Here is a 108,324-nt window from a genome sequence, read left to right on the forward strand (position 1 = left end):
TGAGAATCTGGTAAAAGACTTTTGGTTAAGGGCTGAAGTTTACGACAAGGAAGCTGCAAGTTTTGAAGAGAAAAGAGTTGTAGAGAAAGACTCTAGTTTAAAAGGTAAGACTAGAGAAGAAACGGGTTTGAAACCTTTTAAAGGAATGGAGATTAGGTCAGCAGTGATGGGTATTCCAGTAACCATCACAGAAAGAGTTATTGCTAAAGCCTGCAGGGTATCTTCAAAAGGATATTTTAAGTGGGATGTCAAGGATGATGTCCTGTTAGAAAGTTATGTAAGATTATTCTGCAAAGGAAACCCAAAGGCTAAGACTACTGAAATTGAGATTTATCACAGACTGCTCCTGAAGTTCAGTGCTAATTGCTTATTTCAAAGAGGGGGAGGGGCTGATCAACCCAACAAGGATCATCAACTAGCCTTATACTCCATGGCTACTTTTCAAAGGATTGACCTCCCAAAATACCTCTTGCACCATATGTGCTGGGCTATCAAAGAAGGTATCAGTAGGGAAAGGAAACAAGTGCCTTGTGGAAGGCTTCTGTCAGAAATCTTTCACCAAGGTAAGCTGTTAGAGACTCTGAGGAGATACAAACAAGCATCTGATAGCTGTTTCACAGTTACCACTTTTGACCGTATCTTAAACAGCAAGTCCTTGTATGCTATGAAGATTATCAACAAACCCCCTGCTGATGAGAAGTGGATTGAACTGAATACAGCTGAATCAGAACCTCTAAAGAACTTTCCTTCCATTCTCCAAGAAAACAATCCTGAAGTCCTGGCCAGTCTGGTAGCTGCTCATTCCAGAGAATCAGGAGCCAACACTGAAGCTGTTGTTGTTGCTTCTGATGTATCTAAAGGTAAAAGGGCCAGAACCAACACTGACTCTGATGCTGTCAAGATTAAGGTCAAAAAGCAGAAGGTTGCTAAGAATGAAGCAACCAATGTCAGTGCTGCTGATGCTAAGAAGAGAAGTAAAGAGATAAAGGCAGAAGAGTGCAAGCCTAAGAAGAAGAAGCAAGCTTCTGAACTAATTTTCACTTCAATGGTGGAAGTGACTCCTGATATGGAGAAAACAACTAAAGAGCAAGCTGATCAGATGTTAGCTGATCAGAAGGAAAAGGAAGCTCAGTACATTCAACAAAGAGATGAGAATCTCAAGGCTTTGGGTGTGGAAAACTGTGATAAGTACCTCAAGGAAAAGTTAGCTGAAGTCAGGGAAATTTCTGGTAAGACTACTGAAGATGCTGTTGTGGAAAACATGAAGGAAGGCCAAATGAATCAGGGAGAGAATCAAGGAACAGCAAAAGCTGATGCTTCAGGATCTACTTCAGCAGAAGCTGATAACTCTGTCAAGGTAATTCAGATTCCAGACCCCTCTATCCCTATCTCATCCTCTTCATCTCAACCACCCTCATCATCACAAACACCTGCACCTGAACAAGTAGAAGACAATACTGTCTTAGAGAATCTAGTTAACCACTATTCAGGTGAACTTCCAAAGAAAGACCTTAACTCAGAAAAAGCCTCTGAAACAGCTTCTGAAGCAGTTGCTTCTGATAAAGTTGTTTCAGAAAGCTCCCAACAACATACACCTGAACCACAAAAGACTTCATCACCCCAACAACAACCAACCAACACTCATATTGACCCACAACCTAACCTTCAAACATAGAAAACTTCACCCCAACCTACAGATGTCATCAAACCAACATCCCCAATCAACTCCCCTACTGTCACTGCAATGGATGTTAACATTGACTATCTAGTCAACTCTCAAGCTTCAACTTCAACTGCACAAATTAACCCAGACCAACCATCCTCATCAACCCAAGCTGATCAAAATCTTACTATTCCAGAGTCTGAACCTGTTCAAGACCTTTCCCTTAGTGTTTCTGACCAATCCTCAGACCTAGAAATCCTTGAACATCCACCCCAAGACATCCTGGAATCTGAATACATTGAGTCTGAGCTCCTAAAGATCAATTCAGAAATGCAAGATATGGTTCAGCTCAGAAGTTTGATTGACCTGCCAGTTGCTTATGAGGAACAATGGTCATCCTTGAAGAAGAAAGCTACTGATCTGATAGAAGCTGTGAGCAGGAAGTGTATCAGGATTAAAGCTGCTACTGTTAGAAGATTTTTGGAGAATCTGACATTAGCTGAGCAAGCTAAAACACCAATGCTGCTTCTGGCAAATGTGCCCTTCTACTCAGAATCTGAATACATTTCAAGGGATGAAAAGATCTTCAAGAAGCTGAAACAGAAACTGGCAAGGCAACAGGAGGAATTCAAAGTAAGAGAAGATGTTCTTCGTCAGAGACAACTGGCTCTTGAAGAAGTGGTAAAGAAGCAAGCTGAACAGATGGAGAAAATGATGGCTATGATTCAACAACAACAACAACCCAAACCTTAGTTGCACACCCTAGTTTTTTTTTTATTGTTATGTGTTGTTTGAGTTTTGCTTCTGAACACTTTATGCCTTGCATTTCTCACTGTTTCTATTGAATTGAATAGTTGCTTCTAAACATATTGATCTGATCTTTTGATTAGTTATATACATTGCTTTGATTTCTACTCTGATTATATTTTGATAAGATTATAGGTTCTGTTTTTAGTTATACTCTCTTCATGCTTGAGTTTGTCTCAATATCTTTTTGTCTTTAGTACTTAATTTCTTTTTGCTAATGACAAAAGGGGGAGTATATGTGATAGTATTTAAAGGCTCTGAGCCCCATTAATGATATTTGAAAAATATTTTGAAAAACTTCTATCATTTTTTTTACCTGAAAGGTATAAGCTATGAACGAGAGAAGGAGTATCAAATTTCAAATAAAATTAATTGAACCATTCTTCTTATCTATAATCAACTTCTCAATTAAGCATTTTAATTAAGCTCTGATATTATTATTGCGCGCTCAATGAATTTAATTAACCTGGATAGAACTTAGGGGGAGCTTACAAACCTCACCTTAAAGGCTATCAGACTCAGCGGGAGTTAGAGCTTACAAACCTCAGACTCTGAGCTTACAAACCTCAAGACCCCAAAATCAACTTGTTAATTAGATTATCAAAAATTGATCAATTTTAAATACTATTGTTTGTCATCATCAAAAAGGGGGAGATTGTTGGAACAAAATGTGTTTAACAATGAACCTTAAAGAGTTTTGATGATAACAAGGTATTAAAAATTGTAAATTGGACTAGCAAATATTTGTTCAAGTATACAGGACCATAGTTAAAAATTTACATCATATAAAGGTCCTGAAGAACAAAAAGAGAGCTAAGGAATCAAGAAAAGGAAGCTTGAAAGCATCTGAAGAGTGCATCTGAAGGGAGGTGCTTGATAAGTGCTCAAAAATATTACTTTTTATATTTTAAAAGAAGCATTTTTGTAACTTGTTATGCAAGTTATTCAAGGAAAAGCATTCAATTGTTGTAAATTCTCCATTTATGCTTTAAATGCTTCACTCTACTCAAGTTTGACAGGAAAATGCAAGCAAAGGAGCAGGAAGTGGCAAAAAGGCAAAACAAGAATTTCGCTAATAGCTTCACATAGGCTATTAGCGAAATTATGAAGAAAACAAGAATTTCGCTAATAGCTTCACATAGGCTATTAGCGAAATATGAAGAAAAGCAAGATCACGCTATTAGTGTAATGGGCGCTAATAGCGTAAGTGTTAGGTCATGATTTTGACATCCACTCCGTGAAATCTGGCACTAGAAGACATTGATTGTGACAGGCATGTAACCTAACAATTTCGCTAATAGCGAAAATATGGCTATTAGCGAAATTTCCTGCCCTATAAAAGCAAGGCTCTCCTCTCTTCCAATGCATCCCATTCCATCCTATCTTCATTCTATACTGTAATATATGTTTTCTTAGGTAGTTTATGTTTTGTAAGAGAGGAGTTAGTTCCATAGAGAAACACCAAGCAAGGTAGTTAGGAGTAGATTCAATAATGGATTCATTGAGACATCGTGGATCTTTTCATGGAATCTTCATCTTTCTTTTATCCTTTGCAAAGCTATCATAGACATATGTAGCTGCATCTAACTTGTGGTTTTGAGGTATTCAACCTAGCTATTATGTAATTTCTTTATCTTTTAATTATGGTTCTAGCTTATTTATTCAATATTGTTGTTATTCTCGTTCTTAATACTTTCATCGAGATTCAAGATGATTTGGACACGAACTCTTGAATCTAGAACTAGAATAACAATCTATCTTAAATTATCACTCTTGACGCGTTTGACTAATCTTTGATAATCACTTTTAATCAAGAACTTAATGCTTTCGGACATTTAATCAGTTGGGAAATCGTCGGTTAAGTTATCCGATCGACTTTGTTATATTTTAAATGATTTGGTCACGAATGTTTAAAAGATACGTTAGAAATAACTATATCGTTTTATGACACGATCGATTATGTTATCTTTTAAATGTTTTGGGCACGAATGTTTAAACGATAACTTGGAAATAACAATATCACTTTGGACACGAAGGATGTTGTAGAAATGATTGTGATAATATTGTTGAATATGCTAGAACCTGTTAATTGATCGAGAGAATTGCAGTTGTTACGCTTGGTTGATGTCTCTGACCTCAAGCGGAATTACTCTATCTCTTCTCGTTTTATTTTTATGTCATTTAGTTAAAATAGTTTTGTACAAATAAACAAATTATATTCAGATCCTTAACGTGACAAATATTGTGGAAATATTTAAAGATATACACCATCCCTGTGGAGACGATATACACGAAAATACTTACTTTTGATCGTTGTAAAAAATACTACCTTCAAAATGGCGCCGTTGCCGGGGATGGCGTAATTATCTTAAGTATCGAAACAATTTTGTCATTTTAAGCAATTTTGCACAAAATTCTTTCTTGTATATATTTTTGTTTAACTTGTTGTTGAAAAGCTTGGACATCGTACTGAAGCGATGTAAAGATATTAACTTGGTGCTCAATGGTAAGAAATATCACTTCAAGGTTACCAAAGATTTTGTCTTTGGTCATAAAACTTCTTCAAGGGTATCAAGGTAAACCAAGCTAAGATAGATGTTATAGAGAAATTTTCCTTTATAACATCTTGATCAAAGAAAAGTTTAATTTTAATTCAGAATATTTAAATACTTTTTCTTTGATTAAAGTTGGTAACTGCACAAATAATCCTTGTACCTAATTAAAATCCATTTTTTAACTTATATGAGATGCAAGTGATTATGCTGTTTGTGCAATCCTAAGCCAACACAAGAACAAATTCTTCCAATGCGAATTTTGCATTAGAAAATTTTGTTCTTAATCTAATAAGGTTCCAAAGTCATTTTTTCTACAGATTCTAAGCTATGAAATATCGCTTGACAAAAGAAAATTCAAAGCCTCGGCTGTTGAGGTGGATCTTTTGTTGCAAGAATTTGATCTCAAGAATCATGACTTGAAAAAAAAGAAGGTTAAACGTTATGGTAAGATTGTGAAACAATTTTGAGTTTAATCCCGGGAAACTCAAAATGATGTGGACCAGTCCATCTATTATTAAAGAACCTTTTGAACCTTACTTTGATGGTGAAGTTGATCAACAAGCATGACAATTTCATCAAACGAAACACGATTTCTTCGAGAAAAAGGCGTCGAGTTTATGACGTGAAACAAACGCTTGCTGGGAGGCAACCCAGTTTTGTAAGTTAATTATTTTATGTTAATTGCATTTAGAACAAGTCATAAGCATAAAAACATCAAAATGAAAAATTTTGTTCAGAAAATTTCGCTAATAGCGAAATCTGAGCTATTAGCGAAATGCTGGCCAAAAAAAAAAAAATTTCATTGACTTGGTTCATTCTATTTTTAGTTATGCTGCATTTTTTTTGCTTTTATTTTCATTTGACTTTATGTATTTTATGATTTTATGCATTTTATAATTATTAGTTTTTTTTTATTTTGGATTTGGTTAAATTTTATTGTTTTTAGTCCTCTTAACTTTTTAGTTTAATACTTAGTATGTTGTTATTATTATTATTATTATTATTATTATTATTATTATTATTATTATTATTATTATTATTTGTTAATATTTATTTTGGTTTAAATAATTTAGTTTGTTGTTGTGAATAAAAATCCTTGCTTGTGTTTCAAAGAAGAAATTGCTCATAAATGTTTTTGATCAAGTGCTCAAAAGAGCCAAAGAAATGAGCAACAATTACAGGTGCGTGATAATTATGAGAAAGTGCAAAGCCAAGGTATTAGTTCCTAATTTTCCAAAGCATGTAAAAAATTTCGAACAAGTACTTTGCAAAAAATTTTCTTTTAGTTCTTCTCATAAACATAGTTAAATTGTGAACCACTTAGAACTTAGACTAAATGTGAGGTAGCCTCAATCTATATACTATATGCTGGAGACCAATATTCATTGACTAACTTGTTTTTGTTATGTTAAATCTAATAATTATTTTAAATTGTATGAAAGCATGGAAAGGATCAAGGCATTTTTTCAAACTTGAGTTGAAACACTTGACCATAAAAAGCTTACCCGCGAGAAGAGTGAGTATCTGACACCCCAATCTGAGCCAAATTAATCAAGTCCTCAAACATGAACTAGCAATACTCATAAGCAAATGCTTATTGTCCAAAATTTTGAAAAATTCAGTTCATGTTTGATTCACTTAAAGGACTTTGATGTTTTACATTTTTGAACCCTAAAACCTTCTTGTATTATATCCCTTATCTAAGGATAGGGAAACTTTCAATCAGGGTGATATTGGTTTAAGTTGGGGAGAAAGGGAGGTAATCTTTGGCAAGTATCATGGTGATTTTTAGAGTTAACTTGACAACATTGAAGTACATATATATTAGTAGTAGCAACATTTATTTGAAAAAAAAAAAAAAGAAAAAAAAGAAAAAAAAATAGAATAAGTTGTCAAGGTTATATTTTAGATTGCAATCACCAAAGGTTGAATAAATTGGTAGGGAAGTTTATTGATTTTATCTATTATCACAAAGAATGTGTCCGACTATTTGATTTCAATTTTCCCACATATGACATTTCTTTTGTAGCCCGGCCAAGTTATAACCTTATAAAGACCTTTTGATCCATGCTTTGTATTTTTTGAGATGATATTTAGATGGACATATAACTTAATCAGAATGTTAGCTTGATTATTGGATGTGCGTACACTAACCCTTTTTCATTTTTGTTTTTACTTTTAAAGTGTGTTAGGTGTGGTTCATAGATAAATTATGTTTATGACTTGAATTACAAGAGACGATTTTGTGCTTAGGACTTGTTTTACAATCAATATTTATGCTTGGATTAACATGAACTTCATGCTTGCTCGCCATTCACATTTGAATCACAACTTGAAAATTATTTTTTGCTTGGCATTATAAATTGTCCGAAAAACCTTTAAAATTTTATCTCTATTCTTTTGTTTGAGGACAAACAAAATTCTAAGTTGGGGAGAGTTTGATAAGTGCTCAAAAATATTACTTTTTATATTTTAAAAGAAGCATTTTTGTAACTTGTTATGCAAGTTATTCAAGGAAAAGCATTCAATTGTTGTAAATTCTCCATTTATGCTTTAAATGCTTCACTCTACTCAAGTTTGACAGGAAAATGCAAGCAAAGGAGCAGGAAGTGGCAAAAAGGCAAAACAAGAATTTCGCTAATAGCTTCACATAGGCTATTAGCGAAATTATGAAGAAAACAAGAATTTCGCTAATAGCTTCACATAGGCTATTAGCGAAATATGAAGAAAAGCAAGATCACGCTATTAGCGTAATGGGCGCTAATAGCGTAAGTGTTAGGTCATGATTTTGACATCCACTCCGTGAAATCTGGCACTAGAAGACATTGATTGTGACAGGCATGTAACCTAACAATTTCGCTAATAGCGAAAATATGGCTATTAGCGAAATTTCCTGCCCTATAAAAGCAAGGCTCTCCTCTCTTCCAATGCATCCCATTCCATCCTATCTTCATTCTATACTGTAATATATGTTTTCTTAGGTAGTTTATGTTTTGTAAGAGAGGAGTTAGTTCCATAGAGAAACACCAAGCAAGGTAGTTAGGAGTAGATTCAATAATGGATTCATTGAGACATCGTGGATCTTTTCATGGAATCTTCATCTTTCTTTTATCCTTTGCAAAGCTATCATAGACATATGTAGCTGCATCTAACTTGTGGTTTTGAGGTATTCAACCTAGCTATTATGTAATTTCTTTATCTTTTAATTATGGTTCTAGCTTATTTATTCAATATTGTTGTTATTCTCGTTCTTAATACTTTCATCGAGATTCAAGATGATTTGGACACGAACTCTTGAATCTAGAACTAGAATAACAATCTATCTTAAATTATCACTCTTGACGCGTTTGACTAATCTTTGATAATCACTTTTAATCAAGAACTTAATGCTTTCGGACATTTAATCGGTTGGGAAATCGTCGGTTAAGTTATCCGATCGACTTTGTTATATTTTAAATGATTTGGTCACGAATGTTTAAAAGATACGTTAGAAATAACTATATCGTTTTATGACACGATCGATTATGTTATCTTTTAAATGTTTTGGGCACGAATGTTTAAACGATAACTTGGAAATAACAATATCACTTTGGACACGAAGGATGTTGTACAAATGATTGTGATAATATTGTTGAATATGCTAGAACCTGTTAATTGATCGAGAGAATTGCAGTTGTTACGCTTGGTTGATGTCTCTGACCTCAAGCGGAATTACTCTATCTCTTCTCGTTTTATTTTTATGTCATTTAGTTAAAATAGTTTTGTACAAATAAACAAATTATATTCAGATCCTTAACGTGACAAATATTGTGGAAATATTTAAAGATATACACCATCCCTGTGGAGACGATATACACGAAAATACTTACTTTTGATCGTTGTAAAAAATACTACCTTCAAAATGGCGCCGTTGCCGGGGATGGCGTAATTATCTTAAGTATCGAAACAATTTTGTCATTTTAAGCAATTTTGCACAAAATTCTTTCTTGTATATATTTTTGTTTAACTTGTTGTTGAAAAGCTTGGACATCGTACTGAAGCGATGTAAAGATATTAACTTGGTGCTCAATGGTAAGAAATATCACTTCAAGGTTACCAAAGATTTTGTCTTTGGTCATAAAACTTCTTCAAGGGTATCAAGGTAAACCAAGCTAAGATAGATGTTATAGAGAAATTTTCCTTTATAACATCTTGATCAAAGAAAAGTTTAATTTTAATTCAGAATATTTAAATACTTTTTCTTTGATTAAAGTTGGTAACTGCACAAATAATCCTTGTACCTAATTAAAATCCATTTTTTAACTTATATGAGATGCAAGTGATTATGCTGTTTGTGCAATCCTAAGCCAACACAAGAACAAATTCTTCCAATGCGAATTTTGCATTAGAAAATTTTGTTCTTAATCTAATAAGGTTCCAAAGTCATTTTTTCTACAGATTCTAAGCTATGAAATATCGCTTGACAAAAGAAAATTCAAAGCCTCGGCTGTTGAGGTGGATCTTTTGTTGCAAGAATTTGATCTCAAGAATCATGACTTGAAAAAAAAGAAGGTTAAACGTTATGGTAAGATTGTGAAACAATTTTGAGTTTAATCCCGGGAAACTCAAAATGATGTGGACCAGTCCGTCTATTATTAAAGAACCTTTTGAACCTTACTTTGATGGTGAAGTTGATCAACAAGCATGACAATTTCATCAAACGAAACACGATTTCTTCGAGAAAAAGGCGTCGAGTTTATGACGTGAAACAAACGCTTGCTGGGAGGCAACCCAGTTTTGTAAGTTAATTATTTTATGTTAATTGCATTTAGAACAAGTCATAAGCATAAAAACATCAAAATGAAAAATTTTGTTCAGAAAATTTCGCTAATAGCGAAATCTGAGCTATTAGCGAAATGCTGGCCAAAAAAAAAAAAATTTCATTGACTTGGTTCATTCTATTTTTAGTTATGCTGCATTTTTTTTGCTTTTATTTTCATTTGACTTTATGTATTTTATGATTTTATGCATTTTATAATTATTAGTTTTTTTTTATTTTGGATTTGGTTAAATTTTATTGTTTTTAGTCCTCTTAACTTTTTAGTTTAATACTTAGTATGTTGTTATTATTATTATTATTATTATTATTATTATTATTATTATTATTATTATTATTATTATTATTATTATTATTATTATTTGTTAATATTTATTTTGGTTTAAATAATTTAGTTTGTTGTTGTGAATAAAAATCCTTGCTTGTGTTTCAAAGAAGAAATTGCTCATAAATGTTTTTGATCAAGTGCTCAAAAGAGCCAAAGAAATGAGCAACAATTACAGGTGCGTGATAATTATGAGAAAGTGCAAAGCCAAGGTATTAGTTCCTAATTTTCCAAAGCATGTAAAAAATTTCGAACAAGTACTTTGCAAAAAATTTTCTTTTAGTTCTTCTCATAAACATAGTTAAATTGTGAACCACTTAGAACTTAGACTAAATGTGAGGTAGCCTCAATCTATATACTATATGCTGGAGACCAATATTCATTGACTAACTTGTTTTTGTTATGTTAAATCTAATAATTATTTTAAATTGTATGAAAGCATGGAAAGGATCAAGGCATTTTTTCAAACTTGAGTTGAAACACTTGACCATAAAAAGCTTACCCGCGAGAAGAGTGAGTATCTGACACCCCAATCTGAGCCAAATTAATCAAGTCCTCAAACATGAACTAGCAATACTCATAAGCAAATGCTTATTGTCCAAAATTTTGAAAAATTCAGTTCATGTTTGATTCACTTAAAGGACTTTGATGTTTTACATTTTTGAACCCTAAAACCTTCTTGTATTATATCCCTTATCTAAGGATAGGGAAACTTTCAATCAGGGTGATATTGGTTTAAGTTGGGGAGAAAGGGAGGTAATCTTTGGCAAGTATCATGGTGATTTTTAGAGTTAACTTGACAACATTGAAGTACATATATATTAGTAGTAGCAACATTTATTTGAAAAAAAAAAAAAAGAAAAAAAAGAAAAAAAAATAGAATAAGTTGTCAAGGTTATATTTTAGATTGCAATCACCAAAGGTTGAATAAATTGGTAGGGAAGTTTATTGATTTTATCTATTATCACAAAGAATGTGTCCGACTATTTGATTTCAATTTTCCCACATATGACATTTCTTTTGTAGCCCGGCCAAGTTATAACCTTATAAAGACCTTTTGATCCATGCTTTGTATTTTTTGAGATGATATTTAGATGGACATATAACTTAATCAGAATGTTAGCTTGATTATTGGATGTGCGTACACTAACCCTTTTTCATTTTTGTTTTTACTTTTAAAGTGTGTTAGGTGTGGTTCATAGATAAATTATGTTTATGACTTGAATTACAAGAGACGATTTTGTGCTTAGGACTTGTTTTACAATCAATATTTATGCTTGGATTAACATGAACTTCATGCTTGCTCGCCATTCACATTTGAATCACAACTTGAAAATTATTTTTTGCTTGGCATTATAAATTGTCCGAAAAACCTTTAAAATTTTATCTCTATTCTTTTGTTTGAGGACAAACAAAATTCTAAGTTGGGGAGAGTTTGATAAGTGCTCAAAAATATTACTTTTTATATTTTAAAAGAAGCATTTTTGTAACTTGTTATGCAAGTTATTCAAGGAAAAGCATTCAATTGTTGTAAATTCTCCATTTATGCTTTAAATGCTTCACTCTACTCAAGTTTGACAGGAAAATGCAAGCAAAGGAGCAGGAAGTGGCAAAAAGGCAAAACAAGAATTTCGCTAATAGCTTCACATAGGCTATTAGCGAAATTATGAAGAAAACAAGAATTTCGCTAATAGCTTCACATAGGCTATTAGCGAAATATGAAGAAAAGCAAGATCACGCTATTAGCGTAATGGGCGCTAATAGCGTAAGTGTTAGGTCATGATTTTGACATCCACTCCGTGAAATCTGGCACTAGAAGACATTGATTGTGACAGGCATGTAACCTAACAATTTCGCTAATAGCGAAAATATGGCTATTAGCGAAATTTCCTGCCCTATAAAAGCAAGGCTCTCCTCTCTTCCAATGCATCCCATTCCATCCTATCTTCATTCTATACTGTAATATATGTTTTCTTAGGTAGTTTATGTTTTGTAAGAGAGGAGTTAGTTCCATAGAGAAACACCAAGCAAGGTAGTTAGGAGTAGATTCAATAATGGATTCATTGAGACATCGTGGATCTTTTCATGGAATCTTCATCTTTCTTTTATCCTTTGCAAAGCTATCATAGACATATGTAGCTGCATCTAACTTGTGGTTTTGAGGTATTCAACCTAGCTATTATGTAATTTCTTTATCTTTTAATTATGGTTCTAGCTTATTTATTCAATATTGTTGTTATTCTCGTTCTTAATACTTTCATCGAGATTCAAGATGATTTGGACACGAACTCTTGAATCTAGAACTAGAATAACAATCTATCTTAAATTATCACTCTTGACGCGTTTGACTAATCTTTGATAATCACTTTTAATCAAGAACTTAATGCTTTCGGACATTTAATCGGTTGGGAAATCGTCGGTTAAGTTATCCGATCGACTTTGTTATATTTTAAATGATTTGGTCACGAATGTTTAAAAGATACGTTAGAAATAACTATATCGTTTTATGACACGATCGATTATGTTATCTTTTAAATGTTTTGGGCACGAATGTTTAAACGATAACTTGGAAATAACAATATCACTTTGGACACGAAGGATGTTGTACAAATGATTGTGATAATATTGTTGAATATGCTAGAACCTGTTAATTGATCGAGAGAATTGCAGTTGTTACGCTTGGTTGATGTCTCTGACCTCAAGCGGAATTACTCTATCTCTTCTCGTTTTATTTTTATGTCATTTAGTTAAAATAGTTTTGTACAAATAAACAAATTATATTCAGATCCTTAACGTGACAAATATTGTGGAAATATTTAAAGATATACACCATCCCTGTGGAGACGATATACACGAAAATACTTACTTTTGATCGTTGTAAAAAATACTACCTTCAAAATGGCGCCGTTGCCGGGGATGGCGTAATTATCTTAAGTATCGAAACAATTTTGTCATTTTAAGCAATTTTGCACAAAATTCTTTCTTGTATATATTTTTGTTTAACTTGTTGTTGAAAAGCTTGGACATCGTACTGAAGCGATGTAAAGATATTAACTTGGTGCTCAATGGTAAGAAATATCACTTCAAGGTTACCAAAGATTTTGTCTTTGGTCATAAAACTTCTTCAAGGGTATCAAGGTAAACCAAGCTAAGATAGATGTTATAGAGAAATTTTCCTTTATAACATCTTGATCAAAGAAAAGTTTAATTTTAATTCAGAATATTTAAATACTTTTTCTTTGATTAAAGTTGGTAACTGCACAAATAATCCTTGTACCTAATTAAAATCCATTTTTTAACTTATATGAGATGCAAGTGATTATGCTGTTTGTGCAATCCTAAGCCAACACAAGAACAAATTCTTCCAATGCGAATTTTGCATTAGAAAATTTTGTTCTTAATCTAATAAGGTTCCAAAGTCATTTTTTCTACAGATTCTAAGCTATGAAATATCGCTTGACAAAAGAAAATTCAAAGCCTCGGCTGTTGAGGTGGATCTTTTGTTGCAAGAATTTGATCTCAAGAATCATGACTTGAAAAAAAAGAAGGTTAAACGTTATGGTAAGATTGTGAAACAATTTTGAGTTTAATCCCGGGAAACTCAAAATGATGTGGACCAGTCCGTCTATTATTAAAGAACCTTTTGAACCTTACTTTGATGGTGAAGTTGATCAACAAGCATGACAATTTCATCAAACGAAACACGATTTCTTCGAGAAAAAGGCGTCGAGTTTATGACGTGAAACAAACGCTTGCTGGGAGGCAACCCAGTTTTGTAAGTTAATTATTTTATGTTAATTGCATTTAGAACAAGTCATAAGCATAAAAACATCAAAATGAAAAATTTTGTTCAGAAAATTTCGCTAATAGCGAAATCTGAGCTATTAGCGAAATGCTGGCCAAAAAAAAAAAAATTTCATTGACTTGGTTCATTCTATTTTTAGTTATGCTGCATTTTTTTTGCTTTTATTTTCATTTGACTTTATGTATTTTATGATTTTATGCATTTTATAATTATTAGTTTTTTTTTATTTTGGATTTGGTTAAATTTTATTGTTTTTAGTCCTCTTAACTTTTTAGTTTAATACTTAGTATGTTGTTATTATTATTATTATTATTATTATTATTATTATTATTATTATTATTATTATTATTATTATTATTATTTGTTAATATTTATTTTGGTTTAAATAATTTAGTTTGTTGTTGTGAATAAAAATCCTTGCTTGTGTTTCAAAGAAGAAATTGCTCATAAATGTTTTTGATCAAGTGCTCAAAAGAGCCAAAGAAATGAGCAACAATTACAGGTGCGTGATAATTATGAGAAAGTGCAAAGCCAAGGTATTAGTTCCTAATTTTCCAAAGCATGTAAAAAATTTCGAACAAGTACTTTGCAAAAAATTTTCTTTTAGTTCTTCTCATAAACATAGTTAAATTGTGAACCACTTAGAACTTAGACTAAATGTGAGGTAGCCTCAATCTATATACTATATGCTGGAGACCAATATTCATTGACTAACTTGTTTTTGTTATGTTAAATCTAATAATTATTTTAAATTGTATGAAAGCATGGAAAGGATCAAGGCATTTTTTCAAACTTGAGTTGAAACACTTGACCATAAAAAGCTTACCCGCGAGAAGAGTGAGTATCTGACACCCCAATCTGAGCCAAATTAATCAAGTCCTCAAACATGAACTAGCAATACTCATAAGCAAATGCTTATTGTCCAAAATTTTGAAAAATTCAGTTCATGTTTGATTCACTTAAAGGACTTTGATGTTTTACATTTTTGAACCCTAAAACCTTCTTGTATTATATCCCTTATCTAAGGATAGGGAAACTTTCAATCAGGGTGATATTGGTTTAAGTTGGGGAGAAAGGGAGGTAATCTTTGGCAAGTATCATGGTGATTTTTAGAGTTAACTTGACAACATTGAAGTACATATATATTAGTAGTAGCAACATTTATTTGAAAAAAAAAAAAAAGAAAAAAAAGAAAAAAAAATAGAATAAGTTGTCAAGGTTATATTTTAGATTGCAATCACCAAAGGTTGAATAAATTGGTAGGGAAGTTTATTGATTTTATCTATTATCACAAAGAATGTGTCCGACTATTTGATTTCAATTTTCCCACATATGACATTTCTTTTGTAGCCCGGCCAAGTTATAACCTTATAAAGACCTTTTGATCCATGCTTTGTATTTTTTGAGATGATATTTAGATGGACATATAACTTAATCAGAATGTTAGCTTGATTATTGGATGTGCGTACACTAACCCTTTTTCATTTTTGTTTTTACTTTTAAAGTGTGTTAGGTGTGGTTCATAGATAAATTATGTTTATGACTTGAATTACAAGAGACGATTTTGTGCTTAGGACTTGTTTTACAATCAATATTTATGCTTGGATTAACATGAACTTCATGCTTGCTCGCCATTCACATTTGAATCACAACTTGAAAATTATTTTTTGCTTGGCATTATAAATTGTCCGAAAAACCTTTAAAATTTTATCTCTATTCTTTTGTTTGAGGACAAACAAAATTCTAAGTTGGGGAGAGTTTGATAAGTGCTCAAAAATATTACTTTTTATATTTTAAAAGAAGCATTTTTGTAACTTGTTATGCAAGTTATTCAAGGAAAAGCATTCAATTGTTGTAAATTCTCCATTTATGCTTTAAATGCTTCACTCTACTCAAGTTTGACAGGAAAATGCAAGCAAAGGAGCAGGAAGTGGCAAAAAGGCAAAACAAGAATTTCGCTAATAGCTTCACATAGGCTATTAGCGAAATTATGAAGAAAACAAGAATTTCGCTAATAGCTTCACATAGGCTATTAGCGAAATATGAAGAAAAGCAAGATCACGCTATTAGCGTAATGGGCGCTAATAGCGTAAGTGTTAGGTCATGATTTTGACATCCACTCCGTGAAATCTGGCACTAGAAGACATTGATTGTGACAGGCATGTAACCTAACAATTTCGCTAATAGCGAAAATATGGCTATTAGCGAAATTTCCTGCCCTATAAAAGCAAGGCTCTCCTCTCTTCCAATGCATCCCATTCCATCCTATCTTCATTCTATACTGTAATATATGTTTTCTTAGGTAGTTTATGTTTTGTAAGAGAGGAGTTAGTTCCATAGAGAAACACCAAGCAAGGTAGTTAGGAGTAGATTCAATAATGGATTCATTGAGACATCGTGGATCTTTTCATGGAATCTTCATCTTTCTTTTATCCTTTGCAAAGCTATCATAGACATATGTAGCTGCATCTAACTTGTGGTTTTGAGGTATTCAACCTAGCTATTATGTAATTTCTTTATCTTTTAATTATGGTTCTAGCTTATTTATTCAATATTGTTGTTATTCTCGTTCTTAATACTTTCATCGAGATTCAAGATGATTTGGACACGAACTCTTGAATCTAGAACTAGAATAACAATCTATCTTAAATTATCACTCTTGACGCGTTTGACTAATCTTTGATAATCACTTTTAATCAAGAACTTAATGCTTTCGGACATTTAATCGGTTGGGAAATCGTCGGTTAAGTTATCCGATCGACTTTGTTATATTTTAAATGATTTGGTCACGAATGTTTAAAAGATACGTTAGAAATAACTATATCGTTTTATGACACGATCGATTATGTTATCTTTTAAATGTTTTGGGCACGAATGTTTAAACGATAACTTGGAAATAACAATATCACTTTGGACACGAAGGATGTTGTACAAATGATTGTGATAATATTGTTGAATATGCTAGAACCTGTTAATTGATCGAGAGAATTGCAGTTGTTACGCTTGGTTGATGTCTCTGACCTCAAGCGGAATTACTCTATCTCTTCTCGTTTTATTTTTATGTCATTTAGTTAAAATAGTTTTGTACAAATAAACAAATTATATTCAGATCCTTAACGTGACAAATATTGTGGAAATATTTAAAGATATACACCATCCCTGTGGAGACGATATACACGAAAATACTTACTTTTGATCGTTGTAAAAAATACTACCTTCAGTGCTCCTGAAGAATGATGACGTCATCAGAAGCTGAAAGTCATCAGAAACTGATAGTCATCAGAAGCTGAAGTTCGTCAGAAGCTGATAAGTCATCAGAAGCTGAAGTTGATCAGAAGCGGATAGTTTAGAAGCGACTTCACCCGAAGCTGAAACTCATCAGAAGCTGATTATCACCACAAGATGAAGATTCAAGGATCAACACTTCAAAAGCTGTCTATTGGATTCGAAAACACTGCAGAACACTAGTGGAAATTTGCAACGGTCATTTTGGTGAAGATTTGAAGGCATTGGATACTTATCTTCAAAAGCGTTGACAATGTACTTTGTACGAACTGTACAACCACCTTCTCCACTACTCTGTTTTGTGTCCACGCTACAAGACAAGAAAACAGCTCCAGAATAACAGCTATGCCTGCAAAGATGTTCCTTCACAATGGGAATGGATTTCAAATTGGTTCTTCATAGGACAACAACTAAATCAGGCAAAAGATCATTGGTGAAAGATCAAGCTTCAACAACGACTCTTTGATGTGCTGGCAATTTCACAACGTCTCTTTCACACCTCTATATAAAGGAGTGAAGACTTAGAGATTTGGTAATGCTGAACAAAAGACTCTCAACATTTTTACAAGTGTCAAACTTCTGCTGAAATTGTTCTGCATTCACTTAGAATTTCTGTTTCTCAAGTTCTTATCTTAGAAATTCTTAAGTCTTAGAGTCTGTATCTGATTGTATTGTGAGCACCTCTGATTGTATATCAAGTGTTCTATCTCAAACATTCTTCTTTGTAATCTTGTTTGTTTAGAAGTCTCTTGCAGTTGTGTTTGAGCATAGAACTCTCTTGATTGTGTTCTTGAGCATAGGAAGACTCTTGCAAAGTGTGCTTGAGCAAAGGAAGTCTCTTGCTGTTTGCTTGAGCAATTGTAATCAGATATTACATTCTAGTGAAATCTTCTTGGAAGTGCAAGGGGAACTGGACTACTTCCAGATTGTGGAAGGAACCAGTATAACTGCTTTGTGTCTTTCTTCTTCTTCTCTCTCTCTCTCTCTGTTTTATTTCGCTGCGTTCAGATTCTGTTTATCACTTCAGAAGTTGTCTCACTTAGCTTCTGATCAGTGTGCTCAGTTTTTAGGAGAAAAAGAAGAATTTTTCAAAACACAATTCAACCCCCCTTCTTGTGTTTTTCTCACCTTCACAATTGACATCACAATTGTTCTTGAACTGTTTCTTGCAAATGTAATAATTTCTCAATTGGAATAGTAGCTTTTACAATGTCATCTTAACATCAGAATTGTTCAAATTGAAATAAAATATACTAGATAATATATATTCTCATCACAAACGAACCATAAATCCATACAGCTAAATATCATGACGTAACTCATTTCCCATGCATGTTATATGGTACCATTTAGACATACAGTGAAATCATTTGATCACATCTTATTATGTAATCACACTATTAGGTAGAAGAAGAAGAAAAATACATTATTAAATGGCAATTTAGAATGAGATCAAAAGTGGTTTTAGAAGAAGTCCTTGATTTTTTTATCAAGTACAAGTGAACTAAGCACATTGTAAGCTTTCTCTGTAGGATGATAACTGTCCCAAAATACGTAATCTGAGGGATTTGAGCAAGTGTTTATGCTGAAAGGGTTGCACAAAATTCCAACTTCTATATTCCCTGTACCACAGCATCCTTTCTCTGTCTCATTAAAACCTTAACCATCAAATTTAAAAACCAATCAGTCAATTTTAAATGAGAATGGTTCACAAGTTGTAGATAAAATTAAAATAATTTAAGACATGTTTTGATATTTTTTTTTTATTTTTTTGCAATCATTTATCAAGAAATGAAAAAAGTGTATGATATCATTATTGATAATCAATTAAATACCGGCTTAATAGCAGTTTTTGTCCTCTAACTTTCACGAAGTTACGATTTTGGCCCCCTAAAAAAAACTACAAAATTGTCCCCTAAGTTTTGCAACTGTAGCAGTTTTGGCCCCCCAAGGCCAAAAAAATATTTAAAAAAATGACATGTGGCACCTCACTTAGGGTGCCACGTCAGCGTAGACCTAGTCAAAATTGGCATTGGGGCCAAAACTGTCACAGGTGCAAAACTTAGGGAACGGTTTTGTAGTTTTTTTTCTTAGGGGGCTAAAACTGCTATTAAGCCATTAAATACCAAATGATAATAAATTTGAAAAGGTAGAAGAATAGAAAAAAAGTTAAGTTGTATTGTAAGTGCACCTCAAATTGTAAATGGTTGCAGAGATATATGAGTGTCGGGGTACATGTTCAAACCCACAATACTCATTTTCTTCTCATTTAGTGTATGTGAGTTTCGCCGTTAGACTCTTTGAAACCAAAAAATGAAAGAAAAAAAATTCCGCGTTGAGGGCTTTCGTGTGCTAATTTATATGTCTCATGGGAAGTGCATGAAAGAACGAGATACACCAAGTTTTTTTTTAAACCTAGATTTATATGAACTTGTAAATGAATTTCATGCCTCTAAGATATGTGATTTTGAGGGCACATGATATTGGCATCAAATTGGTGATTATATCTAGCCTAGTAAAGAATGTATGTGACTAATTAGTAGTTGAGATTACTATCGGTACAATATATTTACAACGTAAAATAGTGTTACATGTTTGTCCAATTATAAATCATATTTTATCTTTGTGTCGTGCCACATTGTTAATTCATAAAATATCTTTACAAATATCTACATAATATATAAGATATGATTGAATGTATGCATAAAACTCTTGTACTTAATTTCCGTATATAGTAATTAAAATTTTAGTATGTATTTACCATATTTAGAAGGATTTTGAATGATGTCCATGAATGGATTGTAAGTTTCAAGAGAGACAAATCTAGCATCTGAGTACTCTTTTCCAAGTGCCCTCATTTCTTTGAAAAGCTTAGAATTGAAGAGCATTGCTGCTTGATTAGAAGAATTTGAACATTCTCTAAAAATGCCTCCACCAAGTGTTCTTTGTGAGGGCACACACCCTATAACTGGTACATCAAATACTCCAATCCTTCTACCTCCTAGTCTGTATAGTTCCTGCATCTCAATCCTTTTTAAGTTATCACTCAAAAAGACTAAAGGTTAATCTATAAAATATAATAAAGTATGTGAAAAGAAAAATCAAGAATCAATAGTACGTTCATGTTTCATATTCTTAGTGTATATTATACATTTATATTTGGCTATGAACAGAGAATGTTAGCTGTAAATAGCAATATTATCACAAGATTTCAGTTATTTGTCTAAGGCTACCATACTTCTCTACCTAAATTTGACTTTAGTATAAGGAGTAACATGCTAACATGTCCTATAATCAAAAACTTAACATGTATCCCATCATTCCAAATTGCTATATGCAACCACAATTGCGGCCGCAATATAAAGAGTTTAGAGATCTCTGCAATGACATCGCAACTGCAATTGTGACTTCATTGACCATATTTTACCGCAGTATTATGGTTCATATGCAACCGTAACAGCAGTTTAGAACCGTGATTTATTCCTTAAATTTACATACCTTAATATATAGTTGTATTCCAAAGACATACCTGCAAGAATTTTGAGGCTTCAGAAGCCATGAAATCTGTGTATGATTGAATATCATACTGAAGACGCCTAAATGGTGTTTGAGCATAAGTGTTAGCAATGTCATCACTTCCTATGCACACTATGTATATGCTTTTTGATACTATCAATGCCCTTTCCTCTCTTCCAACTGCTTCATCTATCTTCTTCATGTATTCCTTGAACATGTCTAATTGATCTGATAATGTCTTCACACTCTTATCACACAAAAATACATGAAACTAGAGTTAGCTTTAATTAAGATATGCTTAAAAAGTTAATTAAGATATAAGGCATATAATCGACCAGTTCCTTTTTAGTCGTCGCTTTAAGGTTATTTACACATACCGAGAACATCAATAAATTTTGTTACTTTTGACGTAATTATGTCTTTTTTCTAAGATAATCTTAATTATTTGTTATCTCATTCAACTTATTTCTCTCTATGATAAATAGTTAATGATTATAATTGAAAAAACAATAGTTTACTATGTTGCATTGAACTTTGAAACCGATGAATAAATAAGAAAATTTCTCTACAAAATCGACGGTTAAAAAAAATGGAGTGTGTAATTAAGGTTGCTGAAATAATTAGTAATTACCGTTATTTGTGCGGTTAGAGGATCATATCCAGAACCACCTGAGGCAAAGCTTACACCAGTAAGGAGATCATCAAGTTGTATATTTGGATCAAGATAAGCAGGTAAAAATTTCTTGACTCCAAATTTTTCAGCTGCAAAATGAAGCAAAAAAAAGTTTGTAAGAAATTGAACAAAGAACATTATAATAACAGGTTTATTATCTTCTCTTATCTACAGTTATACTAAGATAGATTATCTTGGAAGAGAATGTAATTTTGTACCAACAAGGTCTGATGGGACTAAACCATTGCTGAACCTGCCAGTTGGAACTCCTCCATCAAAATCTCTACCATATGGTGGAAAATTACATTTGATAAGAGTGCTGATATAGTTGTTATTTCCTGGATCAACTATAGAGTCACCAAATACAAAAACTGCTGGCACTGTTTCATTGTTTGGTAGACTCACAGAAGAAACATGTTGCAAGATGATGGCTATGGTAGAACACCAACAAATTACTTGAGGCCATAGAGAAAAAAGTATGTGAAAGAGTGACTTCATTTTTTATGACCAAGGTATTCAACTTATCTTTGGAAGGAAGTTAATGACATTTTCAGCTTGGTGCACACAATTTATAGTGCAGGGGAGTGGGTCTGTTCTCTCAAATTATGTGATTCTTATGTTGTAGAGCTAACTATAGGTAATAGTATTTTTTAGGGGAGTTGGTATTATTAATTGCTACATTATTATCGAGTGAATTTTGATACAAATTCACTTAGTAGTACTACTAATTAGTAAGGCACTGTAATTTTCTTTTGTTGATATATTTAATACCTTTTGAATAACACATTTGCAATTCATTCTCAACATGGTGTTTTTTTAATCAATTTTTTTTGCCAAATATTTTAGGGATATTTCAAAGTTATATTACATTGGTTCAAGTGGAACCGAACTCGGATTCCTTAAGTAAGATCTCAGGTTCGAGCTTTGTAGATGAAAAAATATGATTACGTGAGAAGACTTCATTAAAGTTATATTACCAAAGTTTTAGGGATGCTTTACCAAAGTTATATTACATTGGTTCGAGTGAAACTGAACTCGGATCTCTTATGTAAGATATCGGATTCGAGCTTTGTAGATTAAAAAAATATGATTACGTGAGAAGATTGCATTAAAGTTATATAACCAAAGATTTAGGAATACTTTACCAAAATTATATTGCATTGGTTCGAGCGAAACTGAACTCGGTTCTCTTAAGTAAGATCTCGAATTCGAACTTTGTCGATAAAAAAATATGATTACGTGAGAAGACTTCATTAAAGTTATATTACCAAAGTTTTAGCGATACTTTACCAATGTTATATTACATTGGTTCGAGTGAAACTGAACTCAAATCCCTTAAGTAAGATTTTGAACTCGAGCTTTGTAGATGAAAAAAAATATGATTACATGAGAAAACTTCATAAAGTTATATAACCAAAGTTTTAGGGATACTTTACCAATGTTATGTTACATTGGTTCGAGTGAAACTGAACTCAGATCCCTTAAGTAAGATCTTGAATTTGAGTTTTGTAGATGAAAAAAAATATGATTACGTGAGAATACTTCATAAAGTTATATAACCAAAGTTTTAGGGATACTTTACCAAAGTTATATTACATTGGTTCGAGTGAAACTGAACTTAAATCGCTTAAGTAAGATATTGAATTGGAGGGATGGGAAAAATATTATTACGTGAAAAGACTTCATTAAAGATGGTCAGCGGAATTCTCGGACAAAAATTAGTCATGGACAAAATTATTGGATACGTAAAAAAACATTTTAAAAATGATCTACCTTCTTCATTGCAAGTTATAATAGCATCAAAATAACGTGCCTATTGTTATTATAAAATAATAAAACAAAACTAGATTGCAAGGCACATGGTGAGTGGCTTTGTCATAAGATTTTCATGGACCATCCATTATTTCGTCCATTATTTCGTGATTGAACCTTCTAATTGCCTACTTGATTTCTTATTTAAAAAAAAAAAACCCTACTTGAATTAGGTAAAAAAAAAAAAAACTTGCAAGAATTGTTCTATTGAGCAATCGAACTAGCAATTAAAATTAATTGATTTTTTAAAATAAAAATTAATTGATTTGTTGTACCCAAAAATAAAATTAGTTGATCTCAAATATAAATGAATATGAAGGTGTGGAAAATACAAAATTATTTTGACATTCTTCTTTTTTCCTTCATTTTATTCTAAACCAAAAAGAAAATTATGACATTTTCCAAGGAAAGTGCCCCTTTTGCAAGTTTTGAAAATTTATCACCGAGGCTTTGGATGTGTAAACGTGCCATTAAGTTGCGATATAATTGAACTTTTATACGTTAAAAAATTTAGTGGTGTAAATATATATTTTTAAATAGAGAATATATCTCCATTTTTTTTCATAGGTTTTTTCACTTAACATAATTTTATTTAAGTCATTGTTGAACATGTGGACACCCCTAAATCCTTAAATTCATGCATCATAGGTCTTTTTTATAAAAAAAAATTAAATAAATAAAATTGTGCATGTTTTATGGGAGTTCTTCATTTATCTAGTACTAGTATCATTTCAACCACTTATTTGCACATTCATGAGATGAGACTCGTGCGTTATTGCTTCTTTTAAAAATGTCACCTCTACTCTATATTAGTGGCATTTCGAGCCATCCCTTCCCATACTAATAAGAGGACTTTTGGTTCTTTTGCAGCATCTTACATGTTTGCTTGCATGCTTCAAATTCATCTCTCATAGTAGTGGAGAAGAGTCTTGTACAACATATGTCTGGTTTCAATTTTCTTCATCATGCTGAAAACAACATATTAAGTAACTAACTAACTAATTGAATGCCCGATAGCTATGCTAAAATATTGTTGCGTCACGCATATTTTATTTGATAAATTCAAATGTTGTGTGACTTGTGTCACACTTTGCCCTTTGGCCTTGCCTAGAGAATGAAATTCGTATGACCATATGTATGCGTCATCAAAGTCTCATTAACACGTATGTGAATATGCAATTGAAAGCTTGGTCATTACACCGTGATAAAATATTTTTCGTACAGACAATCATATATTGAGTCTACGAATGAGTCTTTTAGGGTTTAATGTTTTATATAATAATCCTTTAATAAATTGTCTCATTTGATAAAAGATTTGAGTTGTATAATAATTTATAATATATTAAAAATTAAAGCTTGGTCATTTTAAAAACTTTGATTGATGTTGCAAACAGTTTAAAACTTTTACTAAAAGATGATAATAATTATGATCTTGGTATTGAGGGATTTAGGCCCTCAGTAATTACTGGCGGAATAAACCTTCAGTAACATCCAAAAAACCCTCAATAAAGTTACTGACGGAAAAATCCCACAATAATTTAGTGAGTTACATTACTGACGGATAAATGCGTCAGTATTTTCAATAAAGAACCTACGAATTATTACTGAGGGATATAATCCGCCAATAATGTAAACACATATGTCTTTGCTTTACTGAGGGAGATAATCCGTCAGTAATGGTATAACGGAATTATATAATCCGCCAGTAATTCAAAAGATCCGCCAGTAATGATGTTATTTACGAATCCGTCAGTAACGCATACGGTCCGCCAGTAATTAAAGCAACAATCCGCCAGTATTGAAACCAAATCCGCCAGTATTGAAACCAAACCCTAAAACCCAATTTTAGAACTCATTTTCACTTTCCTCCAATTTCAATTTCCCTCTTCCGCTACCTCATCCAAATCAGAAGGTTCTCTCTCTCTCTCTCTCTCTCTCTCTCTCACCGTTCTTCCTTCGAAGCGGACTTCGTGTTGAATTTCAAACCCTAATTTTCAAAACCATTCATGAAATCCGAGTGAAGGAGGAAAGAATAATCTGAACTCAAATCCAAGGCTTTCAACAATCAGAGAGAAGAAGGATCCATTTCATGAAGGCTTCAAAGCTTTAAGCTTTTCGAAATCATCCAGCTGGGTCCAAAACCAGTGAGTTACTTCTATTTTTCGTATCTTATTGTGCTTTTTCTTTATGAGTTTGTTGCTTTTGCTTCGATATAGAACTTCAGATTGGGATTTGGATCCCTAATTAGAGATTTATTAGAAGGTTAATGTTTAATTCATAACTAAGAATGTTTTTTTCTATTAACAATTTGACTTTTGATTGTTTTGTAAATAAAGGGGTCATTTTTTAGCTATGGTCCTGTAATTAGCTGAGTTGAATAGCGAATTTTTTTTTGAAGAAAGAGTTGAATAGCGAATTACAATCACATAACTGCTAACTCTGACAATTTTCAGTTGTTTTCTGTTTTGTGTTTTTGGTTTGATGTGGGAATTCTGTTGCGGCCTGCTGTTGGTGGGGTGTGGGAGTTTGTTTCGGGTGTGTTCCTTTATTGCCGAGTTGTAGCTATCAAGGACCTGTGGTGTTTTTGTAGAGCTTCTGGTGATTATGCTATTGTTATCAGTCATAATCCTGATAATGATACTTCTAGGTATGTTTTTTTCTCTCTGTTTTGTTTAATTTGTTGATTATTGATATAATTATTTGGTGCTCTACCATATCGAATCGCAAATGGTGGTCAGTATTTTATATCTTCACATACTTTTCATTTTGTTCTTTTGTTTTGCTAACTGCATTCTTTTCTTTGTTCACAAAATGCAGATGAATTTCACGGTTTGTATGAAATTAGTTTCTTGATAGAAGACAAAATGGGGCAGTGATGTTGCTTTCAGCTTTTAGATCAGACAATATGTTGAAGAGTCTTGGTATTGGCAAGGTTTTTAAGTATGCAACCATGTTGAGATTCTTTTTGTATGCCTATTGTTTGAGAAAAGGTGATTCTGCTCCTTCCTTTGAAACCCAGAATTAAGGTTTTTTTAACTCATTAGTTGTTAGTTTAAGTGTGAAGCTCATCCACACTCGGAGAAATAAGGTTGTTTTAAGTGTTGTTGCTTTTCTGTGTTGTTGTGGTTGCCGATGATCCGTCTCAATGAAATTTACAAACAACTTCAACATATACATTCTATTACTTCTGCTATGCAATAGTGCTATAGCGCCACTATAGCTGATATTTTGTACTGAATAGCATATCTCAGAATAATAGTGGTTTGTTCAAATATCTCTCCGTTATAGTGCTACAGCGCCACTATAGCTGCTATTTAACAACACATATATTAACCTCTTCTTTTTCTTCTTCTTTTTAAATAACAAAGCAATGTTAACCCCTTCATTTTCTTCTTCTTCTTCTTTGGTAACAAGGCAGTGATGATGTTTTCAGCAATTGAATCAAACATTGGGTGAAGAGTTGTTTCATGGTGAGGTGGTTCTGTTTCTGTGGAAGTCACACTTGTGGCGCTTTGCAGAGATGCCCGACGCAGCCTTTGGAAACCTCTTCTCTCTTCTGATGTTAGTATTAACGATGTTTGATTATATTGTTTTTTGGAATTAATTTTGGTATTTATGAGTGGATTTGAACTTTCAATAGAAATGGCTGATCTGGGTTGTTTGCATGATCATGATTATATGTGTAATAAAGCAAGACTTTGTTGTGTCAACTGATTTGTATAAATGTGTTTCTTGTTCTTGTAAGGGCATTTGAATTTATGGTACTGCCGCAAATGATGCTTATTGTGTTAAATCAAAGCAGGAAACAAGCTAGGGACTGACCAGTTCAAGTTCTTAGCAATTCGGATTTGTTTAATAATTAGATATTAGTCATTTACCTTGATAGTTCAGCATGCCACCTTCATGATTTTCCGTCTTCCTTCCAAAATTAAGTTGATAAATAGAACTTGATGTACACATTTAGAGCTTATACTAACTCATACATTCTTTTAAGAATGAGCATCACTTGTGAGAAGTTGTTATAATAAGCATTTTATTCACAGTAGCAACTGCTAACAGACTTGGTTCCTTAAATGCCGACATGCATAATGTGGCAAGGTTCTTAGTTGGAAAAGATTAATTATGTCAGCTCTATCTATTAATGAATCATTTTTAGCCAATCTTCATCATTCATTCTTTTTCATTCCTTTATTCGGCTTGATCGCGCATTTTAGCTTTTATTCTGATCGTCTTTGCTTTAACTTGTACTCTGATGTAATTTCATCTAGTTTCCTTATTATGTTAGAATTTGTTAACTGACTTATTCAGTTTGTTACTTTATCTTAGGTAACAGGCATTGTAACAGGTTTTGTACTAGAAGAGGACCTAAACTCACACTCCATCATTCATCCTTTGTTCCGATGCCACCGGAGGAAATACGAGCAGCAAATTACCAGGAGGGAGACTAGGAACAAATTTGTTTGAATATTATGATCATTAGCTTATTATGTTAGTTTTATAAATTGTATGAATATTATTTAAATATTTATGATTTTTTACGAAAACTATTTAAGGATTGTACAAATATTATGATATATTGATTAATTAATTTGTGTCTTATTAAATTAAAATTTTATTTCTTTTATTTATTTGTGTTGAATTAATTTTATTTCTTTAATTAGAATTAAAAAGTAGGAAGGGATCACAAAAAAAAGGTCCATTACATTACTGGCGGAATTTTTCGTCACTAATGCAAATCTGTATAAACATTACTGGCGGAATTTTCCCTCAGTAATGGAGAGGTAGTTTTGACAAAGCATTACTGAGGGATTATTCCGCCAGTAATTACTGACGGATTGCAATCCGCCAGTAATTACTGGCGGAATAATCCCTCAGTAATGCTTTGTCAAAACTAACTCCCCATTACTGAGGGAAAATTCCGCCAGTAACATTTCTGACGCTCATATTACTGAGGGACTCGAATCCGCCAGTAATGCGTATTACTGAGGGATTTTTTGCATTACTGGGGGATTATTTCCACCAGTAATAAGGAAAATTCTTGTAGTGAGAAGAGTCTTGTACAACATATGTCTGGTTTCAATTTTCTTCATCATGCTGAAAACAACATATTAAGTAACTAACTAACTAATTGAATGCCCGATAGCTATGCTAAAATATTGTTGCGTCACGCATATTTTATTTGATAAATTCAAATGTTGTGTGACTTGTGTCACACTTTGCCCTTTGGCCTTGCCTAGAGAATGAAATTCGTATGACCATATGTATGCGTCATCAAAGTCTCATTAACACGTATGTGAATATGCAATTGAAAGCTTGGTCATTACACCGTGATAAAATATTTTTCGTACAGACAATCATATATTGAGTCTACGAATGAGTCTTTTAGGGTTTAATGTTTTATATAATAATCCTTTAATAAATTGTCTCATTTGATAAAAGATTTGAGTTGTATAATAATTTATAATATATTAAAAATTAAAGCTTGGTCATTTTAAAAACTTTGATTGATGTTGCAAACAGTTTAAAACTTTTACTAAAAGATGATAATAATTATGATCTTGGTATTGAAATACGATTTTGAAGAATTAAAATCCATTAAAGTGTTTCAAATTTCCAGCTCTTATTTTTGTCGCAAAAAAAGTTATTGCAACATTATTTGTAAGAGTGATTATTTGGAAGCAGTTGAGCTTATTATTGTTAGTCGTGAATCGTGATCATACCTTGCACACTTATGCTACTAACATCCTGCATGTTAGAGATACTTCACATGGAAATGACAACACTACATTGTTGCATGTTCTTAAGGAACAAAATATGTGTGCATATTTTATGACCTAAGGAGAGATTACATGCAAGGTGGTCTTCTCATCGAAACTGCCATCTGTAACAGCCCGATTTTCGCTAGTCTTATTTTATTATTTATTTATGTGTGTTATATGTGCTCTTATGTGATTATTTGCCTCTGTGTGTATTTTTGGTTGGGAATTGTAGAATTCGGTGTAGAAGGGTATTTTAGTCATTTTGGACTTAGGGGCATTTTGGTCATTTTGAGAGCAGGGGTAATTTTGTAATTTTGTTGGAGGTTATTTTTAGTGCTTAGTAAGAGTATTATTTTACCAAGTTACTAGAGAGGGTGTAGTAATTATTTTAATTACCATTAAGTGACCGTTAGTGATATAATTTACCATTAAGTGAGTAGTGACATTTTGGGTGTTAGAATAGAAATGGGTTAGGCCCATTAAGGTTGAGAGGTAAGCCCAATTGAGTAGAGCATATATATAAACTCTAGTTGTTGGTGAAATTAGGTTTTACAAACATTTCACATTTCATTTCATTTGAGAAGAGAAGAGATAGAGGCTAAAGAGAAGAACAACAACAAGGGTTAGACGGCAAAGAGGGGATTCATCATCTAGGAGCTAAATTGAAGCTTGGGTTAGAGAATCTTGGTGTTAGAGGTAAGAGGGTTAGATTTCAACCATAATTCACATCTTTTTCTCTTTACCCATTTTTGTGAAATTGATGAATTGAACCTAATTGTTGTAAAATTCGTGCATACTTGTTGTTATGTTTGAGAACATGATTTATATGATAATTACATGTTAGTATGTGAATTAACATGTTTAAATGCATAGTTGTTGGTGCTTTGTGTTCTTGAGAAAATTTGATGAAAAATGAAGTTGTGATGTTGAATTGTGCATGAATTTGTGTTCATTAGTTGTTGTTGATGATTGTTGAACTGTTAGAATCGAATTGGTGTAACTGGAATCGTTATTTATGGATTCATGAGTAGATTTGTGGTTATGTTGGTGTTTTGAGAAAATTTCATGATTTTGATGAAATGAGCCAAATTGTTGTTTCTAATGCATGATTCATGTTTGTTTAAGTGTATTGAACCTATTTTGACCCATAAACACTTTCTGGAACTTGGTTTGGGAGTTGGGGATTCGAAAAATGGGATTTTGGGTGAAAATGGTGTGAAAACCCGTAACTACTGCATAATTTCGCAAGAACGGCGCTAATAGCGAAATTGTCTCGACAAATTTCGCTAATGGCGAAAATTTCGCTAATAGCGAAATTGTCTGAAGAATTTCGCTAATAGCGCAGATTTCGCTAATAGCGAAACTGCCCAGAAACAGTTTTTCTGTTTTGTTTGTTTTGAGCTTTGGGGGACCAATCCAATACTTCTAAAATGTTTCTTTGGACTTAATTAACATCTGTTTATACATTTAATCCTACTAGAACATGATTTGAATTGGTTTGGACTTGAATTTGTGAAAATCGTCTAAGTTTTGTAAAAACGGTCCAAACGTTGATTTTTCCGAAAGCTCGTTTTCTTCCGGAATTTGAAGTGGGATTAGAGTTATATAATGTTTATATGATTTCTAAAAATGGTTGTGAGTGGTTTCATCAAGTTTGAACTTGTTTTGCTTTGAAAATGGAGAATTTTGTGAAAAGTGAAAAAGTGAGACGAACTTTGGGTTTTTCTTGAATTCGTCGTTTTTGGCCGATGAAATGCTTATGTAACCTCTACTGTATATATATATATATATATGTGACTTGTGGGAGTACATGGCATAGGCAATTGAGCTTGTTTACTTGGTTTTGACATAAATGTTCAATTAATTTAATGTTGTGATTTTGAGAGACGAACTTGACTAAAGATGACTTTTGAGAACCAATTGATTGTGAATCCTTTATGGAGAACTGTTATATGTTATGTGAAGATGATTGGTGGTGTAATTATGTGACAACTTCATGTTGTGTGATTTTTGATGTTGTTGGTGATTGTATATATGTTAAATTGGTGGTGAATTGTTGATGATTGCATATATACAATTATTGGTGATGGTGAGGTGATTATTGTTTGTGTGAACATATGCATTTGTAGTTGAGTCATATGTTCATGCATTCATGACTGATGGTGGTGGATTTTATATCCAAGACTGATGGTGGCGGATTTTATATCCAATTGAGGTGAGTACGATGTTTTTGTTGCATCGAAGGTGACGACCTGGAGGTGATTTGGTACCACATGCATCTAGATGAATCTAGAATCATTGCATAAACTGTTGGTGAATTGAATTGCATTGCAATATGTTTGATGATTGTTTTGCTAACTGTAATTGTGGATTGAATTATCGATGGTTAATTGTTGATTGACAAGGTGAATTTGAGATATGTGTATGATACACTTGTGGAGATGAACTTGGAATGATGGTAAAGAATAATATGCATGTGTTGTGATTACTTGTGAATATATGTATGGGTTGTTATTCTTGAATATATTCTTTCATTTCCAATGTTCATGATAAATGTTTTTCGTGGATTATGATGATGTAATGCTAACCCTCAGTGGTTTACCACTTACCTTTCTGTATGGACGGGTAGATGGAGTGCAGGATGCTTAGTTGTTTGCTTGTTGATGCCGAGGAGTGGAGTTCCTCTTTTTATGCAAGTGTCTAGATTAGGGCTCTGATCTAGGATAGTCCTTGCATATGTTTTATTTGACTATGTATTTTGGAGTTGTTGAGATATTTTGTTATTCGAGATTTGGAGGATACATTTGTATTTTGTTTGAGATCCAGAGATGTTTTATGAGTTATATGTCTGTTCCACTGCTATGTTGTGTAAACATGATCTTTATGCATGTATGTATTGTGGTTTATTCGAAGACGTAGCATCTATTTCTAGAATATGTCTGATGTATTCGTGCGTTTTACCGCTTATTAGAAATAGGGTGTTACAAGTTGGTATCAGAGCCGTGGTCAGTCTTGTCTGGACTAATAGACTAGTAGAGTAGTGTTTGTTGATTTACCTGTTAGTCTGCGAATGGTAATGAGTTACCTTCGGTACTTGTTCTTGTGTGGTTGTGCTGTTGTTCTTATCTGTTGGTTGGTTTTGTGTAGAAGTGAGATGGCCGGTGGTAGAGATGATGGAGCGATTGCTCAGGCTTTGACTTCGGTGGCTCAGGTGTTGGCTCAAGTTAATGAGCAGGCGGCAGTTGGTCATCGTGATCCTGGTGAGGCGGAAAATCAGAAGTTGGATCGTTTCTTGCGAAACAGTCCGCCGACGTTCAAGGGTAGGTATGACCCGGATGGAGCTCAGAAGTGGGTGCAAGACATGGAAAGGATCTTTCGTGCTATGGTGACTAGTGAGGACCAGAAGGTCAGGTTGGCTACTCACATGCTTGCTGAGGAGGCTGAGTATTGGTGGACCAATGCTAAAGGAAGACTTGAGGCTGGTGGAGCTGTGACTTGGGCTAGGTTCAAGACTGAGTTTTTGAGGAAGTACTTTCCAGAGGAATTAAGGACCAAGAAGGAAGTGGAATTCTTGAACTTGAAGCAAGAGAACCGTTCAGTGGCTAAGTATGCAGCAAAGTTTGAGGAGCTTTCGAGGTTTTGTCTGTACATTAATGCGGAGGATGCTATGTGTAACAGCCCAATTTTCGCTAGACTTAATTTTAATTGTTTTTAATATGTGTTATATGTGCTCATATGTGATTAATTACCTCTGTGTGTATTTTTCGTTGGGATTATTAGAATTCGGTGTTAGAAGGATAATAATTAGTCATTTTACTAAGTTGAGTGAGTAGTAATATTTCTAATTAGTTGTGAGCCGGTAAGTGACCGTTATTATTATTATTTTACCGTTAAGTGAGTAGACCTGTTGTGAGTGGACTATATTATTTTATAGAAAGAAAGTATAAAATAATAGAAAAGAAAGATTAGTGGAAAGAATAGAAAAGGAGAGGTAGGAAAAGAAAGAAAGAAAGAATAAGTGAGGAAAGAGAAGGGAAGGAAACGTGAAAGAGAAGAAGAGAAGAAGAGAAGAGAGAAAAAGAGAAAGGAAGAAAGAAGAAAAGAGGAGAAAAGGGTTAGAAGAGAAAGAGGCTTAAAGAGCAAGAAGAGTTTGAGGATTCTTGGAGATTGAGGTAAGGGGGTTAAATTTCAATCCTAATCTATTTTTTTCTTCTTAAAACCATAAGTGCTTATTGTGAAAAGTGATTAATTGTGAATTTAAATGGTGAAATTCGTGCTTGTATTTAGATGTAATTTTGGGTATGTTAAATTGATGTTAAACATGTTGTTGTTGTTGATTTTACATACTTGAATTGTGGTTATATGAAACCTTGTTGATTTTTGCTCAATTTAATGAAAGATGATGTTGTGGTTGTTGAATGATGGTGAGATCATGATTATATGATGTAGTTGTTGTTGTGTTATGATGTTCTCATCAATTTATCCTATGGGTGTTAGAGATTACATGAATATACTACCTGTTCTCATCAAAAGGTTCGACTTCGATGATTCCTGTCAGGGGCATTTCATTTCTTCTAGAAATACTACCTGTTCGTTGGCATTCATTACACCGCGTCACAAACTCATGACAGTCTTTGAAAAGTGTTGGCCACCAAAACCCACTTTGCAAGATTTTTGCAGCGGTTCTTTGTCCACTATGGTGTCCTCCATATGGTGAGTTATGACAATGCCATATGATGCTTTCAGCTTCATTCCCTGCAACACATCTTCTAATAATACCATCAGTGCTCACCTTGAACAGATATGGATCATCCCACAGATAGTGGTTTGAATCTTTGAAGAATTTTTTTCTCTGGTTCAGATCCATGTCATCAGGAATTATGTTCCCTGCCTTAAAGTTTGCAATGTCAGCAAACCAGGGTCTTGCTTCAATAGCAAACAACTTTTCATCTGGGAATTCTGCAGTAATTCCTTTCTCGTCACCTCTTCATTTTCCAACCTGGATAGGTGATCAGCGACTACATTCTCCACTCCCTTTTTGTCACGAATTTCCAAATCGAATTCTTGTAAAAGAAGAATCCACCTAAGTAACCGAGGTTTCGAGTCTCCTTTGGTTAATAGGTACTTAAGAGTTGCATGATCTGTAAAAACAATGACTTTGGAACCTATTAGATAAGAACGAAATTTTTCCAAAGCAAAGATTATTGCAAGCAATTCTTTTTCAGTGGTTGTATAGTTAACTTGATTTTCATTCAACACTTTGCTTGCATAATAAATTGCATGGAAAAATTTGTTCTTTCGTTGGCCTAGGACTGCACCAACAGCATAATCACTTGCATCACACATAAGTTCAAAAGGTAAATCCCAATTTGGTGCAATGATTATTGGTGCAGTTACCAACTTAGTTTTAATCAGAGAAAAAGCTTCTAAACATTCAGGATTAAAATCAAAATCATTTTCTTTGATCAAGAGATTACAAAGGGGCTTTGAAATTTTTGAAAAATCTTTTATGAAACGCCGATAAAAACCGGCATGCCCCAAGAAACTCCTTACTCCCTTTACATTACAAGGAGAGGGAAGTTTCTCTATAACCTCTATCTTTGCTTGATCCACCTCTATGCCTTTAGCACTTATTTTATGCCCCAAAACTATACCTTCGGTTACCATAAAATGGCATTTTTCCCAATTTAAAACAAGGTTAGTTTTGGTGCATCTTTTAAGGACAGCATCTAAATGAAACAAACATTGGTCGAAAGACTTACCAAACACAGAAAAATCATCCATGAATACCTCAATGTTCTTTTCTATCATGTCAGAAAAGATAGAAAGCATGCACCTTTGAAAAGTAGCTAGTGCATTGCACAACCCAAAGGGCATCCTCCGATAGGCGAACACTCCGAATGGACATGTGAAAGCAGTTTTTTCTTGATCTTCTGGAGCCACTGCAATCTGATTGTACCCCGAATACCCATCCAAGAAACAGTAATAGGCTTGTCCAGCCAATCTCTCGAGCATTTGATCCATGAATGGTAAAGGAAAGTGATCTTTCCTTGTTGCGACATTCAACCTTCTGTAATCTATGCACATCCTCCAACCGGTGACGGTTCTTGTAGGTATCAATTCATTCTTCTCATTCGCCACAACCGTCATTCCTCCTTTTTTCGGTACAACATGAACAGGACTAACCCAAGAGCTATCAGATATAGGATAAATCATACTTGCATCTAATAACTTTAACACCTCTTTCTTAACCACTTCCTTCATTGTTGGGTTGAGTCTTCTTTGTGGTTGAACCACCGGTTTGTATTCAGCCTCCATGTGAATTTTATGTGTGCAATAGGCTGGACTAATCCCTTTTAGATCAGAAATGCTCCACCCAAGTGCCTCTTGATTACTTCGTAGCACCTTCATAAGTTTCTCTTCTTCTACCGGTGTCAGAGTGCTACTGATGATTGCTGGTCTTGATTTATCGTCACTAAGAAACACATACTTCAGATGAGAAGGTAGTTCTTGTAATTCTGGAATTTTTTTAGCACTTTGTTGCTCCTCCTTTTCTTCACTAAAAATGTTTTCATCTGGAGTAGAATGTGACATCTGTTCATTTGCCTCAAGTTGCTTAATGCATTCCTTTACCTCCATGTCTTCAATACCTTCACCATCTTCTATGGAATTGACAATTGTTTGTTCCAAAGGTTGTGTTGGTTGTTGCTTTCGTGAATTTTCTTCGACTATTTCTTCCACAACATCTATCTGGTAACACTTAGGATTTTCAGCTCTATGTTTCATTGCTTCGAAGATATTAAACACCACTTGCTCCTTATGGAACCGCAACTCAAGTTGTCCCCTTTCAACATCGATCAATGCACGTCCAGTTGCAAGAAAAGGTCTTCCAAGAATAAGTGGCATTTCTTCATCTTCAGCCATATCCAAGATCACAAAATCAGCTGGAAATACCAGCTCATTGATTTTAACTAGTATATCTTCAATCACACCACAAGGATAAGAAATTGATCGGTCAGCTAAAGTGAGAGTCATTCGAGTTGGCTTTAGTTCCCCACACTCGAGTTTCTTCATCATAGAGAGAGGCATCAAGTTTATACTGGCTCCAAGATCACATAAAGCTTTTCCAATGCTCACTGGCCCAATGGAGCAAGGGATAGTGAAAGCACCAGGATCCTTTAATTTTGGAGGTAGTTTCCCTTGGAGAATAGCACTACAGCTTTCTGAAAGAGAAATGTTCCCATCATCCTTTAGCTTTCTTCTTCCGGTTAACAATTCCTTCATGAATTTGGCATATATCGGCATTTGATCAAGAGCTTCTCCAAAAGGAATGTTGACCTTAAGTTGTGAAAAGACTTCCATGAACTTCTGAAATTGATCTTCCTCCTTCTTCTTCTTTTTGGCTAAATGAGGATACGGTAGCTTGACATATGATGGAATGATTTGAGGCTTATCTCCATTCTTCAATAATTGACTCTTCGTTCTCCTCAAGATGGAGTCTTCATCTATCAACTTCTCATTTTTTTCTTCCTCCATTTTTTTCTTCTTTTCATTTTCAACATCTTCATTATTACTCATATTTTCAACTACATCCTCATCATTCTTTTCGACTTCTCCATTTTTTTCTTTTTCTAATACTACCTCCTCATTCTTCTTTGGAACATTTGGAACTAAAGGTGTCAATACCTTTTTGTTTCTCAACTCAATAACATTGCATGATTCAGTTGTATTTGTTGAGAATGTACCTTTGTTTTGCTCGGCTAGTTGCTTAGTCAAGTGTTCCAACTGATTTTCAAGTAACTTTCTGGATGTTTCATTGTTCTTTCTTTCAGCTTCTTGACTCCTCTTCATTTCTTCCAGGCTTCCTTGAGTCATTTTCATGAAGTTTCTCATAGTCTCTTCCCAAACTGCTGATATGCTTTGCTGTTGTTTGTTGGCTAGAGTATAACAATGAAATTCGTTGATGAGCTTTTCTAGCTTTTGGTTCATGGAGGTTTGGTTAGCTATGATGGTTGTCTGATCACTCACCCCAAACACTCCTCCTTCTTTAGTATTGGCATCAACATGATATTCATTACTTGCAATGAGTTCTATTAGAGCTAAAACTTCATGGTCAGTCTTGTTCTTCAAACTACCCCCAGCTGATGCATCTAAAAACATCCTATGGTTGTGGATTAAATTTTCAGTGAAGATTTGGAGATATTGTTTTATGGTGAAATCATGGTTGGGGCATCTTTTAAGAAGTAAATTGAATCGCTCCCAAGCATCATAAAACAATTCATTGTCCATTTGTTTGAAATTTAATATCTCTCTCCTCTTATCCAAACATTTTGATATAGGGAAATACTTCTCTAAAAATTTAGTCTCTAAATCATCCCATGATGTAATGGTTCCATTAGGGATAGTTAGTAACCAATCCTTAGCTCTTCCCGTCAAGGTGAAAGGAAAAAGCTTAAGTTTCTTTTGGCTATCAGTTATAGTAGATGGGGTTACACTAAACTCACATGTTTCAGCAAAGTGACTCAAATGTTCATGAGGACTCATGTTCTTTGACCCATCAAACTGTTTTTCCCTCAACCCATTTAGGACAGTGGTTTTGATATCAAAAGCGACTGGATTAGCAGGTTGAAAGATGTGAGTATAATTACCAAGGTGCTTAGCTAACCCGTAATCCCCTAACTTTGGTCTAGCTGGTTCCCCCATGATACTAGGTAGCTGCTTTCTCGCACTTGATGAGACAGACTTTACACCACTGGACCCAAATGATCACAGCCCTGTCAACCTTGCATACAAAAGAACATACCTTAGTAGCACTGAACTAGACAAGATAATATGTACTAAAATAATAACAAACTTATTTACAGAAAATTAAATTGCAGAAATCCTAATTAATAACGATATTGCCTTGTTGAAATGATTCAACAGTCCCTGGCAACGGCGCCAAAAACTTGATAGATATTTGGCATGTGTACCAAAGTCTATCGAAGTAGTAAAAAGATCGAATCCACGAGGACTGTGATTAACTTCAACGTAACAAGTTCGTTATTCGTTAGGATGTAAAAGTTTATAAGGTTGCCCTAGGCAGTTGATTGTTGATTGTAACAACGGTAAAGTAAATAGCGACAGAAATTATATTGAGATGAATGATTGAGCCGTTGAATCCGCTATTGCTTTATATGAGATAATTGTCCTCTCTCTACTTCTCAATTATTAATCTTTCTTTACGACAAGTTAACAAAATAGCATTGATCACTCTCGCGCATCAATACCCATCCCTAAGCTAGAATCGCCTACTCTATCCCGAGTCTACGTGGCAGCAATAACATTAGGAAGCAATTAAAGAACGTTAACTTATGTGTCATAACCCTCAATTTCCCATCTCTGGGCTCCTAATGTTGAGTTAAACAGAGTTACTAGATCAAGATCAAAAGCCAGGGTTAGTGGTCATTTGGTTCCCAAAATCAGTTCTTAATCATAATTGAAGTAGTTATGGTTAGTGGTCCTCCAACAATTACTTTAGAAAGGCATTAAACACAAGTAAAACTGAATAAAGACTGATTAATATTGATAATAGAGAGAGTACAACTACTGATTCATATATTACAATAGCATCATCATGGCTCAATCAAACTATAGTTTAGCTACTCATAACTAAACTATCATAAGCATAAATGATAAAAGCATACATAAATTCTTACCAACTTGAGAGTTGGTATGACTCTTAGAGCTTGCACCTTTGTTTCCTTGTTCCTCTATGCTTAAAATCCCATAAAACTTTCCGTCTCGTTGTTTTTGGCCCAACTTTCCTTTTATAGACAAACAAAAGTGGCCAGCAGAATAACTCATCGTGGCACGATGACACACCATCGTGGCACGATTTGACAGCAATTGCACGCTTGTCAGTAGATCGATCGCACTAAAGCTGTCTGTAGATTCTTCATCGTGGCACGATAGGAATATCTTCATGGCACGATTAATCCAGTGAGCACAGCCTTTCAAAATGCCTTCCATCGTGGCACGATGGATATGAACGTGGCACGATGCTTTGGTATTTTAGGAACTTTTCTTCTTTTCTTCTCTTTGAGCACTTGTTCCCAATTTCCTCTGATTTAGCCAAGAATTATAGGTAGTTGTCTCTCTTTATGTTACAAAAACAATACAAATAACAACTAAAAACATGCAATGACAGACGGTCATCATTGGTGCTTTGTGTTCTTGAGAAAATTTGATGAAAAATGAAGTTGTGATGTTGAATTGTGCATGAATTTGTGTTCATTAGTTGTTGTTGATGATTGTTGAACTGTTAGAATCGAATTGGTGTAACTGGAATCGTTATTTATGGATTCATGAGTAGATTTGTGGTTATGTTGGTGTTTTGAGAAAATTTCATGATTTTGATGAAATGAGCCAAATTGTTGTTTCTAATGCATGATTCATGTTTGTTTAAGTGTATTGAACCTATTTTGACCCATAAACACTTTCTGGAACTTGGTTTGGGAGTTGGGGATTCGAAAAATGGGATTTTGGGTGAAAATGGTGTGAAAACCCGCAACTACTGCATAATTTCGCAAGAACGGCGCTAATAGCGAAATTGTCTCGACAAATTTCGCTAATGGCGAAAATTTCGCTAATAGCGAAATTGTCTGAAGAATTTCGCTAATAGCGCAGATTTCGCTAATAGCGAAACTGCCCAGAAACAGTTTTTCTGTTTTGTTTGTTTTGAGCTTTGGGGGACCAATCCAATACTTCTAAAATGTTTCTTTGGACTTAATTAACATCTGTTTATACATTTAATCCTACTAGAACATGATTTGAATTGGTTTGGACTTGAATTTGTGAAAATCGTCTAAGTTTTGTAAAAACGGTCCAAACGTTGATTTTTCCGAAAACTCGTTTTCTTCCGGAATTTGAAGTGGGATTAGAGTTATATAATGTTTATATGATTTCTAAAAATGGTTGTGAGTGGTTTCATCAAGTTTGAACTTGTTTTGCTTTGAAAATGGAGAATTTTGTGAAAAGTGAAAAAGTGAGACGAACTTTGGGTTTTTCTTGAATTCGTCGTTTTTGGCCGATGAAATGCTTATGTAACCTCTACTGCATATATATATATATATATATATGTGACTTGTGGGAGTACATGGCATAGGCAATTGAGCTTGTTTACTTGGTTTTGACATAAATGTTCAATTAATTTAATGTTGTGATTTTGAGAGACGAACTTGACTAAAGATGACTTTTGAGAACCAATTGATTGTGAATCCTTTATGGAGAACTGTTATATGTTATGTGAAGATGATTGGTGGTGTAATTATGTGACAACTTCATGTTGTGTGATTTTTGATGTTGTTGGTGATTGTATATATGTTAAATTGGTGGTGAATTGTTGATGATTGCATATATACAATTATTGGTGATGGTGAGGTGATTATTGTTTGTGTGAACATATGCATTTGTAGTTGAGTCATATGTTCATGCATTCATGACTGATGGTGGTGGATTTTATATCCAAGACTGATGGTGGCGGATTTTATATCCAATTGAGGTGAGTACGATGTTTTTGTTGCATCGAAGGTGACGACCTGGAGGTGATTTGGTACCACATGCATCTAGATGAATCTAGAATCATTGCATAAACTGTTGGTGAATTGAATTGCATTGCAATATGTTTGATGATTGTTTTGCTAACTGTAATTGTGGATTGAATTATCGATGGTTAATTGTTGATTGACAAGGTGAATTTGAGATATGTGTATGATACACTTGTGGAGATGAACTTGGAATGATGGTAAAGAATAATATGCATGTGTTGTGATTACTTGTGAATATATGTATGGGTTGTTATTCTTGAATATATTCTTTCATTTCCAATGTTCATGATAAATGTTTTTCGTGGATTATGATGATGTAATGCTAACCCTCAGTGGTTTACCACTTACCTTTCTGTATGGACGGGTAGATGGAGTGCAGGATGCTTAGTTGTTTGCTTGTTGATGTCGAGGAGTGGAGTTCCTCTTTTTATGCAAGTGTCTAGATTAGGGCTCTGATCTAGGATAGTCCTTGCATATGTTTTATTTGACTATGTATTTTGGAGTTGTTGAGATATTTTGTTATTCGAGATTTGGAGGATACATTTGTATTTTGTTTGAGATCCAGAGATGTTTTATGAGTTATATGTCTGTTCCACTGCTATGTTGTGTAAACATGATCTTTATGCATGTATGTATTGTGGTTTATTCGAAGACGTAGCATCTATTTCTAGAATATGTCTGATGTATTCGTGCGTTTTACCGCTTATTAGAAATAGGGTGTTACAAGTTGGTATCAGAGCCGTGGTCAGTCTTGTCTGGACTAATAGACTAGTAGAGTAGTGTTTGTTGATTTACCTGTTAGTCTGCGAATGGTAATGAGTTACCTTCGGTACTTGTTCTTGTGTGGTTGTGCTGTTGTTCTTATCTGTTGGTTGGTTTTGTGTAGAAGTGAGATGGCCGGTGGTAGAGATGATGGAGCGATTGCTCAGGCTTTGACTTCGGTGGCTCAGGTGTTGGCTCAGGTTAATGAGCAGGCGGCAGTTGGTCATCGTGATCCTGGTGAGGCGGAAAATCAGAAGTTGGATCGTTTCTTGCGAAACAGTCCGCCGACGTTCAAGGGTAGGTATGACCCGGATGGAGCTCAGAAGTGGGTGCAAGACATGGAAAGGATCTTTCGTGCTATGGTGACTAGTGAGGACCAGAAGGTCAGGTTGGCTACTCACATGCTTGCTGAGGAGGCTGAGTATTGGTGGACCAATGCTAAAGGAAGACTTGAGGCTGGTGGAGCTGTGACTTGGGCTAGGTTCAAGACTGAGTTTTTGAGGAAGTACTTTCCTGAGGATTTAAGGACCAAGAAGGAAGTGGAATTCTTGAACTTGAAGCAAGAGAACCGTTCAGTGGCTAAGTATGCAGCAAAGTTTGAGGAGCTTTCGAGGTTTTGTCTGTACATTAATGCGGAGGATGCTATGTGTAACAACCCAATTTTCGCTAGACTTAATTTTAATTGTTTTTAATATGTGTTATATGTGCTCATATGTGATTAATTACCTCTGTGTGTATTTTTCGTTGGGATTATTAGAATTCGGTGTTAGAAGGATAATAATTAGTCATTTTACTAAGTTGAGTGAGTAGTAATATTTCTAATTAGTTGTGAGCCGGTAAGTGACCGTTATTATTATTATTTTACCGTTAAGTGAGTAGACCTGTTGTGAGTGGACTATATTATTTTATAGAAAGAAAGTATAAAATAATAGAAAAGAAAGATTAGTGGAAAGAATAGAAAAGGAGAGGTAGGAAAAGAAAGAAAGAAAGAATAAGTGAGGAAAGAGAAGGGAAGGAAACGTGAAAGAGAAGAAGAGAAGAAGAGAAGAGAGAAAAAGAGAAAGGAAGAAAGAAGAAAAGAGGAGAAAAGGGTTAGAAGAGAAAGAGGCTTAAAGAGCAAGAAGAGTTTGAGGATTCTTGGAGATTGAGGTAAGGGGGTTAGATTTCAATCCTAATCTATTTTTTTCTTCTTAAAACCATAAGTGCTTATTGTGAAAAGTGATTAATTGTGAATTTAAATGGTGAAATTCGTGCTTGTATTTAGATGTAATTTTGGGTATGTTAAATTGATGTTAAACATGTTGTTGTTGTTGATTTTACATACTTGAATTGTGGTTATATGAAACCTTGTTGATTTTTGCTCAATTTAATGAAAGATGATGTTGTGGTTGTTGAATGATGGTGAGATCATGATTATATGATGTAGTTGTTGTTGTGTTATGATGTTCTCATCAATTTATCCTATGGGTGTTAGAGATTACATGAATATTCATGATTGGTGTGTTGTTGTTGTGTGTTGTTGAGTTTTGGTGAAAATGGTGAATTGAGTTGTTGTTGATGGTTTTTGTAAAAATGGGTTGATTTGATAAATGGTGTTAGAATGATGTTTGATTTCATGTTTGTTGTGTTTTGAAAGCCCTTTTGAGTATATATACCTGTAAACAATCTTTTGGAACAAATTTGGGTGTTGGGAGATCAAAATTTGGGATTTGGGTGGATGAAATCTGGGTTTTCGAGTGTTTTGGTTCGGCAAAAATCGGCCACCGATTTGTCAAAATCGGCCATCGAATTCCTGTCAGGCAAATCTGGAAAAATTAACATTTTTCACCCTTTTTCGTTTTGAATTAGCGTTCGGTGTAAACATGAAAGTTGTAGATAATTTTGTTAGCTTTCAAATGGCTTTAGTTTGACGTGAAAATGATGTATAGATTTTGAGTTATGATGAAAATACTCCAAGTGGGTCTTAGTAAAACTTTATGAAAATTCAGCATAACTATTTCTAAGTTAAACCAAAACTTATGGAATGTTTCCAAACTTCAAAACTAGAAGTACTAGGAGTTTAATTGAAAGGTTTAAGAGTATTTAAACCTATGTCTTGTTGAATCTAATTTGGTTTTTCCTTTATTTGAAATAACTTTGTTTTTGAGACGAACTTGGTCGAAAATAATCTTTAAGACCAAATACTTGGCAAATCTTTTGTTGATAGTTTTATATGATTAAATGAGGATGTGTGAATGATGGTGGAGGATTGAATATGATTTTTATCATAAGGTGTTGTATTTTCCACTTTACTTGGATTGTGAGAAATTGTATGAAGTTGTTGATGTGTGGTGATGTTGTTGATATTGATGTGAATATGCTAAAATATCAATTGTTGATGGTGATTTTATACATGCTTAATGTTGAAATTTGGATGTGGTGATTGCATGTATTGAATTATGTTGTTGAATTATTACATGCAAATGATGGTGATATTGATGATGAGTGCATGTATATATGATTATAGCCGTTGACTATAGCCGTTGATTATAGCCGTTGACTTGTTGTGAACATATGCATGGTGGATTGAGTCATATGTTCATGCATCATATGTCGTGTCGGATGTTATATCAATATTGCCGTTGATCGGATACTTGTATCCATATAGCCGTTGATTATAGCCGTTGACTATGATGTTTTTGTTGCATCACGAGGTGACGACCTTGGAGGAGTTTGATACCACATGCATCTAGAAGAGTCTAGAACATTGCATACATTTGATTGGTTGATGAGTTGTGCATACTTGAATATGTGACTTGGTGAATTGTGCATTGGTGAAGTTTGGTGAATGTTGTGATTATCTGGATTGGTGTATATGTGCATTGGTGGATTTTGTTAATGGTTGTGAATAAATGATCTATGCTCTAATTGCATGTCTTGCTACTTGTGCTTATACACTTGGTGAATCAATTGATGTAATTATTTTAATAATAATGATGAGGTGAGATTTGTATATGTATATAATGTGGTAATTTCTTTGATAATGATGATTGTTTGCTTATAACTTTGAAATGATGAATTGTACTTGTGGTGTGAAGAATAAGGTGAGTAATCCTTTTATTGATTGATGTTGCTAAATGATGAGCTTATGTTGATAACTTGATTAGAGATTGGATATGCTTTCTATCCTATGTTAGTAATGTGATAGCTTGAGATGTATGGAATGGGGGATAATAATCATGTGATGCTAGTATTCTAAGATGGATGGTTATGTATGTATGTTATGCATGAAATCCTTGAATGCTTATATTTGTTTATGTTGATTATGATTGATGTGAAGCTTACCCCCAGTGGTCTGTGGTGGACCGCCTACCTATTTGTATGAATGGGTAGACGGCGTGCAGGATTAGTTTTGTTGCTTGCTTGGTGAGTGCTTGAGGATAGCGGAGCTACCTCGTCTATCTATTTTTGGAGTCTTAGCTTAAGGCTCTGATTAGGATGTTGTCTTATCTTTTATTTCGACGTTGATTTATTTATGGAGATTTTGCCCATATGTCGGGTTTTAGAGATTTCAAGTATTTATATAATTGAAGTTATGACATGTATATTTGGAGATGTATGAATTATATTCGCTGCGACTGTTGAGAATTTTTATAAATGCATGTTGTTGGAATTTTTGTTGAAGACGTATCGTCTATTTCTTGAATAAATGCTTATTCGCGTGTTTTATCGCTTTAATAGAAGTAGGGCGTTACACTATGGTTTCCAAGTGTGTGAAGTTCGAGAGCGGTTTGAGGCCCGACATCTATCAGTACATGTGTATTCAGGAGATCCGAGACTTTGATACTTTGGTGCATAAGTGTCGCATGTTTGATGATGCTGGAAGAGCTAAGGTTAATCACTATAAGGCTCAGAATGACAAGAAAGGAAAGAGTCATGGATTTGGGAAGCCGTACAACAAGGACAAAGGCAAGAAGAGAGAATCTGGTGGAGGCTCTAAGGTGAATGTTGCTGAGGTGAGGTGCTACAAGTGTGACACATTGGGTCATTTTGCTAATGATTGCAAGGGTAGTGAGAAGTGCTACAAGTGTGGAGAAGCAGGTCACAAGGCTGTTGAGTGCAAGAAGGAGATCACTTGCTACAATTGTGGTGAGAAAGGGCATATCAGTACTAGGTGTACCAAACCAAAGAAGGCTGCGGGCAAGGTGTTTGCATTGAATGCGGAAGAGGTGGAGCATCCGGATAATCTCATCCGAGGTATGTGTTTTATCAATAGTACTTATTTGATTGCAATTATTGATACTGGTGCTACTCATTCTTTTATCGCGGCTAGTTGTGTTGAGCGTTTGGGTTTGGTTGTGACTCCGTTGTCTCGTGGGATGGTTATCGATACCCCAGCTAGTGGTTCGGTGACTACTTCTTTAGTGTGTGCTAAGTGTCCTGTTAGTTTTGGCAATGTTGATTTTAAGTTGGATCTTGTGTGTCTTCCGTTGAAGCATATGGACGTGATTTTCGGTATGGATTGGATGTTGACTTTTGGTGTTAACATTAATTGTTTGACCAAGAGTGTAACGTTTTCTAAGCCGGCAGTTGAGGAAGGTAGAAGGTTCTTGACCGCGGAGCAAGTGAAGAAGTCTTTGGACGGAGAAGCTTGTGTGTTCATGATGTTTGCATCTATGAAGGAGAGTAGTGAGAAAGGAGTTGGTAATTTGCCGGTAGTGCAAGAGTTTCCAGAAGTTTTTCCGGACGACATTACCGAATTACCGCCGGAGAGGGAAGTTGAGTTTGCAATTGATTTGGTACCTGGAACGAGTCCTATTTCGATTGCGCCGTATCAGATGTCTGCATTAGAGTTGGGTGAGTTGAAGAAGCAGTTGGAAGAATTGCTTGAGAAACAGTTTATCAGGCCAAGTGTTTCGCCGTGGGGAGCTCCAGTATTGTTGGTTAAGAAGAAGGATGGAAGCATGAGGTTATGTGTGGATTATCGACAGTTGAACAAGGTGACAATCAAGAATCGGTATCCGCTTCCTAGGATTGATGATTTGATGGATCAGTTGGTTGGTGCAGAAGTGTTCAGCAAGATTGATTTGAGATCAGGATATCATCAAATTAGAGTAAAGGCGGAAGATATATCCAAAACTGCGTTCAGAATGAGGTATGGACACTATGAGTATTCTGTGATGCCATTTGGAGTATCTAATGCGCCAGGTGTCTTCATGGAGTACATGAATAAAATATTTCATCCTTTTCTGGATCATTTTGGGGTGGTGTTTATAGATGATATTTTGGTGTATTCGAAGTCCGAATAAGAGCATGCCGAGCATTTGAGGATTGTGTTGGGAGTTTTGAAAGATAAGAAGTTGTTTGCTAAGTTGTCGAAGTGTGAGTTTTGGTTGCGGGAAGTGAGTTTCCTTGGTCATGTGATTTCTAAAGGTGGTATTGTTGTGGATCCGTCGAAGGTGGATGCAATGTTGCAGTGGGAATCACCTAAGTCTGTTTTTGAAGTTAGAAGCTTTCTTGGATTGGCAGGTTATTATCGGAGGTTGATTGAGGGATTCTCTAAGTTGGGGTTGCCATTGACGCAGTTGACTCGGAAAGGACAAGCTTATGTTTGGGATGCTAAGTGTGAGAAGAGTTTCCAAGAGTTGAAGAAGAGGTTGACATCGGCTCCAGTGTTGATTTTGCCAAATCCGAAGGAATCGTTTGTCGTGTATTATGATGCTTCTAAGATAGGTCTTGGTGGTGTGCTTATGCAGAATCGTCAGGTTGTGGCTTATGCTTCGAGGTAGTTGAAAGTGCATGAGAAGAACTATCCGACTCATGATTTGGAATTAGCGGCCGTTGTGTATGTGTTGAAGATTTGGAGGCATTATCTGTATGGTTCTAAGTTTGAAGTGTTCAGTGATCACAAGAGTTTGAAGTATTTATTTGACAAGAAGGAGTTGAATATGAGGCAGAGGAGATGGTTGGAGTATCTTAAGGATTTTGATTTCCAGTTGAGCTATCATCCTGGAAAGGCCAATGTTGTTGCTGATGCTTTGAGCAGGAAGTCGTTGCATATGTCTGCTTTGATGGTAAAAGAGTTGGAGTTGATTGAGCAGTTTCGAGAGTTGAGTTTGGTTAGCGAGTTGACACCGGATGGTGGGAGGTTGGGAATGTTGAAGCTGACAAGTAATATTCTGGAGGAGATCAAGAATGGTCAGAAGGAAGATTTGGAACTTGTAGATCGAGTAGTGTTAAGGTAAAGGTGGGGATTTCAGGTTGGATGAGAACGGTGTTTTGATGTTTCGTGATCGTGTTTGTGTACCAAGTGTTCTTGAGCTTAAGAGGCAGATTTTGGAAGAAGGTCACAGAAGTAGTTTGAGTATTCATCCAGGAGTGACTAAGATGTATCAGGATTTGAAGAGGTTGTTTTGGTGGCCTGGAATGAAGAAGGATATTGTAGAGTTTGTGTATGCTTGTTTGGTGTGTCAGAAGTCTAAGACTAAACATCAGAGACCGTCAGGTTTGATGCAACCGTTGTTTGTGCCAGAGTGGAAGTGGGATAATATATCAATGGACTTTGTTGGAGCGTTGCCGAAGACTGTTAAGGGTTTTGATTCTATTTGGGTGATCGTTGATCGGTTGACGAAGTCGGCACATTTTGTTCCTATTAAGACCGGTATGTCTGTGGCTAAGTTGGCTGAAATCTACATTGAGCAGATTGTTAGATTGCATGGTGTTCCTTCTAGTATTGTGTCGGATCGGGATCCGAGGTTTACTTCTAAGTTTTGGGAGAGTTTGCAAGATGCTTTGGGAACTAAGTTGAGGTTGAGTTCTGCTTATCATCCCCAGACTGATGGTCAGACGGAGAGGGCTATTCAGAGTTTGGAAGATTTGTTGAGAGCTTGTGTGTTGGAGCAAGGTGTCAGTTGGATTGAATGTTTACCGTTGATTGAGTTTACTTACAACAACAGTTTTCATTCTAGTATCGGGATGGCACCGTTTGAAGCTTTGTATGGTCGGAGGTGTAGAACTCATTTGTGTTGGTATGAGTCAGGTGAAAGTGCTTTATTAGGACCGGAAGTAGTGCAAGAGACGACCAAGAAGGTTAAGATGATTCAAGAGAAGATGAGAGCATCTCAGAGTAGGCAGAAGAGTTATCATGATAAGAGGAGGAAGGACCTTGAGTTTCAGGTTGGTGATCATGTGTTTTTGAGAGTGAATCCTGTAACTGGTGTTGGACGTGCTTTAAAGTGTCGAAAGTTGACTCCTCGTTTTGTTGGACCTTTTGAGATTGTTGAGAAGGTAGGGGTTGTAGCGTATAGGATTGCGTTACCGCCATCTTTGTCGAATCTTCATGATGTGTTTCATGTGTCTCAGTTGAGGAAGTATGTGTATGATGTGTCTCATGTGATTCAAGTGGATGATTTGGAAGTAAGGGATAATTTGACCGTTGAGACTTGGCCAGTTAGGATTGAAGATCGTGAAGTGAAGCGTTTGCGTGGCAAGGAGGTCGTTTTGGTTAAAGTGATTTGGGTTGGACCAACCGGTGAGAGTGCCACTTGGGAATCAGAGAGTAGGATGAGGGTTGCGTACCCGGAGTTGTTTCCTTCAGGTAATTTTCGAGGGCGAAAATTCTTTTTAGTGGGGGAGAGTTGTAACAACCCGATTTTCGCTAGTCTTATTTTATTATTTATTTATGTGTGTTATATGTGCTCTTATGTGATTATTTGCCTCTGTGTGTATATTTGGTTGGGAATTGTAGAATTCGGTGTAGAAGGTATTTTAGTCATTTTGGACTTAGGGGCATTTTGGTCATTTTGAGAGCAGGGGTAATTTTGTAATTTTGTTGGAGGTTATTTTTAGTGCTTAGTAAGAGTATTATTTTACCAAGTTACTAGAGAGGGTGTAGTAATTATTTTAATTACCATTAAGTGACCGTTAGTGATATAATTTACCATTAAGTGAGTAGTGACATTTTGGGTGTTAGAATAGAAATGGGTTAGGCCCATTAAGGTTGAGAGGTAAGCCCAATTGAGTAGAGCATATATATAAACTCTAGTTGTTGGTGAAATTAGGTTTTACAAACATTTCACATTTCATTTCATTTGAGAAGAGAAGAGATAGAGGCTAGAGAGAAGAACAACAACAAGGGTTAGAAGGCAAAGAGGGGATTCATCATCTAGGAGCTAAATTGAAGCTTGGGTTAGAGAATCTTGGTGTTAGAGGTAAGAGGGTTAGATTTCAACCATAATTCACATCTTTTTCTCTTTACCCATTTTTGTGAAATTGATGAATTGAACCTAATTGTTGTAAAATTCGTGCATACTTGTTGTTGTTATGTTTGAGAACATGATTTATATGATAATTGCAAGTTAGTATGTGAATTAACATGTTTAAATGCATAGTTGTTGGTGCTTTGTGTTCTTGAGAAAATTTGATGAAAAATGAAGTTGTGATGTTGAATTGTGCATGAATTTGTGTTCATTAGTTGTTGTTGATGATTGTTGAACTGTTAGAATCGAATTGGTGTAACTGGAATCGTTATTTATGGATTCATGAGGAGATTTGTGGTTATGTTGGTGTTTTGAGAAAATTTCATGATTTTGATGAAATGAGCCAAATTGTTGTTTATAATGCATGATTCATGTTTGTTTAAGTGTATTGAACCTATTTTGACCCATAAACACTTTCTGGAACTTGGTTTGGGAGTTGGGGATTCGAAAAATGGGATTTTGGGTGAAAATGGTGTGAAAACCCGTAACTACTGCATAATTTCGCAAGAACGGCGCTAATAGCGAAACTGTCTGGACAAATTTCGCTAATGGCGAAAATTTCGCTAATAGCGAAATTGTCTGAAGAATTTTGCTAATAGCGCAGATTTCGCTAATAGCGAAACTGCCCAGAAACAGTTTTTCTGTTTTGTTTGTTTTGAGCTTTGGGGGACCAATCCAATACTTCTAAAATGTTTCTTTGGACTTAATTAACATTTGTTTATACCTTTAATCCTACTGGAACATGATTTGAATTGGTTTGGACTTGAATTTGTGAAAATCGTCTAACTTTTGTAAAAACGGTCCAAACGTTGATTTTTCCGAAAACTCGTTTTCTTCCGGAATTTGAAGTGGGATTAGAGTTATATAATGTTTATATGATTTCTAAAAATGGTTGTGAGTGGTTTCATCAAGTTTGAACTTGTTTTGCTTTGAAAATGGAGAATTTTGTGAAAAGTGAAAAAGTGAGACGAACTTTGGGTTTTTCTTGAATTCGTCGTTTTTGGCCGATGAAATGCTTATGTAACCTCTACTGCATATATATATGTGACTTGTGGGAGTACATGGCATAGGCAATTGAGCTTGTATACTTGGTTTTGACTTAAATGTTCAATTAATTTAATGTTGTGATTTTGAGAGACGAACTTGACTAAAGATGACTTTTGAGAACCAATTGATTGTGAATCCTTTATGGAGAACTGTTATATGTTATGTGAAGATGATTGGTGGTGTAATTATGTGACAACTTCATGTTATGTGATTTTTGATGTTGTTGGTGATTGTATATATGTTAAATTGGTGGTGAATTGTTGATGATTGCATATATACAATTATTGGTGATGGTGAGGTGATTATTGTTTGTGTGAACATATGCATTTGTAGTTGAGTCATATGTTCATGCATTCATGACTGATGGTGGTGGATTTTATATCCAAGACTGATGGTGGCGGATTTTATATCCAATTGAGGTGAGTACGATGTTTTTGTTGCATCGAAGGTGACGACCTGGAGGTGATTTGGTACCACATGCATCTGTTGGAACAAAATGTGTTTAACAATGAACCTTAAAGAGTTTTGATGATAACAAGGTATTAAAAATTGTAAATTGGACTAGCTAATATTTGTTCAAGTGTACATGACCATAGTTAAAATTTTACATCATTAATTGGTTCTGAATGAGCAAATAAAGAGCAAAAGAAATCAACAAAATTGAAGCTTAGGCGCTCCTGAAGGCAACTCGCTCCTGAAGAGAAAAAGCGCTTCTGAAGTAAAGCCGCTCCAGAAGTTAGTAAAGTGCTTCTGAAGAATAGTGCTCCTGAAGACAAGAGGTCCAGAAGCCACGTCATCAGAAGCTGCGTTATCAGAAGCTATATCATCAGAAGTTGCATCATCAGAAGCTGCGTTATCAGAAGCTGCCTCATCATAAGTCATTTCACCAGAAGCTGAAGATCAACTGAATTTGAGAAATTCAAGGATTCAAGAGTTGTGTCATGGATCGAAATTCATCAAAGGACAACAAAAGATCAGTGGAATTTTGCAACGGTCATTTCAAAGGTGTTTGAAGGCATGTGCTTGCAATTTGGACGAAAGCGTTGACATTGTACTATTGTACGAACTGTACAACCACCTTCTCCACTACTTTGTTTTATGTCCACGCTACAAGACAAGAAAACAGCTTCAGAATACGGCTTCGCCTGCAAAGATGTTCCTTTGGATTAGGAATTGATTTCAAATTTGTTCTTCATAGGACAACAACCAAATCAGGCAAAAGATCATTGGTGAAAGATCAAGCTTCAACAACGACTCTTTGATGTGCTGGCAATTTCACAACGTCTCTTTCACACCTCTATATAAAGGAGTGAAGACTTAGAGTTTTGGCAATGCAAGAACGCTGAACGAAAGACTCACAACATTACAAGTGTCAAACCTCTGCTGAAATTGTTCTGCATTCACTTAGAATTTCCGTGTCTCAAAGCCATTTCTTAGAAATTCTTAAGTCATTGAGTCTGTATCTGATTTGTATTGTGAGCACCTCTGATTGTATATCAAGTGTTCAACCTTAAACAATTTTCTGTGTAATTTTGTTTAGTTAGAAGTCTCTTGCAGTTGTGCTTGAGCAGGGAAGTCTCTTGATTGTGTTCTTGAGAAAAGGAAGTCTTTTGCTTGTGTGCTTGAGCAATTGTAATCAGATATTACTCTTAGTGAAATCTCCTTGGAAGTGCAAGGGGGACTGGACTACTTCCGGTTTGTGGAAGGAACCAGTATAATTGCTTTGTGTCGTTCTTCTTCTCTCTCTCTGTTTTATTCCGCTGCATTTAGATTCTGATTACCACTTCAGAAGCTGTTTCACTTAGCTTCTGATCAGTGTGTTCAGTTTTTAGGAGAATCGAAGAATTTTCCAAAACACAATTCAACCCCCCTTTTTGTGTTTTTCTCACCTTCAATTGGTATCTAGAGCCTTGGTCTGTTGTGTAACACTTAACCGTGCAACAGTCAAAGATCTGAGAAAAACATGTATGGTCCTATTCCAACTCCTATTCCTGATGGAACTAGCTATAAGAATGTCTCACATGATTATAGTGATGGTAAGAAATTCAGTGTTGGAAAGATTCCAAAATTCAATGGAGATGCTGAAGAATTTTCTTGGTGGAAAACCAACTTCTATAGTTATATCATGAGCCTAGATGAAGAACTATGGGATATTCTAGAAGATGGTGTTGGTGACTTAGTCCTTGATGAAGAAGGAGCTGATGTGGATAGAAAGAAACATACTCCTGAGTTGAAGAAACTCTACAAGAAGCATCATATTATCAGAGGAGCCCTTGTCACTGCCATACCCAAAGCAGAGTACATGAAGATGAGTGACAAATCCACTGCCAAAGCTATGTTTGCTTCTCTCTGTTCAAACTACGAAGGCAGCAAGAAGGTCAAAGAAGCTAAAGCTCTCATGCTTGTACATCAGTATGAGTTATTCAAGATAAAGGATGATGAAACTATTGAGGAGATGTACTCAAGGTTTCAAACCTTAGTCTCTGGGCTACAAATTCTAAAGAAGAGCTATGTTGCTTCTGACCATGTGAGCAAGATACTCAGAAGCTTGACTGCAAGATGGAGACCAAAGGTGACTGCCATTGAGGAAGCTAAAGATTTAAACACTTTAAGTGTCGAAGATCTTGTTAGTTCTCTCAAAGTTCATGAGTTAAGTCTTAATGAACATGAGTCTACTAAGAAGAGTAAATCAATAGCTCTTCCATCCAAAGGCAAGTCATCAAAAGCTCTCAAAGTGGTTGAATATGAAGAGGAAGAACAATCAAGTTCAGATTCTGAACCAGATGCTGCTGAAATGGCCATGCTCTTAAACAGACTTCAGTATCTGGCCAAGAAGAACAGAAAGTTTCTAACCAAGAGGAGTAACTCTAGAAGCTCAAGAAAAGAAGATCAGAAGGGATGCTTCAACTGTAAGAAGCCTGGACATTTCATTGCTGAATGCCCTGATCTTCAAAGAGAAAAGTCAAAGGACAAGTCAAAGAGGTCTACATTCAAACCAAGCAAATTCAAGAAGCAGATCAAGCAGAGTTTAATGGCAACCTGGGATGATTTGGGAAGTGAATCTGGATCTGATAAAGAGGAAGCTGATGAAGATGCAAAGATAGCTGTCGGGTTGGTAGCAACAGCAACTTCAGAAGCTGGATCAGATTCAGACTCAGAAGATGAAAACGAGGTATATTCCAAAATTCCCAGAAATGAACTTGTTGAGTCACTTAAAGAACTTCTTACACATTTTGAAGTAAGAACCAATGAGTTGAAGGATTTAAAAGAAAAATATGTTGATTTAATGAAACAACAAAAATCAACTCTATTGGATCTGAAAGCTTCTGAAGAAGGACTTAGGGGCTTTGACTTCATTTGTAAAACATATGAAGACAAGCTCAAATTCTTATGTCAGAAGCTACAAGAAAAGTGTAATGTAAAACCTTTAAGCAACCATGAAATTGCTCTTGAAGATTTTATCATATCTGGCATTGACAGAAGCAGAGTGGCTTCAATGATTTATAGCATTTACAGAAACAATGGCAAAGGGATTGGTTTTTCAGGAGGGAAACCAAATGAAATCAGTCTAAAAGCATGTTGTGAATGCATCAAGGAAGGTCTAAAAACAGTTTTTGTACCAGAAGGTGCTGAGTTGGAAACTGTTGTTCAATCAGAACCTGAAGCTTCTAGCTCTAAGGCTAAGATTACTTCAAAGCCAAAGAACTCTAAGCCAAAGGCTATGATCAAATCTGATTCCAAGACTTTAAAGATCAGGATTATGAAAAGATCAGAACCTGTACCTCAGAGTCTGGTGAAACCAAAATCTGAGGTTCTGAAGTCTATGTTTCAGAAGAAGACAGTTGCTGCTCCTGAAGTGCCAAAACCAAAGGTTGTCAAACCTAAGGTGATGGTTAATCAGAAGCAATCTAACTCACAGCACAAGGTACTGGAAGTGAAGAGTAAAGCCTCAAGTACTAACCTTCCAGGACCCATAGGACAATGGGTACCTAAATCTAAAAATGTCAATGATGCAGGTATGTCTAAGAGCAGTGCCAAAGCAAAGATCATGGTACCTAGACAGCGGTTGCTCAAGACACATGACAGGAGAGAAGTCCAGCTTCCTCAGCCTAACAATGAAGGAAGGAGGAAGTGTGAAATTTGGAGGCAACCAATCTGGCAAGATCATAGGTACAGGAACTATTGGTAATTCCTCTACCTCAATTAATAATGTATGGTTGGTAGATGGTCTTGAACATAACCTTTTGAGCATTAGTCAATTTTGTGATAATGGTTATGATGTGCTTTTTGAGAAAACCAACTGTACAGTAATCAACAAGGAAGACAAATCCATTGTGTTCAAGGGAAAGAGAGTTGATAATGTCTATAAAATCAATTTTTCTGAACTGGCTGATCAGAAGGTGATTTGCCTTCTATCAGTGAATGATAAGAAATGGATGTGGCACAGAAGGTTGGGACATGCTAACTGGAGGTTAATCTCTAAGCTTAGTAAGTTACAACTTGTCAAAGGGCTACCAGACATTGACTATCATTCGGATGCACTCTGTGGTGCATGTCAGAGAGGAAAAATTGTGAAATCATCTTTTAAAACCAAAGACATTGTCTCAACCTCCAGACCCTTAGAACTACTCCATATTGATCTATTTGGACCAGTGAGTACTGCATCCTTATATGGAAGTAAATATGGATTAGTCATTGTTGATGATTACAACAGATGGACTTGGGTGAAATTCCTGAAAAGTAAAGATCATGCATATGATGTATTCAGTAACTTCTGCACACAAATTCAAACTGAAAAAGAGTCAAAAATTTTGAAAATCAGAAGTGATCATGGTGGAGAATTTGAAAATGAGCCATTTGAAGCTTTTGTGAAAAACATGGAATTATCCATGAATTCTCTTCTCCTAGAACTCCACAACAAAATGGGGTTGTAGAGAGAAAGAATAGAACTTTACAAGAAATGGCCAGAACCATGATCCATGAAAACAATTTGGCTAAACATTTTTGGGCAGAAGCAGTGAATACGGCATGTTATGTTCAAAACAGGATCCATATGAACTCTTTAAAGGAAGGAAACCCAATATCTCTTACTTTCATCAATTTGGATGTACATGTTACATTCTAAATAACAAGCTCTACCTAAAGAAATTTGATGCCAAGGCCCAAAGAGGAATCTTCTTAGGTTACTCTGAAAGGTCAAAGGCATACAGAGTGTATAATTCTGAGACACTCTGTGTTGAAGAATCTATGCACGTTAAATTTGATGACAAAGAGCTTGAAGATAAAACTTCAAAGCAAGGTGAAAGTGTTGCAGAGATACAGGTTCCTGAAGCTACTCTAGAACCTGATCAGATAGCTGAATCTGAAGATAGTCCAGAAGCTGAACCCACATCAGAAGCGCAAGATGAAGCTGCTTCTGATGAAGCATAAGATGGCTCACATCAAGCAGATCCTCCCAGAAACACCTTCAAGCACAAGTCTTCACATCCTGAGGAGCTAATCATTGGAAACAAAGATAGTCCAAGAAGAACAAGATCATTCTTTAGACAAGAAGAATCAATGATTGGACTGATCTCAATGATTGAACCTACAACAGTTGATGAAGCACTTTCAGATGATGGATGGATCTTAGCTATGCAAGAAGAGTTGAATCAATTTCAAAGAAATGATGTGTGGGATCTGGTACCCAAACCTCAGCACAAGAACATTATTGGAACAAAATGGGTATTCAGAAACAAGCTGAATGAGCAAGGAGAAGTAACAAGAAATAAAGCCAAACTTGTTGCACAAGGATTTAGTCAACAAGAAGGCATTGATTACACTGAAACATTTGCTCCAGTTGCAAGATTGGAAGCAATCAGGTTACTTCTTTCCTATGCAGTTAATCATGGCATAATATATATCAAATGGATGTCAAGAGTGCATTTCTTAATGGTGTCATAGAAGAAGAAGTGTATGTCAAGCAACCTTCTGGATTTGAGGATATTAAATATCCTGACCATGTTTTTAAACTGAAGAAATCACTATATGGCTTGAAACAAGCTCCCAGAGCTTGGTATGATAGACTAAGTAATTTCTTAATCAAAAATGATTTTAAAAGAGGACAGGTTGATACAACACTCTTCAGAAGGACTCTTGGGAAAGATATTCTTGTTGTGCAAATATATGTTGATGATATAATATTTGGTTCTACTAATGCATCTCTTTGCAAGGAATTTTCTAAGTTAATGCAGGATGAATTTGAAATGAGCATGATGGGAGAGCTGAAGTTCTTCATGGGCATTCAAATTAATCAATGCAAAGATAGAGTCTATGTTCATCAATCAAAGTATACAAAGGAGCTTCTGAAGAAGTTCAAGCTTGAAGAATGTAAAGTGATGAACACTCCAATGCATCCTACGTGCACCTTAAGCAAAGAAGATGAAGGAGCTAAAGTAGATCAGAAGCTGTACAGAGGTATGATTGGTTATTTGTTATACCTCACTGCATCTAGGCTAGATATTTTATTTAGTGTATGCTTGTGTGCAAGATTCCAATCAGATCCTAGAGAATCTCATATGACTGCTGTCAAGAGAATCTTCAGGTATTTGAAAGGAACAACTAATCTTGGACTCCTTTATAGGAAATCCTTAGATTATAAGCTAATTGGATTATGTGATGCTGATTATGCTGGTGATAGGATTGAAAGAAAATCAACCAGTGGCAATTGTCAATTTTTGGGTGATAATCTTATATCCTGGGCTAGCAAAAGACAAACAACTATTGTTATGTCTACAGCAGAAGCAGAATACATTTCAGCTGCAAGTTGTTGTACACAACTACTTTGGATGAAACATCAATAGGAGGACTATCAGATAATTGCTAACAGTATTCCCATTTATTGTGATAATACTACTGCTATTTGTTTGTCTAAAAATCCAATTTTGCATTCAAGAGCTAAGCACATTGAAATCAAACACCATTTTATCAGAGACTATGTTCAAAAAGGAATTTTAGATATACAATTCATTGATACTGAAAATCAATGGGCTGATATATTTACTAAGCCTTTAACTGTTGAAAGATTTGATTTTATAAAGAAAAATTTGAACATGCACTTTGTGTCTGATTGAATGTTTGCTTGCTCCTGAATAGGATTTTAGGTTCTGAAGTTAGTTCAGAAGCAGTAGTCCATCAGAAGCTCTTTATTGAGGTTCTGAGGAAAACTTGCTTCTGATGATGACATCAGCATCTGAAGTCCAGAAGCTGGATTTTACGCTTCTGAATAGTAGAGTTAGTGGAAACGTTGGGAGTTACTTTTTGTGGTAACTTCTGGCCCACTAACTTGGTAGTTACTCTGAGAACTTCTGACGTGGCTTATCTGTATTGGTGTATAACTTAAAAGGGCAATGATGATTTAATAGCTTTGAAAGTACTTTTCACGCGCCCCCAATTTGTCATTAATGTTATGTTTGTTTGTCTCTTTTGAATTGCAATCGTTTTACTTTTAATACTTTGTCAATTCACACACTACTCACTCACAACAAACACATTTGCTTTCAAACCTCTTGCGAAGTAAGCGCAAAAACCCTAGAACCCTAAAATCTTCTTCAATCTTCATCAATGGCAACCTCAAGCTCACAACGAGAAGTTTCAGAATCTACTGCACGAATGGTCCCTGAATATGACTACAGAGGAAGAAGCATGAAATTGGAAGAATGGGATCTACAGGTTCAGATAGAAAATCCTGTGGATTTTGAATCACTAGCTTTTCATAATGTTGGATCAGAAGCTACTATGAAGAGCAAGGACTTCTGCAATACTTCAAGATGTTAAATGGACCAACATACGAAGCATTGGTTAGGCACTTCTGGGTAAGAGCGAAACTGTATGACAAAAAGGCATCTCTAGCTGAAGAAAGTCAAATGGTTTTGATTTATCCAGAACTGGAGGGGAAGACAAGAGAAGAAATGGGACTTGAGCCATTCACTGAAGATGAAATCAGGTCAAGCATCTGTGGTATTCCAGTGAGAATTACACAATGGCAGATAGAAGCTGTACTTGGTCTAAAAGCTTCTGGATATTACTCTGGAATTGATCTTTCAAGTGTTGCTGAAGAACGCATTTGGAAAGAAAAAGCTAATTTGGTTATATACAATTCCAAGAAGGAAAGGAAATATGCTAAATTGGGCATGGAAACTAAGATGCTTCTGAAGATTCAGAATGAGAACTTACTACCATGTGGTGGATGTGAAAAACCCAATTTCGCACAAAAAGTCTTTCTCCAGCACTTCATCAAGAAGGAAAAGGTGAACGTGCCAAAATACATGTTCAAGTACTTGATAGAGTGTCTGAAACAGAGTCAACTGCTGGGTAAACCCTGGGTTCCTTATGGAAGGCTCTTATCAGAGATATTCTATCAAGGAGGTGTCTTGGACAATCTAAGCAGTGCTCAAGCCTTCACTGATAAGATGATTGACACTAAGACTGGGAAGTTCATCAATGATCATACACTCTTGCATATGAAGCTAATCAGTGAGGTCACCAAACTTCAAACTGATTTGAGTGAATCCCATGTCAGGTCTGATCTTATGAGGGATTTTCCACCTATCTGTAAGAAGGATCCTCTTGATGTGCAGATGTACTACATCAAGGAGCACTTTGAGGCAACCAACGAAAGAATCATATTGGATGACGTACCCGAGGAAATGTATGGTGGTGCTCTGCCACGAGCCAGAGGCAGAAAGTCAAAAAGGAAGATGACTGCAGAAGAGTACCTAGAAGTTGAAAAATCTGCGAAGAAGGCTAAAGTCACTTCTGATAAGCTTAAAATTGGTGGTTCTGGAATGCCATCAATTGAAAAAGCTATTGAAGACATGGACTCAAGTTTGATGCTGGATATTGGTATTGCTCTTGATCAACCTGCAATACCAAAGAAGAAAAGGAAGCAAGCAGTAAGGAGGACCAAGGATTTTCCTCTTATTACTAAGAAAGCAGAAGCTACTGCTACTGTGTCAGAAGCTATTGAAAAAGCGGTGGAGATTGCTTTTGAACTTCAAGAGATGGTAATGACAGAAGCTTCACAACTTCTTACAATTGCTGGTAATGTTGAAGATGATCAGAAGAGGACTGCTGACTGTTCAGAACCATCTACAACAGGTAATGTCTCCACACACTCAGTAAAAAGCCAATCAACATCAACCAAGACCAACAATAAGCCCTCTCAGTCAAGCTGTTATAAGCCAGTTGGTCATATAATCAACCAAAAGCTGGAAGAAATGGCTGTGAAGAGAGATCATGTCATTGATGTTATCCTTCGCCATCACTCTCAACCTCTAAACATCCAACCTCTTAACATGATTGTACCTAACGAGGACAATCCAAGCTCACAAAAAGCTTCTGAAACACCTTCTGAAGCAACTGCTTCTGATAAGGACATTTCAGAAAGCCAACAACAACAACAACCACAACCAGAAAAAGCCCCTTCACCCCCTCAACCTGAACCTAAAATTTCATCACCCCCACAACAACAATCAACCATTCCTGAACACATTGTTCCTGAACAACCAGTTACTGAATTAACTTTTGAACCTGAACCTGAACCTGCTGCTCCTGAACATCATGTTCCTGAGCCAACATCTTCTTCCACAAATTCTTTACCAGTACAGGTTGTCAAAATCACCCACTATTGTACGAATTGTACAACCACCTTCTCCACTACTCTGTTTTATGTCCACGCTACAAGACAAGAAAACAGCTCCAGAATACGGCTTCGCCTGCAAAGATGTTCCTTTGGATTAGGAATTGATTTCAAATTTGTTCTTCATAGGACAACAACCAAATCAGGCAAAAGATCATTGGTGAAAGATCAAGCTTCAACAACGACTCTTTGATGTGCTGTCAATTTCACAACGTCTCTTTCACACCTCTATATAAAGGAGTGAAGACTTAGAGTTTTGGCAATGCAAGAACGCTGAACGAAAGACTCACAACATTACAAGTGCTAAACCTCTGCTGAAATTGTTCTGCATTCACTTCGAATTTCTATATCTCAAAGCCATTTCTTAGAAATTCTTAAGTCATTGAGTCTGTATCTGATTTGTATTGTGAGCACCTCTGATTGTATATCAAGTGTTCAACCTTAAACAATTTTCTGTGTAATTTTGTTTAGTTAGAAGTCTCTTGCAGTTGTGCTTGAGCAGGGAAGTCTCTTGATTGTGTTCTTGAGCAAAGGAAGTCTCTTGCTTGTGTGCTTGAGCAATTGTAATCAGATATTACTCTTAGTGAAATCTCCTTGGAAGTGCAAGGGGGACTGGACTACTTCCGGTTTGTGGAAGGAACCAATATAATTGCTTTGTGTCGTTCTTCTTCTCTCTCTCTCTGTTTTATTCCGCTGCATTTAGATTCTAATTACCACTTCAGAAGCTGTTTCACTTAGGTTCTGATCAGTGTGTTCAATTTTTAGGAGAATCGAAGAATTTTCCAAAACACAATTCAACCCCCCTTCTTGTGTTTTTCTCACCTTCAGCATCTAGATGAGTCTAGAATCATTGCATAAACTGTTGGTGAATTGAATTGCATTGCAATGTGTTTGATGATTGTTTTGCTAACTGTAATTATGGATTGAATTATCGATGGTTAATTGTTGATTGACAAGGTGAATTTGAGATATGTGTATGATACATTTGTGGAGATGAACTTGGAATGATGGTAAAGAATAATATGCATGTGTTGTGATTACTTGTGAATATATGTATGGGTTGTTATTCTTGAATATATTCTTTCATTTCCAATGTTCATGATAAATGTTTTTCGTGGATTATGATGATGTAATGCTAACCCTCAGTGGTTTACCACCTACCTTTCTGTATGGACTGGTAGATGGAGTGCAGGATGCTTAGTTGTTTGCTTGTTGATGCCGAGGAGTGGAGTTCCTCTTTTTATGCAAGTGTCTAGATTAGGGCTCTGATCTAGGATAGTCCTTGCATATGTTTTATTTGACTATGTATTTTGGAGTTGTTGAGATATTTTGTTATTCGAGATTTGGAGGATACATTTGTATTTTGTTTGAGATCCAGAGATGTTTTATGAGTTATATGTCTGTTCCGCTGCTATGTTGTGTAAACATGATCTTTATGCATGTATGTATTGTGGTTTATTCGTAGACGTAACATCTATTTCTAGAATATGTCTGATGTATTCGCGCGTTTTACCGCTTATAAGAAATAGGGTGTTACACCATCCGACTGACATTAAATCTCTCATCTTGGTAGATAAGTTTGGAACATAATTTCTTTTCTATTTTTGCTTCGTTACTTTGTAACACAACCAAAAAAAGTTGTAACTTTGTTTATAGGAAAATGTTAGTTGTGTTACTAGGATTATATTGCTAGAGTGGGGAGGGAGAAATGTTATTTTTTGGTGAATCGAATTCAGAATCTCCTTCTTAAATCTCATTCAACGTCCCTCAAGTCATCAACCAAACTACCCGAGACTTTTAAGTTGTAGCGGCTGAATATAATTGAGTTCGAGGTAAAAAAAAAAGTATGTATAGCTTGATTCAAGTTCACGAACAACTCAGTCTAACTCATTGGGTTAAATCACATAATTAAAAAATTAGAAATTTTAGGTTTTTAAACTTTTAAATTAATAATTTAATGGTCAACTCACAAAAATATCTTCAATTTGACACAATCCCTCAACAAAACAGAACTGTCAATATATAAATCTAGTTAACACAAAAAAATTCAACCAACAATCCAAAACTAACTCATCATTTTTTTTTTGAAGGATCAACATAATTTTTTTCAATATATAAATTAATTATAATAAATTTAAAAATAAATATCTTTTTAAGTATTATACATATATATAATCTAGTCGAATTATATATAGTTTATGTTTGGCTCATTTAACGAACAAATTTAATTGTCATTTCAAGTTCAACACATTTACTTCACAAAAAACATTCAATGAATTATTTATCGAGTTTCAAATATTTCAAATTGACTTTGTTCATTTCGAGCTTATAAACATGATAATTTTAATCAACATTAACATCATGGGATTGGAGAGTTTTTCTAAATGGTAAGATTGTAGTTAGTCTATTATTTCTCCTATATTTTACGTCCAAATAAACCAATTTTCTTCTTTTGGTTTATAACTAAATAATTTAGAGGAGTTTGGTTTGAAAGAAAAAACTCCAAAATTCAAACAACATCTGCAAATATAATCATCTTATTACTAACTGGTCAAAAGAATATATTACTAATTGAATCAATTTATATTATCAACAAAACAATTTTTTGAGTACATAATTTTTTTTTTTGGAATAAAGTCACAAGTCTCACAATTTTCTCTTAACCAAAATTTAATCATGACAAAAAAACTCAAATTAATATCAATTATTTTTAGGTGAATGCTAACCAGTACCCTAAGGGTATTGGTTAACCATCCAAACAAGCATGTTTTTATGAAAAAGTTGTGTAATAATTACTTGATCGAAAGTAAATCTTATATTTTCAAGACAAAATTTATATTTGCAGATTTCTTAACCATTATCTCGAGGGTACTAATCAAAGTCTAAGTTATCTGTCATACAAAAATGTCATAGACAAATGTAAATTTAGTTATTGCCGGTAACTAAATTGGATCGAAAGAATACATGAAAGGAGTAAATTGGATCTCCTCTTTTCATAATGTACAAATTTTACAAATACATATTACTCTCTCCGGTTCTATTTATAAGAAACATTTGATTTTTTTGATTCATTGCATATATATTGTATTTGGTCTATATTTTATACTAAGTACATTAACTACTCAATGAATCTAAAAATACAACTTTTTCTTATAAATAGAACCGAAAGAAGTATTTATTTTGTTATCATAAAACAACGTTTCCAATGTCATTTAACGATGATTAATCTTCGTCCAATAATTTATGGAACACATTAAATGAACTCTTCCTTCCCAGTAAAGTTTTTTGGGAAATTAGTCACTTTAGTCCCTAAATGGGAAATGAGTAGTCACTTTAGTCCCTAAATGCAGAGAAATTGCAAAACAGTCCCTGAATATAGACTATGTTGGTCAATTTCAGGGACTAAAGTGACTAACGGAGTCTACATTCAGGGACTAAATTGACTAACGGAGTCTACATTCAGGGACTAAATTGACTAACAGAGTCAACATTCAAGGACTATTTTGCAATTTATCTACATTCAGGTACTAAAGTGACAACTCATTTCCTATTCAGAAATTAAAGTGACTAATCTCCGAAGTATTCTCTTTCGTATAAGTCAGAGATAGAATCCCTCGTCATTGTCTAAGAAACCTAATCCATTTATCACCGGGACTAATTCGTCATTGGTAAGTAAACACTTATTTAACGTTAGGGTGGCATTTCACATGGGAAAGGTGAATCCTTTCCCACCATGGGAAAGTTTTTTTTCACCATTGGATTAAAAGGGAACATAGATTTTATAGTGGTTTGCCCACACTACATCATTCATCAACATTTTCTCTCCTCCATTCCCCGTTCCCCCACTCAAGCATTTACCCACCAGGCGGCCACCACCACCACCACAATGTATTCATCTTCCATCTTCATTTACAATCCACAGAAAAGCACAAAAATCACTACTCAAATTTGGGTAAAATTGTTTATCCAATAACTCAAACAACTTCATTTATTTTCTTCTCCTCATCCCTTCCCTCTCACTCATCTAAAATCTGTGATATAGAATTTGAGATCTAGGTAACTATAAATATTGTTTTGATCTGGGTAACCACAAACATTATACCATTATATTAATTTTCATAATAATGGTAAAGAAGAATAAATTTATAGCAATGGATAATACTAATACTCCTAATTCAATTTCATTTTATCAACAAAAAAAAATCCTATTAATCAGTGTGTTTCTACCCAAGTTTGGCTAGCCTTTTGGATTTTTCTGTGGGGGGCTGCTGCTATTAATCAATTTCACAACTAATTGTGGCTTATTTTCTTGTTTGCAGTAAACCTTTGTGTTTTACCTATACTTGCGCACCTAGTGCTTGTTTTATTCTTAAATATAATTTTTGTTGTTGTTCCTTAAAAGAGCCTTTTTTTTTATTTTAATTACATGAAGATTGTTTTTGGATTGTTCTTTGATTTTAATTTTCTAGGTTTTTTAAGAACAAATTGATGAAGATGAGTATGGATTGTAGTCTCTTGGTGGTGGTGAATTGCTGATTTGCATTTTTATGAGGTTGAAGATGATGAGAGAAAAATATATAGTATGGGTTGACCATCATAAAATCTATATTCCTCTTCAATCTAATGGTAAAAAAATATCTTCCCATGGTGGGAAAGGATTCACCTTTTCCATGTGAAATGCCACCTAAAGTTAGTAGTGGTATAGTTAAATAAAAGAATTTGTTGCCTAAAACAAAACAAAAAAAATGGTGGTGGCATTTCACATGGGAAGGTGTAAAACCTTCCCACCATGGGAAAGTTTGTTTTGACCTTTAGATCAAATCAAGAACACATTCTTGTAACACTCTCTTCACACTAGATTTTTTTTACACACTTCCACCACCATTCTCTCTCCTCCATGCCCTTCCCTCATCCATCGGCAACATCAAACACACTAATACTCCATATCCAACCCCTCCATAGTATCGGCACCTACCACCATTAAACACACCAATACTCATACTCATGTCATATCCACTCTCTTCACTTTGCACTCGATCTGAAGGCACTAAAACCTTGGAAACTTACGTAAATGCCTATGAATACATGATTGAATATTCTTAAGCCAAACAAATATTTGCAGCATCCCAATAAGACAATAACAACCCTAAAAGACAATAACAACCCTAAACATGATGTTCCTTAATTTATTAATTAATTGATAAATTTCTATGCATTTGTAGGCTGGAAAATTTTGGTTTATGTTTTTTTGGGATTGATATTCCGATGAACATGTTAAATCAGCAATTTGTTACGAGTTTTTTTTTGTTGTCAAAATCAGTCGACAAAGGCTTTTGCACGATGACAAAATGGGGTTTTAGAAAACCAGACAACAATTTCTTGAGTTCTTTTTGTTCGTTTAATGTTTTGTTTTTCAAAATGAAAGCTTTGAGGAAAACAGTGGAAGAATGAGAAATGCTATCTTTTGCCAAAATCAAGACGTTCAATGACAGATAGGCTGAAGGAGAGTTGCTGGTGGTGGTGCTAGACTGGTGGTGGTGAGACCCAGAGAGACTAGGGGGAGAGAGAATGGTTAAGGAAGATAATGAGAAAAAATATAGTGTTGAGAGAGCATGGTAATATTGTGTGCTTTATTTAATCAAATGGTAAATATTAATTGACCCATGGTGGGAAAGTTTTACACCTTCCCATGTGAAATGCCACCAAGGGTAGTATTTGTGATTGTGATTGTGATTGTGATTGAGTCACAGTCACGATCCGAATAATTTTGAGTTTGAAACCGAGCTTCATTGCGATTACCGCGTAAGGTAATGTAATAAACTTTCCCATCCCAATAAAAAAAGAAGAAAACACACAATTGTTCAAAAGGGACAAAAAAACAATAATTGCAAAAAACAAATAAAAATAAAAAAAGAACAACTCAGAGAAAGAAAACAAGAGAAGAAGAATGAATAAATAGTAAGAACACAATAGTGATTTGTTGGCAAAGATTTGTTTAACGGAAGAACGCTTCAACGGCAAAATTTCCCGGGTTCTTTGTCTCTCTTTCATGCGTGACAATTCTCATTTTCTCACGCTCCTAATGGGTTAGTTTGTTTGTTAGGGTTTCGCATTTTACCCAATTTCATTATTTTTGTTTGCATTGATGGAAATTTTGTGGATTTTGATTATAGATGCGTAATTGAAGCGAATATTTGGAGGTGTATGTGTGAGTGATTTGGAGTGATAAAGGTGAAAGATCTGGATAGGGTTTGAAAGAAGATGAGCGCTTCTAGGTTCATCAAGTGTGTTACTGTTGGGGATGGAGCTGTTGGTAAAACTTGTTTGTTAATTTCATACACCAGCAATACCTTCCCCACTGTGAGCTTTTCATTTTCCCTTTTTATTTTTATGTGTATTCAAAATAATGATATAATCTTTTTCTTTATCTCTTTTGGAATTGAAATTGAAATTTCAGTAATTTGGATTTATTTTTTGGTGCTGTTATTTTTATGATCCTTTTTGGGTGGTGTTATGATTGTTGAATTCTAGCTATGAGAAATTTAGTTATAGATGTTGACATCTGGTTAATGATGTTTACGGGAAATTGAGTTGGTTTTCATTTTTTGTTTTAAAGAAACTTACATTTTGAGATGTATGCATGGTAAAACATGAGAAAATTGAAAATTGACTCAATTCAAAGGAAACTCTAGCCTAGTGGCTAGAAATTCACCTATTAAGGTGAATAAGTGGGGAATCCGGGATTTGAACCCCGGCTCCTACATATTGCAACATCCCTGCCAATTGAGCTATGCTCACAGGATTGGTTCATCCTTTTATTATTTGGGGTTAAACATATTTGTAGAATGTTTCAAGCTTTTAGATTGGGTAATTTGTTTCCTTTGAAGTTTTTGCGATAAAAGATGAGGATATCAGTGTTTTTGGTGCCTTGATTTGATTCACATGCATGCAGTGTTGTGATCTTCCCCTTTTTATTTGTTTTTGTTTAAATTCTTCAATTTTTTTGTATGTTTTTAAGAGTATGAAAATTACAATGAATGATGTGGGTAATAATAAAATTGTGACAAATGAAATAATTAGATTTTGGTACTAAATGTATCCTTCTACATGTCATTAGATTCTGGCATTGTGGTCCAATGCCTTATTATCATATATGTGCAACAACAACAACAACAACGCCTTATCCCACTAAGTGGGGTCGGCTTATTATCATATATGTGCGCTTGTTGAAAAAGATAGATGATTGTTATTTTTGCATCTTTTCACTTTGTTTGGAAACAGGATTATGTGCCAACTGTCTTCGACAATTTCAGTGCAAATGTGGTTGTGAATGGAAGCACTGTGAATCTGGGTTTATGGGACACTGCAGGTATCGTTATATAAATTTCTTTTCCTTTTTACAATGTACACAGTGCTGTCTGGATTTTTTATTGCTTTTCTTTTGAAACAGGACAAGAGGATTATAACAGATTAAGACCTTTGAGTTATCGTGGTGCTGATGTTTTCATTCTCGCTTTCTCACTCATAAGCAAGGCCAGTTATGAAAATGTTTCTAAAAAGGTACTTATCCCACTGTGTTTCAGAGTTTATGCTCCTTGTGTCCCATGTTTTTAAAATGCACTTTTGCATATTCCCTTTTATATGAATGTGTGGTTTCTTTATAAACTGGAATGAATGGTATACTGTTTATATCTCTGTTGTCAATAGCGGTGTAACGCGGCGCGATCGCGGCGCGGAGCGGCTGAAAACAGCCTAGCGCGTCAGAACGCGACCGAGTCGCGCGTTAGGCAAAAGCGGAACAAAAGCGGGTCAACGCGGGCAAAAAGCGGGTCAACAAAAAAATCTCATCAGAAACCACAAAATCTCATCTCTGTTCTCTGTTAATCATCCTTTTTTTTTACAGTCAAAATGAAGAAGAAAGGGAAGAAGTGAAAGATTGATTAGAGATCTAGGAATTAATATGATCAAGATGAAGACGATCTAGAGATCAAGGAATTAATATGATCAAGATGAAGTCTAAATGTGAATGCAAAATAAAATTTTCTTATCTATATTAATACTAAATATATTTTTTTCATACTTTTTTAGTCCTTAATTAATAATATAATATTTAGTTTTAGTGTCCGCGTCACGTAAAAGCGCCCGCGTCGCGCCCGCTTACTGCGCCGCGTCAATTTTTGGGGTGGCCGCGCCGCGCCGCGTTTCCGCTTTGACAACTATGGTTTATATTATAAAAATTGATGATAAATTTCATACGTGCTCTCTCATTTCCAGTGGATTCCAGAGTTGAAGCATTATGCACCTGGTGTTCCCATTATTCTGGTTGGCACAAAGCTTGGTAAGTCTATTTCTGGCCAATGTAACATCTGATATTGTAAATTCATGCATTAGTCAGTTGCTTCCTTCTAGCTTATAAACTAACAAGGCAAATGTTAACATGTGCCCCAAAGGCACATTGTTAAGAAACCAAATATAGAAATACTATCTTGGAAGTTGTGTATTCAGCATCTTGAATGTTTAAATATTGCTTTTTTCAACACAAAACTCCTATTCTATTTCTTTTTTATAATTAGTTAACAAGTGTTTTAAGGGTGCATGTTAGCAAGATCTAATTTATCATGTTATACACAGTTTGTGCTATGAAAGCATATGATCTTAAATATATGAAATCCATGACCCATTATTGATAATTCTTTTTATGTTAATATTTTAAATGGTGACCAGTCTTACTAAAGAGTAACTTCTTGCTTCCGGTAAAGGGGTGAACTGTGAAGGGTTGTTTTACTAGTTCATCTTGTACCTTTTTTTCCCTTCTCTTATAAGCTTTCATTTCAATTCAAGGTCTCTTTGGATTGACATATTTGAGCTTATCTACTGGCATAAATACTTGTGAGATTATTTGGGTAAACTTATGAACACAACTTTGGCATGTTCATAAGTTGTTTTTAGCTTATTTTCATAAGCTCTCAAAGATAGCTTATGAAAACTGCTTATAACTTATAGGGAAACAATTTAACTTTATTTACAGAAACAACTTATAAGTTGCAAGTTAAGTTGCTTATCCAAACAGTTTTTTATTCTTCCAATGTTTTTCAAAACAGTTATGGTCATGTTTTTTGTTTGATATTACTCTTCTTTCTTGTCTCTCTCAATATGGTCTTGTTTTTTTGTTGGATATTACTCCTTTCTTGTTTCTATATATTCCAAGATATTTTATATGGTAGGGATTTTTATGTAAGTTTACATTTGCTGTCTTGTATTTGCTAATTAATACAGTTCACGCATACTCATCCTTATTTAAGTTTTAGATGTTGTTGAACAACATGCATATTTGATGAATTCAACTTTCTTTTGGTTTCTTCTTGACACCGGATAAAAGGCATTAGGCAGTCTAGTACAATGCTAGAGATCTCAGCTATCAAGCTTGACCATGTACTTGCGTCTAGAAAGTAGGAAGGGAGTGTTACTTTAGAATTTTGGTTTGGACTACCACGTCATTCTCACTAAAAATGTTTTAGTATTTGACATTAATTAAAAGGGAAATGGTCATTAATGATGGCATGATGCAGTATGGCATCAATATTTTAGAATGCCATGTGAATAACTTGCATGCCATTTTTTGCTCTATTTGGAGAATGAATAATTGTGTTAAAAGTATTTGTGACCTTTGCATGTTCTTTTACTGTTTTGTCAAATAAGAGCTGTTCCTTAACTATCTTGTGACTTGAAATGAGACAGACCTTCGGGATGACAAGCAGTTCTTTGTCGACCATCCTGGTGCTGTTCCTATTACCACCGCTCAGGTGAATATTGTGTTTCTGGTGCCTTGTTAATTTGTTTTCATACTTTTGCATGTTTGTAATCTATTTTAGCTCTTTAGTTAACTCAAATCTAAGATTTTCATATCTTCTTGAAGGGAGAAGAGCTCAGGAAGCTGATCAATGCACCTGCTTATATTGAATGCAGTTCAAAATCACAGGAGGTACATAATTGAATCTAGTGACGTGTTACCTTCTTGTACACGACGGTTAAGTTAATTAGTAATTTAGTCGTTTTAATTTGTTTATGTTTGTTACTGCAGAACGTCAAAGCAGTCTTTGATGCAGCCATAAGAGTTGTCCTTCAACCACCAAAGCAAAAGAAAAAGAAGAGTAAAGCTCAAAAGGCCTGTTCGATATTGTGATTTGCTAGGTCGGTCTAAAGAAATTTGACAACCATTCTCCAACATGTATTTCTCTCCTCTTCTTCCTATTCTTCATTCCTATTATGTTGAAGAAGTTGGAGTCTATGTGGGTGTTCTTTCGTCTAACAGACTCTCTCGTTGAAGCATAAGGTGGTTGGTGCTTTGCTTTCTTGGAATTATTGTGAATTCTAATTGTCAAATTTGTATTTCATGGTTCCCACCTTTTTCTTAACTTAAGTTTATATATTAATAGACTGGAATATCCCAGTTAGGATGACTACCTTGTTTGCTTGAAGATATATATAATATCTACATTATTTTGCATTTCATTATAATGCTTGCTCTGTTCAATGATTTCTAGTTGTTCTTAGTTGTCATTTGGTTGTTCAATAGTTGGTGAGAGCTGTTTCTTTCTTTCCTTATAATCTATTTTTGTTGTTTGGTGATGCTTTTAGGCTAAAAAACAAATGTATTATGTTTAATGGCCGGTGTGTCATACTGAACCAAACTTGTTTAAAGGTGAGGCGAAAAGCCGAAAAAGCCTCTAGCACACTACCATTATTTGTTTAAAACGCTATTTTATCAGATAAGACTGTAGTTTTTTTTTTTTTTTTGTCAGATTAAGACTATAGTTTTAATTAAGTTGTAAGGGAAGTATGTATTGTTGTCAAATTCAAACTTCATCTTTGACTGTGGAAGTTGCTTATTTAGTCGAGGTATGTATGCAAGTCATGTTTTAAGATTTACGAAGGGTCTCTATGAGCGATATGCACATGTTAGATCCCAATATATAACGATGGAACCCTTACCTCCTGTAAACAAGACTTTTCCCTGTCTCTTCAAAAAAAAAAAAAAAAGGCTTTTCCCTGTCATACAACAAGAAAGGTCGCTGAATCTATTATCTATTATATTATATAGAAACAAGTATCTACCAAAATTACTTAACTACCCATACCTACTTTTCTTCCAAAATTTTTCCTTTACAACTTTAAGGTTATTTTTGTCAAATCCACTATCAAAATCCACTTTACTAATCCACTTTACTAAAACCTCTTTCCCACGGTGGCATTTACTATGCACACTACACAAATTTGTGTATCATACACAAATTCAACAAAGAAGGCCAGCTGTCAGTTTTTCACCTGCTGATAAAAAAAAAAAACAAAAAAGGTAGAACATATTTTCTAATGGTAATTATGAACATGTATTTTGCTAAGACACCAGGAAATTATGAAATACACCCCTGAACAAACAAAAAGGCAGCGAGAAACACTTACTTCAACCCCATATTTTCTGGTTTTTGCTGAGATGTATGTTGTTAGAGTTAATCCTTGTCATTTAAATTTGTAGTAATACCTTATTTGGGTCATTTTTTCTAGATATAGTTTTTTGGAGGTGGCATATCATGGAATTGTGAATTATATAGAGTTTGTTCACGATTCTGGAGGTGTCATATCTATTTGGCTCTTTCTGTTCACGATTTGCAATGCCATTGTTGCATAGAGTTCGTTCACTGTGTATATAAGTTAACATGGATTTTGAGTTATAATAATTGTAGCTTATGGATTGTAATAGTACATTTAATTTTCCAGAAAACTCCAAATAACGTTTCCGAAATTTGTTATATCAGCAAATTTTAATTATAAGTGCCAACGGCAAATCTCTTAACACAAGGAATGAAGCAACACAAACAGGGCTGTGTTAAGAAACTTCAAGTGTTTTCTGTGAATCAAATTTTAATAATTAGTGAATCAAATTATTAATTAGAATGAGTACTTTTAGTTACCAGATTTGGCCTGTAAGCCTTGAAAACAATATTAACAAACATACCAAAAAAAAATATTCAATTGGAGATCCGGACAAAACAAAATGGAAAAATTGAGAAGAAGAAGAAGAAGAAGAAACAAAAGCAAAATAATTTATTTCCTTGGCCATCAGATTTCTTTTGTAAGCCCACAAACAAAAATTATAAATTAATGATTTGGTAGGGCCAGGTCTCGTTTTCCGTGTACAAAGCAAAAACTAAGTTGCAGGTTGCCCATCAAAAATCCTGACCGTCCAAATAAATTTAATATATATCAATGGCTGGTATTCAATCATATCAATCTTTATGTATCATACACAAATTTGTGTAGTGTGTATAGTAAATGCCACCCTTTCCCACTATCAAAATCCACTTTACTAAAACCCCTTTCCCACTATCAAAACTCATTTTTTCACCTTTCTTTATTTAATAATAAACTTTTCTCTCTCATCTTTCTTTATTTATAATAATAATATTTTCTCTCTCATTTTTATTTATTTAATAATAAACTTTTCTCTTAACTTTATTTTTTAATAATAAACTTTTCTCTCTCAATCTCACTCTCATCTCTTATCTTTTTCTTACCACCAAAATTACTTAACTACCCATACCTACTTTTCTTCCAAATTTTTTCCTTTACAACTTTAAGGTTATTTTTGTCAAATCCACTATCAAAATCCACTTTACTAATCCACTTTACTAAAACCCCTTTCCCACTATCAAAATCCACTTTACTAAAACCCCTTTCCCACTATCAAAACTCATTTTTTCACCTTTCTTTATTTAATAATAAACTTTTCTCTCTCATCTTTCTTTATTTATAATAATAATATTTTCTCTCTCATTTTTATTTATTTAATAATAAACTTTTCTCTCAACTTTATTTTTTAATAATAAATTTTTCTCTCTCAATCTCACTCTCTTCTCTTATCTTTTTCTTACCAACTTTCTTCATTTTTCATTTTCTATTTTCATTTTCAACTCTCTCAATCTCACTCTCCTCTCTTATCTTTTTCTTACCAACTTTCTTCATTTTTCATTTTCTCTTTTCATTTTCAACACCATTTTCTCTACTAATTTTCAATTTGGTTTCACTAACAAGTTTTTTTTATAGGAAACTAACAAGTGTTGTTGTTATAGCATATTACATTGTTGTTTTTTTTAAATGTATCACTAAAAAACCCGTTGGAGTCTACAGTTTTAACACGAGACCCATTTTAATAAATAAATTGGTTTATTTTTATTTATTAATCAGACTTCAATTTTTTCTTTTGTCTTTTTTAAATGTATCACTAAAATTACTTAATGTTTTCCCACTATTAAAATTCACTTTACTAAAACTCATTTTCTCACCTTTCTTTATTTAATAATAAACTTTTCTCTCTCATATTTCTTTATTTATAATAATAATCTTTTCTCTCTCATTTTTATTTATTTAATAATAAACTTTTCTCTCAACTTTATTTTTTAATAATAAACTTCTCTCTCTCAATCTCACTCCCCTCTCTTATCTTTTTGTTACCAACTTTCTTCATTTTTCATTTTCTCTCTTCATTTTCAACTCCATTTTCTCTACTAATTTTCAATTTGGTTTCACTAACAAGTTTTTTTAGAGGAAACTAACAAGTGTTGTTGTTATAGCAGATTACACTTTGGTATTTTACGATAATACTATTATATAATACGTTAATTATGTTTTTGCACGGGACACATATTAATATTTTTCACACTCAAACATATTAATAAATAAAATCTATGATTATTTTTATTTATTAGGTTTTTTCATATCGTCAATACTAAAACAAGAACAATATTGTAATATACTATGATTAATCATACTTCAATTTTTTCTGTTGTTTTTTTTTTAAATCTATCACTAAAAAACCCGTTGGAGTGTACAATTATATCACGAGACCCATTTTAATAAAAAAAATGGGTTTATTTTTATTTATTAGGTTTTTTCATATCGTCAATACTAAAACAAGAACAATATTATAATATACTATGATTAATCACACTCAAACATATTAATAAATAAAATCTATGATTATTTTTATTTATTACGTTTTTTCAAATCGTCAATACTAAAACAAGAACACTATTATAATATACTATTATTAATCACACTTCAATTTTTTCTGTTTTTTTTAAATGTATCACTAAAAAACCCGTTGGAGTGTACAATTGTAACACGAGACCCATTTTAGTAACTACAACGAGTTATCAGTTTTAATTTGTATTTTTTTATATCTTTAATTAAACACAGCGATTTCCTAAGTTTTATTAATATATTAATAATATATATCTATTTCAATTTTTTCTGTTGTTTTTTTAAATGTATCACTAAAAAACCCGTTGGAGTGTACATAGTGATCAATTTTAATTAGTATTTTTTTTATCTCTAATTAAACATAGCGATTTCCTAAGTTTTATTAATATATTAATAATATATGTGGATGTATGGACTATATATTAATAAAAATATATATGAGTATATGTTTGTTTTATGGGAATATATTAATATATTTTTATTTCTAAAATTTAATGGGAATTATATATTGATAAAATACAAATGAGTATATAGACTATATATTAACAAAAATATATCTCATTATATGTTTTTTTACGACAATTTGTTAATATATATTTATTTATGAAATATATTTTCATTTATTAACTTTTTTAATATCGTCAATACTAAAACAAAAGCAATATTACAATATACTATGATTAATCATACCTCAATTTTATCCGTTGTTTTTTTATGAAAATGTATCACTAAAAAAATCATTGGAGTGTACAATTGACGGGACCTATTTTAGTAACTACAACGAGTGATCGGTTTTAATTAGTGATTTTTTAATATCTATATTTTTTTAATATCTTACCTTTATTTTTTTAATAATAAACTTTTCTCTCCCAATCTTACTCTCCTCTCTTATCTTTTTCTTACCAACTTTTTTTCATTTTTCATTATCTCTCTTCTTTTTCAATTCCATTTTCTCTACTAATTTTCAATTCGGTTTTACTAACAAGTTTATTTTTATAGAGGAAACTAACAAGTGTTGTTGTTATAGCAGAATATGATTTTGTATTTACGATAACACTATTATATCATACGTTAATTATATTTTTCACGGGACGCATATTAATATTTTTCACACTCAAACATATTAGTAAATAAAATTTATGATTATTTTTATATATTAGCTTTTTTTATATCATCAATACTAAAACAAGAACAATATTATAATATACTATGATTAATCATACTTCAATTTTTTCTGTTTTTTTTAAATGTATCACTAAAAAATCCATTGGAGTGTACAATTGTAACACGAGACCCATTTCAGTAACTACAACGAGGGATCAGTTTTAATTATTAATTTTTTTTAATATCTCTAATTAAACATCGCGATTTCCTAAGTTTTATTAATATATTAATAATATATATGTGGTTGTATGGACTATATATTAATAAAAATATATATAAGTATATGTTTGTTTTATGGGAATATATTAATATATTCTTATTTCTGAAATTTAATGGGAACTATATATTGATAAAATACAAATGAGTATATGAACTATATATTAACAAAAATACATCTCACTATATATTTTTTTATCTCAATATGTTAGTATATATTTATTTATGAAATATATGTTCATTTATTAGCTTTTTTAATATCGTCAATACTAAAACAAGAACAATAATACAATATATTATGATTAATCATACTTCAATTTTTTCCGTTGTTTTTTTATGAAAATGTATCAGTAAAAAAATCATTTGGAGTGTACAATTGTAACACGGGATCCATTTTAGTAACTACAACGAGTAATCGGTTTTAATTAGTATTTTTTAATATCTCTATTTAAACACCACGACTGCCTAAGTTTTATTAATATATTCAAAAAATATAAGTGGGTGTATGAACTATATATTAATAAAAATATATATGTGAGTATATGTTTGTTTTACGGGAATATATTAGTATATTCTTATTTCAGAAATCTAATGGGAACTATATATTGATAAATATATATGAGTCTATGAACTATATATTAATAAAAATATATCTCCCTATATGTTTTTATACGGGAATATGTTAGTATATGTTTATTTCTGAAATGTATTTTCATTTTTTTAATATCGTCAATACTAAAACAAACAAAAAAAAATTATAATATACTATGATTAATCATAGTTCAATTTTTTCTGTTGTTTTTTTTTTATAAAAAATGTATCAATAAAAACCCGTTGGAGTGTACAATTGTAACATAGGACCCATTTTAATAACTATAACGAGTGATCAGTTTTAATTAGTATTTTTTAATATCGCTATTTAAACACCGCGACTGCCTAAGTTTTATTAATATATTAATAAAGTATATGTGGGTGTATGGACTATATATTAATAAAAATATATATGAGTATATGTTTTTTTTTTTGAAAGATATATGAGTATATGTTTGTTTTACGGGAATATATTAATATATTCTTATTTCTGAAATCTAATGAGAACTATATATTGATAAAATATATATGAGTGTATGAACTATATATTAACAAAAATATATCTCACTATTTTTTTTTACTTGAATATGTTAGCATATGTTTTTATATGAAATATATTTTACGATAACAATATTATATAATACATTAATTATGATTTTTCACGGGATGCTTATTAATATTTTTCACACTAAAACATATTAGTAAATAAAAACTATGATTATTTTTATTTATTAGCTTTTTTAATATCGTCAATACTAAAATTTAATATATATTTGTTCATATTAAAATTTAATTATTTTATAATTTTTCATTATTACCGATCAATATATACATTATTATGTTTTAAATACTTTACATATTTTCACCATGGACAAAAAAATCACTTTGACAAGCGCAGCAAAGACGCGACACGCGGCGGAGCCGCGGCCATACAGCGCGGCGAAGCCGCGCTACCCGTGCTGTAGCACGGATATCTCGACTAGTTAACCAATTATAGTAGTAGGTGGTGAATGTGAAGGCTCTTATCTTGAAACAGTAATTTGACTGCGATTGATCTACAAAAAAAGGCGCGTGGCTGCTCCAATATTTGGCTGTGACATATACTACAATGTTGGTAGCGCATAAATATCTAACAAACCTTATTATGTACATCTTACTTTTTTTTTTTTTGTTGATAAAATTGGCACATCTTATTTCAAAAAATAAAAATAAAAATTGACACATCTTAATTTAAACAGATTTTCACCGAGTTATCACTCTAGGAAAAAAGGTTGCAAATATGGCTTTCACTCCTTCAAAACCTCAGGGCAAGAACAATTCAAATAAAAAACTTTCACAACATAGTATTCTGCCAATTCACGCTACCAATTGCGTAGCTCTAAATATATCCCAAAAATAAAATATACATCATTTAACCTTTATCACAGAACCCAGCATTTCACTCGGTATGAATTTAATCCTCTAGACAGGACACAAGATCCGTAGTCAGTAAATGTTCCAAAACAAGTTGAGCCAGGGACTTTTGCACCAGAGTGGGTCCACCAGGGTCTCTATCATAGTCACACCCTACGGACATGAAGTTTTGGTTACCAGATGTACTTTGTTTAAGTTGTATTCAGATCAAATTGTTAAGTATTTGGATTCAGCAAATGGTAGACATGGTTGAGAGCACTAACATACGGCCTGTGACCTGATGCTGTCGCATAGTAGATCAAAATTTTATTCTGCGTTTTGTCTTTTGTAAATTCATTTGGATCTGATCACTATTTGGTACCTTGGAGGTTTTGCATCATATGAAACAATAGCATGATATTTCCAACAACAAAAATAGAAAAGGACTTTCCACAAACAACTAGACCTAAAATTTGTCTGTATATTAGCATTTGAGTGAATAAGCAAATTTATCCTCCAAGTTGTAAGCTGAAATAGTTCTTCACTTTTGCTAATTGGCAATATAAACATAAAATATCTTTAAAAGTAATATCTTTAAAAGTAATCTCGGTTAACTTCAATTGTCAGTTATTATAAAATGACATGCTAACTAGACTTGTCACATTATATGTTGATCCAACAACAATATTAGCTCGCCATAACCTAATCGGCATATGAAACTTAGGTTATTTAAATGTCCAATTTGTTAATGATAGTAACTATGCATGAACTAATTACTAAAAGGAAAAAAATAGATGGTGCGAAGGAGAGTCGACGAAAACCGATAAATGTTTAATGGCCGTTGGATTGTATTGTGATGTCGGCCATGTTCTACTTTTGTTTGTTTAAAAATTATAAATGCACTGCCACCTTTTTATCGTGTGCATGTCGTGCGTTAAAGTTTTTGCACCATATAATGTCTCTTACTAAAAAACTGACAAGGAAAATTATACCACGGGGTGATAACATTCATATGAGATCAACATGGAGTGGTTGTATTCTCAATTAACATGTCTTGATGTAGTTCTTAATGACAAGAGTTAATAAAGATAAGATTTTGACTAACACTTGTAATTTCAATGATGTATTTACTCATTAGAAATCTTTTTTTTATGGTACAAATCGAATTATTTATTTACTCATTTGAAGAATTCGTTTGTGGTATCCCATGAACATAATTTAGTTGGTAGAATGTAATACACATGGGTTGGAGTTTGAAGTTGTAAGGGATTTGAATCATTTAAGTACATGTTTATGTGCCTAAATGATTATCCGTAGGGGTGGGAATAGGCCAGGCCAGGCCGGGCTTTGGAAGGCCTAAGCCTGGCCTACGTTAAAAATTATAGGCCTGAGCCTGGCCTATTATCCGTCATAGGCTTATTTTTAAGGCCTGGCCTGGCCTTTTTAAAGGCCTGATAAAGCCTGAAAGCCTATTTAAAAGCCTATTATACATAAAGGCCTATGAACACCAACAAGCCTACTATTAAATATGCCCGTAACTTATAAAGGCCTAAGCACACCAACAAGCCTATTAAAGCTACTAAATAGACAAATCTTATGAAGCCAGAGTGCATAAAAAAAATTAACAATGTGAAGATTAACAATAATTGAAGAGATGCAAATTGCATGTTTAGTAGTCAAATATTTGTCGAAACTCAAAATTAAACACCCAAATAATGTGTTAGGGAATACTTAGAGTACATCATCGAGACAGCGACCAAAAACAACATATTTAGGAAAAGTAAATGTTCAAATTCATTCAAGACAAGATAACAAAAGGGGCCATTAACATATGTTCTAATAACAGGCCTTTACTTTCAAATTACATCAGAAATTATAATTGTCTAACAGCAACTTAGCAATCTTCGCATCAAATCTTCAATATGATCTCTTCTTGTTGTTCCGACACCTTAAAAATAACATATAATTTGTCATTATGTATCACTATAACAAATAGTAATCATATTTAGAAATATAAAAAATTTGTTTAAATAAGAAAACATTAATGGTTTACCGTTGACTTTCTCTGCAAACCATACTTGTGACGCAGCCAGTCCCCTTCGCAAATGAGTGTCTCAATAGATTCCTCATTCAATCTAGAACGGAATTCATCGATAACTCTTCCTCCAGCACTAAATGTTGATTCTGATGCTACAGTTGATATTGGAATTGCTAGTATATCAGCAGCCATCTTTGACAAAATTTAATACTTCAAGCTATTGTTTCGCCACCATGTCAGTGCACAAAAAGAGTTGTTGTTACCATCAGGAATGCATAGACCTTCCTTAAGATAAGAATCTAATTCAGATTTCATTGCAGGGATTGCCACTTTTTCTCTCACAAGAACCATCATGTCGTCAAATCCAGTGGAAATTGCAGGTTTAGGTGCAGAGGAAGATGAAGAGTTATTGCTATCATTAGTTAGCACTTCACTAGATGACGACTCTTCAAGACTTTGAGCTACATACTCTTCATACAATTTATTCAATGCAGCACGCACCTTTTCTATATTCTCTGTTGCAAGTTCAGCAGGCTTATATAAATAAGGAAAACATATACTAACCACATGGAATTTGCACCTTGGATCCAAAACACTAGCAATGGCCATTAGTAAATTGCATTGACCCCAATATTTGTCAAACTTTAGTTTCATTTGGGCTGCCATATCTCTGATGAAAACATTTTCATCCTCATAAGCATTATCAATCACTTGTTTAACCCTCCAAATTTCTGGAAGGTACAAATTTGCAGTGGTATACGCACTACCTGAGATTATATGAGTAGCTGAATTGAAGATCTCTAAAAGCTTACAAATCTTCTCAACTTTCTCCCAATCTTCTTGTGAAGGTTCGAAACCATAGTGTGGCTCCCTTTCTTGATAATCTGCAAATGCAAGCTTGAATTTTAAAGCAGTAAATAGCATGTGAAAAGTAGAATTCCACCTTGTTGGACAATCAAGAACAAGCCTTCTCTCTTTCAAGTGCTTCTGTTCAACAATGTCACAAAAAATTTTCAACCTTGAATCGTTATGATTAACATACTTGACACTTTCGCGAATATTGTAAATAATATTCTTAATCACGCCAAGACCATCTTGCACTAACAAGTTTAGGATGTGTGCACAGCATCTCACATGAAACAAAGCACCATCCAAAACCAACTTATTGCTCAATGATAAGTTATCCTTGAGAATCCTTAAGCATGAGTCATTGTAAGAAGCATTATCAACAGACACTGAAAATACTTTATTTTCAATCTCCCAAGATTTTAAGCACTTGAAAATTGCATCAGCCACATCAACTCCACGTCTTGGAGCAGGCACTTTCACAAAACTCAAAACTCTCTTTTGAAGTTTCCACTCAACATCTATGAAATGTCCTGTGATCACCATATACTCAACAACTTGATGACTTGATTTCCACATATCAGTAGTTAAACTAATCTTGCTTACAGTTTTCAGCTCAGCTTTTAATGCCTTCTTCTCAGCCTCATATATTGCCAAACAATCACTTCTTATGGTTTTACGACAAACTTTTTGAAAATCTGGATTTGCAAACTGAAAACCCCACATTAAAACATCATCTTCAACCATGCTAAAAGGATACTCATGCACCATAATACAAGTTGCAATAATTTCCCTCATCTTCCCATTAGAGTATTTAACACCAGGAACAAGAAATGGATTACTTGCACTTGAAGGTTTAAATGGAATGGTTGGTTGTTTCTTTTGTGCACGCTCATGCAACTTTTTATGCATACAAAGTTCAGAATGCCTCTTTAGATGGCTAGTGCTAGACCCTCTTCCACCGGTAGACAACTTCTCTTTACAATATTTGCATACAGCTTTCTTTACACCGTCATTGAGTTCAATTTCGTCAAAATCCTCCCAAACAGCTGAGGTTTTTTTCCTTTTCTTCTTGGGGACACGCTCTTCTACTTGATCTTTACCTTTTTCATTCTCTGGAATTTCTCCATTTTGGCTTGAATCTACACGCACAGGTTCATTTACCTCATTTTGAGGAGCTATGGTAGAACTAGTCATTCCACTATTTTCAAGTGGAGAAGCCATTAGATAGACCTGGTTCACATAGATAGGACACAATAAATTAATAACACAATAAACAAATTATTTAGTGGCTACATGACAAATTTCAATTCAAACAAAGTATAGTAACTAGAATAAATAATAACAATAAACATAAACTTACGAAGCACATGTATAGACACGGACATCAAATACGACGTGAATACCAAAATTCCAACACCAATAATAATTTGAATAAATCATATAATCCGATGTAAGTATGTGTGTCGGTGTTGTGTCGGCGTAAGTCCGACATCGGAACACGCCTAATCTAAGAAGGGTTCGTGCTTCACATACATAAACTAATCACTGCTCACTACTACTAGTCTACAAAAGTAAAAGAAACACTATTGAACATGTGGTCCAAAAATCAATAAACATTAAGAATGTACAATATGCATAAACTAGTTTAATAAAGGAAAAAACAATTTCTGGAATCAAAATGCCTCCCAATATTGAACATGTGGTCCATGCCTCCATTATATTATATAAATAAGTGGAAAAAATCATGTCTGTCAAAGACAGATTAAAAGCGAAGCTAACTATTAACTAGCCAAAGACAAGGAGCTAGATTACATTAACGAAAAAAGTAAACCACAAAAAGAAAAAGATATTAGTTTACACTTCATTCACCTGATGAATCGGTTAGTGATGGCTTGGGATTAAGGTTTTTCGGCGACTGTTCAATCTGCAGAAGTTGTGAGAATTTGACTTATGTTGTGTCTTTTGTGAGAGAGGCGTTTGCGTTTCAGTTCATTTAGGGTTAAGTGCTTTTTATGTATCATGGTTGTGTCTTTTTATGTATCTCTTTCTCTGATAAGCGTTTGCGTTTCCCAATATTGATGGTTAATTGCTTTTCATGTATCAGAGTTAATTTTTATGTATCTATGAGAAGCGTTTGCTTTTCCCAATATTGAAGGTTAACTGCTTTTTCTGTACCAGGGTTAAAAATGTAAAATACTATATATAAACAGGCCGGCCTGACGGGTCTAATAGGCTTTTTTGCAAGCCTAAGCCTGGCCTATTTAACTAAATAGGCTTTACAAAAAGCTTGAGCCCAGCCTTTTTATTAAACGGGCCAGGCCGTGCTAGGCCTTAAATAGGCTGGGCCGTAGGCCCCTGTCGGACGGCCTGGCCTATTTCCACCCCTAATTATCCGATTAGTTAGGTTAAGCAGACAGTGTTTTTTGTTGTTTATGTGACATTTTAAGATTTGGGCCTAACAAAGAAAGATTTGGGCCTAACACGTGGACCGAGAAGTTACAATAAGGGGACCCACCCAGCAATGCCAAAGGCTTCTCCTCTAAGCCACTCCCATTCCCAATTCCCACCAAAAACTGAATCACTTTCTCGTTTTTGCCCTTCAAAACCCGCCATGTGGGGTTTCTCACCGTGATTTCGTTTCACGGCGAAGCAGCAATCGACGGTGTTTAACTGTTTACGAATCTTACCTTCAACATGCCAAAGCGAAACTCCGTCATTGTTCTCTCATCGGATGATGAAGAAAATGGTCCTAAAACTCGTTCATTCAGTTCGACCCGTTCAAAGCCCAAGCCCGAACCCAAGTCCACTTCAACGGGCTCCAGAGGAAGAAAGAAAGCCCGTGTTTCCACTTCCGCGCCTCGTCTCTCTAAGCTCTATGAGGTAATTTCTTTTTATCTCAGCTTTTCTTTTGATTATACTGAATAATCGCTTTTTTTTTATTATGTTATTTCCATTTTTGTGTCGCGCATATTTTTCATTTCATTGTAGTAGTATTCTAATTTCATTTTTTATTTCAATTATTTTGAATTACTAGAACAAGAGAATGTGATGAGTGAATTTGTTTAACTGCAGATAAATTTGTTTGATGATGACTTCAACCAAGTATTTACCGGGTCAAAGGTATTCGCTGCTGCTGGTATGCTGTTTCTTTTGTTTAACATGCATGTTTGCATTCATACCAATTCTATAACTTCCTTATCAGATAGTAGTACTAGTAAGAGTACCGGCCGTTTTGATCCATGGTTCATAGAAAACAATGTTGTTAAATAACAGCTATAGCGACGCTACAGCACAGCGGAATTTGGACAAACCGCTGTTGTTATGTGATACACTATTTAGTACAAAATGTTGTCAAATAAGAGCTATAGTGGTGCTATATAGTACAATTGCATAGCGTGATTTTAACAATCAGCTATCCACAATTGACAACACTGGAAAACACCCTCTTCACCTCCTTTCTGCCGGAGGATGAGCTCAATGTTTTGGGCATTATTGCAATTTATTATTATTTTGTAAAGAAAAACTCAATTTCTCACTCTTTCATGACCAAACTAAGGCTTTGTTTGCGAGTTTGGAGGGGAAGGGAAGGGAGGGGTTTGGAAGGAGCAAGTGGAAGAAATAGATGACATTGAGAGGGGAAGGCTTTGGGGTTTCATTTTTCTTCATAATACAAAACCCTCCTCATTTGGGGGAACTCAAAAATTGTATTGGAGGAGGGTTTTGGAGGGTCTACATGAATTCTTCAAATTCAATCTAAGTAGTTATAATATTCTTAAAATTAAAAATATATTAATCATAAGGATTAATTTATCATTCTCTAAAAAATTGTTCTTTCAAAAAATGCGAAAGATTTTACCATTTTCCCCTTTATTTCCAACCCTCCAAAGCCTTCCCTTCCCTTCCCCTCCAAACTCCCAAACAAAGCCCAAGTGTATAGTGTATGTTTGGTTTACTGTTGAAAAACTTGACCCAAAGTATCTAGAGTTCTTGTTGAATGAATGCTCATGTTTGTAACTTAAATCCAAATTTACAATCATGGCACCTTCCTGTCATATCCGGAAGTCCAAAAAAATGGTAATAGATAAAACCAAAACACTTGATGTAAGATTGCGAACAAAGACTAAGAAGTTGGACAACAACAAAACTAGGTTATGTTTGTTTCCGTGTCGCTGGTGCCGGTATCCTGCTACACACACTATAAAATACTTGGACGTGAGAGCATAAACTTCTTTGTCGATCTTTACGGGTGTTCAAGTGGGTTGTGACATATTGTCGAACATTTCATTACCTTGTGGTATGCTCTTTCTTCACCCTTCACAGCCCTTAATTTTTGTAGTTTTGTTGTTGTCCAACTTCTTAGTCTTTGTTCGCAATCTTACATCAAGTGTTTTGGTTTTATCTATTACCATTTTTTTGGACTTCACTCCCCAACGACAGTAAAGTGATCAACTGAGTCCCTTAAACATGTTATGTTGATTTCAACCATATAGAAAATCACAGATGGAAGAAGTCTCCGCATTTGACGTTTTACAGTACCCTAGGAGACTAGTTTCTCAGGATGGAGGCTTATTTCAGGAAGCTAAAATACATTGTATTTCAGTTGTGCCTTTTCAATTCTGTTATTACTTGGTAATATATGGGCTGTTTGTTGGAACCCTAAAGATTTGTTAAACAGGCCCGAGTCCTTTAAGCAATTTGTTAAAACAAATTTAAAACCTTACTTTGTGCCAATTTCCCTCTCCATTTATTGTGCCTCTGAATCTTTATCTTTGTTTCTTGATCTCACAAATCATTAGTGCTGAATGGATTCATTAGGTACTCAAAGGAGCACTGCAGAAGAGCTATGGGTTGATAAATACAAGCCCCATTCACTGGAAGAGCTTGCTGTTCACAAGAAAAAGGTCAAATCTTCGTTCCTTAAGATCTTGATACTGATAATATGAATGCCATCCTGTTTTCACTTTTCCCTATTTGTTGTACTTGCAGGTTGAAGAAGTTAAAACGTGGTTTGAAGAAAGGTTGAAACCTTCCAAGGTAATTAATATAGGAAAGGTGCTATATGATTTTAATCAATTTTTGTGTCTTATGATTATACTTTTGATTTTCACCCGTTACAGAGTGTTAGTGTGTGTGTGTGTCTATATTGTTACAAAATAAAGAGGAAGAGGAGATTACTTGTGATGCAAGTAAGCTCACAAATGAGGAAGAAGAAGTTACTTGAGGATCAAGTAACTTGAATATGCCAGCTGGACTTTCTGTTATGGCAGTTAGATGAGTAGCATTAGTATATGATTAGTGTATGATAACTACAATAGACTCTCATTAGTCTATAAATAAGTGTATACACTTTGTATCATTTGATTGATTCATTAATAAAGTTTTTCACTTTCATTTCATTTTCTCTCTCTCGAGTTTCTTGTTATGGTATCAGGAGCCTTCTCTTTGGGGAAGGTGGTTACGATTCAGTTACGCACCGTTTCCGCCATGGATGCGTGTTTCTGAAGCTTTTTCAAGTTTTTTTTTTCTTCCTTTTTCTTCTGTCTTCTCGTTGAAGATCCTTTCTTTTTCGTATCTCTTTTCTCATCTTTGTGTTGATTCCTGAATCGTTCAGATTTTGATTTTCTTTCAATCAATCATGGTTCGAAATCAAGATCCAAAGATTATTCTTCACCTTACTATGTTCATCCCAGTGATGGACCTCATTCAGTTGCAATCAAGCCTCAATTGAACACGTCCAATTATCAAGCTTGGGCGCGTGCTATGCGCAGAGGTCTTGGTGGCAAGAACAAGTATCAGTTTGTAGATGGAACAATTCCTCCTCCTACTGATAATGATTTGAATTTTTCTGCATGGGAACGTTGCAACAATCTTATCCACTCATGGATCATGAACTCTGTTTCTGATAGTATTGCACAGAGCATTGTGTATATTGATAACGTTTCTGACGTTTGGAATGAGTTGAAAGAACGTTTTAGCAAAGCTGATCGCATTCGTGTTTGGAAGCTCAAATCTGAGATCAACAATCTCAAACAAGGTACTGGTTCTGTTAATGACTATTACACTGAATTGAAATCTCTTTGGGAAGAGTAGGATAGTCATAGACCTACACCTTCATGTGTTTGCCCTATGAGATGTGTGTGTGCTTCCATGCGAAATGTTAAAGAATTTAGGCATGAGGATCAAGTGATTCAGTTTTTGAGTGGCCTTAATGAAGTTTTTTCCATTGTTCGTACTCAAATTCTGCTTATGGATCCATTACCTCCTCTCAGCAAAGTTTACTCTTTAGTGGCTCAAGAAGAAAGTCATGAAGGTATTGATGCTATTGATGATAGTAAAGTCTTGGTTAATGCTGTTGAAACCAAGAAACCTTATGGTAGAGGCAAGGGATCCATTTCTCAGGGAGGGAAAAGTGGTAGACAATGTAGCTTTTGTGGTAAATCAGGTCACACTATTGAGACCTGTTACAGAAAGCATGGCTATCCTCCCAACTATGGTAATGGTAGATTCAACTCTAATGCAAATTCTGTGCAATCTGAAGATCCTGATGAAAGTTGTAAAGGATCTACTGAGACTGCTTCTGGTTCATTGCCTGCATTTACTAAAGAACAGTATGACAGCATTCTTGCCTTAATTCAATCCTCTAAGGTTGCATCTCCTCAGTCTTTGGTAAACCAGGTCAGCACTTCAGCTTCAATTGGTCATACACCAGTTGAAGCATCTACTTCAGGTAATGCTTATTGTTCCCTACCTGTTGCACATTGCCTGGCCTGTGTTAAATCTAACTCCTGGATATTAGATTCAGGAGCAAGTGATCATATTTGCTCTTCTTTGAACTGGTTTACTACATATTATAACATTGAGCCTACCAATGTTAAACTTCCTAATAATACTATTGTTGTCACTAATATAGCAGGCACCATCAGTCTCACACCTCATTTAGTTTTACATAAGAGTTCTATATCTCAAAGATTTTTCTTTTAATTTGATTTCAGTGTCCAAACTATGTTCCAGTTCAAATTGCACTTTACATTTCTTTGACAAATATTGTGAATTGCAGGATATGACTTCTCAAAGGAAGATTGGTTTGGCTGATCTATGTGAAGGATTGTACAAACTAAACCTTGAAGCTAGCATGTCAAGAGTCATGTCTGTTTAAGTTGCTGATCCCAATATCATTCCTTCTTCAGCTCTTTGGCACTATAGGCTAGGGCATTTATCTCATTCTAGATTAGCTATTATGAATAAGCAGTTTCCTTTCCTACAAACTGATCCCAACTTAGTGTGTGAAACTTGTCATTTTGCTAAGCAAAAGAAACTTCCCTTTTGTATCAGTACCAAAAGAGCAATCAATAAAATGGATATTTTGCATTTTGACATTTGGGGTCCTCTTTCTATTAAATCCATTCATGGTCATAGTTATTTTCTTACTGTTGTGGATGATTATAGTAGATTTGTATGGATCATTTTATTGAAATCAAAATCAGAAGTTCAATTACAAGTTCAAAACTTTATACTTTTTGCAGAAAATCAATTTGATTGCAAGGTTAAAACTGTCAGAAGTGACAATGGTCCTGAGTTTGATTTACAACAATTTTATGCTTCAAAAGGAATTTTACATCAAAAATCTTGTGTTGAAACTCCCCAACAAAATGGGAGGGTTGAGAGAAAACACCAGCACATATTGAATGTTGGAAGAGCGCTTCTTTTTCAATCAAAACTTCCTAAAAAATTTTGGTCTTATGCTCTTGTGCATGCCACTTACATCATAAATAGAGTTTCTTCATCCATTTTAAAGGATAAATCTCCTTATCAACTTTTTTTTGATCAAAACCCTGATTTTGATAGTTTTAAAGTTTTTGGTTCATTGTGTTTTGCTTCTACTCTTTGTTCTCACAGAACTAAGCTTGCTTCTAGAGCAAGAAAGAGTGTTTTTCTTGGATATAAGACTGGTGTCAAGGGTTTTGTTCTCTTTGACTTACAGTCTAAGCAACTTTTCATTTCCAGAAATGTCGTTTTTTATGAGTATGTTTTGCCTTATAAAACTGCTTCTGATCCTATTTCTGCTTCTGATGCTACTTCTGCTTCTGATCCTATTTCTGCTTCTGATCGTACTTCTGCTTCTGATCCTACTTCCGCTTCTGATCCTACTTCTGCTTCTGATCCTCCTTCTGCTTCTGATAATTTTCCTGCGTCTGTCCCACGTGTAGCGTATCATAATCAGGATTCTTTCTCTGATTCTCTTCCCATTCCTCCTATCAATCATAATGATTCTTCCTCTCCTATTATAAACCCTCCTATACCTAATTTACCTGATCCTATAGATGATGTTGAACCTGTTATTAGAAGGTCTGAAAGAGTCAAAAATGTCCCTGTTAAGCTTCAAGACTATGTTTGTAACTCTTTCACAGATCAACCATCTTCATCTTCTTCAGGTAGTTTATATCCTTTGTCCAATTTTACTTCTTCTCATTTTCTTTCTCCTTCACAATCACATTTTACTCTTTCTGTTACTTCCCACACTGAGCCCAAATCATTTGAAGAGGCTATGCAATCTGAGTACTGGGTTGAGGCAATGAATGCTGAGATCCTGGCTTTAGTAAAGAATGGTACATGGACATTAGTTGATTCTCCTCCCAAAGTCAAACCTATAGGGAACAAATGGGTGTTCAAAATCAAGTATCATTCTGATGGCACTATTGAAAGGTACAAAGCCAGATTGGTTGCTAAAGGGTATAGTCAAATTGAAGGTCTTGACTATTTTGAAACCTTTTCACCAGTAGCAAAGATCACCACTGTTAGAATGCTTCTTGCTTTGGCCTCCATCAATGATTGGTTCTTGCACCAGCTTGATGTGAACAATGCTTTTCTTCATGGTGACCTCCATGAAGATGTGTATATGCAGATCCCACAGGGTGTTCATACTTCCAAACCAAATCAAGTCTGCAAGTTAAATAAATCTCTTTATGGTTTGAAGCAGGCCAGCAGGTCCTGGTATGAAAAGTTAACCTTGTTTCTCACTCAGCAAGGATATACTCAAGCTTCTGCAGATCACACTCTTTTTGTGAATGATTCTAATGATTCATTCACTGCCCTGCTCATTTATGTTGATGATATCATCTTAACTGGAAATTCTTTGCCAGAAATCACTAGAGTCAAGCATTTACTTGATGCATCTTTCAAAATCAAGGATTTAGGTCAACTGAAATACTTTCTTGGTCTTGAGGTCGCTTATTCCAAAACTGGTATTTCTGTTTCTCAGAGGAAATATTGTTTAGACTTGCTCAATGACTCTGGTTTATTAGGTTCTAAACCTGTTTCCACACCTATGGATCCTTCTATCAAGCTGCACCATGATGGGGGGCAACCCTATGAAGATATCTACTCATATAGAAGGCTTGTAGGCAGATTAATATACTTGACAAACACAAGACCAGACATTTGTTTTGTGGTTCAACAACTTAGTCAATTTCTGTCTGCACCAACCAAAACTCATTACAATGCAGCATGTAGGGTGATTAGATACTTGAAGAATTCACCAGGCAAAGGTTTATTTTTTTCTAAGTCATCACACATACAGCTTTTAGGCTTCACAGATGCAGACTGGGCAGGATGTGTTGACACAAGAAGATCCATAACAGGCTTATGCTTCTTCCTTGGTTCCTCTCTTATATCATGGCGCACCAAAAAGCAAAGCACAATGTCTAGATCTTCAAGTGAAGCTGAATACAGAGCACTTTCAGCTGCAGCTTGTGAAATGCAGTGGCTGATTTACCTTCTCAAGGATTTAAGGATTCACAACAACAAGCTTCCTGTATTGTATTGTGATAACAGAAGTGCTTTACATATTGCAGCCAATCCAGTGTTTCATGAAAGAACTAAACATCTGGAGATAGATTGTCACTTTGTAAGAGAGAAGGTACAAAATGGAACTATGAAGCTTCTCCCAGTTTCAAGTGCTGAACAAGCAGCAGACTTCTTCACCAAACCACTGCATCCTAAGCCTTTCATTACTCTATTGTCCAAGCTTGGCATGGTAGATATATACCAAGCTCCAGCTTGTGGGAGGCTGTTACAAAATAAAGAGGAAGAGGAGATTACTTGTGATGCAAGTAAGCTCACAAATGAGGAAGAAGAAGTTACTTGAGGATCAAGTAACTTGAATATGCCAGCTGGACTTTCTGTTATGGCAGTTAGATGAGTAGCATTAGTATATGATTAGTGTATGATAACTACAATAGACTCTCATTAGTCTATAAATAAGTGTATACACTTTGTATCATTTGATTGATTCATTAATAAAGTTTTTCACTTTCATTTCATTTTCTCTCTCTCGAGTTTCTTGTTATATATATAAAATATTATTCCCTCATTCATGTTTTTTTTTTTTTTTTTTGAATGGCAAAGTAATAATTATATATAAAATGTGAGATTCCCTCATTCATGTACACTTGCAAAATAATGTTTAGGTAGAAATTAAGGATGAGGTAAATCACAGTCGAATTATTAATAATACAGAAATGATAAACAAACAAAAAAAAATCAAACACAAATACGACCCCATATACCGTATTCCACTGTTCACTAATACATTTATTATTTTATTTTATTTTTGCTTTCACGCTCACTCTCTTCCTCTTCTCTGTTATTCTCTCATCTTCCTGTTCCTTTATTTTTTTTCCTTTGCTTCTTACTCTCTCTTGTCTCCCTCGTCTCCCTCCATTCACTGTTGTTTCTCTCTCATCTCACACCACCACCGTTTTTCTTTCCGGCAACGGCGACCACCAGCTTTCAACTCCCCGGATCTTGAACCCAAAAGGTGCAACAGCCGACGAACCCAAAAATCGCAAATCTTGAACCACAAAAGCGCAACAACTCAGTGGCCGGCAAGAAAGAGAGGGACGACGGTTGGCGAGAAAGAGAAGAAGACGGTCGTGGTTGGTGTGCGGTCGACGTGAGGGAGGAGGGGACAATGGCAGCAGACAGGGGAGAGACCTGGACAGTGGAGAGAGGGAATTATTGAGTTGAAAACGGTGGTGGTGTGAGATGAGAGAGAAATGGTGGTGGGAGAATGAGTTCTGCAAACGGCAGGCATAGAAGAAAGGAAGAAGGGAGGTGTGTTGGATTTACAACAATGCCCCTGCTTTAAGGTTGAAAAGTCTAAAATGTCCATGGTGTCTATTTTGTGTCAAGAAAAGTGTGTTCACTTATCATTTCTCTTAATAATAATGGTATTGATTGTAAGGTAATATGTACCTGAGATTTCTGTGATTAGCTTCTCCCATGCTCTTAGTTTTGGCATGTCGTGAGGCTGCAAACACTCATTTTATGAACAATATTACAGCTATTCTAAGAATTAAGTGTTCTTTTACGATTACGACAATGTTCAAGAATTCAGTACGTAGAAAGGAGAATTTTTACATAGCAGGAGGAGAATATCATGATTTATTAGTTGTTGGTTTTTTTAGTCTTCTCTTCCAAATTCACCCAAGTATTGATTTAGTTTTGGAGTTCAAATTTCTATAGAAATTTTTCTCCCTGAGCTAGGTTATACTGATACAAATGACTGTAAAATTGTCTCTGCACTTTCTATATGTTTAATGTGAGTTTCTTTTCCCCCCTTTGTTTACAGGGTGTCTACAGAAATAATGTTCTTGTCGTCAGTGGGCAGGCAGGAGTCGGAAAATCTGTATGTTGCTCTTCCATTCTCTTCTAAACACTTAACACCCTTACCCTCTTTCATGCATTAGCACAACCACACGAGAATTTTGGAAATGATAATATTTGGTATCTTCAAACTACTGTGGCTTGTTCTTGATAATTTTCCTTTTATCTCCTTTTTTTAGATGCTTCTATATTTCTATATTCTTCGTTTCTTTCACGCAAATTTTAATTCTGTCACCCTTGAATTTCTGCATTTCACTTTTATAGACTCTGCTATATCTAAAAAGTGTGCAGAAGACTTTGTTATATAGATTCTGCTATATCTAAAAAGCATGTAGAAGACTTCTAGTTAGAAGATTGCCACAAAGAACCACATCTTAACATCCTTTGTCAGGAATATTGCCTTGATTGACATTGAAAATTGCTTCTTTTGATTGCATAGGCTGCTATTCATGTAATTGCTTCTCATTTGGGTGCAGTGGTATGTGGATGGAACACACCTACACCTGTAATTTGGCAAGAGCATCTTTATAACTCTGGAACAGGTAGGTCTTGTCGGTATGCTCTTTATGAACTGGTTATCAGAAAATCTACACTCTCCTCCCCTTAGCCCCTCCTATTGAATGATCTGTTTTTACTATTAAATGGTGAGCGTCCTTGAGGATTTACTTCAAAATGAGTAAATAACAATGTACATTGTGTTTAGTCCAAATGGGAAAAATGCTTGCAATAATTTTTTTTTTGGGAAAAATTCTGAATCATTGAAATTTTTAATTTCCTTATTGTGAGTTGACTATTTGTTTCTTACATGTTTTCTGATTGATTGACAGATACAAAATACACTTCCAAGTTGGATGAATTTGTAAGTTTTGTTGAGAGAATACGGACATTTGGATTAATACCAACCTCCTTTACTGGGGAGTCAAAGCCTTCCATCATATATTTAATAGACGATCTTCCCATGATGCATAGTAAAGCTGCTTTAGGAAGACTTAAAGATTGCTTGAATCTTTTGGTGCATACTACACAGATACCCACAGCCATATTGGTCACAGATTACGGAAATACTGATTCAGCAGATTATAATGCACGGTCCGTGGAAGAACTTAAGATATCTCTAGAAAGTTCTGGGGCTTGTAAGGTTACCACCTTCAATAATTCTTGTGGTTTCCGATTTCATGTTATAGTAGAATACTTATGCAGAACTTAATTTGTGAAACTTTCAGATTGCGTTCAATCCAATTACAGTTAATTCTATTAAGAAGATACTTTTTAGAATATGTCAAATGGAGCAGTGTGATGTGACGGCTGAAAATGTTGATTGTATAGCAAAAGCAAGCGGGGGTGACATTAGGCATGCAATTACTTCTCTACAGTTTTTCTGTCTGAACCCGAATCAAGTGCATTCTTTGTCTCAATCTACCCGTAGTCCTCATGCATTAAAAGAGGAACGTAATAAACCTGTTGAATTAGATGATGGATCTTCCTTGTACTTTGGCAGAGATGAGACACTATCTTTATTTCACGCCTTAGGGAAATTTTTGCACAATAAGAGGGAGACTGGAGTTGCAGTAGAATATGGTACCGAGTTCATAAATAATTTAGTCACATTTAAATTTCATATCTTGTCTTATAGTTGAAATATTAAGATAATTTTATTCTGCAGCTTTTAATTATAGTTAATTTTCTTATGTGCTAGAACAAAATGGCTTTCTCATACACGAAAGATTTTCAAGATTACCTTTAAAAATGGATGTCCCAGAGAAAATTCTTTGTCAAGCCCATGTGCAACCTGGTCCAGTTGCTGATTTTCTACATGAAAATGGTATTTCCTTTCAAGACGCTTTTAATGTTCTTTGTGAAAAATTGATTATAGTGAAGATATTTTATTCCATTTTTAAATTTTATAAACCTAATACAGTGGCTTTCCAATTCTGGCTAATTGCTCGCAGTTCTAGATTTTTTAAATGACGAGGCAGTAGAAGATGCGTGGATTTTGTCTTCATATCTAGGTGATGCTGATATCCTTCTCACTAAACTTCGGGGAATGGTGTCTAGTTATAATGAGGCAGAGAGTATTTTACAGTCAGCTGCTGCATCAATTGCTGTTCGTGGGGTGCTATTTGGAAACTCTTGTCCACTTTCCTCCAGGTTATCAGTTAGTTATATGCATGCAGTCTTTTCTGCAAAGTGTAACTTTATGTTTCTCTGTAATATTTTTATCAGTTTACTTTTACAGGTGGCATGCAATCCGTCGACCAAAGCTCTGGCAGGTTGAGAAAGAATCATCATACCAGAAGGTAAACTCATTATGGCTCCTCCTTTATATATTTTATTATCTTGCAATGTTTCAGTTTCTATACTTCACGTAGATAATTTGAAATGTTGCATTTTAGTTTAACTAGGGAGAGAAAAAAGGACTAGAGAACATTAAGGGAATATTTTATAGGTTTCCTTGATTGATGCTCTTTTTATGCTGGTTTTCTGTCTACGCTGATATGTAGTAGGGAGGAGTGCTAGCAACACAGTCTGTAATTTGTTGAAATTTAAATGGGTCCCATTAAATCATGTAGGCCCCACATAAATTTAGTGGGACCCGTTTAAAATCCTACCAATTAGAGTGTGTTAGAAAGAATGTGTTAGTTGCTAGCATAATTCGTGTATTAGGTAGTGTAAGCAGGGTAGCTTTCTCACCAGAAGATTCAAATATCTCATATTCTAGCCCGCTTTGACTATGTAGCTAAGGATTTTGTAACCAAATATAAATTGGTTTTGTAATAAACTAAAACTTCACAAATTGCTTATGTTTTCCTTTACTTTTAATATTTGACTTCTATTTGTGATCTTCTATTGCAGAATGAGATGTTAAGGCAGAGAATCCCTGCTTGTAATCAGTTGAGTTCTTATCATATGTCAGTTATGGCCACAGAATACATGCCTATGTTTAAATTGCTGGGAAATAGGGTTGGTAGTGGATATGATGAACTACATCAGGAATCAAATATTGATATTGACAAAATGAGTTTAGATGGTGAAGCAATGGAGATATCTGATGATGACATAGAAGATTGGTAGGCACATAACATGCAATGACGAGGTTGTTCATTTTGCAGACAGTTATTTGCTTTCTTTATTTGCCAGTGTTAATTAAGGCTGAAGCGTTTCGTAGGGAAGGGCGAGTTTTTTGTGAATATAGGAGATATTTTGATGCACTCTTGATTACAAAGCCAATTGTAATGGGTTCTCAGATCTTGATGGAATTATTGGTTTGGGACACGAGTGTTTGTTGAGAATGTGTCGCTGTAAATACTAACCTGTTACTTGAGTCTTATATCAAAGTTCAAGAAACAATTGGTAATTGTGCACGGTAAAAATAGATTCCATTTAACGATCTCTAGTCTCTTTTGTTTTGTTTTGTTTATAATTCAATCTGCTTGGTTTTTAAAATATGTCAAATATAGTGACAAACGTCTCATGTTCTTCTTTTTTTTTTTTTCTATGCGCACAAGGTAAACACAATGACGTAACAACTCAAGAAACATATTGTAATCTATCTTATAGTTTAGAAGAGTGTTAATCTCTCGTGAGTATCACCCAGTAATGACTGTGACAGTGGCACTGAGTTAATGCTTTATCACGATGGCATATGCCAGCAGATGAATAAGTATCAATGTCGGATGTATGATGCATTTTTTTGGGTTCTACTAGGTCACACTTGCTATTGGTTACTAATTTGAAGCAAAAAAAGAATCAAGTAAATTGGTCATTCTAACAGAAGTATAAAGAAAATGGGGCACAGATTGAGATTTGCATTGCAATAGAAGGGATTTGGTTCCATTAAACTCATCATATCAATTTATTCATAAGTCAATGTGCCTTGTTTACAAAGTACAAGGCAAGGCATAACAAATAACAACATAAATTAATTAGACAATTAAGGGGGGATCCAAAATGCAGATGGCTACTCCTATCCGTAGTAGAACTGCTATAGTGTAGCATAAAGGAAATTAAGTTAAATAAATGGAGACCAAGCTCATCTCCAATCTAACACTATGATGTTATTCAAAAAGTGTAGTAGTCAACTAACTTAAGCCTTTGGACTCAAAGATAATGTAATATCTTGAAAAACCTTAAGCCTCCTCTTGTCAATTTTCTTGGAGCAAATCCCAGAAGTAGCAGCATTTTCATTCTCTAACTCATTTGAAGACCCCAAAACAGCAGCAAGAATAGCATCTTCAAAGTCCTTAGTATCAGGCAACAAATCACACAACTTATTCTTCTCAAATGAAAGCCTTCTTGCTTTGTTCCCAGGCACACCTAATTCCACATTCACCTTGTTGCTGTTCACATCATCCACTCTCAGCAATCCTGCAGCATTTCCAGACCTTGTTCTCTTAAGTCTCTCAGACAAATTCAAATTCTCATTTGATTCCTTGAAAGATGATTTCGCTGCATAAAATGGCGGAGCTGCAACATTAAGTGAGTTGTTCACCAAAGGAGTAAACTTGTTTTGTGGGTGTGCTGTGTGATTTTTCACTATGTTGGTATTGGAATTGATGTTCTCATCACCAAATTCATCTTGAATTGTTGTTGATGTTGTTCTCATTGGCGGCAAGCTTGTGTGAATGTTATCCTTACAAGGCTGAGGTTGCCAGATTGATGAAGAACCAAGAAAAGCTTCAAAGAGTCTACTTTGTTCAAGCCTGTCCACTCCTCCTCTGTTCATCATTTCGGACTCGAGATCTTTGAGCATTTGCTGTGCTCTTTCATAGGCTTTCAGATGAGAATCTGAGCCTCTTGGTCCATCTGTAACTGCAGGTTTGACTCTATGGAGAGTTTCTTTTGCTTCAGCTATTCTTCCTTGTTTCATCAAACAAATGCCTAAATTGCACATTTTGTTGTTGTCTGGAGCTAGACAAAGCGCACGGCGATAGGCTTCTTCTGCTTCTATGTAGTTGTTTTGTTGCATCAGTGCCCATCCCAAGTTTCCCTTCATTTAACAACAAAGTTCAAATATCAGTTTCATGTAAGCCAGTTTCTGGTCTAGCCCTACATAAATTTTGTTCGACCCTCGGGTCCCTATTTATAAAACGGTCTTTGCTAAGGATATACTCCCTCCCCTCCAAAAACCCCGAACCAAACGGACCATAAGGTTTTGAAATTAAGAAAATTATTTACTGTAAAAGTCAAATACTCTTTAAAGGATTTTAAATTAAGAAATTTATTCATTGTAAAAGTCATACTCTTTTAACAAACTTATTCATTGCAAAAGTCAAATTGAATACATAAATTTGCATAAAAACTTTACTATTTAAGGTTTTTAAAAGGACGCTAATTGGCATTTATCTTATTAAAATTCTTACAAAAAATGAGTGTTTTAAACCTGTCAAAGCAAAATAAGGATTAAAATTGAACAAAATGTGTATGGGACTATGAAAAATGATGACATTGTACAAAAAATGAAACCATGTGTGATGGTTTTCTTACCAATAATCTAGTGGCTTCCTGTTCGACTGAGACTTGAAACTTCTTCCCTTGAGATCTAGCAGTCTTTGTGCGCTTGCCATTGAAAGCCAAGCCTTGTTGGATTAAATACAGCTTGTGCCTCAATAGAGCTATTTGGTCATCAAGCCTACCACATCTCTGTGTTCAAAATCATAAAATTTGACTTTAATTAGTACTATTACTAGTGATTATAAAATTACATTCTTTTTGGGCTAACTTTATGTGCACAAATAAAATAGTGTTGCACTATACACTTGTCAATATCCCACTTGATCCAACGGTGGAACCAAGTTTGTACATAGTTCAACACATATATTTCACTTGTGCACCATAGAACAAGCATGTTTTTAACATCTAAAGATAGACTAAGCATGCTGTTTTGCAATTTGTAGGATTGAAAAGTGGATATAGGGACTAAAAACTAAATTCAAGATAAGTTATATGAATCAATAACAAATTTAATTTAATTATAAAAAATTGGCATTTTGTTAATTACCTTGTAGAGATCCAAGAGAATATTATCAAGGGATTCTTGTGCTTGATCTGAGCATCTACTTCGAAGTGACTTAATAGCTTCAATAGCTTCTTCAGCCCTATTCTGTTGCTTCATAACAATAGCCATATCTTTCAAAGCACTATCCACTCTATCTCCCGCATTTATCGCCGCCCAAAACAACGGAATTGCTCTCTCCGGATCCTTATCCACCAACTGAACATAAAATCAAAACAACCCATTTAGATAAAACGTTAAAATAACAAAATCTGAAGAACAAAAAACCTTGTAAAAAACAAAAACAAAATAATGAAACCCAGAAGTTGTTGAAAATCATTACCTGAACATTTTTGGCTCTAACATAAGGAGTATCACCAACAGGAACCTTATGAGTGATGTGAAATGATTCAGAACGAGTTCTGGAAACACCAAGAGGTTTTGCAGGTGAAGAAGGTGCTGATTTGGAGGGCCTGAAACCTGGAGGAGCATTCCACATCTCTTGCATCATTGTTGAAAAAGATTGCAATTTTTTGATGATGTTGTTGGATAGAACAGATTTTGTTCCTGCGGGGAAACAAAAATGGACAGTGTTTTGATGAATGCGAGAGAATCACGAGAGAGAAGAATGAGATTTTGGAAGAAAGAATCGTGTTTTTAAATTTACAAAAAGTAGCCGTTAGAAATAAGTAGCCGTTGGGAATATAATTGGTTTTGGTTATTACTTATTATATTACCAAATTTGGCGATAATGGGCTTTCTTTTAAGATTTTGTTGATAATGGGCTTTTATTTTTTAATGATTTGGTACAAAATTTTAAAGAAAATTGCTCATTTTACTTAAAAAATTGTTCTTTACACCCCAAAAATACCCTCAACACAATTAATTGATGTTCGCTTCCGATGGTATTTAACTCTCGTTGGATCAACAACAGTTAACTGCCGTTCGCAACAACAGTTAACTGCCTGCTCTGTTATGCATACAATAACATTTATGATGTCAACCAGGATACAAACAACATGTTTAAAAACATGTAATTCATAAACACAATTGCAAAGCAATATAACAAATTCGAACACATTACTCACCTATAAGCAACAACATTACTTAATAATTCATAATTCAATAATATTACATCAATTCAACATTACATTAACAATACAAAAATTATTCAAATTCAACCAAAGTGCAACATTATAGATTTTTTAGAACATATTACACAACAATACATAAAAAAAAAAGACGTAAATAGATAAATCGTCCCTATAATTTTGTGTGTTTTTGGTTTTCGTCACTGTATATTTTTTTGTTGCAAAACAAACCATGTAAGTTCAAAACGTTTTGCTTTTGATCTTTGTTGTCTTCATTTGTTACAAAAATGCATATGTGGCTAACGGATGGTGAATTGACAGTTGCTGATATGGCAGACGACGCTGATTTGACAAAGTGGCTGATGAGTCACATGAGAGGAACCAAAATAAAAAACCGAATTTCGTAGGGATCAAAACCAAAAAAGTTGAAGGAAAAAAAATCAAATTTAAAAACATTGGTTCTTCTGTCTTCTTCATGTCTTTCTTCCTCCAATTTCACCATGGTTCTTTGGTGATTACAAATTACACTTCAAGATTATATTTCACTTCAAAGAACTTGAATTGTTTAATTTAGGCTTAATTGCTTTTTCTTTGTCCCTTAGCTATTTTTTTGGTATCACTTTGGTCCATAATTAATCTTTGGTCTGTCTGAATCTCTTAATTATATGTTTGTCATTCAATTTGGCCCCTTATGTTAGTTTTATGAAGAAAAAAATGTTAACTCACATACACATGTCATTTTGGTATTAGCGCAAAATTATTTTTTTTCTTTCATCTTCTACACCTGAATCTTCATCTTATTCAAATCTAGAATTCATAAGCAATCAATATTAAAAAAAAATCCAACATCGACAACACCATCTCGTCAACACACATCTTTCACTTCTCACAACATCTATCAATCCACACACTGCATAAATCGACAATAACAAACATGTTGATAGTTAACAAACGAAAATCATCATTATCAAGAACAATATACTTCATTTGATTCAAAATAAAAATTGAGATTGTATTGGCTTAAATCAAGTGAGCGTTGGAGAAAATGTTAAAAAAAGAGTGTTGCTAACATTGTTTATCATTTTATAAGAAAAAAAACATCATTTCATTGTTTATAAAATTCATATTAATTCTTTTACATTTTATCATAAAAAATAATTAATATTCTTCATTTTGAGTAATAAAAATTCCAAATAATTAAATTTTATTTTGCCGATACTTTTTGTAAATAAGATTTAGTTATTATAATTTTAAATGATAGAATGTATTTTTTTTCATAAAATAATTTTTTTATCTATTAGTTTAAAGATTTCATGTACCAATACACTTAAATTTTTGAGTTTAATGGTGTTGGGTCGACAGTTCAAAACAACTTTGCACACACAACCAATCAAAACACTTAAAATCGCCACAACAATGAATGATTTTTAACCAAAACAATTAATGTGGCAATTCTGAATATTTTGATTGGTTGTACGTGTAAAGTTGTTTCTTTGTTTCTTTCGTTGAGGTAAAATTGTTTTTTTTAGGGATTTTGAGGCAAAATTGTTAAAAGTTGTTCTCAACAATACTTAAATGAGCTTCTTCAGAAAAAAAAAAAAACTTAAAATGAGATCTTTTAAAAAAAATTACTTAAATGAGTTGTCAATTAACAAAAATTTGAGAAAGTCTATTTCTACCATCATTTTGAGATAATATTTGAAATAATTCACTTTCTCATACTCACATTGTGTATTACTTGTTTTATTGTTGTCTCAAAAAAGAAGGAAAAAAATCGTCCCTTACAAATATGGGAAATGTTATCAAGTGTCCTTAGAGCATTGTTTAGTAACTTTAAATAGTAAGTTTTTGTCAAAGTTTATGAAATCAATGCATTGGAAATTGAAGTTTTTGACTTTTTTAAGGAATAATTTCTTTATTATGAATCCTTAAAGAGTACTCTTAGGGCACTAGTTAACAAGACCATAAAAATATTGTACAAATATAATTTCTCTAAAAAATTACTCCCTCCGGTCACTATTATAAGCAAATTTTGATTTTTTAGGTTCATTTAATAAATGATGTATGTGGTCTACATTATAGATACATACATCATTTATTGAATGAATCTAAAAAATAGAAATTTGCTTATAATAGTGACCGAAAGAGTATGTGACATACTTTGATCCAAAACATCAAAGATTTATTCCATCAAAATTAACATGCCTTCATCGTTCACACTCTTCAAGACAAAAATGACTAATGATTTTTTTCCCGCTAAACTAGGTACTTTCTCTATGTACCGCATTGAATCATTTTGATTTAGAGAAATGATATTTGTAGGATTCTCTCAAAAAAAAAATTTGATATTTGTAGGATCGTGACAACCATCTCTCTCATACTTACATTATATTTTCATTCTCTCTCTTTCTTTTTCTTTCTCTATTATTTTTGACCAATAAAAAAAAGAGAAATGAAATTGTCACCAAAGTTGTCTCAAATGGTTGTTCAAATATCACTTCTTTGATTCATGTACCACATTCAATTTTTGCCGCAACTAATTAGTTTAGGACGGAAAATAAAAAGGGTATTTTGATAAGGATTAAATATATTTTTTATCTCTATATTTTTCATTTTAGTTCATCTAAAATTTATATAAAAAATTCTTCATATTTTAGACTTCAAAAGTTTTCCATCATTATTTTTGTCCATGTTTTTAAAACAATTTATTAGTACCATTCGAAATTTTGAATGAGATTTGCTAAAAATGTTAAGAATATTATAAGAATCTCTGTAATTTTTTTAATGTTTTAACAAAACATAAATTAAATATTGATTATTAACAAAAAATACTTATATGACTAATATTATTGAGACATAACTTATATGAATTTGCGAATGAAAAAACACTTTTAAAGAATATTGGAAAAAATATAACTTTTAAAGAATATTTTTTAAAAAAAAAAAAAAAAAGTTAAACTAACCCACCATCCAAAATATTAGAAAAAATATTAAGAGGTAATAGTTATTTTGGTCCCTAAATGTGTAATGACTAATCGCAATAGTCCCTCAATGTATCAAATTTTCAAAATAGTTCGTGATTGTGTACTTCGTTAGTCAAAATAAGCCTTGTTGTTAAAATAATACTTCAATGTTGACATTATTTTCTTTTATACAGGGGCTGAAAGGTAAGTAAATATCTATAGGTGCTGATATGACAACAAATAAGTATATTAAAATACTAATATGACAATATTATTGAGACATTTTAACGTAAAAAACTATTTTGACTAATATAACATACAAACAAAGATTATTTTAAAATTTTGATATTTCAAACGACTACGGTGACCATCCGTCAACAGGCAACCCAAAGAGGGTTCCATTCATGAAGAATAAGATAGCCTTTTCCTTTTAATTGAATTCAATTGTTTTATTAGTGGTGCATTTTCATCCGTTGGATTGGAATCTCTAAACCAATACCACCCCCCACCTAGTGGCTATAAAAGAAACTCCATTCCCACTCACTCAAACACGCACTTACTTCTCTTCTTTCTCACGCACTCAACTTTTCACCCACAAATACTCTCTAACATTATAAATCCATCTCACACAGTCACACTGTCTCTCATCTCTCAAACCACTATTGTAGATGGCCAAACGCGGAAGACAAGGTTCAACACTGGTGATCAGTGATGATCCCTTCTTTCCATCTTCTAATGTTGTATTGTAGGATCCTCATTCATGCTTGGCAGAACTTTGACATCTATATTATGGGGTGCAATATCTTATAGCTACGCTAGAAAACCTATTAGTATAATTATAGGAGTTATCACAATGTAAGTATATCTTTGCCTTCAAGCTAGCTACATAGTATACTCTTTACGTTTTGCTATAACAACAATATGGTGCTTGCTTGATTTCAGTGTCGTTTTCAACACATTGTTTGGTCTTAGCACAAATCTATGGATGGAAATAATGTCACCATTCAAAATAATTGACCCTTCTAGCGCAGGTGTGTTGCAACTATAGACAAAAGCTAATTTTTGGATTTAATCTGCTTTGATTTTTGACACAAGAGACAAGACAGTTATTAAGAAATAAGAATAATAATTGGCCTCTCTCTCTAAATAAATCTATGTCTATCTTTATAGTATTGATATACAGATACCACACATAACACTGAAATGACACCGATAATCACATGTTGGTGTCGTGTACACATGTCACACATCGGAAACATCTTTGATTAGAGGTGTCGGTGGTATAAGGTGTATAAATACTGAATAATTATTTTCACTATTATTTTCAGTGAGCTGCGTTAAGATATTATTTTCGGTGTTTCCAAACTGGGGGACATCTGGGATCAAACCTTGGTGCTGTGGAACTCATTCAAGAAAGGGGAGAATACGGTGGAGTCTGACATCACTGTCGAGGGTATAAAGAAACCGACTGTACATGAAGGAGCTATTAAAATCTCTAACTATACAAACATAGTTTTGTTGTTGGTGAAGGTATATAAATATAATCATATATTGATTCATATAATTCATGTGTTCAAATTTCAAGTTTCTATTTAACAGGTTCAACATGTTTAGGTTCCATTTATTCATGCCTGTGTACAATTTTTCATGAATAAACTGATTTTAAATTTAATTTGATTTTCTCTTGATTGGGTTACAGTTGAGTTTGAAGTGTGTTGATTGATGTTTGGTATTTTCGCTCAAAAGCTAATTTTTATCTTCACATAGAAAAATTTGCTCAAAATTTTATTCTCCAGAAATTGCTCAAATGAAAGTATCATATACATGTATGCATAAATTTCAATTTTGTGGCACATATATACCTTATGCTTATGGTTGTAATTTTTTAAGAAAGCATTCAGCTCCAGGCTTAAGATTGAAGCATCTGTTTATGTATTCTTTAGACCATAAATCAAAAGATCCTAATTTGAGAAAGAAATATTGCTAGTCTTTTACTTCAGAAATTGACATTACATAGCTTTTTGTCATATCAGCTTGTTTCAGAGAGATTGAACTTTTAAGTAATGAAAGTGTTGAATAAGTAGTGATTTTATATATTTAAGGACTAATTGTTTCCTCTTATTTTCAGGCTTGGCAGGTCTAGTATCTACTTAATTATGGTTTGAACATGAATGTGCTTCACGCTATGGAATCTTTGTAATGTCGACAACAAAATGATATCAGTAGAGAAATCAAGAAGATCATCCCAAAGTTATTGCTAAAAATGATTTTACATTAATTTACCTCAAGCTTTACTTTATCGGTATAGTCATTTATCTCAAGTGTACCTTTACTTTACTTTATCGTATAGTCATTTATCTCAAGCTTTGCTAGGGCTTAAAAAGATTTGTAGTTTGTACTTGTAGTTTACCTTGTTCCTTAATATATCAGTATAAATATGAACGAAAGGCTATAGGTAAATATTTTTTCTAGTTGTAGAGTCAAATGATATCTATGAATAGATACAGTGGCACCATTTTGTGCAAAGTCAAAGAATGTTGAGGAAAGTTTAACGACAACAACTAAAGAAGGACTACAACTTGTCTACTCTAATCTAATTTTTTTTGAATGGCAAAATATATTATATATTTACAAGAGGATTAAATCTCAAATATTACACCAAAAAGAGAAAATAAAAACACCAAAAACCCTAAAGAAAACTTATTATTGCAATTTGAATCAACAGTGGTCAATCAGGCACCCAATAGTGATTTGCTTCAAACTAATTTCAATGATGATTAATTTAAAATACGAAAACTTATTATTGCAATTTGAAATGATTTAAAATTTACATAGAAATATTATAGCAAAAGTAATATATGTACCAAAATCAATAAAAAGCTTTTTATTTAAATTAAAATAGAAATATGAATTTCTATTTAAAAGTGATCCAAGTTTTTTAACTTCTTAAAGTTGTTTGTCAATCATGTCATAAAAATTAAAATACCTTAATTTGAAAGTGATTCAAGTTTAAAACTCTTTACTTTATTTCTCCGTCTTCCTTCTAACATATATGAATGCATCATATTTGCTTCTCAGAAAACAACGATATTTCATTGAGCAAATCATGTCAACTATCTTTCTCATGTTTTGCAATTTTCCCTTTGACACTTCAACTAATGACATTTACTAGATCTTGATCTTTTCTTTGTAGGCGAATATATGTATTTGGTCCTTGCAAATATGAGAAGTATGTGTGTTGGTCATTGCAATTTCTTTTTTGAAATATGCCCTTGCAAAATCATCACTTAAATGGGTTCAGTGTGACTATTTTAAAAGACAATTTTTTGCAGGGCACATTTTTTTTTTCTTTTGCAAGGATTAAAATCCAAACTGACCATATTTGTAAGGACCAAACGTATATTTTAGTATTTCTTTGCAATATTGAAACAAATCGTTAGTAATTACCACTTTTATTCCATTTGTTTGCAACACATTTTTGTACATTGGAGTGGTGAGGAAACTTGTTCGACTATTCAGTTTTACTTCACTTTTGTAAAAAGGAAAGAAAAAGCATAAAAATGCGCTTAGGACATAGTTTATAGAAGTAAAAAATGTAACTTTTATATAGAAAATGATACTTCCTCAACAAAAAAAATAAATAGAAAATGATATAACTATTACTTTAACAAATGTTTCACTTATATTTTTAGGACAAAATAATAATCTTTTATAAACTCCATAAACAATTACCTTAAAAAACATACTTCTTTTAAACTTAAGATTTTTGTTCCCAATACTGAACTTAGAAACATTATTGGACATTATATATATTTTATATTTTGACCTTATATAATAAAAATTGTTTTTGATGTAATTTTTTTCTTCAAATTTTCTCTTTCGTTTTTTTTTTTTTTTTTTTTTACCATTTTAACGTTTTTTTATCAACAAAGCGAAAAGATGGCACACACATTAATATCTTTTTTGAAGCTAGTATATATATAGGTTATGATAACAAGGGTCCTTATAACACTTTTCAAGGATTCAAAAATAGGAGCAATTGATAAATTTTAGAGAAATGATACTCCATTTGAACATCCATTTGGTGACAACTATTGTAACAACTTTCTCTCTCATACTCACATTATTTTTTTACTTTATCTCTCTATTGCTATGATTTCTGTGCCAATACTACTTTTTCTTTTTTAAATTTTGGTTGTCAAATAGGCTGTCACCAAATTGGTTGTTCAAATAACTCTTCTAAATTTTATGCAAAAAGAATGCTTTTCAATGTTTCAATTGATTAAATGATTCCTAATATGAAATTTTCACTTTAATCTTTTAAGATCATCCTCAATGGAGAAGTCTCAAACTTTTAAGATTTGATAGCTACTCCCTCCGTCCCGCAATAGATGACCCATTTGAAAATATGCAATTTTGACCTAACTTACTTTGACCGTATTTTTCTATTAATATACAAAGATAAATAATATCATATAAGATGTCATTAGATTCATCTCGATGGATATTTTCAAAATATCAAATTTTCATAATTTTTTCTAATATATTATTCAAGATATTTAAGCTCAAAATTATGCATTGGTATGCGTAATAATATCAACTATGTCAAGTATTATGGGACGGAGTGAGTATTAAGTATCCAATGAAGAGAAAAGTTTTTGTGGTCTTATAAGACTCAAAGTCTTACTTAAGACCTCAATTTTAAGTTAGACCACACTTTTTTAATATTAAAAAATGTATGCAATGTACTAGTGTGTGCAATTTAATTGAGATGAGAAATGCTAGCTATGTGTGGAGACATAACTTTATTTCAAGTGGGGTCAAAACTTAAGGATTAGGGATCAGCTGCCCCTATTATATACTACTATGTACTATGGCTCTGTTTGATAAACCCAAAAAAAGAGCTTTTAACTCTTAGCTTTTAGCTTATAAGCTCATTTGACAAAAAAAGCTCTGTTTGGTAACACAAAAGCTCTGTTTGGTACAACGAGCTTATAGCTTATTTCAGGAGCTTATAAGCTATTTTTCAGAAGCTACTTCAAGTAGCTTTTGAGCTTATAGCTTTTAGCTTCTCATTTTTTCTTCCATATTTACCCTTATTATTCAAAGCAAAAGCTATCAGCTAATTTTACCAAACACTTCAACTAGCTTATCAGTTAAAAGCTATCAGCTAGCTTATCAGCTAAAAGCTATCAGCTAATTTTACTAAACAGAGCATATATGTAGCATAGCATCATCCCTGTAACGCATGGAATGCATGGTTCTGAATAAATATTTTTTTATTTGAACAATTGACATGTGAATACCTCTCAAAAAAAATTGACATGTGAATACTATGCTTAGGTCATGACAAAGAAAGTGAAGTCATCTTAAGCTCAAAGACAAATTTGAACAATTGACATGTGAATACTATGCTTAGATCATGACAAAGAAAGTGAAGTCATCTTAAGCTCAAAGACAAATTCTATGTGCACTGTTATTATTAATTGATGACTTTAAAAAAAAGGAAAAGTATACACATGACATGAAAAATACCACGAAGGAAAGTAGGAAAGTTCAAAATTAATGCGTGGTCTTAATTAATACAAGAGTAATGATATTTTGACATCCATTTGATGACAAATTTGTTAACAATCTTGTTTTTCTCACTTCTCATTGGTCAAAAACAATGGAGAGAGAAAAAGGAAGAGAGAGGATAACAACATCATGTGAGTATGAGAGAGAAAGTTGTCCAAAAGTTGTCAAAAAGTGATTGTCAAAATATCATTTCTCTTAATATAATATATTACATGTGAAGAAGGTTAGCAACACCACTTAACACTTTTGATAACGATGCAACTAAAGTAAAGGAACGAAACCCATAAAATTAAAAGATCTAAATTAAAATCCAAACAAAACAAGTGAATTGGGATTTCAGTATCGGTTTCTTTCATTTCCCTCTTGCTCTTCCCAACTCATTTGGCTAAAATATCACCTTTAAACTGAATAAATAGGTAAC

The 108,324-nt window shown here is 34.0% G+C and overlaps 5 protein-coding genes, 2 long non-coding RNA genes, 1 other non-coding gene and 1 pseudogene across 10 annotated transcripts; 6 read left to right on the forward strand and 3 right to left on the reverse strand.

Moving 5' to 3' along the window:
- Positions 1–7,979: 7,979 nt before the first annotated feature.
- On the reverse strand, positions 7,980–22,047 carry LOC146900659 (GDSL esterase/lipase EXL3-like). Its single transcript, XM_085738344.1, has 5 exons — positions 21,664–22,047; positions 21,404–21,534; positions 20,786–21,019; positions 20,018–20,273; positions 7,980–18,914 (listed from the first exon to the last, which is right to left on the reverse strand). Exons 1-5 carry the CDS (start codon positions 21,941–21,943, stop codon positions 18,721–18,723), a joined length of 1,095 nt encoding a protein of 364 aa, XP_085594470.1. The 5' UTR covers positions 21,944–22,047; the 3' UTR covers positions 7,980–18,720.
- A 2,958-nt stretch (positions 22,048–25,005) lies between these two features.
- On the forward strand, positions 25,006–27,012 carry LOC146900660 (uncharacterized). Its single transcript, XR_015023067.1, has 3 exons — positions 25,006–25,401; positions 25,711–25,904; positions 26,075–27,012. It is a non-coding gene; the product is annotated as an uncharacterized LOC146900660 (long non-coding RNA).
- A 10,219-nt stretch (positions 27,013–37,231) lies between these two features.
- Positions 37,232–37,337, forward strand: LOC146900661 (small nucleolar RNA R71). Its single transcript, XR_015024417.1, has one exon. It is a non-coding gene; the product is annotated as a small nucleolar RNA R71 (small nucleolar RNA).
- A 4,519-nt stretch (positions 37,338–41,856) lies between these two features.
- On the forward strand, positions 41,857–61,795 carry LOC146900662 (uncharacterized). Of its 2 annotated transcripts, XM_085738345.1 has the most exons (3): positions 41,860–42,515; positions 45,087–45,602; positions 61,511–61,795. In XM_085738345.1, exons 2-3 carry the CDS (start codon positions 45,104–45,106, stop codon positions 61,528–61,530), a joined length of 519 nt encoding a protein of 172 aa, XP_085594471.1. In that variant the 5' UTR covers positions 41,860–42,515; positions 45,087–45,103; the 3' UTR covers positions 61,531–61,795. The 2 variants fall into 2 exon arrangements, 1 of the variants encoding a protein (XP_085594471.1); XR_015023798.1 differs by lacking the exons at positions 45,087–45,602; positions 61,511–61,795 and adding an exon at positions 44,739–45,029 and having other exon boundaries at positions 41,857–42,515.
- Positions 61,796–66,308: 4,513 nt separating this feature from the next.
- LOC146900663 (rac-like GTP-binding protein RHO1) lies at positions 66,309–70,841 on the forward strand. Its single transcript, XM_085738348.1, has 8 exons — positions 66,309–66,415; positions 66,503–66,689; positions 67,611–67,698; positions 67,780–67,889; positions 68,604–68,667; positions 70,068–70,132; positions 70,246–70,311; positions 70,411–70,841. The coding sequence occupies exons 2-8, from the start codon at positions 66,591–66,593 to the stop codon at positions 70,510–70,512; spliced, it is 594 nt and encodes a 197-aa protein (XP_085594474.1). The 5' UTR covers positions 66,309–66,415; positions 66,503–66,590; the 3' UTR covers positions 70,513–70,841.
- An 8,663-nt stretch (positions 70,842–79,504) lies between these two features.
- On the reverse strand, positions 79,505–83,134 carry LOC146900664 (zinc finger BED domain-containing protein RICESLEEPER 2-like; annotated as a pseudogene). Its single transcript, XR_015023799.1, has 2 exons — positions 79,783–83,134; positions 79,505–79,677 (listed from the first exon to the last, which is right to left on the reverse strand). The product of XR_015023799.1 is annotated as a zinc finger BED domain-containing protein RICESLEEPER 2-like (transcript).
- A 47-nt stretch (positions 83,135–83,181) lies between these two features.
- Positions 83,182–95,666, forward strand: ATRAD17 (RADIATION SENSITIVE 17). Its single transcript, XM_085738346.1, has 12 exons — positions 83,182–83,496; positions 83,689–83,752; positions 85,432–85,517; positions 85,603–85,650; positions 92,246–92,302; positions 92,720–92,822; positions 93,108–93,418; positions 93,504–93,858; positions 93,977–94,102; positions 94,230–94,428; positions 94,517–94,577; positions 95,134–95,666. The coding sequence occupies exons 1-12, from the start codon at positions 83,311–83,313 to the stop codon at positions 95,350–95,352; spliced, it is 1,815 nt and encodes a 604-aa protein (XP_085594472.1). The 5' UTR covers positions 83,182–83,310; the 3' UTR covers positions 95,353–95,666.
- Positions 95,667–96,104: 438 nt separating this feature from the next.
- Positions 96,105–98,902, reverse strand: LOC146900666 (Tetratricopeptide repeat (TPR)-like superfamily protein). Its single transcript, XM_085738347.1, has 4 exons — positions 98,616–98,902; positions 98,279–98,491; positions 97,765–97,920; positions 96,105–97,267 (listed from the first exon to the last, which is right to left on the reverse strand). The coding sequence occupies exons 1-4, from the start codon at positions 98,781–98,783 to the stop codon at positions 96,365–96,367; spliced, it is 1,440 nt and encodes a 479-aa protein (XP_085594473.1). The 5' UTR covers positions 98,784–98,902; the 3' UTR covers positions 96,105–96,364.
- A 3,970-nt stretch (positions 98,903–102,872) lies between these two features.
- LOC146900667 (uncharacterized) lies at positions 102,873–104,797 on the forward strand. Its single transcript, XR_015023801.1, has 4 exons — positions 102,873–103,181; positions 103,269–103,357; positions 103,655–103,856; positions 104,455–104,797. It is a non-coding gene; the product is annotated as an uncharacterized LOC146900667 (long non-coding RNA).
- Positions 104,798–108,324: the final 3,527 nt, after the last annotated feature.

The sequence above is a fragment of the Medicago sativa genome, chromosome 8 (assembly GCF_051527215.1).
Source record: "Medicago sativa cultivar Bolivia chromosome 8, Bolivia_mono, whole genome shotgun sequence".
NCBI lineage: Eukaryota > Viridiplantae > Streptophyta > Magnoliopsida > Fabales > Fabaceae > Medicago > Medicago sativa.

Excerpts from the sequence above, each read along its gene's own strand:
- LOC146900659 (XM_085738344.1), bottom strand. The coding sequence starts at position 21,943 with ATGAAGTCACTCTTTCACATACTTTTTTCTCTATGGCCTCAAGTAATT. Across the intron at positions 21,020-21,403 it reads CTCTAACCGCACAAATAACG|AGTGTGAAGACATTATCAGA; the intron begins GTAATTACTAAT and ends TTGTGTGATAAG. Across the intron at positions 18,915-20,017 it reads TCAAAATCCTTCTAAATATG|GTTTTAATGAGACAGAGAAA; the intron begins GTAAATACATAC and ends TTGATGGTTAAG.
- LOC146900662 (XM_085738345.1), top strand. The coding sequence starts at position 45,104 with ATGGTTTCCAAGTGTGTGAAGTTCGAGAGCGGTTTGAGGCCCGACATC. Across the intron at positions 45,603-61,510 it reads TCCGGATAATCTCATCCGAG|ATGGAGTGCAGGATGCTTAG; the intron begins GTATGTGTTTTA and ends ATGGACTGGTAG.
- LOC146900663 (XM_085738348.1), top strand. The coding sequence starts at position 66,591 with ATGAGCGCTTCTAGGTTCATCAAGTGTGTTACTGTTGGGGATGGAGCT. Across the intron at positions 70,133-70,245 it reads TTCCTATTACCACCGCTCAG|GGAGAAGAGCTCAGGAAGCT; the intron begins GTGAATATTGTG and ends ATCTTCTTGAAG. Across the intron at positions 70,312-70,410 it reads GCAGTTCAAAATCACAGGAG|AACGTCAAAGCAGTCTTTGA; the intron begins GTACATAATTGA and ends TTGTTACTGCAG.
- ATRAD17 (XM_085738346.1), top strand. The coding sequence starts at position 83,311 with ATGCCAAAGCGAAACTCCGTCATTGTTCTCTCATCGGATGATGAAGAA. Across the intron at positions 85,651-92,245 it reads AAAGGTTGAAACCTTCCAAG|GGTGTCTACAGAAATAATGT; the intron begins GTAATTAATATA and ends CTTTGTTTACAG. Across the intron at positions 94,578-95,133 it reads AAGAATCATCATACCAGAAG|AATGAGATGTTAAGGCAGAG; the intron begins GTAAACTCATTA and ends CTTCTATTGCAG.
- LOC146900666 (XM_085738347.1), bottom strand. The coding sequence starts at position 98,783 with ATGATGCAAGAGATGTGGAATGCTCCTCCAGGTTTCAGGCCCTCCAAA. Across the intron at positions 98,492-98,615 it reads TTAGAGCCAAAAATGTTCAG|TTGGTGGATAAGGATCCGGA; the intron begins GTAATGATTTTC and ends TTTTATGTTCAG. Across the intron at positions 97,921-98,278 it reads TTCTCTTGGATCTCTACAAG|AGATGTGGTAGGCTTGATGA; the intron begins GTAATTAACAAA and ends TTTTGAACACAG.